This window comes from Pomacea canaliculata, linkage group LG9 (assembly GCF_003073045.1).
Source record: "Pomacea canaliculata isolate SZHN2017 linkage group LG9, ASM307304v1, whole genome shotgun sequence".
In the NCBI taxonomy this organism is placed as follows: Eukaryota; Metazoa; Mollusca; class Gastropoda; order Architaenioglossa; family Ampullariidae; genus Pomacea; species Pomacea canaliculata.
Window position 1 is genome coordinate 14550497 of NC_037598.1, and position 143315 is coordinate 14693811.

Consider the following 143315-nt stretch of genomic DNA (forward strand, 5'->3'; position numbering starts at 1 on the left):
AAAATACCTAACTAAATGCACTTCATTTTATTGGCTGGAGAATCTTTTAAGCCAATTAGAAGGAAAGGAACATAATGTAGAGCAAGACTGAAAATCTACAATAAAGAAACATCATTAATTTCACCTAATTGGGGATGAGGACAAACATGTTGTGCATTCTTTTAGTGTAGATAGTCTGCAAACACATGTTTATTACAAGCCGAAATAATTATTTCAACTGTTTTATTGAATGTTGCATATCACTCAAAATTAGTTGAGTTAGTACCTAAAATCCAAGGTTCTCTAAAAAATCCATGCAATCATATACTTACTTCATAACTTCTGTTTAGATACTTTCAGAATTCAGTTCTTGCTAACATTTATTATCTTTTCCATTATTTCATTATTGTTCTTTGGCACAAGTGCATGATTGTCTATGAGCTCTGCAAGCTGGAACCAAATATTAAATAGATTTTGGTGCATGTTCCTGAGCCAGTTCAAGAATTGCTAATGTTAGAATATTATCTGTCAAATCTAGCGTACTCGTCAGTTCATCTTTATCCATGTACTTCATTCATCTTTACCTTGCCATTCTATGCCAACACTTGTGTTTCTTTTATGTTGTTGGTTTGTTTGTAATTTTTCGTGTTCAACTCATTGAGCTCACCTTTACATGGAAAAATGCTCTGCAAATTCAGTTATTATTATTTATAGAATAATATAGTTTGAAAGCGACCATGCTTCACAAGGAGGGCCAGATACTTCAACTGAAAACCATGCATTTGGCAAGGTGCCGATGCGTTATCAACATCTCACACACCAGTCACTATGGAATCTGTTGCTTTTAGAAATCTTTTTTAAAAATACAATAACTGAGAACAGACAAAACGGTGATTTCCACTTTTATGGTGTCGACCACTAGCAAAAAAAAAGAAGACATGAGATTGGAATTCTTTGGAATGCATTGTCAAGGAATTAGTTTCTCTGTGCCAAACTTGTGGAAAAAAATTAGAACAGGCCCATACATCTGTCAATATATTACAAATATTATGAAAAGGCCCTAGAGATTTTTTTTCCTTTTTCTTCGTTGTTAGTGTTAGTCTTGCATTTTTATGTGAAATATGGATTTGGGATGCAGAATGCTGAAAGTGGCTTGCTGAAATATGAATTCCATCTGGAAAGAATGCAAGAAACATATGTTTTCATCTTGTTAGACAGATTGCCTGAATCATTTTTATTGCTCTCCAGTTCTCATGAGATATGTACTTCAGGTGAAACGAAAAGAAACAGCTTGTACAGATTGCTATAGAATGTTAAAGAATGTGCTCACTTATTGTCTTGCCTATCACACACAAAAATCACAAAACTGTTTTAGAGATGCAGCTATGCAGCTCATGGTCTAAACTCAGTAGCAGATATTTTCTGCATTTTGAATCGTATGAAATTTCATCTAGTCTTTCACAAGCAATTATTCAATTTTTCTCTAAAGAGTGTTTTAAAGGGTGTGAGCTAATGTTTTGACATCAGTCAATATTTTATTATAAAAGCTAGAGTTCTGAAAACAGCCTTTCCAGTCATGTTCATCTCTTCTTTTACAGCAACAAATACCACATTCACAAACTGTAACTTCATTACTTGTCTATATTCTGCAATTCTCAATGCCTGAAAAGAGCACTTGCATTTGCAGGAGAAAACACATCTTTCACCACAAATAAAAATCCTTTTAATTCGAAATAACATTTTGTACAATGGTTTGGAAGGTGCAGCCTGCAGGTGACATAAAAACCATGTGCATTTGTGCATTTAGCTCTATTTGTTGATCCCAAAATGGTCTCCAAAAATACATGAGTAGAAAAATATTTAACCAGTAATTTTTCATCAATGGGGGGTAGATTTTTTTAATCCACGTGTGACCTGATGCATTAATAAAAAAAAAAAAACTTGAGGCTATGCTCCACTAAACCTTGCAGCCTACAATGACATTGTCCTCTCAATCCAATCACAGCAAACATCCAGCAGCTACGGAAAACCTTGGATTAAAAGTGACATGAAATATTACTGCAAAGAAAATGCCTTGGAGTACTTTTATTAGAGCTGTTAGTACTATCATACCAATCCCTGGTTGTCACCTTTGTTCTACTTTGATTTTTTTACAGAATGAAACTTCATTTATGAGCTCAAAAAAAAAATAAAGCAGGCGTGAGCTCTCATGACTTTGCATGTCACTCCAGTGTTCATAAAGATCTCGATTGTGGGTGAATGACTTCAGCTGAGTCAAGACAAACTGGTGAGTCAAAAAAGACAAAAACCTCTCAAGAATGGTTATCTCCAGCTCTTTTTCTTGAGGGAAAATTTTGAAGATAAAAGAAGCCAGGTATTCTAAGAAGTGCTTGGTGCTCTGCACAAAATGGAAAAAGTTTAATTACACCTGAGATGTATTCTTCAACTATTCCTACAAATGGCTGGGAATAAACAGTAAATTAAAAGACAAAGTCATAGAGGTGTTTAAGCCATTGGTTGGTAACACTGGGAATTGTCAGAGACAACATACATCTCCTACTGACGCCTGCTAAAATATATCCTAGTAATATGGTACCTTTACCATTTTACCTCAAATCAAAACCCGAATGGCTTCAAAGTGGAACAGAAATTAGTGATATTGTTCATATGTCAACGTTACGAGTCAGCAAACATTTCTGTAAGCAGACTTGTACTCACCCTTTCCAAATGATGTAACACATTAACAGGAGTCCCCTGTTTCTCAAACAAGATGTTCAAATCCTGCCTTGACAACAGTGGCTCCTAAGAAAAATAAACCAATCAATCCTAAACAATCTTGCATAGGTATTTGTAATATAATAATAAATGTGATTTATACAGCACATAATCATGCTCACAAAGGAACATGCCCTCAGCGCCTAAGACAAGTAGGAGACATGGACAGGGTACAAAGGGTTGAAGGAGAAAGAACTATGCAGACAATAAAAGACAAACACAGAAGACACAAAAAGGAATGTTGAAGATAAATGCAGTGCATACATCACACCAGCACAATAATTTGCAACAGTTATCTGGATGACTACTAAGTGACTGCTAGGTGACTACTTGGTGACTAAATCTTCCTTGATTGCAGACCTTCAACTGGTCTAGCCAGTCCCACAGCACAGCGCTCAGTACATCAGGGTTGTCTTCAAGAGCTAGCATGCTCCAAGCCTCATCTGTTAAATTTAGCTGGGTCTGGAATAGGAAACAACGTTGTGATAGTAAATGAAAGGATTCCACAGAAGCTACTTCTTTCAGCTTGGTCATGCCAGTAGATCTCACCAGAAAGACGGCTGAAGGATTTTGTCATATCTGTCTTTATCATCTATGAATGAGAAAATGGTAGAAGTCACATGTGACTTTACACAGCAGACCAAGCTAATTATGCTTGCTTTTTCTTTGTTTCTTTTTTTTTTTTTTTAACACCTGTGATGGAAATAGCTCCAACCCCTTTAAGACAATCCTTTCGATGACAATGATTTTTGCCATAAATTTTTTTAAACATAAAATACAATACAGTTAAATACACATTCTACTCTTACAATCCAGTCAATCAAAATTCCTCTAAGTATTAGCTGAACAAATTTATTTTCCAACAATCTTTGTTTCTTACTTTCTTTTTAATTATTATTTTTTCTACTTGTGACTGTCTTGAATTTTGGTTTAAAATTGTCTAATGACTGTGTTATTCTTGTAAACCGTAAAACATTTATCACCAGATTTGGAAATTCTCATTGAAATTCTTCATGTGTCATAAATTTATCTTCATCATCAAGTTGTGATATAGTTTCTATGTAAATATCTTTCTGCAAACAGTCACTAAAAGAAATGGTATAATTCTCACGCTAATTAATATAATACTGATACTGTAAAAAAGAAATTCTGCCTAAAAATCATCAGTGGTTTTTAGGTACAGTAAACTTGTCACTCGCCTGCACATGAACACATTCACATGCAAGCATGCACATACACCTATACACACTTACCTCTATATACTCTGCTCTGTCTCTGACATAAGATGTATACTCCGTTTTTGCCAATGATTCACAGACAAGAGTAGTGTTGAGGACTGAAAAACCTTTCACATCTAAAGAAACCTCCTGTGCCCGACTTTCTGAAACCCTCCCAGTTGAAGTTGTGCCTTCAGGATCATTTTTTGTTACCTTTGCCTGTCTATTATCATCTTTGCTTTGAAATATGTTTAGTAGACCTTTAAGGGTCGGCATTTTGCCTTTTCCTTCATTTACAGTTGTCACCTGAACTCGACCAGTTCCTGGTGGACAGCCTGATTGTTGGGCGTTGTCATGTGTTTTATCTTGCATCTGTTCAGAAGAAACGCTGTCACTGAGGTAATACTCTGCTGTGTCTTGCATTTTCATGGAAGGAAAGTTTTCATTGGAAATTTCATAACTAGAATTAGAAAAGCTGCTATGGAGTGCAACTTTCTTTTTGCCTTGTGCTGGAACGGCAAGATGGCTGTCATAAACTTTGTTTTCCCGTTTGTCTTGCATCTGTTCTGAAGACAAGTTTTCAGCAGATTGACTATTTATTGAGCTGCAAGCTTCAGAACAGCAGATTTCGTTCTTGGAAGTTACATCAACCTCAGAATCCTGTGAGCTGTTGTCGCTGTTGTAACCATCTGTAGCAAGAACTTTCTTAAATTTCTTGTTGGTCAGGTCCTCAAAGCTTAGGCTGAGTCTGCGTGTAGGGTCAATATGTACAACACCATGAATATTGTCTGGAGATTTCAAAGCAATCCTATGATAGGATGCTGCTTCATGGATGGTACTTGTTTTTGACGTGAATGGTTGCTTGATATTTTTGGGGCTATTCTGGACCTTTTGCAATGTGCTGCCGCACCCAGCCAGCTCTAATTGCCGCTCACAGCATATGTACAGTACCTGCCAGTAAACATACTTTTTTGAATGATCCAGTCATGGAATGAAATATGGACACAATTAAAACATACAAGGTTTTTAAGTACATGAATGCGTGTAATGACACTTATCACCAGAGATGTATGCAAACGTGCACAAACCCACCAATCCAGCAGCAAGTCAACAAAAAGGGCTGAAAGCTGACAGAACTAACAGCAAATGCTTACTTTTGGTATGTGTTTCAATTTTCGGGCTTCATATCCATGTAGCGTATGACTCTGTCGATTAAGAAAGCACCTAAATGTCACTTCTTGGCCACCTTCAATCCTGCACAAGGTTTCATATGCACATTTGTGGTGAGTTTTCATTTTTTCAACAGAATATAATTTTACTCACTTCAACTTTTTTTTTATAAAGAGCGAAAGAATAAAAAAAGACAGAAGAGAAGCCCATGTTGCACACTTTCTATTTCTATAGTTTTCTTCTTAGACCAAGCACTCAGGACTGAAAAAAGGACATGGGTATTCCAGTACCTTTGTTAATACATCAGGCTTTATTTGCCTTTCCACATGCGTTTATTAATGTTTTAAATGCCACAAAAATATGTATTATAAAAGCATGTGGCAATCTTGTCATAGTATATTATCTGTATTGTTTAGTGTGTCCCAGAATGTTCAGTGGTCTAGAGTTTCTCCTTTGGTTGAACAGCTTACCAAAAGCCAGTGAAGGGTGGGGGGCGGGGTCAAATCCTTCACATTTCATGAAAGTAAAGCTAGGTATAAGTATGTTGAAGTCGTGAGAAAATGCTCTCCATGATAAAAGCACCTGCCAGAGTGACCCACCAGTTGAAGGATCTCAGCTCTTGTCTCACTTGGGGAAGAGATCAGTGCCACCTGATGTATAAGCCCAAACAAAGGACATGGATAGATGGCGAAAAACAAGCTATCATGGTAGATCAGTTGAGATCCTAAATAATTTGTGCACCCCATCACCAAGCTCCAGGAAGAGGACAGTGAAATGTGTCCTGCTGGAGCCAAACTACCAATAAAGCTGGGACATTGTACACTACACCAGTGCATAAAAGTCAAAGAACTCATAGGCTAGAACATTACCAGTGGGACATTGAGGGACTGGGAGAGGTCAGATGGCCAGGCTTTGGAGAGACAACAACTGACAAAGGTCAAAGGCTCTGTTACAGAGGGTAGGCAACTAGACATGAGCAAGGACTGGCTCATATGTAAAGAAGTGGGCAAAACTGTCATCATCTGTGCACTCATTTCTGGGAGGCTGATTTCCATGAGCACATCTCCCATGCCTCACAATGTCACCATTGTTCAAGTCTATGCTAAAACTTCCAAGCATGAAGACGATGAAACAGAGAAGTTCTACAGCATAAAGGCAGCATTAAGGAAGGACCTTTTTGAAATGCCAAGATCAGCCCAGATGTATACCAACAATGGGCTGGAATGGTAGGTAAATTTGGCCTAGGTGACTCCAACAACAGAGGCTTAAGACTCCTGGAGTTTACAAGGACCCACTAAGTCATGTTTACAATACCCTTCATCCTCACAAGGAATCCAGTACAACTTGGCACTCTTCAGATGATTTGGGTCATACACAAGTCAAATTCATGCTGCTGCCAAACTGTTTCAAATAAAGCAACAAGGCTATGACATGGTCATATCCAGGAACTGACAAAGGTAGTGACCTTAACCTTGTCTTGATAAGCCTAAAGTTCAACTCAACCAGCCCCTGAACCTTAACTTGCGAAAGCTAAAAGACCCAAACATCACAGAGATCTTCACCGCTCATTTTATAGAAAATTTGCCACCCAAAACACAAGACTGATGTAGACATCCTCGCTGGCAGCATCTAAAAGATTAACTTTCAACAGCCAAAGAGGTTCTAGGGCATCAGAGGAAGAAAACAAACACCTAGATCATCAATGAGATCCTGTGATCAAAGGAAGGCCTTGATGAGAGAAAAAGAAGCCCTCGAGCAGCTTTGAAAAACATAGATGTAAATTGCAACATCAGGAAAGAGAGGAAGGAGAACCAAATCAAGGACTAGCACCAGACCATAGCAAGGGGAAGCACATAGCAAAAATAATAGCAAAAAGGCCTCCCACATAGTGAGGACCCTAACCAAGACAGATCAATACAAAACTTCAGTCATCAAAGTTAACAATGGCCCCCTTCTCACAGAAAGCACTGATATACTAAAACGATGGACTGCATATTGCAACCAACTGTACAACTTCCAGCTGAGGACAGACGCCAGCATCCTCCAAAGCAACATACTACAACCAGAGAGCCTGCAGACCTGCCGGTACTACGGGAAGTGATGGAGAAAACAGTGAATGGAGGGAAGTCACTGCAGGTTGGAGAAGAAACTACAAAAGCCCTGACTCCTCTGTGCCAAAGAATCTGGTAATGCAGAGAATGACTCAAATATTGATATAACCACTAGTCATACTTGTTTTTAAAAAAGGAAACAGCAAACAGTGTCAAAACTACAAAACCATATGCAGAGTGTGTCCCCAAGGTGTCCCCTGTCCCCTAGATGCTGTACAGAGGATGAACAGACAGCCCCTACCGCCCCACTCCACAAGCCTATGAATTGCATAGGTCACATAGTCTCCAACAAAATGTGTTCAGTGTTTACAATCCTCCTATAAAATATAATCCTGATATAAATTTTTTAATTTGCTTGTTTGCTTTTTTTAGGGGGTTGGATGGGTAGCTTTAACTTCGAGATCTCACAGCTTACAGAAGTAAAAGAACCACATAGCAAGAGGCTTACTTTGAAGGGAAAATGATCCTGAAAGGCAGAAGATGTTTTTCAAAATCAAGCACAGCTTCCACCTGTTGGGAAGTCTGTATGGAACAAGGTCTGTAATTTGAATGCATACAGATATTTTGTAGTAAGCACAGGTAAATATCACAAAAGGATCAATAAAATATATTATTATTATCCTTCAGGCATGTTTTCATTAGGTCCAAGACCAAGAACCACCTTATAACTCATGACCTATTTTCTGGTGATTCCATCTACATTGAGTTGTTGGAAACAGGTGAAGGGGAGGTAAAAAATTCATAAATCAATAATCTAGATACTGGGTGTTGTCTCCCCTACGACTCCTGCGGTAATATGATGGTCATCAGATATGAAAGAATGTATAATTAACAAAACTATTTAGTACACTTCAACACCACGGAGTTGTTTGCTTGGGGGTGGGGGGTCTTATTATTTTGATTTTGATCTTGGTTCATCTCCTTTTTTGCAGTTTGAGAGAGTGGGGCAATTCCCCCGTATTTATATATATGCTTACACCTCCTTCAAATGTGTATTAGTGTTTCTATATAATCCAATATATCTTAGCATGGTCTGTTCATTCCACAACACCAATTGTTGATACCCTGATTAATCCAGTGAGACATTGCCTGTAAGAGTAACAGGTATTCCCTAAAATAAGACATCAGAACAGTTAAAAATTAAATTACCTGAAAGGGTTAATGAGGGAAAAGTTCTTGTTCCTGACACCTGAGTGACAAATGTACACCAGTCTGTACACAGTTCTTGCCATTCATCAGAATGGAACAGACAGAGCATTCAGCACCAAACTACCTTAAACATAATTCTAACCTCAGATTTGGGCTGCAATGCACCATGGTATGTAAAGTAGCTAAAAGTACAATAAATTTAGTGTATTTTTGCTAGAAATCTAAAAAGTCTCATGTCTGAAGGATAAAGGAAAACTGCAAAATTAAATTTTTTTTCAATCAAGATAAGCCTACCTTCTTGATCGCACATAATGTACAGCATCCCCACCCTTGATCCTGTTATTGAATACTAAGTAGCAAGCAATCAGAAGTCCTGTACGACCTGAAAATATGGCAAGCTTATGAAGTATCATTAAAATGTAACATTCATTTTTAAATTAACCCCCTAAACAAATTTTTAACAATACAATTATTTTCCTTTTATCTTTTACACAAATTTTCTTTTTCCAGCTTTTCCTTCTCACTCTACATCCATTTTTTAACAGGATTTTATAATCTGCTTTTATAGGCACTATAATATCTTTTTAACTCTACAAACCCAGGTCACTTCAACCATTCATCAAACCAAAACATCTACTTCAGTTCCTAGTTCTCCCACTACAGTTCTCCTAGTCAATTCTGTGTATCCACACTTAGGTGAGAAACAGAAGTTTACTCCATTCCCAATTATCTACATGTTGACCAACCATCTAATATATTTTTTATTTGTTTTTCGCAAGTAAACCAGATTCACTGTGTTCTCACTAATCAAGGTGGTTCTGCTGCCAGCCTGAATGTATCTGCTTCTGAACAACTATCCACTGACAGAGTGACACAAGCAGACATCAAAAAAAAGCCATTCTTAACTACTTAGTTGCTGGTTTCTGTTTCCATCCCTCAGTTGAGTATATTGGCCCACTATTGCCTACCATCACCAAATCATTAATAACAATCATCTGGCTTCTATCCACCACCATTCCTTATGTATACCAGATCACCCAGTTCCCTTATTAACAGTATTGCCATTTCCAACCAGGCATTTGCTGATGTCATCCAGCTGCATGCCTCATGCTACAACTCTTTTCACAAAACAAAACTCACAAGCATTGGATAGGACAACTTTTTTACTCAAACACTAAAATACTTAATAAAATACTGAATAAGCTCCACAAAGACTAAGTTTTCAATGACATACCTAGCCCAGCATGACAATGGACAGCTACTTTGCCAACAGAGAGAGCAAACTGCATGACCTTGACAATGTCAAGCATAGTAGACATGGGTGCCACTCCATAATCATGCCTGCAAAAATGACTGCTTAAGAGCTTCTCTACCAGCAACATACATGCAAGGTATGATAAACTGCTTCTCATTACTATGCTTGTTTTGTAGAAGCAAAAAAAGTTTCAAACATCTTACAATGATTACAGTTCACACAAAATATGGTATTTTTTCAAAATTTAAAGCATTAAATTACAAACTTAGTTTTGTACAATACATAGATAAGACCAGATGACAATATTACATTTTGTTTATTCAGAGTGCATCCTAGCAACAAGAAAAGAATATTTTATTTTCTGAAGTTTTACTTGGGAAGGTCAATGTTTTCAAAAGTGAACAATTTCAAGCTCTAGCTTAAAGAATAATGAGAAGAAAAATGATAAACTTACCAAGCAAAATTGTAGAAATAAACTGAAAATATAAATAAACATGAAACAAATACAAAATAAAGTAAAAATATTAAACAAAGAATTTCAGCACAAAATATTACACTCTAGGACTGATGGTTAAAGGATAATTTTCATTCCAAAGGTAAATAACGTGAGAATGAACATAGACTTTACTCAGGAAAAAAAGCAATAAAACTACATGCATTTCTATTTTATTTCTTCTTTTTCTCCACTTTATCCTCTTCTCTCTCTAACCCCCCTTCACTCATGCTCCTTCTCTCAACCCTCCCCTCTTTCTATTAGCTGTTTACATCAACATAAATTGTTCACCCATATATTCAAACATAAGTTAGTTATCTTATTGCTTCACAAAAAAAGGTTAACTCACTATCTCTTTCCATAAGGCGCTGAGGGTTATAGGAAAAGCCACTTGCATCATTGCCATAGCCACAGCTTGCATGCTCTCCTGGTTCTTGCAAGTTGATGACCGTTTTTATGCCATTTCTGTGATGATCACACATTTATTGCATTCAGTTTTAAGTGCATTTAGCCTTGATACTGACACAAGAAAATGAAACATAAAACTGCTGCTAGTGAGTAGAATATAAAACAACAATGCTTTGATTTAGAACAAGATAAGAAATGTTCATTCACACAGACAAAACTACAGCATAGCTGAACGCAGAGATTCAGTTTGTCTCATAATGTTACAAATTTGATTTGTGTTTCTTTCCACTCCATAATACTGCTCACTTTTTTAAAATAATAATTCGTTTAAATACAAGCAAAACCATGGAAACACAATTATTGTCATTCAGGCTAGTTTGCTCTAGACATCTGTTTCTGAACTGACTTCAACTCTTTTATTTCTTACGGTTTGACTCACTTTTCAAACTGCTCCAGGAACCCATAGTTATCAAAACCATAGTTTGAAGGCCTTGCCATTGCTAATATGTTTTCTGTTACCCTGGGAAAGAAGAATTTGCAAAGGTCTGCTTGTTGTAAGACAAAATGAGAATATATTTACATGAATTTTATATGTATAAAGATAACGAAAACAAATCAAGACAATTCTTTATTTTAAAAAAATACTATATTCAATCATTCTTTTGGAATCCAAACAATTAGCTTTTTGATAAACAGTGTCAAGTGAGTTCATTAAAACAATGTGCACTAATTTATAAATCATTGCTTTGATCAGTACTTCTATAACGAGATTGCCTGAGAGTCAAGAAGTAAGTGTATTGTTCCCTTACTGTGTATCCAGTCTGCAGTTATCTAACATCCCAATTCCTCTTCTTACTTGCAGTTATCAATTACTATATCTCTTTTGCTTATTTCATGGACTTGTGTGCATTTTAGAAAAAAAATGTCAAAGCAATGAAGCATGCTAAAGTAATTTTTGTTACTGTATAAAAGGACACAAGTAATTTTATACAAACCATGAAGAATAAAGGCCCTCAATTGCCATTTGAGAAGCCTGCCAATGGTTCCTAGTGCAGTATTTGCAATTTTGCCCCCCACAGAACATGGCACATTGAGTTTCAGGATTAATCCAGCGTCTTGCTGTTTCTGCTATTTTAGTATATGCTGGTGAAGGAGTGCTCCCTGCACAAATAAGCATTAGCTAAAAACTTGTATTTTATTATTATTATTCATTTAATGGTACCTCATGGCTTAAAGGTCAATAGAAAGAAGACTGCAGTGATGAGAATCAACAAGCAGAAACTCCAGATCCAACTTCAAGGAGAGAACATCCTGGAAACAGACTGCTTTATGTATCTGGGGAGCATTGTCAACAAGGATGGTAGTGTGGATGATGACATCAAATGCCACATCAACAAGGTCAGGCATGCTTTCAACAGCCAGCGGCCCATCTGGAACCCTCTAGCATTATCTTTCTACAGTAAGACCTGCATCTTCAACACAAATGTTAAAGCTATCCTACTGTAAGGTTCTGAAACCTGGAGAGTGACAAACACCATCAACAAATGGCTCCAGATCTTTACCAACCGACATTTATGCCATATTCTGGGAATAAGCAAGATTGAATAGATCTCCAACAGCAGCCTCTGAAAAAAACAACCAAAATGCATCGAAAAGCGCAAATGGGGCTGGATAGGACACACCCAGCGCAAACCAGCTGATATCATTGCCAATCAGGCACTTGACTGTAACCCTCAGGGAAAGAGGGAGACCAAAGCAGACTTGGAAAAGAACAATAGAAAGCGAGGCAAAGGACATCAGAACCACATGGGTCCAACTGAGGGGGTTGCCCAAAACAGGGTCATCTAAAAAGATTTTGTTGCGGCTCTATGCTCCCCGAGGAGTAACAAGGAATAAACTAACATGATACCTCATGATACCAAGACATTAATTATAAATATACATTTTAAAAATTTAGATAAATTAAAATAAATTTAACATTCAACACCTTTACTTTGACTGATAGATATTGTGCCAAAAATACATGAGCACCATATGCTTTCTATGAGACCCATATGGTTTCAGAATTCTTTGCTGCTATGGTATATATAATCACTTTGATGATATAACAGGTTTATTACAGAAATAAAGAAAGAGCCATAAACAAGGTTTTAGGCTACCATTAAGTGCGCAATCATGTTGTATGGTTCTCATTGGTTCAAAAATATTGAAGTCAATGCAAGGAGATTATGGAAAAAAAAACTGGCTATGCTGACCACAAAAATTTTACTTTTACTCAAACAAACATAATCGTTGGCATCATTGTCACCCATATACACATATTCTGCCTTCTTAAGTGCATGCAAAGGCTCTAAATAACAAACCTTCAACTTTCTCTCTTTGAACTCCTGGACCCCACTGAAGATCCTCTTTCCCAGGATGTGAGTGTTCATCTGGATCAGGCTGCATTCTGGGAAATCTCACCTAATGCTACTGATTACTGAGCAATATTATCATAATATGAAATCTGCGTTGTTTAAAAAACTGCTCTTTTGTATATAAATGATAGAAGTCGAGTTGAATGCAAACTGTTAAGGTTTAAACGTACATCTGTATTCCAGAATATAACCCGACAATTCTACTTCTCAAGTTTGATGACAAGTATCACGTCAACAGAACAAGGAGTATAATATTTGTTAATTATTTTTAAGCTGCTGGGAGTGTTGGGGACAACAGATTGAAATTACAATGAAGACAACACTCAACTGCATGGCTAACATTTATAGTCGTGGTACTGTTATGTAACAAATCTACGACACTTTAGAAAGAGAGAAGAGAGGGGATAGCATATTTACCTTTTCAATCAGTTTTAATCAAGCTTACAGCAAAATACTGCTGTATAAACAGCTGCAGCAATTGATGTAAATCGTTTTTAAGCGTCATTCCTGAATTCTGTACGCATGGCAAAGCCATCTTGGTTGTCAGATAGATTCAAGAAAGTACGATGTTCCTGTGAAGCTAAACTGTTCAAATAGCATGGAATTTTACTTCCCGCTTTAACAAATAGTCACAGAATAAACCGAGCTTATTGCTTCTGCTGCTGCTGTCGCTTTCGAAATTTTCTTTCTTTTTACAATAAGCTGTTGCTAGTAAACACGGGAAGAGGGGAGAGCACTCTAACGCAATGGCGTGTTGGTGCAGACGCACTGACGCAGGTTGAGGACAGCGGTTCTAACGACGGTAACAAAGTCCGTGGTGAAGTCCAATACCCTCATTTTGCAAACTGCAGATAGGTTTACTGCTACGTTGTCGTCTGCTGGAGGAAGAATCAAGCGTATCAGACGAAATGGCTGAACGACTTCGAACGGTGCTTGGCCACATCCGGAGTGACAATGTTGATTTTGTATCCTTAACTTGATCCTGATTTTTAAAATAATAATAATATTTAAACAACAGTAAATGCGTCTTAATATGGCCGTCTAATGGCTTGGCAAAGTCCAGAATTGTTTTGTTCAGAAGTGTAAAATGTTCTGTAATGTTAAATAATTATAATCAATTCATGGCACTACATTTCAATTATTAGCGTTTTTAACTCATATTTAGTGCAATGCTAAATAGAGTCAGATTTATATAAGGATGGCTGTCTAATTATCAAAAATATTGATACTGTCCAGTTCCACAAACGTGTTCTTTGGTTAAAACCAAGAGAATGTTTTGATATTATTCAAGGATTTTTTTTTAAAGGTATGTGCTGGGTTAGACAACATGGTTTCATACTTGTGTTTAAATCTTTAATATGAATGTATGAATTCTTGATATCAATAATTATGATTTTTTTAATAGTTATACAAATAATGTTATGAAGTTTGATTAAGTAATCATTTGAATTCTTATATGAATTAAGTATGGATTTCTTTTTTTAATAAATATGCATACCCACACTACATCAGCAGTATTGCTATAATAGTCCTTAACACCTTAATCAGAAAATGGTTTCAGAGATGTCGGCAGATGTTTCTGCAACACAGTTTACCTATACACTTGAGTCCCCTAGCTGTCTGACATATGAACAGCGCAAATTTTATGAGGAAAATGGCTTCCTGTTGGTTCGAGGTCTTGTCTCACCTGAGAAACTGGATCGCTTCAAGTATGTGCCACTATTTGCTCTGCTTTGAAAATAAAAATGTTTGCATTAGTTTGCTATGATAGTTATAGCATTCTTCCTGAGAAAGAAAAAGTGATATGTATGAAATCTCACACTGTTTCAGATTTAAATACATTATCCATTGTTTGTTTTCCAAATAAGACAGGCCACACATCATTTCGTTATTAGATGTTTACCTACTCTTTACAGTCAGTCTTCTGCATGTCTAATACCATTGAAGATTGTACTAAAAGAGATTTCTTTAGTCTCGCGCGGTCATTGATATTATTAAAGTAGCATCAATCAGGACTTTTACTCTTGCCAAATATCTAACCGAAGAAGGTGTAAGCATCATCTCTTTAATTAGTGCACACGCACACACACAAAGTGAATATGATAAGTTAGTCTGATTGCTAGATATCATTGACAAAACTTTATCAGCATGAACTAATAAATTATTAGCACATGTACAATGCTGTTACTGAAAAAAGTGTAGTGAGAAGTCACATAGTCAAAACAAACACAGTGTTTGTAGATAAATGTGAAATGTCAGTAATGTCATCTTTTAACTAAATACCATTGTGCCACTTATGCAGTTAGCAGTTGTTGCAGTTGAAAGATCTAGACATAAATGTATTCTGAAGAAAAAAGTTAACTGTTCTTTAGTGCTTTTTGCACTCAATCAAAGTAAAACTAGGATGTCATTACGTCAACTATATTATTGTTACCCTTAGAGTATGTTTACATTGTCAAAACAGATATATTTCTATTAATATTAGTTCAATTTACACAAAATTAGATGCACACAACACTTCATACTTAGGTTATAGTAACAAGGTGATGAGTATGGATGCTTTAGGTAAGTGCAGAAAGCTGATAATCAGGATGGAGTTTAGTCAGCTTTGTCACCAAATTATATTCTTGTTTCTGTATTTACATTGTTGAGTATTCCTGGCATGTGTACCAAAGCAAACCTATCCAAGATAACATTTTCGTGTAGCTGATTCCATTTTATCAAGATCAGTCAAAACAAAAGCATTTTGCTACTTTGAGCAACTTTTACTGGAATAGAAAAATGTTGAGCAGTTTAAGAAATGTAAATAGTCCACATATACTTGGAAAATCAAAAAGGCTTGGTGTATTAAGACAAAATTTTCTTTCCTGAAGGGAGCGATTTGCACAAATATGCCGAAAAGAGGTGCAAACTCCAGGGATGACCATCATGCGAGATGTAGCGATTGCTAAAACAGAATTCGTTCCTGGTGAAAAGGCTGTCACAAAAATTCAAGACTTTCAAAATGATGAAGTGATGTTTGAGTACTGTTGCCTTCCAGAGGTAAGTTGCTTTCTGTGCTAATTTAGTTTAGTCCTTGCTTCTCCTTGAGGAGCATAAGGCCTCCTGTACTAATTTAGCCCTATTTAATTTTTTTAGCTTTTCTGTGACTTTTAATCCTAGCCATGTTGCCAAACACTTTTCCAAATATGAATGGTTTAAATGCAAGTGTTTTTATCTACCGGCTGTCAGAGGTTTTTATGTCTCAACCATCAAGCATGAGGGATTATCAATGATTATCACAAAAATATTTTTGATATTTGAAATAAAAGGAACTGTTCATGCCTGGTAGACCTTTTCTCATTTTTGATTACTGCAGATTGTGAAATATGTGGAGAGTTTTATTGGACCCAATGTGATGGCTATGCATACCATGCTTATTAACAAGCCACCCGATGCAGGTAAGTAAGTGTATGTGTATGTGTGTTTATGCAGGATGTAATCACACGTGCACATGTGCATGTGGTAAAACAAAAAAACAGGCTCAGAAAAAAATGTATGTGCATTTGTTATAAACTGTTTTGTACAAACAAAAGAAAAGAAATTGGTAATTAGCTTTTCAGCATTTTCAACATCACAGAAAACAACATCTGTTGACAAAGTGCTGTAGAATTTACACTTACAATTTTCAAATTTCTCTATTTTGATGAAGGGAAGAAAACATCTCGCCACCCAATGCACCAGGATCTCCATTACTTCCCCTTTCGCCCAGCAGATCGTATCGTCTGTGCCTGGACAGCTATGGAGCCAGTGAATCGTCAAAATGGATGCCTGGTAGTGGTTCCTGGCACCCATAAAGGAGAGCTTTTACCTCATGAATATCCAAAGTGGGAGGTAAAGGACACTTGAATGCCTTGCTGAAAAGTCTCTAAAGAGAAGTCAAGAGTTAACTTAGTGAAACTGAAACTAGACTAAGTAAGAATCCTCCAGGGGCTGCAGCTATGAAGTTAGGTAAGTTATTGCCCTGGGGTATTATGGGGAGATCAAAGGGAAAATGACTCCATACTTATAGAGCAGTTTCTAGGCACTGTAGATGTTGCTTTAACTCTGGGGCCATAGTTATAAAGCAGTGGCAAAGATGGCCTGGGTTAAAGTAATATGAAATAATATCTGAGGAGACTGGTTTGTAACTACTGCAACAAGATGTTTGCCATTCACTTTCCCATTTTGCCCTAGGCCTAAGGTAAGAATTTACCCTCACTTTATAGCTATGATCCCAGAGTGACCACAAAGTGGAAGGTAAGCATCACAGCAGTCATATGGTCTTGTCAGTTTTCAGTTATGGGTGATCAATTAAACATTTCTTTTTTATTTTTAGTATTAATTTATATGAAAAAAAATTGTAGTTCATTTTTATAACAAATGTGCAAGAAACAGAAGTGTGCTTTTACTTTTGGGAAATTGTCTTTGTTCTTGAGTAGGGTGGTGTTAACAAGATGTACCATGGCATCCAAAACTATGATCCCAGCCAGCCACGGGTTCATCTGTCAATGGAAAAGGGTGATACCGTTTTCTTCCATCCAATCCTCATCCATGGTTCAGGCATGAACCGCACAGATGGATTCAGGAAGGTGGTTCCTACTGCATGTTCTTTAACAGTGTCTCAAATTTTTCATCTGTATCCACTGCCTTGTCATATTTTATATGCCAGAGATTAGACTTACTGAGAAATTGAAAAGGCACAATGTCTTTGCAGCATAACTACCTGTTAAGGAAACTCATACGTTATGGCATATTAGCACTCTGTCTTCTAGCGAGTTCATTTGATCATGCTTGTTAATGATAGCATAAACTGCTAAAGCAGAGGGAAAATAAAACTTCCTGTCTGCTTGAATGGCATAGAGTAATGGAGAATGGAAACGCAGTTGTCTCTACCAAAGAGAATATTAGAATTTAGATATTCTCAGGTTTTACAGTGCATGGCTAAGATATACAGGAAGAATAAATGCAGCAATTTTCTGACAAATATTTGGAAGGCAATTTCCTGCCACTACGCTAGTGGAGACTGCCACTTCATTGACGTCGAAGACACCTCACAGAACGTGATTGCAGATGAAGTCTTGGAGCTGGTTGAGAAGAGAATTGGTTCAAAGAGTGGCATCAAATTCAGTGTAAGTGTCTTCAGAATTAGGACACACAAGTATAAAACTGACTTAAGACAAGTCAGAGCTCCTTGACTTTAAATAACCCATTTATATTATGCACCCATGTTTGTACACTTCTTGCTTTTTACCATGACAGGATACTACTTTGTATTTGCTATTGAGTACATAATGAATAAACCAACCTTTCATGATTCTTCAGTGTAAGAAAATTATACCTTACATTGCAACCATAATAGTACTTGAGTACTAATACTTGATGGATCAGCTAAGAAAAATTTAAAGTTAAACACCAGACTAGAATGAAATGTAGCAATTGATGAAATAAGCCCCCTTAAAAAAATAATAACTTCATGTCATCCATTGGATGTACATGAACATGGATCAGATGTTTTCAGAGGTGTAGCACTTTTTATTTTTATTGTTATATTGCAGGATGTGTGGAAAATGAAGAGCCGTTTAGTGAAGGGTGAAGCTCACATCAATGAATTGTAAAGCTGCAGTTTCCTGGCAGCAGGTAGACCACTAGAATATGAAGAATCAACTTCTACAACTGAAGCATTCTTCCAGCAAGACATGACAATCAAATAACAGAGAAGTTATATGCACAGATGGTTGTTTCCATAAATACAAATCTTATGATGATCCCTAAGTCAAAAACTGTGAAATATGAAAATTAGACTGTCCAAATTTTTTTTTTTTTTTTTTTTAAAGGTGTTTAAAAGGTGATTCAGGATATGAATTAACAGCTACTTTTGCTGTTTTATATTTTCCAAAAAGATGTCTACTTAATAGCTTTAATTCAAAGAGTATTATCATTTTATGTTTTATTAGACTTGATTGCATTTGTTTCATCAAGCATGTTTGTCGATACCATGGACCTTGCTCTGCAAGAGGCAACACCTCAGATCCCCATAATATGCAAAGCATGACTAGTTAAACAAATATAATGATAAAAAACAATAAATGCATGATTTATGTAGCGGTTGATCATGCTCACAAAGAAGACAAGGAGACCTGGACAGCATACAAAGGATGGACTAGCATTTTGTTGGTGTAAGGAGTAATGCTCATGGAACAGATATGTTTTAATGCACATTTAGAGGATTCAATCAGTAGTGAGAAGGTGGAAGATATGGAAGGGAAGAGAGTTCCACTGTTTTGCAGTAACTAAAAATTCTGGTGACAGGGTTAGTGAGTGTAGAGTCATCAGATAAAGAGCATACACATATACAAATGTCTATGCATTACCTTTTCTTTGTGGACTTGCATATCTGATTTCAAAAATTGTGGATGCAGATAATTCACTTCAAAGAATTATTTGTAGATGTATCAGACAGGTATGATCAGCGATGAAGATATTTGAATACTTGCAAAAAATCATTCGAAAGGAGACAGTTGGAGGGAAAAGTATGTTGACTGTTGATAAATAAGAACTTGGTGAATGTGATACTATGACCCTGCAGTAAATTACCACACAATAATAAGTGGTGTTTCCGGTGAAGTTGTATTAATATATAATTGTTTGGCATATAATATGGTAAGTATTTGTTATTATTTTCATGTTCAAAGAAATCTTAATAAAAGAAATTTTACGGTTTGCCATTTATCTGTATAGTTCAGACTACTGGCGGTAGTGAGCAGACAAAACTGGCTAAAAAATGGAATTTCATTGTATACATCTTTCTGAATTCTCGAAAAAGCTTGTTGCATTTAGCTTTTTCAATCATTTTTGTATTTTTGTTGTTTTCTTTTAAATTGATGCAACACATATTCTCCTTCCCTCGCGCACACATAAAGGAAGAAAGAACTTTATTTGATCAGAGAGCTGCGTATTCTAGCCCTTTTTTTAATTGTCATATCTAATGGTGATCGTTTCCAAGGTAAGAGTTTTATGTGATTACAAATGTTTTGGATTCTTGTACAGTTGATAGCCATGCCATTATTTTTAAATAAAGTCAAACTACAAATTTATAAATTCTCTGGTTCATTCAAGCACAGATTTATAAAAGAACTAATACACATGGGTATTGTTGTTACAAACACCATTCTTTTATTAATGTGATTTTGTTGTCAGATGTGAATTCATAAACATCAATTAGTAATTTAGTTTGATCTCTTGCATTCTTGATAAATTTAAAATAAAAGTAATGTCAGCAACAGTCTCAAACTTACTGTAATTTTGTAACCTAATTACTCTGCAAAACCATCATATCTTCATAATATATATATATGCTATTGTAAAGCCAATCAGTCCAATTACAGAAATTGCATTATTTTTATTTACATGCCTTTATCACAAATATAAAGCAACAGCACTATTTATTTTAGAAGCTGTATTTGAAGCTCATGGCTCTAAATAAAGCAAACAAGTTCACTGTGGAATTCTGACCAAGACCCTAACCATGATAAGCACAGCCACGAGCAATAAACAAATAAGAAAAATCAGTTATAACAAGTAATTAATCAAATACCACAAAGCTGTAACATGATAAAGCAGCTGCAGGCAAGTCATCGGTAGACTTACAGGATCTTTACTTAAAAGAATTTTAACAATTACTGTGTTGTGTGATGATAGTTTAATGTCATGCAGATCTATGTGTTGAGGTGATAAGAGTATACATCTGTATGTGGGACCACCATGTATGCATGCTCATATAGGGCAACAAAGAAGCCACTGTTACAAACATTAAGTCCTCTCTCTTGACTGTCCAGGAGTCACTTTGATTCTGACTCCTTATTTCCTAGCATCATCTTGATGGTACGACTAACACGCTTGCCATCATTAGAACTGTGGAACAAAAAACATTGTTTAAATATTCACAACCCAATGTGAGCAGATGTAATCATGTTCACAAAGATGTTTGGCAAGAAAATAATGTTTTTTTAGAAAACTTTTCAAAAAAAAAAAACCTGTAGATTATTCAAAAGACAGAAAGGACTAATCTTTTTAAGATTACTTTTGCTCACCATGTTCTTAGATATTTCACTTCCACTCACCATGTTCTTACACATTTCACTTCTACTCACCATGTTCTTAGATATATCATTTCACTTCCACTGACATCCAAAGGTTTGAAATATGTCTTCCAATCTTGATCTCCTTCTAAATTGAAACAGTACATTATTGGCAGTCCTGGGATCTGACAGTTCAACTCTAGCAGTCCTTTTTGTGAAAGTCTGCAAAAGACACACCTGATGTATAACCAGCATCACTCAAGTGATATTACTTCAGAAAGCTGGAGTCCAAATTATACAAACCACAAAAACATGCCTCATTCACACATCATTACTTCAAAATGCAGAGTTGTGTCTTTCATAGCATAGCATTTCTCCAAAATGGTCTATATCATACAAAAATGCTTTTGCAAACTTTCTGACCAGCCATGATATATTTGTAGTCTTTTAAGTCTAGTTTTTGTAGTCTAGTTTTGGTAGGTCTATGAAGATAAAGAATGTGTCACAAACATTGCCTTTCAACAAACAAACTTGGAAATTGAGGGTTGAAAAGTTTGAAGCTCCTTAAGCTAAAACACTTGAAGCTCTTTAATTTCCTTTTGAATAACAATTATTAATTTATATATGTGTCAGCACCACTTTGCTAAACATTGGAAACAGTTCTCTAATCATTCACAGAATTATGTACCTGTGTGAAAACACACACACACATTTCTCTACTGCTGTTCTAGGCAAAGTATGTCATTAATTATGCTATGGGGACAGAAATCCAAATAGTTAACCTAGTTGATATTATTAAATGCATGTAAAGGGATGGAAAAAAGGATGCCATCACTGCAAACGCCTTACCTTCCTCCTGGGGGAGGCAAATAGTACTTGACGCTACATGCATCCAGCCGCCCTAGCTCCTTGTAGCCAAGCGTGTTGCTAAAATCCCTCCAGTCCTCCTCCTGCTCCTTCTTGCGCTGTCCGTTGTCTCGAGACAGGTGCTCCCACTCGGCTTCATGCCAGGCTCTCTCTGCCAAAGCCAGCAGGCGTGGGTATACCATGTTGTCAAACTGCTCAGCAGTGCGTATCACCTCTGTCCATAATTGGCCTTGAAGACCTGACCAAATTGCAAACAAATAATGTGTAAGATGCTGTCTAATACAAGGTTTCTTCAACGTAAGTAGTTAAAACACCATTCGCATGGTTATTGCTCATTTTCTATTCATAGACCTCAGCATTTGAATCCTCTTCCTTTTGTCATTTGGCATTCTCTATCTCAGTTTTCAAATCATTGCTCAAGGTTCGCTCTTCTGTTGTTATTTTCATTAACAAACCAGGTTCTGTCACTATTATTCACACCCAGCTTGTTATGAATCTGTTTTTAAAAGCAACTGAAAAAATCAACAAGACTCTGTACACAGACATTCAGAGGAGGTCATAACTATATCTCCAGCCAATAACAAGCATAGCAGTTTTGATGCTCACCTACTATGTTTCCTGGTTTTTCCAGTGGCTCAAAGTCTGGATCAAATAACATTTCTTTTAAATCTTCTGAGGTGATAGGTTCCCCTGTCAGTCTGACGTCTGCATTGGAAAACAGATTCTGGGGTGCAAACTCAAACACTTTGCGTGTGTCCGTGTAGCGACATGCCCAGTAGAGACCTCGCTCTTCAGGATCCGGTTCTTGAGGGTGATCAAAGTACATGTGAGTACCTGGTGTCATGATGACCTGAAAATTTTCCATGCAAGCTTGGTTTTAAAGGAAGAGGAATAAGTATAGCCCATGCTTATTAACAATGAAACAATTAGTGAATTCAAACATACTTAACATATCAAAAGCAGATAATTGCAATTTATGAGTGAAAAAAAGTCTGCAAATGGATTGCACTCGAGGATTTAAGCTGCTCAGCAAAATCAACTTTCTGCAATAATCTAGAATTCTTTAAATTTGTTTTGATTACTGTAAAGGTATAACATTTGACAGGATAGAATAAAAGAGATCACGGAATTGAGTCTTTTGTAAGTGTACAATGATTTTGAAATATATATGTTACAAATGATGGAGAAGGAGAAGCTTCTCGCTAGATATCCTTCTTATCATCTAGCTTTCTCTAGACAACAATTGTGCATGTTATGTTCATGTATCCATGTCTGTCTGGAGTTGTTTAGTTTTGTTTTTTCTTAAAGCATCACAAGCCTGTACATAGGACCAGGATATGACACTTCATAAATTTAATGTAGTAGTAGTAGTATTAAATTCTCAGATTAACACCTCTAAAAGAATGATGACTACAAATGAAATTTTGAAAGACCTTGTAAGCTGCATTAGCCAGCTTGAAAATATCTCCGGCCCTTCCAGTCTCCCACACATTCTTCCATGCACAGACAAACACCTCCTTATTTGGAAAGTCACTGCGTGGGAAAGGATGGCACTGGTAAACTATTCCATCCTGCCAGGCACTGACAGACAAGCACAGATCTTTGGCAATCTCTGCTACCTGCAACAAATGTGGTGCAATTCTGGGGCAATCTTGTGCAAGGAAGCATTTATAGTGAAATATCAACATTAAATACTCGCAAACTCCTGAGTACCTGACACATACCAACACAAATCTGAGCTACAGAGACCACATTTATACTAGCAAGACCTCCAAAGGCTATCAACCACACTTTAATTCTTCCTTTGAAATAACAATAACACACGTGCCACTTAGTGCTAAACTTGATGATTTCAAAAATAGAATTGTAACAAATGTTTCTCAACGAAAAAAAAAAATCATTGTTAAACCACCAATGAATGTCTTTTTTTTTGCAGGAGAATACTTAAACATGCCTCCAGATAAACTAGGTGTTTTGTACATTGCATGACATCAAATCACTTTAGAGAATTAATCAAGAAAAATATGAACAAGTGACTATGTCCTCATCTCTCTTACCTTCAAAACAAAATACGTCATAAGGTCTTTGAAGGATGCCACCTCACCAGTTTCAATAAGCCACCTGCAGGCTGGTGATTCCTCCCATGCTTGATAAGGAACTTCATCCCCACCTAAATGGAAAACACGCAGGGGTTGGATATCCTTGTGCAAAGCTTGGATTTCTTGCATGACCTTGCGAATGAATTGAAAGGTGGACGGTAGGCCAGGGTTGAGAGAATTTTCACTAAACATCTGGACAGACTGCACTGTATGAACAGAAGCCAGCCTGTCTGAAAGAAGATACTCTTCTGCAGCTACATCATCTCCAGCTGCTTTGAGCCGAGCATAGCGTGCCTAAACAACATATTTTAAACAAACTTTTAAACAAATAAATTTGACATAATAAAAATTAATTTGCTTTTGCATTTTGGATATTTTTTTAACAATTATTTTAAGAACAAGTAGATAAATCGTGCATGCCTACATTTTTAGACATCATTATATGCTAGCTTCAAATATCTTAGAAGACTAGTGGGATGCATAATTTTTTTCTAATGATTAGGTAAAGCTCAGTGCAAAATACTTCCCCAATGCTGGATGAATAAGCCCCTTCAGTTCTCAAGGAAAATGCCTACAAACATCCATTTGCATATAAAAGTCAAAATCGTAACATTACATTTGTGTACAGATATACCTAATTAACATACAGTCTCAGCTCTCCCACTAGCGGAGGCCTTAATAACATAAACAATTCCATGTTGTCTGATGTCTCTCTGCGCATGATTATGTTTGCAGGTATCTCAAGAATAAAAGGGAGTTATTCATCCAGATTTATGATAACAGTATCTTGTACTGAACATTACCTTGTTATTGTAAACAAATTTTCCACCTCACTAGCCTTTAAAACTTTTCCTGTTTTCACTCAAGATATAACCAAAGCTATAAAATTTAACATGATTTTTTTCAGAAGCAGTATGTTTAAGGCCTAGAGACTGTACACAGAGTTCAAGAAGCATTCTTGTGGGAAAAGAAATCATGAACTGTTTGTGTGGTGGAGAGGAGGGAGCATCTGATGTGCCGTTTCTTTGGCCATGTTCAGTTTTTAGTCGTCAGTAACATCATTTTGCTTTGTGGACCCCCCCCCCAACACACACACCCTCGCAGCTAAAAATATTACTTGACAGAAAAACACTGACAACTTACCTGCATTGCTCGAATCGCAGCATGGCAGTGACCTGGCATATCAATCTCTGGAATGACTTCAATGTGACGCTCTGCAGCAAACATCAGAATCTCTTGGTAGTCCTGTACAGTGAAATAACCAGAACCTGGGGGGCAAGCTGTTGGACCTGACCCTAGAAGGGGAAGCAAGGAGCTCTCCTCCATGAGATCATGGCTCCGCTTGCTGCTGTGCTATTGTTAACAGAAAATGAATTCTTCTATCAGGGTCATATGCTACTCAGAGGAGCCATTTTTTTACCAAGAAAGATTGGAGACAAAAACTATACTTGTTGCCATGGCTTTTATCATCAAGAGGTTTAGTGAGTTTATATATTCTAGTGTAAGTTTTGTATTTAAAATCCATGCAAATTTCTGGAACAAATCTCTTTCATCCTCTCTCCTTCTTGTCTCTGTTGTATGGTTTAGACTTCCCATTAACCTCTTCCACAAATAATATTGATATTTCTTTGCAATTTTTACAACTGATGCCTTTTTTTTTTTCCAGACTTACAAGTTGTTTTCTTCCCTGTGCCGTTACTATGGAGGAATGAATCCAATCTGTCTTCAAGCAATGCAATGAGCAGGAACACCTCATACTTATACTTGAATCTTATCACCAAATGACAATGTCTTGTACAAAACTGGCCCCCAAGGTCTGTTGTTGACTTATAAACTATAAGCACATCTTCATTCTTATTCCTGTTGAATGCTCTACCCCCTCCCTACTATGGCGCATTCTGGTCTCATCTCAGGCACGCTGTTCTTTCTCTGCATATAGCATCTATTTACAGGGCTGGCTGCTTTGGGATATAGCCTTAGTAGCTGACAGTGTAAAATACCAATCCTCCCCCAACTACAGAAGGTGAGTCATGAATGCAGTTGTCTGACTGCAAAATAGCAACAAGCAACACCCATGGTTAGTGTTTGACCTAACCATGCCATGTCCAATTCCGTCAGTGTATAAACTTACATGCTTAATTTTTGCACTTGTTGTTTTGTAAAGTACATCGAAGCTGTCATGTAGTGAGGAGATGAATCTAAAATCAAAACAAAAACCTTAATGACTCAATGTCAGCAAGTTTCTACCTACTTCTGTAAGTTCCTCCAGTCCAGGAATCTGTATTCTCCAACCTTCATCATCTGTCAGGTGAAGATGCAAAACATTCAGCTTATAAGATGCCATCACCTCAAGAAGGCGCATGATGGTTTCTTTGCAGTGGAAATTGCGAGCAACATCAACATGATTTCCCCGATGGCTCAACCTTGGTGCATCCTGGATGGAAACCACTGGCAAAGTTCCATTGGTTGTCATGCTCAAGAGGGTCTGAATGCCCCAGAAAATGCCGGAACTTGTACGAGCCGAAATATGAACCTGCTGTTTCTGACCATCCACTTGGAGGTGATATGCTTCAGTGTTGTGCAGGTGTTTGTCATGAACATTTACTGATATATCTCCTTGAGTAAGGATAACAGAACACGTTGATGGCTCTGATGTGTTCGTTGTGACAGCTGATGCTCCTATCTTACCTGAAGAAACAAAACAAAAAAAAAAAACTAAGAAACTGGTCTAGCAGCAAATGTTTTAAAGTGTAACCTGCCATATGAAAAATTTCATAATTATCTATTTGGAATCTTCTTTATGTGAAGAGTGAGCAGCTTAAAAGATTAGTTTATGACATAAAAATGCACTAATCCCATAAGGTTCAAGGTTCTGGGGAAATTCTGAAAGATACTTCAAAGAGATGAGTTTTAATTAGCTTTTCGAAAACGTGTAAGGAGGCAACTTGACAGAGTGCAAGGGGCAAGTGTTCCAAGCAGAGGAACCAACATATGCAAGCAGAGTAGGGCATAGTGTGGAGTTGGAGTGTATCAGCTGTTCAACAAAGTGGGTCGGATGAAGTCTGAATGGTGAGACAGAAAGAAAGGTAATCAGTGATGACGGCATTTACAGCAAAGACAGTAGCTATTTGGTGAACTGAAGAAGCATGTGTAGTGGTGTGGAGGCACAGGCATTCATCAATTTGATGCTGGTATGTGCAAATATTTCCCCAAGTTTGGGGAGCTGTCAAACGAGTACCTAACTCTATAGAAGATCTGGGAATGAGGGAAAGGTGTCAACTGCTGACTCAGCACTAAAAAGTGCAAACTCTAATACTTCACTCACAAGACTATGGGTCTACCTATACCCTTTCATTTGAACTTACAACAGAGCAGTTCAAGAGTTTATTTTCTCGAAATTGTAGATTGTATTAATAAAGGTATATAGTCTTTAAACACACAAGCAATAGTACTAGACAGGCTCTCATCTCTTATCCTAGTGAGAAATGACATAAAATACCTGCAAGGTATGAAGCTTCTTTCTGAAAAAGCATGTCGCTGTAAATAAGCCATTTTCTTGCATCAAACTGAAGTTCTTTAGGAGAATCAGAATCAGTCATGCATATCCTTGCTGGTGTTGGTAAAACCAGCTTGCCTGCTTTTCCCAAATCTTCTGTATCATTCTTCTTGAACCTTATGTCTGGTGAATATGGATCATAGAAATCATAACGTGCTTTGCCATTTGCTGCAATATAGTCAAATCGCTTCCATTTCCAAGGTTTGTCAAATGCAGCTACAAAATCCAAGGTTTCATTAGCTGTGCAAGCAATCACTTTTGGAGTTAAACCATCAGCAGCAATGTACCAGTTTGGAAAAATGTCAGTGCGAGAAACTGAGTAATACTGTCCTTTAATGGGAATGATTATGGATTCCCCCTTTCTCACAGGTAAAAATAACGGTGTGGGCTTGAGTTGAAACAAGCAGCCATTGATATGGCAAAGGTTAAGTCCACCTGGTAGATTGACACCACCTTTGCATGGAAGATGCTCAGGTTCTATCATGCGAATGTGTGAGAAATAAATTGCCCAGTTTCCAAACTGCAACTGTGTTTCCCCTGGTAAGACCAAAAGCAAAAACAAAACATAATAATAATAAATGCAAAAAATTTTTAAAATGCATGCTCACACTCCTAAGGAGCATGCTCTTAACACTTAAGAACAAGAATGAAACATGGACAGCATATGAGGGAAAGGAAAACAAATAGCATATGAACTATAAAAGAATAAACAACTGTACTAAACGAAAAACAAAATCAAATACAGAAAACACAGAGAGGAACCAAATAACAAGAAAAAGAGCTGAGAATAACAAAATATCTTTTGAAGGTAACCCATTAAAATAACAGAAGGTGTGCATGCATGCATTTTATGTGAAGCTATGCATACCTATAAAACATTATTACACCATGCAATTACATACACATGCATATTTTCTGCTTTAATAGACACAAAAATGTGTAGGAAATAGAATTTCTTTGAACTGTGTTTATAAAAAGCTGTTTTAAGATCAGGTTATTTTCTTTGCTTTTCCCAGAACATTTCAACTAAATGCATAGAAACAAAGCTGTTTTGGGCTGAGATAATCTAATATTTTCACATAAATACTTCATAAATGCAAGGATATTATATATAGTTCGTGATAAATCATTAATATTTGTACAACAGATCTATATTCCACTACCATTATATTGTTGCGACTATCGGACGAAAAGAAATAGCAATCGCATGTACTAAATTTACCAGTTTGCTTAGGTTGGAAACCTTAAATAACCTACCTTTGTTGGCTATTGTGATAGCAGCGGTGTAGGTATCGTGCCCACCTGTCAGATTGTCTAATATTGCATATTGTATATCAAGTGTGGCTGCCAGTTCATCCAGCTCTTCCTGATTCAGTTGTGGAATACCTCCTTCGTCTTCCATATTTCTCGTCTTAGTATATACAGATTTCAATACTTCATTAATGCCATAAGTTCTGCCTGGTCTGGCTTTATTTTACCGTTGCTGGAGATTGTATTTACGACACAGTAATCTTGTATATTGTACGAAAAAATATACATATATTCCTTGTTAATGGTTTAAGCTCGAGATCTGTAATCTTTGGTGCAACTCGCGTTTCATTTTTCCCTATCACTACTTATTAGATTAGTTTTCTAATCTTTGGCGCGGATGATTAATAAACCCATTTGACCATGGATGTAGGATATTATATGGTCCTTGCTCGCATAAAGCAACATCACACACACACTCGCATACTTGAGTCAATTTGTTGCCTGCATGTAAATGCTTCACCAGATGTTTTTCTTTTGTGTTTAAAACAACAAGCTATTGTGCTCTGCAGCACTGTCAGCATTAGAAATTGAGAATTACGATCGACTTCGGATCACGGACCTATATATAGCTGCGATAACCTGTGTTTTGGAAAGGTTTCGGCCACCTGGATCACATATGGAATTAATTACCTCTTTTTACCTTATCTCCTTGATTATACCTGGTTTATTTGTCACCAATTTAAACAAAAACAAAAACATCAAATTTCAAAAGCACTTCGGTTCCCCACCCACAACACGCAATTACAATGATTTATTCATGAGAGTGATCTCCCTTATTTATGTTTGTTCTTGGTTGTGAATGAGTGAAGGCAGCTTAGACTGTATATCTACTACGGTTTAACTTATTTAAAAAGTATATTTTATATTTAATGCTAGTCTAGCAGTCTTTTTAATTTATTTATGGCAATGAATGTGGTTTTTATTGCTTTTCATTGGATATATATGTTATTCAGTTGTCTGCCTGTTTGTATGTTGATTTGCAAAGCGCATACTCACACTCTTTAGGAGCATGCTCGTGTTCCTAAGGAGCGATCGAGCTCTTAGTGCTTGAGTCAAGAATGAGACATGGACAATATACAAAAGAATGAAAGGATGAACAACAATACTGATGAAAGAATAAAAAAAAAGATAAAGAAAATGCAAAAAGGAAGCAGGTAACAAGAACTAAGAGTGTCTTGATTCAACAGAGGATGACAGTCAGGGAACTAGCAATAAACATGAAAGTGGGGTGGAAGATGTTGAAAAAGGAGTAGCATTCAGTGGACTGTTGTTAAGAGTAATGCTCAAGGAAGAGCTCTTCCTTGAGCATTACTCTTAACAACAATCTAGGTGTGTTTTCAGAGCACATTTAAAAGATTCAATAGTGGATAGGTTGCGGATATGAAAGGGGAGAGAGTTCCATTGTTTTGCTGCAGCTAAAAATATTGTGCCTGTGAAAATATTGTGCCTGTACTTGTAAAAGAGTGACATGGCCTGGTTTCTTAGCTACCCCAGATGTGCAGTGGAGTTCTATACTTTCTGGAGTTTATACCATGAGGTATGAGCTAGGGGCAGCCTGTGAGCAAGGAGTTGCAGTAATTCAGACTAGAAAGAACAAATGCACAGACCTGAGTGTTGTTAGTGAGTGTAGAAAGAATGTGATGTCACGTACTGATCTTACGAAGCTCATAATAGGCAGACTGAAAGCTGTAACATATGTCTATCTAGAGTCATGTCAGCAGTGACAATGAATCCCAGATTCCTGACAGGCAAAGTAAAGGCAATGGCAGTGTTGATATCGCCCGACTTGACAAAACACACAAAATGGGAACAAATACACAGATACACTCCAAATATTGGCAAATATTTATTTTTTGATCATTGATTTATTTTTTCACATCACAATTGAGATTGTGCACTTAGTTACATTTTGTTTACAGTTCTGAAACAATTCTTGGTATGTCAAATTGGTTACATCTGTTGTTGAGAACAATTGCATCAGCGCTTTGACATCTTTTTGTTACTTTATACAACAGAAAATGGACCAATAAAGCAGTGGGTCACCTCTAAAAATTTCTAGGCAAGGGTTCCTAATCTGGCTACAAGAACAATTTGAAAGCAACATCTTTATAAGCAGCTCATGTGATGTTTAGTAATTTAAGAATATAAGTATTATCCCCATGTTGGTTCTATTTTTGTTCTTTGTAACTAATTTCTTGGAGGAATGTACAGCATAGATCTTATCATGATTGTTGTCATTATTACTATTCTTCAGAAGTTAAAGACTCCTCCATCTAGTTTTCGAGAATACCCTGGGTTCGTCACATCTGAGTGGGGACCAACTGCGAAATTAAAAAAAACAACAACAAAAAACTCAATTTGTTAGATGTTACTGTGAAAGTTCAGATAGTTTTAAAAAGTGCTCAAATGCTTGTAAAAAAAAAATGCATGCACAAGCAAGGAAGAAAAAGCAAAGTGCAGAAAAATTGCCAATCCTCAGTAAAGCGTGAAAAATATTCTGCACCCTCTGCAGTCCAGGTGCTCAACCCACAGATAAATTGTCAGTTGTGTGTGTAGATGGGTGTTTAATGTAGGTGCATCTTAAGAATGGTCTAGATCAGCGGTTCTCAACCTGGGGGGCGTGAAGTGCTTACAAGGGGGGCACGAAGGTGGTCATTTTTTTAAAGTTTCTTATACTGGTATTAGTGAAATTAGCTTAGATTGCTGGCTAAGGGGGGCGCGCGGACGTACCTTTGTTCGTCAGGGGGACGTCACAAGTAAAAGGTTGAGAACCGCTGGTCTAGATGTAAGATTTATGGGTTTTTTTAAAAAGTTTTCTATGATGCACCTCTTGCCTTTTCGTTGTAACTATAGCACTTGTTCTGTCTTTATTTTTGTAACTGATTACACTTCCTGAGTTACAATTGCACATGCACATACGTAGTTGCTTGTGTATTAAGTCACATGCATAAATAATGAAAACACATTTCTATGTACATTCTGAAACCTCTCTTTAAAGGACAGGACAAAACATGAATGACATAATACTTAAGGCCTAAATATTTTTATGGTAATTTTTACAAAACTTAAAAAAAAAATCTTTCATGTCAGAGATAGAGGCACAAGAGTGAAAAATGCTACTTGTTTCACAGGGTTTTTTTTTTTTTCCTCTCTATCTATCTAAAGGCCATTCATGATGTGAAGAATCCACCATCTGGTTTCCGAGTGTAGCCTTTATTTGTGGTTTGGGAATGATGACTTTCTGTTAAAACACATGCACAGCAGTTTTAACAGAAAAATGCATGCATGAACAAAAAGAATTTAACATTGGAAATAGTGCAAACAAGAACATTAAGTCAATACCAACATGCAGTTTCTCCTAAATCTGTGTAAACAACCTCCCAAGTTCATGACATAAAAGCCTTTGAACGTATTGGCATGCAAAGGCACAGGAAGTGAATTCATGACATTAACTAAGTACAAAGATATATTTGTGGCAAGGATTCAGACAGCTTACAACATACACTAATAAATCATATTAATTACCCATTCTGATGTTGCAGATTTTACCTGTTGAACTTTTTAATAGTTCTTCTTCAAATATTTTCTGACTTTCAAAATTCTGACTAAGATATGTATGCACATTTTATTGTGCTCTCAATTTTTGGTAACAACTGACAGACTTACCGATAGCAGTTTTAATACTGTGTCCACTGATGTGTCTTTCCTGCTCTGTCATGACCAGAGGATGATTCAATGATGGTGGAACTTGAGGCACAATGACGACCCGGTTCTTCAGTTTGCGTCTAAAAATATCCATCATGATATTTTCAGTCACTGGATCTTTGAAAATCCACTTAAAACTTTTTTCTATTAACGGGATAGCAGTTTTTTCAGCAGATAACAAGGGATGTGGGGTGTGGAGGGTTAGATCTTTTGGTTTGTGTACAAACATATGCAGAAAGGCCTGAAAGAGTTACATTGTTTTCCTGGTACTATCCTGGTATACCTATATTTATTTAGTCACACATCTGTATCTAGATATGTGTTTTTGTATAAGTATGTCTATATGCATAACAAATGTGTAATTGCATACAGTTTTGTGAGTCCTTGTAAATGCTTGTAGTATGAACATTGCATGAAAATGGCACTCCAACATAAAATTTCTCCTCACTTGATTGAGAATAGACAACAGCACAGTTTTGTGACCCATACCTACATTAGCAATAATTTAGCATGCGGTAATTGGCTTTTTAGCCTATACAACTTTTCACTGATCTGTCAAAGAGGAAGTATCTCATAAAAGATATGGTCTTGATGGTGCTCTTCTTTCATATTAATTCAGTCATTACCATAAGTAGTGTTTTGCAATTGTTCTTTCTCATGTTTAAAAAAATATTTTTAGGGTTGCACAACTACTTGGTAAATGCACTATGCAAAGTAAGATTTATAAGGTGTTATAAGGTTAATGTATTTCTTATCAAATGCGAGACATTGGCCCCAGGAAACTGGGCATGTGGGTGACAGTTAAGTGATCCCTGGTGTCTGGTTGCAACTATGGTTCCCGTGATACCAGTTCCCCTGGTCTGGCCAGCAAAGGTGAGAAATATCCTTGGAGCCACTCGATCTGCTCTAGCCAGGATTTACTTGTGCTTTTATTTTTTTTAAAAATTTGTAGCTGGTTGCAGTTTTCAGACAAAAAAAAAAAATTAACTGACATGGCATCCATGATGGTCCTGAAACTAACAATAGCTTTATAATTATGAAATAAGAAGTTATAAGGTGCAATATGCTGACTCACCCAGCATGATCTGCATCAAAAGTCTCCTTCTGAAATAAAACTTCATTTCTGTTTTTCAGGAACTCTTCATGATGATTATATTTGGACTTGATGACAAAATCCAAGAAATCTTCGGGAGCTTGAGGATCGAAATGGTATGTTTCATGACGGGAGCTACTCAGGGTATGCTTCGAATTCAGGCGGCTCCAAGGATCTTCTTGCTGTGCTAGGTGTGTGGGAAGTAATTCCTGATGCTGGAACTAAACAACCAGTTGGAAGATCTTCAAATAACACAGCATACAATTAAAAAAGTACTTTAGATTTTTTTTTAATAATTCCATATTGGAAGATTTTACTTTAATTTAAGTTGTATTCAGTGTATGTATTTATATATAATATGTACAGATGCACAGACCTACACATGCTCTTTTTGTGTATGCACGCACATACATGCACATAAAATTGACTGGGTTGTGGTCAAATGGACTCGATCCTTGCTGTTGTTGAATGGGGGGTGATTATGGGTATATACCGTCAAATCTCTCTCTCGCGTACACTGCATAAATCACAAGTATGTGATTTGAACACGAGTTTTTAAGCAATTAATGTAGATTACAGCTATATTCAGATCGAAAAGTGTGCATGCGTGCAATTATAACGTACGTTTAAAAAAAAATTAAGACTTTCAGTTGTTCGATTTAAATTTAAAGTAAGATCATTTTATGGCAATTCTCAATTTTTAGCTGTTATGATAAATCTAGTATTTTTACTTTCAGAAAATGAGAAAAACTTTTTAACAACTGCATGTCGAACTATATAAGTATTGCCTGTTTTAATTATTGTATCAAAGTTACCTGTCGCGGCTTCACACCACAAAAGTCTCTGTCATTCTGCAATTTTGGAAACGGATAAGGATCTCTGACAGACAGTTTTTGCATGTTTACTTTACAACAGCCAAGATTTAATTTGGTGTTTCGTAACTCGGCTTGTTGCAGACTGCTGCTGGATGGCGTCAAGATGTTGAAGTAATCACCTAGGAAATATATGCACCATGGGAAAAATCAAACGCACAATAAAATAATTCTGGATAAAAGCAGTTTCTTGAAGACTTTTTGTTTTTTATTTTATTTTATAAAATAAGGCTGCGATAACTTTTATTAAAAAAAAGGTATTTACTCAAATACTTTTAAGCGCATGCGCATCGATGACCTGGGGGGGAATGAGGACAGGGGTTAGTCTAATTTTAGCCGAGCAGTGGGGTTTGACCACCAAACGAAATCCACCGCCAAATGTTGTCTGCTAGCTAGCAGGCCACCGCCATACGATAAAGCAGGTGCTTCGCAACACTGCTGGCGTTGCTGCAGCCTGTACCGGTTATCCTTTGTCTTTATTTAACTGCTTTTTTTGGAATAGACCGTTCCACGGTAATGGCAGTGAAAATGTACGCATATGGCGTTCTTCTGTTATTGTGTTTTCTGTCGCAAATGAAACAGGTGGCATCAGACAAGATGCCAACATGCCAGTCGGTGAGTTCTTTTGATGCTTTTTGTCTCTATCTGGTAGCTTTGACTAAGGCACATGCTTATCTGCTATGCGATATAGCTTTACTTACGATTTTATAATGCGTTATTTTAACGTCTTCGCTGTGAAATGTCGCGCAAGTCAAGCTTAAAGGTCCGTTGCTGATGCGAATACTTCTTCTAATACTACTGAGGATGATTGATTTTGCAGGGACCATTGGACATTTTATTTTCAGCATCATTTTTTTTTTGTAAATTAGCTTTGCCGTTAAAATGAAGACCCATAATGATAAGAGCTAGCATTAATATTACCGATTAAGACAAATGTGCATACAAGGGAACTGAACACGATTATGTGACAACTTTCTAAACAAAGACCAGAAAATTAAATAGTGTCACGGCAATAATAAGAGAGCTGCTTGTCTTTGGTAAATGAAGTCAACACCTGTGGTGGAGAAAATAGATGCACCCGGTTCGCATTTCTATTACCGGTTCTCCAGCGAGTCGGAACGATGGCAGGTATACCCACTGTACGTGTAGCTCGCTGTGGAGCAATGTTGGTCACTAGTCATGGGTATTCTTGGGTTAGGTTATAACAAGCACTAACACGCACACAAAGAAAAATAACACAAATGATATATTCGATACCAGTTTCAACAAATAAACTTTAAATTAATCTATATATATAGTAAGTAAGTATAGTGTAGTTGTTACTATCTGCCAATAAAAAGTACCTGTGCAATAGCTTTTTTTTATAATGAATTCCTGGTGGTGGTAACAATAGCTGTGAAAGCAATTAGTGGTATGCATTTAGCCTGATTTTCTTCGCATGGTTTGAAAAACACGATTACCAAGTTAACTAATAAATTTTTTGTGGACATTATAGCCATCTATAGTATACTATGTGTTGAGGACAAACTTGATACATTTTCTAGCTAATGATGCTTCAAAAACAAAATTAAACTCAGCTTAAGCAAACATGGCTGAAGAAGCCACTAATTACCTTGCACAATGAACACAAAATCAATTGACATGTTTATAAAAAGATGAAATCTTCAGTAAGTGATGAAGAACCTCCTGTATTAAGAGTGAGAAGATTATATCAACATAAACAATTCTTCATTTAAATTTCACTTTTTAAACATAGTTATGAGCATCTAGTAAATGGTCTTAATGCATTTGTTTCAGTATAGTTTTCTTGGTACCATAAATCTTTGTTACCAAATTTTGTACTTTTTTCCCCTAGAGTGACTTCCATTATGAATACACAGAATGTGACAGTGAGGGTGGGCGATGGCGAGTATCTGTGCCTAAACCAGGTACATGCGAAGGCGGAGCGCCAAATCCACCTGTCAGAGGCAAAGACTGCAGTAAGTATTTAATGTGAGATTTTTTTTTTTCTTGGCAGAGTGTGAATTTGCATAAATCTTATATGAACGTAAGATGTTTATAAAGAAGAAAGATAAATAACTGCCCAAAAAAGGAAGTCACAAAATTATTGAAACAATTGTTCCTGCCATTATATGAAATTTATTAATTTACTGAATTTTTCTTCAGTGATGCTTTGGATTTTTCAGGCTTCACTTGCAGTTCAGGACAATTTTTGGACTTGAATGATAATCAAGAGTGTCGCCCATGCCCTGCAGGAACTTACTCACTGGGTGGGGGGGTTAGGTTTGATGACTGGGACAAATTGCCAGATGGATTTTCAGTCAGTACTGAAGGACTGGATAATACTATGTTGTGGCACAAGAGTGCTAAGGATTCTGAAGTGAACTGTACAAAGTGAGTTACCTTTTTTTCACTTCATTTTTGCATGTGTGCATGCCAGCAATGGGGCAAAGGGTTGGCAACGCTTCATCAGTGTTTTTTATATAAATTCTGGGAAAGAGGGGTGAAACAGGGAAAGGCTTCTTCATTTTCCCTTTCCTAAGTTTCTGTTGTCTGATCATAAAGGAAGTTGTATTTTTTTAATTTTTAATATGACTTTCACATGCTCTTGCTGTCTCACTCTAGGTAAGAGTTAAAGAGTTTGATGATGTTTTGGTGAAAGTAAACTCGCCGATCGATTTTGATATGTGAGGAAAATGGGAAATCTTTACAATTCTGTATAATAATAATGTTGATTTATAACACCTTATCCTACCATAAAGGCTGGCTCAAAGCACTTAAAAAATAAAAACACACATACATAATAGTAATAATGGAAGTTGGTCTCAAAGCAAATAGCTTATTGCGTTTCCCCTTTAGCATGGTTGAGAAGATGAAAGCCATCGGCATAGAAGCGGTCTGTATACAGTCGCATGAAACCTTCGGGAATTCAGTACACTTCTGCTTGGAGAAGTAGCTAAAAGTTATTATGACAGAGACTGAGACATCTAGTAAATCAAATGTCCGTCAGAGCTCAATGAAAGTAAAAACATTTTACAAATATCTTGGTTAGTCAAAGAAGAGTGGAATAAGATTGAACCAAACATTAATAGGATGGTGAATGTACCTCTAGATGCCAAGTTAAGACTGTAAGTAAAGATTGCTAGTAAGGAAGGACATGTCACGAGTAGTAAGAAAAAATCAGTTTATCTTATCAATTTAATCTTTATCTTCAGTTTCATTGAGATTATAATAGTATTTGATATAATCTCATCTGATATCATGGTTCCACTTGTATTGGTAAATGCTTGTAACTCTGTGTATATTTAGACATTTATACTAGTTTATTGATCTTTGTTGTCTGCAAAATGTTTGTGATTCAGTGTTTTGATTGTGACCCAGTGATTTCAGTTTACAGATTTCCACCATTATTGTCGTTGTAGTCTGATTTATTACAAACCCTGCCAGTACTCCTGACAGAATGCCAGACAAACTACTAGGTAGTTGAGTCATTGAATGTCTCATGATTACATTTAATTAAGACAACACCAAACAGTGTGCTATGAGCTAAACTGCTGTGTACCACTGTGAGGAACGCAATACTGCAGTGTCTGCTCCAGCTGTTGCATTGACCGTTATGTGACATCAGGGTTGATGTGTGTAGGTGCACAGATGTCTCCATCTCATTTCCAGGTATAGTCTAGGTTGATTGCGCTTCTGTTTTTCTCATTCTTCTTTCAGATTTTATCATTGATAAAGATAGTCATCATTAATAAACTTTGTCAAAAGCCATGAGAAAGTGAATAAGAGTGTGTATGGGCATGTACAAAGCATGTGTTTACACACATAGTTGTAGTGTAGCATCACATAGATTCATTCAAATTTTTTAAGGCTAAAACATACAAAAAAGAATTCTTTCAATAAGTTCTAATAAAAGCCACATCTTTCTATTGCCTTATGGCCATAGCTAGTTTAAAATGTGCCTGGGAGTCAACAGCATGTAAATTCAATACTGAAACATAAGTGATAGTGTTACCTGACACATAGCACCCGTACATGTTAATTGTTATATAATATGTCACTGTAAATACCACCTCCTAGGGCCAGTTTTGATTGTCATGTCCTCCGAGTTGTCAGCAGTTATCGTATGGAATTTTATGTACTACAATATATCCGTGTACAGAAGTGCCAAAAGAGACTGATGCATACTGGCATCAATTTCTGAACATAATTTCTGTGATTCCTCAGATTATGCATGATTTAATTCCCTGTGATTTTGTTTTATTTTTTTCTATAGCCACACTTTTTCCTTCCATTTATTAATCACCCCTTTTAGCTACTGTATCTTTCTTTTCCCTTCTCTGTTAGTTAAGCTTGAGAAGATAGTCACAAGTGCACAGTTCACTACATGTGGTATACAGTGTCTCTCTGTTTTCAATCTATTTGTAGACAAACATACATTTTATCAAACCTTTTAAGCTAAGCAGTCTGATGTGCGAATGCAATGACTCCTTTTATTTACACCAGGATAAGGTTTCTCTGTTTGGTCCCATAGGGTTATTCCTATTCAACTTTTCATTTCTGTGAAGTTATGAAAATGAAAAGTGTTGCCACTATAGCACATTATTCTTCATTTTCTGCCTTTGGCATCACCATTGTGCATAATTTTAGATTGCTATTGAAATTCCTGACCTAAATGAACAATGAGGACATAAGCAAGTATTGGGGGTTGGGGGTGTGGAACAGCTTGAATATCCTTTAGAATGAGGAGGCGTAATTTCGGCAATCGATCTTGAAACTGTCAAAGTTCCTGGAAGACTAAAGGGGTCTGCATCCTGTTGATAATTACCAAGGACCAAGTGTAACTGCTAGCATTGAAAACAAAAGCCGGACAAAGAAGATTGATATCGCATTGAGACAAGCTCATCGCCAGTCTGCGCCAGATGGAACATAAGCGGAGATTTTTATCATCTTCTACCTCAGTGGGCACCGCACAGTTTTAATGGTTATAGATAGATGATTTTATGACACTAGCAGGTGGACTGGGCATATATTGGAAATAGGAACATTCTAATAGACATGCAGTCGTGTGCCATGTAATGACTAATCGGTCAGCAACAAACCTCATCTGTGATGCATGAGTGTAGTCTTGTTTCTGATGGAGGTGTAGGAAAATCTGTTTGCCTTCTGCATGCAATGTATGTAAAACCAGAAGATACAATGTTTTATTTCCCAGTAAATCATTGCAGCCAGCCTTCTCTAGAACTTGCTGTCTCCAGCAACAAAAGTCTTTAAAAGAACTCGAAATGCATCCCTCATCCCCTATTCCTGCAAGGAAAAGTGCTTTGAGCTTTGTAATTCTTCCCGCTGTACTTTTGATGTTTCTGCTGAGCACACCAGTGAATGCTTCAAAATCCCTGAGCAGATTATACAGTCACAGAAGTCTGTGGGCTTCTAAATACTAGGCCAGGTGATTGCAAGGGGAATGGCAATCCCTTCCTCTTATAAATGTCAGCCTGCCCATTGAGAAACAAGAAGTGCGTCATCCACAAACCGCTCTTATTTAGGGCGATGTGTAATTTGAGGTCTTGTGTTCTTTTCCATAGGCAAGGAGATCATATATATTTTTGTTAGAACGCACAGGCATTTTTTTCTGCTCAGTTTCAGCAGCCTTGAACCTCTTGGCAGTTTAACTGGGGTCATATCTAGGACAGTATGACTTTCTTGCTTGCTACAGATGACTGGGTACAAACTATGCATCTAGAAATACCACTGTGTTGATAATTGTCAGAACATATGATAGACTGATAAAGATTCAACATAGCTTGCATGCTCTGGACAAGAAACTGATTTTGGTCATTTTATAGCAAAAAACTGGTTCATTTTTGTGCTTCCAGAAACAAAGGGAAATTAAAGGAATGCAAGCGACATCCACTGGCTATCTCTATCCATTGCAAATTGTGTTAATTGAAGGCTGGTACTTTTGTTTTCCTACATGCATTATTGCTACATAGAAATCTAGGGTTTTTTTTTTTAACTCTATCCAAAAGGATGAAATTAGAACTTTGAGCCTCATTGTACAGTGAAAATAATTTTAGTTTTCCATTTGGCATAGGAAGTAGGTATCGTTTTGATATCAAGAACTGGTAATTTTTATTTTTTTTTTGTCTTTCATATTCAAGTCAACTATTACTACATTAACTAATTTTTTACTTTCATTTCTTAAGATTTGATCGAAATAAGTGTATAAGCACTGCTAGAGTTGCAGTTTCCACCCTCATTCTCCCCTCCCAACAAAAAAATGCTTGCAGCCCATGCTCTTCTTCACTGATGAAATATACCAATAGCTTGTTTCCTTTTATAGGAGTACATATTTTGTTATTAAAGTTAAAACAATACTGCCTAAGCTGAACTTGTGATTTTGGTATGCCTTATGTCTTGGTGGTATTTGAAATTTACAATTATTTATTCTCCTGAATGAGACCATCAGACCTCATTGTTCCAGCCACTTACCTTCTGGCATTTGTTTCAAGGCATGAGTCATATTTGATTACTTTCCTCCCTCAGCCCTTCTGTAATAAATATGTTGCGTGAGATGTCCTGCTGCTGCTTATTGTTCTAAATACAGGTAGTCCTCGACTTAGGCGTTGATCCGTTCTTACACGGCGTTGATCCGTTCTTACGTCATAAATCGAATTTCGACATAAGTTGGATCATACGTTCATACAGTACTGTACCATAATAACAGTACAGTACTGCAAGCACTTAGCCTATCCAAACACCTATCCTAACACAGTACCCTACATAATTATCAATAAACATAAGTACAGTAAAATATTGTGCAGTACAGTACATTTAATAATGAAATACTGTACTGTAAGTGCTGTAATGCTAAACCTCGTAAGTCCCGTGTATAAAGCGTTGTAACCATGAAACAACGTAACTTGAAACCATCGTAACCCGAGGACTACCTGTACACATTTGACCCCTCTGCTGTTGGGCAGAGTCCAATTATTCATTTATCGGCTTCAGTCTCACTTTTGGCATATTATCTCACAGGCTAAGTTGCAGCAGTCTTTTCCTGCAGCGTGTACTGTTTGATGTCTGTAGGAAGTGGACAGTTAGGAAGTGGTAGTAATGAGAAATGCTTTATCATCAGAAATCAGGTTTAGTTTCTTCATGCAGGTTAAGACTTGCTACCTCTTAGTATCACAAGATTAAAAAGAAATGTTCAAAACACTATATTGTACAAAGAGGTGGACAGTTTCAAAATCTTTTCTCTTGACGTTTGTTTTGTGTGCATTTCCATCCCTTCTTTCCTACTTCTAACAAGTTTCAATGATCAAACATTGCATGTTCACCATAGTCATATCATATAAAGATATTCTGCATAGTGAGAACAAGCATCTTTTTTGTGTTTTTGCAGATACAGTTGGCGATCTCACGGAGCATACATTTACTCCTTGCCAGGTTCCTGTACAGCAACTCTGACTTTCTCCACCAAGCTGGTTAAAGCTGGTCATGTAACTTTTGAGTACCAGTATGTGGATCCAGAGACCATCTTTCATTTTATAGTAAGTCCCTTCAAAATAAATTCTTATGACAAGTAGTACATAGTGTTTTAACATGACACTTTCTCTATAAACCTAAACTGATCAAAGGAGAGCGAGGTATTGTTTTACTAATAACAGAGAAATTTCTTATTTGCTAGTAGCTCTTATATTACCTAGCTGTCAAAAGATTCTGCAAAGTGGTCACATCCAATAGAATAATTGGCTTTTAAAGTATTTTAACTGAGACCTGAAACATCTTTTAGCGCTAAAAGATTCATGCAGTGTTTGCTACTTTTTAAGTAGATACCAGATGCTCCACCTTGCAGGCATAAGAAGTGGAATCTGGTGTCATTAAGGCATTATGTAATCAGTGTGTGTTGTGGGAGTCTTGAATTGTTGAAGTGAACAGAACCAGTTTGAGGTAAGGATGAAAAAAGTGGCGTCACCATCTGATATCTCATTAAGCACAGAATCATGTAGCATATGAAAAATTTTTGTGCTTACAACTACATAAGATCATGTGTTCTTAACCCCTCTTTTTTTGTAATAATATTCTTTTATTGTTCATCAACTTTGCTTGTAGGTGCAAAATGACCAGTGTCAGGCATCAGAGGATGAGAACAGCAGCAGATGGCCAGAGGCTACAGAAGAAGGAAAGTGGAGCTCTGTGACGGTGAGATCTTCATTAGTTTGAAGACTAGATCATGTTCATTCTGGGTGTAGATTTATAGCTACATCATGGTAAATATTGTGAGTTATTGTATTTACATGCAGTTTTTAACATATTTCTCAGCTTTCATTTTTTTATGCCAAACACATAGACACATCATCATGATGATCTGTTGATCAGCTTGTAATATGGTGTCTAGGGGGCACACCTTTCCCCTGTTTCATAATAATAATAATAATAAGTGTTCGCCTTATGTGCACAGCTCAGGGTGCCTCACAAATGACAGAAGGTGTAGAAGGTGATGTGACGTCAAAATAAGGTGACAACAAAATGCTGGTATTCAGTAGACCGTGCCCTCAGTAGAGCACGAACAACAACCTGCAGTCCAAATATCAAAGCATCATACAAGCCACAATACATTCCATAGCAAATGCAACAAATCCAACAGACGGCACAAGTCTCACTGGAACAACAAATGAGTCCAGCACACACGAAAGTTCACCAGTCAACAGAAGGTCAAGACAACATGAAGCCCACACAGCTGTACTGAAGTGAAGTCTGCATGTCGGAAAAGAACCAAAGCCACCGACAGAAGAGGCAGCTCATTCCCAGCACACAATGGCAAAACCATCAGAAACACTCACAATCACAATTCAAACACGAGGAAGACATCAGATAAAACAAAATATAATTTGTCCCTTTCAGCTGGTTAGGCAAGGGGACATCACTCTGCGTTATTCATTTTGAAGTTAAGGTTGAATTCTTACAACTCTCTGTGTTGAGAAAACAGCTAACTCATCTTATTCACAGTAATAATATATATCACACTTCGTGGTTGGGGAAACAGTTGAGTATGCTTGCACTTGTAATTGAAAATTGTTGTGCGCCAGCATGACCAGTGGATAACAAAATCACAAAAGTTGTTCTTTTTGTAGGTTGACCTGAAGACTGGTATGAATGTGCTTCAGTGGCGTGTTATTGGCGCACTGTCTGACATGGTGGGTGCGCAGAAACCAGTCTTTATCCGCAAGATTGAAGTCACAGGTACATGCCTATACACATTCATCTATTAACCAGCTTCGAGTTTCTTTCACATAGTCTGAAGACTAGCATGCTTTTAGTTTTTAGCTGCTTTCCAAATCTTCCAATTAGAGCATTATTGTTTAAAGGACTAGTAGGATGCAATTTTTTTCCTTATGATTGCCTGAAGCTAAATGCTAGATACTGTTTCCCCAGATCTGGGTGAATGCACCTTTCTGTACATACCTGCAGGCATCGCCATGCATGGAAAAAAGTCAAAAACATGAAATCACTTTTGCACCTTGGTGCCTTTAGTGGTCCCAGCTCTTCCTGTGAGCCAAGGTCTTCACAGCATAAATATATCCATGTACAGTTTGGGGTGTTGACTTCTTTCATTGAAGAGTCATGTCAATAGGTCTGTATCCAAGGAACATATGTTGGTGGGGAATGGGGTGAGTATTCACCCAGATTTAGGGAAATAGTATCCTCCACTGACTTTTATCAAGCAATATCATAAAAATTTTGTACCCCACTAGTCCTTTTCAAGTTGAGGCCTATTTTGTAGAAATGCCTTGTGAATGGTGGTTGAGAGAATGTATTTAATGATGCATGCAAGATTTAGGTGCAGACTTGAGTGTAGCATGAAATATGTATAACACTACACAATTTACTTCAGGGGTAGCATTTACTTCTCAATGCACAAAGTGTCGGAATGGGACATACAGCAGTGGCGGCACTGCATTCTGTGCACCTTGTGATGCCAACAAATATTCAGCACATGGAGCAACCCAGTGTGAACCTTGCAAAGCCAACGAATACTCAGGTATCTAACTTTTTGCCTGTAGAACAATTGGCACTGCAGTTTCTACCAGTTACACTAGCATTTTTTGAGACAGTTTTTTTTTTTACCTCTGATTTAGAAGATACTTTTTCTTCCTACATTAGTGTTGATGCGGACCCATGACAAATGATTTCCTTCTGCATGTATACTAGAGTTGTTGGCAAGAATGTGGCACATTGACATTTCACCTTGACTAGTCTTTGTTTGTTAACCCACTGTAGAGATTGGTTCAGCTTTCTGCAAACCTCGACCACCTTGTACCCAGTATGACTACTATGAGTTCCAGACACCTTGTGATGCTAAGAAGCAGGTATGAAAAGTAGCATCTTAGCATGTTCATTAACATGTCTAAGCACTGCTTTCAATTTTATCAGCTTTATCAGTCTTTTTCTAACTACCATGATGGTCACATTTCTTTGACTTTCACTGTTCAGCCCCCCACACTCCACCGATTTTTGAAAATATAATCTTGAACCTCAGCTACCATAAAATGTCATTCCTTTTTTTTTTGAAACTTTGCATTATAAGTTAGTTTATTTTAAAGTATTTGAGTAAAACAAAGAAAAAGATGAGAGAAAGGATTGCATGGCTTCCCTTCCTTTCACCATCAGTGTACATAGATGTGGATTGAAGTGGCTCTTTGTTTTCGCTATTTCATGGAGAAATATCTGATTTTGAGTCTGAAGCTTAAAGTTTCTATTCAGAGGATAAATCTGTTGTTGTTTCTGATCAAAATAATGATGAGGAAAATAGAGATAATAGAGTTATTCGTTAAACTATCTGACCACTAGTCATGACTAAGAAACATAAGCCAAACTTTTATTTACTTCTTATGATTGCTAGTGACTATATCTCAGACAGATTATTTTTCACAGTTTGTTTACAAAGAGTACATTATCATTTTTATCGTGGCTGCATTTTTAAGAGTTTGTATTGACTTTGGAATTATTTTTAGCGTGTTTTGTCAGGATTTTCAGATGCACCCTTTGTGTAGCATCATTATGTACAGAAGGTAAATAAGAAAGATAATAAATGATCACGATATTAGAAATTCTGAGGTAGGAGACATGACTCTTCATTGCCCATTGCTGTTCTGTAAGAGTGTGTGAGTCATTGTGTGGTCAAAATAGATGGAAGAGGACTGCATTGTCATGGCCTATGTAAGCTTACTGATTATTATTACTGAAGGATCCCAGATGGTAACTGGCCTTTACACATAAATTTAACAGAGAGAAGCATATGTTAGAAAGATACATTTTCTATAGTCATAAAGATATTGAGAGATAAATGCATTATTTATATATTTAGAGACTGGTTCCAAATTAAAAGGTTAGATATTTACAGATTCGTTCCCTCCAAATAATACAATGAGGACTGGCTGCCCTGAGTTCAGATCTCGTCTTGGACATGCTGTGATATTTGTTTACAGGGCTGGCTGCTTTGCCGTGATATAGCCTTAGTTGTTGGATCTGCGTAAAACCAATTTTACCCCTTCTCCAGATTTTTTTTATCTTTTGTTGTTAATAGAGAAATTAAAGAAGCTGTCATGTGTGTCAGTGTGATACATTCATTGCAGCGTTATTTGTTTCCACTAGACTCAGAAGATGTACAAATGGATTGAGCCCAAGATTTGCAATGAAAATGCCCCTGGATCAGTCAGTCTTCCTGCCAACACCAGCCAGCAGCCTGCCCACCATGCAACCCTGGCATGCACCCTGTGAATAACTCTTGTGAGTTCTGTCCAGAGGGCCAGTACTCTGATGGAGCACTAGAGTGCAGGCCATGTCCAGCCTCCACCTCCCCTGAGTATGGCATTGACTACAAGTGGTGGACGACCCTGCCACCCAATGTCACTAGTCACTGCATTGCACTTGGAAGTGAGTCTTCATAAACATGGACTTCCTTTTGACAGGGTGTTTTAAGTATAGTCATGGGTTGTGCACTTGATAAAGGCTCCTTTTTTTTTTTTAAGTGATGAAATTGACCTTTGACTTTTACTTGTGTAGAAACATGAAGTTACAGTTTTCTCATAAAAAGACCAGCTTAGAAATTATTTATATAATTTACATATATTTATAATTAGGAATCAGTTGTTTAGTGCATTTGTTAATGACGGATTGGGGACTGGTTTCTGTTGGCAGTGAATAAGTGCTCTGAGAGTGCAGGCTGGCAGCCAGCTGGTGATCATATCAAAACAAATTTTGGACCCAACGATCGCAATGTGTTTCTCGTGATGTCCGCATATGTTGCTGGGTTCAGAGGAGAGCCATCCACTGCTGAAGGAAAACCAACAGTGCTAGCTGATGTCCGATTCACCTTTGAGGTCAACTGCAGCGCAGACTGTGAACTGCTGTTTGTAACAGTTAAGTGAGGGGATGCTTGGTGGTTTGATGTCTGAGATAAAGTCTAGCATTTATTCCATGGGAAACAGATTGAACGGATTGTTTCTTGGTGCTTATTATGTTGACTTATATGCTTTCACTTTTTAGTGGAGGTAACTTGCAAAAATGGCACAGTACATGCTAAGCGCTACACAGCAACAGAAGCTCGTGACTTTTTCGACATGATGTGATTCGTCTAGTGAGATTGAAAGCAAAGAAGACAACATTAATAAGTCGTGGTCTTTTTCATAAAATTTTCATGAAATTGTTTTTAAATGCAGCAGAAATGGTATGTAAGCAGGACATAGCTAATGGCAAGGGAAAATTATTTTTCAAAATTCCATGGGACATAGCTCATTTGTTTGGGTTTATACTTTCTTTTGGTGGAAAATTTTTATATTTTTTCTATAGAAAATATAACGTATCAGTAGTGGTGTACTAATATTATTGCTTCTGATTTGAATTTGAATAACACTAATCAGTTTAATTATCCTTTCCTTACATCTCACTTTTCAGGATAGCTCTGGTAAGAATACAATTGTCCAGAGCTGGGTTGGCACTGTCCACCGCCAGGAATATGTGTGAGCTATTTTTACTTTGTATTGCTGTCCTGGTTTAGTGTTGTATTATTCTTGATGTGGCAACAAGAGTGATTTATGTTAGCCAGCAATGTGGTATTTAAACCAATCCACGACCAGTAACTGTTTGAGCTATTTGTTTCTAGCCTTTTTATAGATTACTGAGGTAATGGAATGGTAGTAAAGATATAGGACTGGCAAAATATTAATTGTTGGGAATATGATCTTTCTCTCCCCTTTCCCAGCCCCTCACATTTGGGTGATCAAAATGAATGAGTACTGATTTTGAGTAAGCATGATGTTGTGCAGCACCAGGTTTATATGCAATACAAGATGACAGTTTTCTTTGTGGCTGACGGACTCGTAATGTTGTATTTTAGGTACAAAATCCACTCCAATGATCCAGTGACCTTAAGCTGGGCTTTTCAGCCCATTTCGTATGAGGATGTCATGGAGTCTTCCCCAGCAGCTGAAGGTGAAGCCCCTCATTCCAAAAAACCAAGTCCATAAACAGTCTGGACAGTGTGGCCAAGATCCATGCCCTCAAGATCACCAATACGCTGGGAGGTGGAGCCACTCACTGCCAACCATGCCCAAAGGGCAGGTCCATTCACGGGTAAGAGATTGGTTTATCATTAAATATGCTTGGTGATTCTGGCTCCGGTGGGCTTGGGTCATAAAAGCCAGCTTGTAAAGAGACATAATAATATTAATTGTTAGGTCTTCATTCAAAAGTTGACAGAAATGACTATACCCTTTAAAATCAAAAGTGTTATGTATGAATCTTTTTTATTAAGGTCTTTTTCTCATCTGTCTTGCCTGTTTCGCTGTTTACTACTTGTTATCATCGTTCCTTCCTTGACTGGTAGCAATTAATGAACAATTATGGTGGTTCACCAGTACTGTTTATCAGGGGAAACAACTGGATAGATGCATCAGCTGACAAGCCTTGCTTTTTAAAACTGTCTCGAGCAGTGGTAAGCATGTTCTGCATGGGGTGAACAATTTGCTCTTTTGCATTTGCCAACCAGTTTTTCTTCTGTTCACCTTGGCATTGACCTCCTTTTCTCCAAAATACCTTGAAGGACCACTAGTATCATTCCAAGTCACATGGTAGTACCAGACGGCATGGGCTGACTTCACTGTTGTGATATGGGTTTCCTGGTATTCCGTGTGTGCGACAACCATGCTTTGTAAAATAATCATTGGTTTTATGCTGCATGTACAAGATCTGGAGCATCCTCCTCAAGCACTAGATCTCAGAAACTTTTATTCTCCCCTCTGTATTGGCAGGCAATTCATATTCTACAGGTTCTCTCAAGTATTTTTTTCACATGTATCTTTGTCTTTCATGTATGCTACATTTAAATCCTCATGGTTGTCTGTGTGTGTGTGTCTGCCTGCACATGTGCAGTTGTGTGCCATGCCCAGATGGCCAATATGTTGATCCTGACACCAACCTCTGCAAAGAATGCCCTGCAGATACTGTACTACCCAGCAGCAACTCTTGGGGCAAGGAATCCTGCAAGGCATGTGGAGATGGCCTGAAGGCTGTCAACAAGAGAGTGTGCAAGTCTGACTGCCACTTCACTGACAAAGCTGGTCGTCATTATGACTTCACTCCTCTGGATGGGTGAGTTTGGACTACCTTTCCATGTTCTATTACATTAGGTCATTTGAGAGATGAGGGCTCAGGGCATTGTCCATGTGCCACAAATGCTTTGTATCTTCTGTTGTTTTCACAAACATTTGGCCATGTCTTTCCCAGAGGGGAGCATATGGCAGGGCAAACTGTGGAGACTAATGCCTTCTGATCGCTGAAAATGGAGAAGAATGCTTCCACTCAATAATACTTGTTCCTGATCTGTTCCAGTGTTCAGTATGTTCAGGGTGGCCGTCTTTTCACCGCCAGTGGGACCTTGTACTATCATGGTTTCAACATTACTCTGTGCAATGTGAAAAATGACAAACTCCCTACATGTCTCAACAATGTTACATCAGACCCACAGGTATTTACATGTTGTAAACCTTGCATTTTAAACCATAGTCAAGCATTCATGATTAAAGAGTCCAGGCACATAACTCCAAAATAACTATGCCTGATACTTGACAAGTGCTTGAGATAAATAATTGACATTTCTGCCTTCATTCTAGATTTTTAGTGACTGAATTATTTAAGCTAGTTACAATTCTCTCTCTTACAGAATGTTTCTAGCAGTATATGCCTTGGCTATAAGAATACATGTGTTGTTATACTGTGCAAGACTGTTTTTAAGAGAGAGAGAAAATGTTCGTGCAAGTGTTTGTATGTAATGTGTGTGTGAGTGAGAGAGAGGACAGAGAACATGTATGTATATGTCCTTAATATAAGAACTCTGCCAACGTATTCCTAATTCCAGAGCTCACTTGCAGTTTTAACAGGTAAATAAGGATGTGGAATGGCAGGGGGGAGCAACAGATGCTAATGAACATTGATGCCATTTGTGGCAATTTTTTTTTCTCTGAACAAATTTTAATGCATCCACTTGCAGAAAAATAGTTCAACAGAGGAGTCTGAATTGATAAATCGACATAGTGTATGTTCTAAGTTTATTTATTTTCGCCTTTTATACCCCAAATTATCTTGCTTGCCTTTTCCCTGTGAGACTGAAAGAAAAGAATGCGAAAAGCTATTTTTATGTTTTCTGTGCATGTTCCTCACACTCTTCCCCTTCCCTTTCAAAATCATCTGCGACATCATCATCATTATTGTTGTATCAAGACTTTCAAGGTGAAAGAAGTGTAACATTTCAGAACTTTTTTTTTGTTGTTGTTGGCATTGTGGTGTTTTGTTCCTTCAGTTAATGTAATTGAAAAAGGGTCTTTTTCTGTTTTTATTCCTTTGCTGATTTTTTTTTTCGTTCACATTTGCAGAATTCCTTTTGGTTATTAAAGAACTTTCTATTATATTTTTCTGCTTGCATTTGGGTTGTCATTCTTCAGATGACTTCTTAAGTTTGTTTTCTTGATTATGCATAGAGTTAGTGACATTCAGGATCTTTCACCCTTAAGTTTGTATCTAAGCTTTGCCTTTTAAATTAATTCTCATATGCAGATAACATCAAATTCTTTACTACAAGAAAACAAATGCTTGTGGTCTTGTAATCTTGTAGACCATTTATGATGTGTTTCTTTTTTGAAAGAAAATTATGTTGCATATGCTCAGATTGTTAATTTACATTGTCATCAATGTATAGAGCCTAGAAGTATCTATTTAAGGTGGAAAGGGGGGGGGGGAGGCAGGCAAAGGAAATAACCAGAGTTATTCATACACTGGTGCTGCTACCTTACAGATGCTGAACTTGCCTGGAAAAGTGTCTGCAATGATCTGTCGAGCTACCATGATTCCTCAGACTGATCCCAAGAAACCACTTGTCTCAACCCAGCCTGTAAGGTAAAGTAAATAAAATGAGGTATTTGGTGTGGGTGAGTAAAAGAGAAGAAGGAACTGATTAACAAGAGAACAATTTTGTTTTATTTGCCTGCTGTAAGAGTAAAATAAGGGTCATTCCTTAATGTTTTGGTAGTTGTATGAATACACTTTTCTCCAGTCCAGCATTATTCTGAGGGCAGTTCACATCTGTTCATTGCTGGCTCTCCCTTAACCCTCTAAAGCAGGGGTGGGCAATTAATTTTCCCAAGGGGCCGCATGAGAAATTGGGACGGTTTTAGAGGGCCTGACTTATATAGTTAACTCAGTTTTACTCAATACTGTATATATAGTATATATACTGGCGGGCAGGCCAGCAGGCGGGCCGGTCAGAGACAGGATGCGGGCCGGATGCAGCCTGTGGGCCGGCCCTTGCCCACGTCTGCTCTAAAGGATCAGCTAGCTAGTCAACAGCAGCACCAAGAGGAATTGAGAGAAAATGGTGCACCACAGGGCTGAGACCATTTGGTTGTCATGTCTCTGTGATGATGATAGGCTTACAAAATCAGATCAACACATCTATATGATTGTATAATAAAATCACTCAAGGAAAAAAAAACACACACTTATGCATGTGCACGTATCAACCCTACATGGAGGATGTCTTGCTAAGACAGCAGCACTGGAGAGCATTCCATAGAAATCGCTTGACAAAATTTTGGGGGTACTTTCTGGACATTTGGAAACAGCTTACATAAAGGTGGTGGTGTTTCCCTCCCTTTGTATACATCTTCACATGATGAATTTAGATTCAGGCAAGAATTTTTTTCCTTATCAACATGATAAATATTGCTTCACAGTATTGGGCTGAATCAGCTGCTGCACCCAGAGGTGATGTCAGTTGTTGAATTGGTTTTTACTGCATGTTAATCACAGTGCTGTAGTATCTTTTTTGTGATCATTAGCTGGAACCATGAGGCTATCTAAATGTTTCCTTCCTTTTTTTTTCAGCCTTGCCACACACCTTACTAAAATTGTCTCCAATGTGTCCCTGGCAGAAATGTATAAACTTGAGGGGTTCAATGCAGAAGGTTAGTTCTTTACATATTGCTGTTTGATTTTTTATATATTTATTTCCATTCACCATTCATCCCTTTTGCCATTCCTTCTTTGACTCTGGATTTGTTAGAGAACTTGTAGGGAAAGGACTTTCTTGCCATTCTAGAAAGAAATGTGCAAAATTCCTAAAAACGTTTAAGTATGTCAGCAGTTTCAATGTCTTGATCTTAGTAAGCCATATTCAGACAGACGCTGCTTGCACCATATTTTTCTCCTGAAGGTTATTCTTCACCTCTGTTATTATTTTTTTCAAGTAGGTGTCTTTTGATGGGATAATTTATGTAAAAATGTTTATTTTAGTGATCATTTTATTTTGAGATGAGCAGGTAAGTAAATATATTTTGTTTTCTCCACAGTAACGGATCTGGATGTGCATTTTTACTACAAATCTGAAATGTAAGTAAACAAATAGTGCTACTTTTTTTTTTTTTTTTTTTAGGCCCTTCCGCCCCTCCTGGGGCATAGGCCATCGACTACAGTCTTAACTGTTGTCGATGTTTCGGTAGCAAGGATTTGTTTTACGGGTGGGGTGCTGGCCCACGCCCAACCCTCCTCCTTTTTCAGCCGGGCTTGGACCGTCCTTGGCGGAGGGCGGCCAGCCCTGTAAACAGATGTCACGTGCAGAGAAAGAACAGCGTGCCCGAGACGAGAAATGAACTCAGGGCAGCCAACCTTCACTGTATTGGTGACAGGCGCTAACAGCGCTAACCGTTGCACCACCGGGCCGCCAAATAGTGCTACTCTTTATTAAGTTTTGTCTTGTGAGTTGTTAACGCAGTCCAGTCATCACACTCAGGTGAGTGGCATGTTTGCTGCACAGCACCCATGTTCAAGCGTTGATATGTACTATAAAGTACTGTTGCTTGTTCACTTGATAATTTTATGTAGAAGATGACAAAGCTCATCAGTTAGATTGTAATGATTGTAATATCACTGGCTATCTAATGTAGAAAACTTTTCTTTTCTAATCAGCTGAAAGGCAGCCTCAAAATAGAATGTTTTCCTCTTCTAGGCTAGTTGGTCTTTACGTTTGATCAAGTCATATTTCTGTGTCTATTAGCCCCACCATGGCTTGCCCTGAAGGACGAACAACTATTATAAGTCTGAGCTGCGACCCTGATGAGAAGGCCAACAACTCCATCCAGTTGCCTCCAAAATGTGCTGATGGCACATGTGATGGTTGTACTTTCCACTTCCTCTGGAAGACCGTGCATGCCTGTCCACGGTGTACACGCAATGACTATGAAGTTGTTCGTGGAGAATGTGTTGGTGGAGAACAGTACATCCATTATTATCCACCATCGTAAGTTCAGAAAATCTTTTGCACAGCAGCAGAGGTTCAGAAACAGTAAAATCTTTTGAAACTAAACAATCTATTGATCCTACTGTTTGATTCCAGGCCCTTAAACCTTGGCTTCTTTGTACTTTAAAAAGAATTGAATTGGATATTCTACTGACATAAATGTAATCAGAGACTGAACAGACCGATATCAAAGGAGACAATGGAATAATCCATACAATTAATGCATGATTTTTAACAAGTGAATGCAATATGTTTTTGCTGTGCCATGATGCCAACCCTACTTTGTTGTGATGACTTTCAGGTTCTGCATGCCTGCCAGTGATGACGACTTGAAACCCATGAAACAAAAATGCCAGATGATCCCTTTTGCAGTAAGAGTTCATCTTTTGCATGTACAGATATGTTTTTTGTTTGGATGTTTAATCTTCTTTCAACAAAGCAGTTAGCAGCAGATGGGAAACAATCTTTTTTCTGTCAAGTACAGTGATACCTCGGTTCTCGAACGCCTTGACTTTCGACCAAATCGGTATTCGACCAGGAAATTCAAGAAAATTTTGTCTTGGAATTCGAACAAATATTTGGAACTCGAACATCCGAACGTCCGAGATGAGCCGAGTTGAGCCGAATGGCGTTCATTCTGCCCAGCGCGCCTTGCTTGCGTCATCAGTGACAATAACCATCCCCCTTCCCTCCTCCCTCCACATTCATTCCCTCCTGCCATAAAGTTTGGTACAGGTACAGTAAATGAAACACAATTTACTGTACTGTACAGTACATTTTATTTTATTTATTTATTTTTTGTTTTGTTTTAATAAATACACTTTTATTTCTTATTTCTTGTTGAGACTCATGTTTTTCTACATATTATATACAAATTAGGCCAGTAAATAGGCATTTTCTGGGGCTTGGAACAAATTAATCCAGTTTCCATTATTTCCTTTGGGTTTCATTGCTTCGGTTCTCGAACAATTTGGTTCTCGACCGTCCTCCCGGAACGAATTATGTTCGAGAACCGAGGTATCACTGTATTTAGTGGAAACATTTCAGTCATGTGCTGGTAGATTGTTGATGTGTAAACAACATTAATGTATCTGTTATGCAGTATTTATGTATGATGTGTGGTTTCAGAGGTATTGAAACAGTGTGATGCAGTTGATTAACTGGCAAAGTCTGAGAAAATCATAGGTATTGTGTTGTGCATTGCATCTGACAAAGGCAAATCATAACTGTTTGATGCATTGTAGATCATGGTGGCCATTCCTGTTACTCTGGGTGTTGGGTTGATCCTTATTTTGCTTCTTATCTACTGCTGGTCTCGAAACAAGAAGTGAGTTGAAGTTTGTGTCATAGTCCCTTGACATTTTTCTAAAACATTATCCCTTTGAAAAAAACAATAGGTCTGTACTTACCCCCAACAGTAACAAATGACACAATTGTAACATAGATTATAAAACATGCTGACTACAGCTGTGACCTTTGTTGCATTACTGCTCAGGAAAATCCCAAAGTTGTTTATGTATGAAGCAGTTATTTACACTTTATATTTATACATTTGCTTTAATTATTCAAGACATCTTTCTCCACCTTAATTTGTATTTTAAAAAATTGACTTAATATGAGATGTTGATACTCAAAGCTGCTTTTTATCCGACTCCTATGTGACTTGTGCAGACTTGAGTACAAATACTCAAAACTGGTTGAGTCTTCGGGAGGGCGCGATGGAGAGTTGCCTGGAGTTGAATCATGTGGCATGGAGGAGGGTGAAGAGGAAGAGTCTGTGCATTTTGCAGACAGCAAGGGCCCTCGTCTTCTGCAGAAAATACGACTCAAGATCAGTGGCATCAAAAACAAGGTAAAGATGCACGTGGCTTTCCAAAACATGGCGAGTTATTTGTCATTTGAGTCAGAATTGTCCAAAATGAGGGTTCTCCATGAATAAGGCTTGCTGTGGCATTGCTAATGGAACTACTTGCCACATGTAGACATGAGTGTAAGCAGATAGGGTTATTTTTTAAATTATTATTATTTAGAACATGATTGAGTTAAAGTGCATTAGGAGCACATGTTAACGGTCTTTAAAAATTCTTAGTAACAATGTTACTAGCATGCTGAATTCTATGTGTTTCTCTTGATTGGTTTAGTTTACAATGGAGCCGCTGTCTGTAAGTGGGTTTTTTTCATCATGGTGGAGGTGGTAAATAAGAAGGGTGGAGTTTTAAATTAAATTTCTTCCAGCTTTTGTAAATCTTATGCTACCAATCACTTTAACCATAGGTCTCATCAACACTAACCCCCACTTGCCACCCCAAGTTTTTTAACCCTTATGCTCAAGTTTGGAGTAGAGAAAAAGGTGAACAGTCTGTCTCACATTCTTGGATGAACATAATCTCAGACTAGAACATCCACATTCACAAAAGCACAAGTTTCATGCAATTCGCAAAATTGCAATTTTCACTCGTTTGTAAATTTATCAGTTTCTTTTTTTCTTTGAATTATTCAAGCTCTCTAAATGTAAAACTTACAACTTTACAGTGGCAGCATGAAATACAGCACTAGATAAGGTCAGTCTCCAAAATTCTGGTGAATAATTTTGTTTGTATTTACAGTTGTTAAAAAAGGGTTTCAAACACAGGTCAAGTAATCATTTTAAACCAAAAAAAAAGTGTGTACATATACACATGCTGATAAATGTGAACTTTTATGTATATGATATTAACAGACATAATGAGCACTTCCCATGTTTTGCTCGAAAATGGGGCAGTTTTTGTTTTGTTTTGTTTTGTTTTTTGTTTTGTTTTTTTTTTTTTTGCCGTCATTTGTTAATTTATGAACCTCCAGATTATGTTTAGACTCTTTATGGTGTATTGGAAAGGTGATGGTTGGAGGCAGCAAATTTCTTATTCTTTGTCCTGTGGGATACCTACTTGGATTTGACCTCTTCACAGTTTTTTTCAGTTTTCAGTGACAGGAACTAGTGAGGTATATGTCTTTCATGATTAAAACCAGAAGTTCGTGAACAGTTTTCATTTGCAGTTTGAATCCTCTTTTTCCAGTTTGCAACAGTGATGATATGTCGATTGTAGTCTTTCATACACTTCTCACTGACCTTGCCTCTACATGGGGAAAATGTGTAATACAAATTCAATTATTGTTATTATTTGGTGTTTGAGGCAGTCCTGTGTGTTTTTTTTCCCAACATTATAAGTTTTTAAAAGTAACCCTTTCATTCTCCTTTTTTTTCTGTTTATCCCATTCTATTTGATCCTAGTTTTTTGGGGGGATGTAATTCAATTAACATTTAAAAGTTTTAATGCATTCACTTTAATCTATTGCATTTTTTTTTATGTTACCATGTGTTAGAACGTACTAGCTGTATGATTATAAGATGTAGAAGTTTTTGTTAATGTAGAACTATTTAAGTCAAAGTGTCGGCTGACCCAAAGAAGTAAGTTTCGTGACTTGTGATACTACCATCCACATGTGGCCACCCCTCTACCACACACACACACACAAAATAACACAAAACTCTCTCATCTGGAAAATTATTGTATCTGAGCCTTTTAATATGTTCTTTGTTAAGAATGCCTGCTTAATATTTTCATTATCTTTCGTAATTTTTCATTTCAGGACGAGGACAACCCATTCATTGCTGTTCAGATGCATGAAAAACTACCCTTGACATAAAATTACACAGTCTATTTTGCACTTCATTTGTTAAGGAAGTGGAAGTTTAATTCATTTTTTACCTGTAACTTGCCATCTGCAGTTATCAGAACCATCTTTATTTCTGAGTTGGTTTTTTTTTTTTTTGAGATAACAAGTACCGTGGTTTTTAAGCTTTACCTTTTGTTATGAATACTTCTGTTTCGTTAAGAAAATATGTGACTTGGACGCCAGTCTTGTGGTTGGCACAATCCTTGAAAGCAAAACCTTTTTAACACATTTTGACTTCATATTTTCAATATTTTGTGCTTTTCAACATATTTGATTTTGTTTTCTTGAATCACTCTTACTGCCTTCCTCACTGCCTGAGTGTGATTTTTTTATGTTGTGTTTTTTAGATTATTGATCTGAAAGTTTTTAAGACATTCCTCTTTCTGTAATCATTTTGGTTGTGTATAATATCAGTGATGGCAGTCACATTTCTGGCTGCTGATACAGAAAAGATTTTGAGATAGGAATTAAGACTGTGGTGAACATCCTTGCAGTTTATCTTTACTCAGCCAGTGTAGCTTTTGAAGCAAAACCAAAGGAAGCACAAACCTAATGATGAAATATTAATACATTTACAAAGAATAGCATTTTTTCGCTATTAAAGGGATTTTTTTAAGTACATATGAAACACTGAAAATATTATCCTTGGCAAAGTACCACCAACATTGATGAGCAATAATTGGTAGTCTTTGTCTTGATTTGTTTGATTTTGTTTTATTGTTGCATTGCACAAAGGCTTACTCAATCTATTCTTGCAGTATTTAAAAGATTTTTGAAAGAATTTTTTTATTGGAACCTATTACTCCATAAGTATTTCTGATGTAGATTTCCTGAAAAGAATTGTATGTAGCCATGTTGTCATGGTTAACTTGATTTTTGTAGACATAATGATTGATCTATGGCTAATAGACTGCAGTGCAGGCCATCAAGCAGGTTTCTTCTTCAGAAAGCTAGCTTTCCTTTGTACATGTGGAGATCTTATTATGAGCTGCCTTTGTGTAGATGAAAACTGTCTTGTCTGCCCTAATCCTGCATGACTTCAAGGGAAGAACGACAGTTGTGTGAAGGTGAGATGTGGTTTGTGAAGTGCTAGGGTAGAAATCCTGTTGTGTGGCTGTCTCTTTTATCATCCCAGCTGCATGCTGGGTGTCCTGAAGGATTGTGTGAAAGACCAAACATTGCCCTTTCAAGTTGATCTGATGAATATTTATGTCTCTTTCTTTTATCTGATTCCTTACAAAGATTATTTTAAAGTATGTTCATATTGAAAGGCAACTGGTATCTTGTGCTGATGTTGAAACAGTACTTGTCCATTATAGAATTATTGTTGGAGGTATTGTTCAAGTAAAGGACCCATTATCCTGTGTGCTGTGAGTGTCCAGTAAGCTTCACTGATCTTGTGAAAAGTGAGGTGAACTTCTCCTAAGACAAGGTCATGTGTGCAATATTTTTCTAAATACAATTGTGTTCTGGTAATGCATGTACATCTTTTTTAATTTTTTGTTTACACTCCATAATTCCTTGCAGAAATTCCTTCTTGTTACATTTTTTTTCAAAGAAAATCAGCTGCTGCCTACTCAACGTTGTGTTGCTTTGTTATTTTTTAAACTTTTTTGTTTCTTAAAGACATACTGCAGTTTGCTCAGAAACATTAGTAAATGTGACCTCTTGTTTAATTTTTTTTTAACTGATGTAGGGGGGATTGCCTTATATTGTGTTGGGTTGTTGTTTGTTTTTTTTTTGTCAGAGGAGGGGGTTGGCCTTTTTTGTGGGGGGTGGAGAAAGAGTGATTTATTATATGGAAGTGAATCCACAAATTAAGAATTGTAATGTATTCTTGCTGTCTGCCAAGCAGATAAATTACATGACGTATTTAACTGTGAAGTCTTTAAATTGCTTTTCTTCTACACAGGAGTAATGTATGTTTACAATGTTAAGTATATACAGTTTTGTTTACTGGATCATATGGTCTGATTTTGGTCCGATATTTTGTTCCAGCTGATGCTCATTCCACTTATACACGCTCAGAATTTTGTGTTTATTTTATGTTGAACCTCATGCTACACTGTGAGCAATTGTAGATATTTTTGAAGCATAATTATATACATTCCTTTGCAGATGGGAAGTAAGACTTTTATTCTAAATGAGCTTTTCGGTTCCAGAGAGTTTATTTATTTGTTTTCCTTTAGCTTAAATTTGATATAATTTTAATGGTCCGAGATGTCACATTATGCTTTATTTAGAAGTTATGTTTCTGTTTTAGACTGCTGACAATGAAGGTCAGATAATATCAGAAACATCACCTCATTTGATCTTTATCCACCCATTCTTTGTTTTATTCTTCTGTGGGAAGGGAATTGTGTAGGAAACTACATTCCTATTATTGTTTTGAAATTTATGTGAGCGTTAAAGTGAATTCTTTTACTGGTTTTTTAACAAAAAAAACTTTTGACTGTTGTTTTCTAATAAATCATATATATATATACATCTTTCAGTTTTGTGTTTAGGAATTATGTTTTTTGCCAAAAGTTGTTAGCTAGTTAAATTTATTATGGCTGATCGTTTGAAAAGGTCTTTTCGCTGGTACAGCGCATTACTGTTTCGCAGACTGTTGTTTTTATGGCGTATAGCTATATACCTCAACCACAGGTCTTTTAAAGTTGCTTCCCTTAGCATGCTGGCCCATTCTTTTGTGGCCAGTGCAATTTATTGATGTGGATTGTTTTCGACATATAAGCGCTTATAAACAGTTCCGATGTAGTCATACAGCAGCAGCCGAAATAACTCAATTCTTGCCGCTTTCAGACAGGTAAACCATGGTGCCTAAATAGCGGAATTTTCAGAAACCACGAATCCATTAACAAGATGTAGCTATCGTTGAGAATATGGGCGAAAAGATGACGAGGCTAATTTTACTAGTCTGATCTGATGAAAACAGTACTGAAAGGTAGCTATCTCGATCGATTGGACAGTCGTTGGAAGGTGCGGGGGGGGGCGCGGCTGATCGAACTCCAAGAAAGGTTTGATATGTTTAGTTTAAGTGGGTACACAGTATTGCCTGGATCTTCAAATGTGAAGATTTTATAGGCCTTCAAATTCAACTCCATTAACATCATCCCAAAAAGTCTGACGGGCCAAAGTGTAAATATATGCACTTTTAAATCGTGACTTAGTAAAGTAAATGAAAGCTGTTTTAAATGCTTCCTTCGGTGAAACTATAATTATTCCAAGCGCAATGAGCGAGTGTCCCCGCCAGGCAGCAAGTGGTCTTGTATTCGATTTGTGATGTGGTCACTAGTAAGACTACTTTCAGATCCATACATAGTGACTGTAGCTGGAGCAAGCTGGTAAAGGACTCCAGCAATTATTTACCTGGTGATGATGTTGGGGAATGAGAGGTGCCAGCATGGTTCTTCTTGATGACTCTGCACGTTTTTATTGCTATTCGTGCTTGGATAAATAGAGAAGTGTAAGAAAAACAAGTAGAAAGAGTGGCATCAAGATATAGTGATTAAAGAACTTGGACTGTAAAGATGAGAGAAATGCGCGGTAGGATCGGGAGCTGTGGGTTCAGGTCTAGTCCTCCGACGCATTTCATTTGTCTTAGACTATCTCCATCGATTCCTAACTCGGTGCACAACTGGTCCTCCAGTCCACTACTGAACGTAAATACATGCTGTTGGGACGCTTCACCACCCCCACTTTTTTTTTTTAGGAGAGAGAATACACCTTATTGTCATTGTACTGGTGCAAGTTCGGCTACCTTTCATGCCTGTGTTGCCATAGCTACAGAGTAAAGCTGCCACACGATAATCTTCAGGTCGTGGGGAGCAAGAATATCGCAGTGACAATCTAACGAAGGCGAGGAAAGCCTTCACGAACATTGCAAAAGGAACTGACGATCTTGATCGCATGATCTGCGTCCGCTCCTTTTGGGATCGGTGTGGACAGAGATGAATAGACGAACACGCAAAGTAGACATTTTTATTGCTCTTTATACCTGTGCTTACAGGTATTTCGATGAACTGAGAAAGTTGGTATTATTTCTCCGGGCGTGAGAGACAAAAGAAAAAGAGCAAGGAAAAAAAAAACCAGAAAAGTGCAGCAAGGCAGTGATTTTAGAAATTGGAATGTAAAGATAGGACACATACACATACGCGTTTATAACATTGATTAAATTAGGACTCGAGGCGACAAAGAAAGAGGGAGGGCAGTAAGGGTGAGTGTGTTTCATGATGTATTGTAGTTGGCCTCCAGCTGTTCAAGATGAAGGCTTTCCAGTACGTGCTGCGGGCCACACAGGTCCACTTGGGGTCGTGCTAGCAACCCGATGGATCGAGTGGTTGTCGCCTAGGTGATTAATTCCTTGCTTTCCGCCCTCCCACTGATAGCTTTTCTTTCGTGCATTTCCTTTTTGTCTTTTATTTTCGTTCTTTATGGCTTAATTTTTTTTCGCCCGTGGTTTGTGTTTTTCTTTATGCATAAACTAGCCTCACTAGGTGCTGTCGACATGTTGGGCTTTTTATGGGGGAGTGTTCTGAGGGTGTCTGTCAGCATGCGCTGAAAAATAATAAAAAATTGTTTTTAAAATGAGAAGACAAAAAAAAAAAAAATCAGAACAGCTTCCCTGTTTTCACCTTTCTGTTCTTGTGGCTGCCGGGAAAAAGCAGTTTGTTCTGTCTTAAGCTTACGACAGGCTTGTCTCATTTATCTCTGTCTCCTTCCTCCAACCTTGTGCCTGTTCTTTCTTATCCTTTTTCAAACCATTTTCCCCAGCGCGATTTTGCGCCCAGTTCGTGCCATTTCTTTCTTCCTCCAGTACAGCTTTGCTTTTATAACCACTTCCCATCCCATCTTTCACTGGGGTCTTTTTTTTTTTCTTGTCCTTTTTGTGTTTTCCGTTGTGTGCGGATCTTATCATCTCTGCAAATGTTATGTTACTTTTCACTTCGTTCTAATGCATTTCCGATCCGTTCTTTCCTGTGTATCGCCAGTCGCTTTCAGAACTTTCATTTTTTGAAAGCCTTCTGTTACTAAGTAAGGGTTGTTTGTCAAGTACCCTGTTACCCAGTGATCTCATCGAGCATGTGGTATCTATAGGGCGAGGCGGAAGACAGATTGCAGTAGGACAGTAATAACTTGTGACGCCAGAAGGCTGTCTGACGGGACCTAAACTGCTTACATAATGAATGAGACGGGTGACACATTGCATGCGACTTTAAACTGCGTTTGAGAAGTTACCTGGAACATCATAAAACAGCTGCACTAGATGAAAGTCATTCCTCCGAATAAAGATTTGTTTTTAAACTTGCGTACATTGACATAAGACATAAGAGGATTGAAACATTGCATGTAGATGTAAACATTCAAGCACGAACTTGTATTACTGGACTGCTGGCAAACGCCAGTTAACTACTAAAACGAGGCAGGAGTGTACACAGCTTCCGGTTTAGTTCACATTCTTTGTTTAGGCTCGCCGAGACTAACAGCGGATCACTTCGCAAGAGGCTAAGCGTTGGTCTCGGCAGACAGCAATCCACCTATACTCATCCATGATTTAAGGGTGTGGCATTTGATGTAGCGATTGTGTGGACTGGAACACCTGTTGGCAGATTCCATATCTAAGACTCTTTACAGTTTACACGACCTTGACTCCGCTCCGAGTTCTAATCTGATATATTGCAGCTGCAGCAGAAAGCTGTTTACACGTTTACAGAGCATTCCTTACCACAACATAGCAATGCTCCCTTCTAGTGATTTTTTTCCCTGATTGAAAATGTTTTGTCCAAGGAAAAGGTTTCTGACATGTTAGCATCGCTCAGACAACACCCCGTGACCTACATTTTAAAGATGGCGAAATGTGTGTCTGCACCTCTTCAGTTTTTTTCCCATCTACACCCACATACCTTTCCTGGGTCCTCGAAAAAATCGTCTCGTTTAATTCTCAGAACATGTTTGCTATACGAGCTTTCAATAAGTAATTCCACCAGAAAGTATTTCCATACTAACTCCACTGCAAGTGGTCACGGTACTTCCATTTGTTACGAGGTTTGTTTGTGTCTTTGGCTGACAAATGTTTTTATTTTTATTTTTCTGCTGACGTCGCGGCCTTCGTCAGAGCCAACGCACCAATCAGATTGCAGCTGAGGCCCAACAGGTGTTGGAGTCGCTCCAACGAGGTGCATTTCGACCTTCCCACATACGTGCCCCAAAAAGATTTTTTTTTTCTGTTGTGGGGACTCTTTTACATCGCCCAGAGGCGGCAGGAAACTGTCGACCTCAACGCCACACGCTATGTTGTCCGGCAACAAACAAATCCCTGCCCACTAGCATAGCTTTCAGCTTTTTCTCGTTGGTCTTGGCATCATTTACCCGGAAAAGAGCATGTAAGGTTTGGGATTTTTTTCCCCTCGTCTTCCTAAGGTGTTCCTGCAAGATGTGCGAGGTTTCGCATCCCTACACGCCCTGAAAGAGTTTCAAGGTTGCTGTGTTGACAATACATGCACTGCATTGCAAGCTGAGCCCGGCCCTTCCTTCTATAGTTCTTCGCCGAGCAAGTGTGCATATCACCGTAGTTATTGCACATCATAAACTTGCCAAGGATTTTGTTATTTATTGACGCCAACCCGTCGTGGTAATAATAACTCTATATCCTTGTCTTTCACCTCATCTGCACATTGCAGCTGCCGCCAAAAATAATCATTATTTGGAAAATGCTGATGAATTTCACCCACGAGCTCATGACACTGAGTATTAAAAGCAGTTCTTTGAAAATTATACTAATTTTTTAATCTGAAAGGGGGTGTGATCGTATGTGTGTGCTCGCGGTGAATATATATTGAATCAGATTAATTATGGCCGTATTATTTTCAACAGCTGCTGCAGCATCCTGTGGTTCAAGGGCATGCTGCATCGGGGATCGCGCATGCCTGATGACAGGCGACTGTTGTATCCCAACCATTTACACCTACGAGTATGTTAGACCAGAGATTCTCAACCTTTCTCGCGATTGTACCCCAAAAGGGTGAAAGTATGTACACGGGTACCCCTCACTTAAGCATAAAAGCACTTATTTTCATAATGATGTGCGCTTATTTATGTTGCTGCATACCCCTGCAGAACCCTTGTCGTACCCCTAAGGGTACGCGTACCACCGGTTGAGAACCACGGTGTTAGACGACTCAGCAATGTGGTTATCTCATATTGCAATGACTTTATTAGGTCTGCACTGCAAGGGGCCGACTGCATGAGTGAACATTCTGATTAGAGAGAGTGGTGAGGGAGCGTCTGGACGTTCGGTGTGTGAGAGACATCAGTATGTTTATGTTATTCATATACATCTATATATTATGTTCGTGAATACAGAGGGAGATAAGGATCCCAGTTTGTTTTCGTGTGTGTGCGTGCGTGTTCTGACTTATCTATGGTCGAGATTACACTGAGGACCCCCGCGTTGAAACCGGAGGTGAACAAGCGTGCCAAGTGTCGTTGACTGAAGTACCTCCCTTGTCTCGTGCCCAGGTTAGTCCAGTCAGATCCTCCCCTAGTTCGTGACGAGGTGCCCTCGCGGTGGCAGGCACAGGGAGCAGCCACCACCACAAGACCTGCTGGGCATGTCGCCATGGCCGGAAGTCAAAGGTCAGCAAGAAAAGTCGTTTTTTTTTTGTCCACGCACCTAATCGCCTGATGCCAGTTGTGTCAATCTAATTGACCAGACAACGAGTGTGAGGTGGCTGCAGCACAAAAACCGGTTTTTCTACCAAAAAACATCAAAGAATGTTTAACGAGTTGTCTTTCCCTCGCTTCTCTTTGACCTTTCTTTCTTCATTCTGCTCCCTCCTCTCCTTTCACCAAGTTTTTATTCTTAGCTTCTAGTGTTTTTCGAGGGATTATTCCCCTGGTGAAGTGAAAACTTTTTTTTTTTTGAGAAAAAAATCTGACAAAGCAGGAAACTGCAACAGGACCAATATGAGAAGGACGCAGAAAGACCATTTATATCATATCAGTTCATGTCCCACTCACCGATAATTACATTTGGTTGTATTTACGTGATTCACACCTGCTGTAGGTAAGTGATAAGCATTTACAGATGTTTTGTGTTGCAACTGCGCTCACAGCTGTTGGCCCTGGAACGCAGTACCATCTACAGAAGGCTAAACAACTGCCATGGTTACTAAGGAGAAACATGACCAAATATGGAGTCGACCTGATAAAACTCAGGCGTCTTGAAACAGTAACATTTGGCAGATTTCCACGACATGCTGCACCACAGCTCTTCCCCTCTGACAATCTTACTGTCCTCAGCCAGCAATAATAAAAAAAAAACAACAACTCTGCATGTGCATGCTAAGTGTCTTGTCGTTGAGTTAGCAAGTACCCGACCAAGGCTTATCAACAATACACAGTAATCAGCTTATTTACTGTCTACCATCTGGTTCAGTGTTTTCCTGTTCGCCATCGCCTGATCCGGGCTTATTTTTAGGGCAGAACGCTCGTCGGGGAAAAACTCGAACTGAGTCGACAGTGTCTGTCGAGTGATCATTCGAGGAAAGGAAACCATCTCTTGGCAAAAATATTTATGGCCCTTAAAGCGGATCTGTTTCGACGAATCATGCGACTGTTTTGTACATGGCAGGACCAGCGAGGTCACTAAAGCTGGAGAAGATTATCGGGATTCGTGCTTGTGAGAATAAACATTTCTTCTGCAGATCCCATTGTTGTTGTTGTTTTTTTTTGTTGTTGTTGTTTTTTTTTTTTTTTCTTCATTTTCTTCGACATTGTAGATATATTTTCTGGCAATTGTCTTTGGACACAGATATGGCGAAGTAAAAATAAGTCGAGCAGCATCCTCGGGGCTATAGACACAGACGTGACAGGACGGAGGTGAGTGAGAAAGAAGACGGTAAGGAGGGACATAGGATGAGAAAGGGAGAAGAGCCCACGGCAAGTAAACACGTAGTGCAGAAAATAAATTATTCCTTTCCATTTTTAGCCCATTTTATCGTCGTCTTGTCGGTTTCATGCTTGTGATATTTGTGGCATGCACCCTAAAAGGAGAGAAAGCTGCACCTCACCCTCCACCCCACCTAGCCATGGTGATGGAGGGTAGAGAGGGGTAGTAATCTAGATTGTACATGCTGATCCGCACGAGCGGAGTACAGCTAGGGATTGTGAACAACTTCATGTACTTGGGGGTCAATCCTTTCCAAGATGGCAGCTGCATCAGGATCGTAAAGACGAGAGAAGCGATGGTCAGACTGAAAAGATCTGGCGCAGTACAAGTGCAGAAGTCCCTCGCACTTCCCGTCCAGCTGTGCGGTACCGATAAACAAATCCAGTAATTAGAGACCAGGTGACTGAAGAGGCCACTCTGAATCTCTCACATGCGTGGCGCCCAATGAAGCGGTCGCCAACCTCGTGAACTACCAAGAGCCTCATCCTGGCAACCGTGAAGGGGCGCAAGTTGGTCTGGTTTGGCCACGTCACCCGGCTTCACACTGTCTAGGACCATTCTTCAAAACATCCTGGAGCACAGACAGATAACAGAACCAGCTCATCACCGATTTCAAGACCAACCAAAGTGGCGCAACCCTTGTCAGCTTCTGTGTTGAGCCAAGTCGCCCTCTCCCCCGACGACCAGACCCCCATGTAGGTTAACTGATTATCAGCTAGCAGTAGTCACGGGACGAATAAAGATGGCGATAACAAATACATGTTGAGCCCAGGTGGCAAATTCGTGGCTTTATTTAAATTGAAAACTGCTAGGCGACGAGATTTCAAGGTGTGTGGAAGGTGGAAACTACTTCGACCATGTGGCTATATTTAGCGCTGACCTCACCAGTGGCGCACTTCCTGTCTTTGTTGCTGAAGATTACCCCGAGGGAGACAACTCGTTAGTCGCTGATTATTATCAAGCGCGATTGTATCTCTGCTAGTTAATCACAGTATTCTGTTCAATATACGTATACATGTATCATAGATGTAGATAATTGTTTACATTTATGTTGAATTCCACAGAATATTTTCTTGTTTAGTACAACACTGTAACTACAGTCAGTTTGTGAATTTGATGACGATGCCACAACCTGAAGTCGCGTACGTGACTCCCTAGACTGCCTAGAGGGATGAGATGAAGGAGAGGAGATGAATATCGCCACCCTCAAACAAATTTCTGCCCCGAGAAAATTTATGCGTGGCCCGGTGGCGCAACGGTTAGTGCCTGTCACCAATACAACGAGGGTTGGCTGTCCTGGGTTCAGACCTCGTCTCGGGCACTCTGTTCTTTCTTTGCGTGTAGAAACTGTTTACAGGCTTGGCTGCACTTTTCCGTAAATTAGCCTCTGTTGCTTGTTAGGCATAAGAGCAAATTCCCACCCACCCACCCGAGAAAAGTGAATCTTTCCAACACCCGATAAGCTTCCGTTGAACATGTCAATAATTTCTTACATCCTGGGAAATCTTCGTTTTTCATTTAAGAATGTTATCCGTGTGATCGCATTCGTCTTTGACTTTTGCGACAGCATTTAAGGATGGCGCTACCTGAAGTTTTTGCAAACAAAACAAACACCAAAGGAAAACAGCAAGAACATTGATTCTGCTGGCACATCTTCGGGCTGAGATAATGAGGTTTGCATTGAATGCGCATATCCCTGGTCGTGTGGGCACAGTGTCTACTACGCTTTGGATATTTCTTGCACAGAGTAACGGAAGTACTTGTTTAAACAAGTTTATTACAGTTCTAGTGATGCAGTCTTTATGTACAACATGATGGCGGGTATGAAATAATGAGTTAGATGCGAAACTGACCTTTTATTTCAGAGCCTGGTGGGTGATTGAGATTTCCAAGAGCTATTTATTGATGAAACCCAAAGAGTGGTTTTTTATTTTATTTTGATGGGTAAAAACATTTTGTTGCCTTAGCAGCCTGATCTCGGTGGAAATTGTATGGTTTCCAAATAGTATACCTTATTTGTGGTTAGTTTTTGTTTTAGTTACACACGGACAACTCTTGATATTTTCTTAAATGATTTTTTTTTTAGGTTCTGTTCTGAGCAACTAAAAGATCTCAAAGTATTTTGCAACAAATCTTCAGTCTGAGATTTAAAAGAAGACAGTTGAATTGCCAGCTCCCTCGTTATTTTCAGTTGTATAGACGTTCGTTAAAAAAATAATAAATGCGCAGAAGAGATACACGCTGGCAGTCACGTAGACGGGTCATGACCTCTTCTGTACGCTCAGGGCACGTGATATGACCATATATGGTAGCCTCTACGTCTACGGGCGGCCCACCACTAGGGAGCACAGTGTACAAGGGTCGCAGCTGACGCAATTAATCATTTTTCTTTCGTCTACGATAATTGCAATACTTGCGACCCCTTGCAGTCCGAGGCCTCCTTTGGCACTACAGTCTGCGGACTTACAGACTGGTAAAAGATTTACGGTTGTAAAATTTGTGGTCAGCAGTATATACTTAATAGGCTGGAGAAATAAATAGAAGTTGGCGGATGATGTAAATAGAGCGAAGTGTGGGTTCATGAGTGCAAAACGGGGGTCACATTATGCGTGTGTGTGAATAAGAGGCTGATTTGTTATTTTTGGATTGAGAGACAGTGATTTATTCATTGAGAGAGGGAGGAGGGAAGGTGAATAAAGTTACTTGTCCAGGTGCGAGAATAAAAATACCTGCACGTGTTTACGTTTCGGCCCATCGATAGTGCGTTGTACCCTGTGGCCAGAGCTACCGACATGCCCCAACCGAGCCTCCACCTTTCCTCCGCAAGTCTGTTGTATACAGGTACGCCTGAAACTGTACGAGAGCCTAGTCACACCGGCAGGAAGCCACAACGACACTCTGACGCCATCTGCAAGTGCGGGTCCCCCTTTCTCCTGGTCACGTGGTGTGTAACGGTCCTCCCACCCACTTGTGTGGTCAGCTGCTTATTGATCTAAGTGACTGGCACTTGTTTACTGCACTTCATGTGGAGAGTCCTTCTGATGATAGCTGTGGGGATTTTTTTTTTTTTTTGCTGCAGTTCAGTTGTTTGTTTTTTGTTTTGTTTGTCTTTTTTTGGCGAGGGTAGGGGGTTGTTTTTTTGGGGTTTTTTTTTGCTTCAGACTTGGCTGGTCAATGATTGATATAAATACCTATCCGTTAGTAAACAGATGTAAGAGATTGAAATACTGACAGCATAAATGTAAATCTATTAATCAGGGTTCTGTAACAACTATAATGATAATAAGAACTTGCCTCGTTCATCCATCCAGCCGCTCCCTTCGTCTGCTGAACTTTTAAACCACAAAAAAAAACTTGTTTTCCAAGTTGATTGATATTGATGTACGCGAAATCACTAAGTAATCATGCGCACGTGCATTTACAATATTACTTGTTTGTTTTGATTGTTTGGTCACGCGCCTTTGGTTCGTTGGTTGATTGATGAGTTAATTCATGTAATGTCTCGTAAAGTTGACATCAGTCCCTACCCGTTTCCTTTGCTCTCTCCATGAAAGAACTTTGTGCCATTCGTGACCTCTCCCAAGGTACACTGCACGTACGCTTGTCAAAGGTCAGCGGCGATTCTGACGCACGCGGGGAAATCTTGGTAAACAAGTTACGTGGGTCTTGCCATACTTTCTCATCAGCATTATCAGCAGACATCCCACATCCAACCTTACCACTCACAACGGCATCAGAGAGGGAGAGAGCACAACAATGAGTTCACCTTGCGGTTGTCCTTAAAACAATGGTCTCCGTGGTGCTTTGTGTAGGAGAGAAGGGATCAAGTGGAAGCACTTACATAAAACAATCAAAGGAAGCCGACTAGAGTGACCACGGGGGAGCGGGGTAGAGTTTAAAAGTAGCTTCCATCAGGACCACTAAACTTTGAACAAAAACGCCTCTGTCACTCCTCACACACCCACACCCTCCTTTAAAAAAAAAAACTATCTTAAAACCTTCTATACGTGTGTTATGCATGTGGGCGCGCTCTCTCTCACATAGTTTAACAGACCGTTTGGCTGGTGTCAACAAGAACATGTCGAAGCTTGTGTACATAAACCAGTTGGCAAGGAGCCCAGTCGAGACACTTTAATCGTGCCTTGCCAGACAAACCGCCTTGTGTGCGAGCCTACCCCCTCTGACCTGGTCAACCCTGATTTTAGACGGAGGGTGGGCAGTATGTCTTCGCTGATCCGGCAGTTATTTCTCCCCCCACCTCTCACCAGCAGTGTCGTCACCAAGATCCCCCTCACCCTAAATAATCCTCATCTCTCTCTCCTCGTTCAACGTTTATCTTACCCTCACCCCCCAGCTTTGTTCAAACAGATGGCATGGCAAAGTGTATATTTGCACACCAGACTGCATCTGTAATGACTGGTCACAGCTTGAGAGTCGAGGGGCCGAGTACATTTTGTGCTTTGTTCGCAGCTAAATAGCTCGAGACAGTCTTCATCAAGTGGGTCGCAAGAGTGTACAGAGTCGAAAGATCACACCAGCCACCGACAATGTGGGATGGTGTGGGTCCCAGGGCTTGACATCTCCGCTTCCCGTCAGAAGACATCTTTGAACTCAAGTGGACCCTATATCGCAAGCCACCTACAATGCTTATGAAAATGTTAGCAATTCAATGACTGGTAGACATTAAAATGTAGTTGCACGACTGTGCACTCAGTCCTTGGCTACACGCAGACCAGCAAAAGCTTTTTTTAAATAATAAGAGGCGAGTCATTTTTCTCAAGTATTTATTTGATCATTAAAGCGACTAACTCTTGAAAGACATCATTATCGTCATCGTCATACCAATTCTCATTGCCATCTTCCTCCTTCCCCCATTATCACGTGCCACGTCATCTACAAACAGTTTGTTCTACGACGACAACCTCAGTCGCTCAAACATCACTCACTGTCGACTTACAGAAATGGAAATGCTGCAAACCAGACCGTTGATGTCAACTCCCTGCGGAAAAAATTATCTTGTTTTCAAATGATAAAAAGTTGTCGGCAAGTTATTATTAAAGAAATCTTTTTGAAGCTACGTCATATGAAATAAAATACCTGTCATGTGACTTGACACTAAATAAGGAAAACAAATATGACTGATTGTCGCAACACAAAACTAGGGCAACATGAAAAATGATAAGGAAACCCAGAGGAAGGGAAGTGTCATATGGCAACAGCAACACAGGATGTAAGCTTTCGAGAAAGGAGCGACTCTTGATGCTTATCTCCTCCCTCCTTGTCCCTATTGCCTTGTTTTGGAAACACGCTTCTAATTATTTTCAACTTTTTTTTTTTTGCTGCACGTAATGAGATAACTCAAGAAATATTGAATGTTTTTGCCAACACGAAGACCCCTTTCAAAAAAAATTGTTTTCACCACCAACATCACAAAAAATAAACCAGTCATTGCTGTTCTCGATCATGAGTTTTTGCACCAACAAGGGTGGTAAAGAGCTTGAATGAATCCATACAGAAAACCAGCATTTTTTTTTATTTTTATTTCAACTCGTGCTCCGGGATGGAGGTCAAGCTGTGCAGACTTTACAATCCACTGTTGATCACGTGTTTGTGGCCACATCAAGCTCTCTGCTAGCTGCATGCAATGTGCGTAAATAAAATAGTCTGACGAAGGAGTAACAACTGGTGTCAGTGGAAAAAAAAATATTTCAGACTATTACAAGAGGGTGTGGTTCCTTCTCTTGCTTTTTCTTTCTCTCCTCAGTCTTTCTTTTTCTTTCTCTCACTCTATCCTGCTTTCTCTTTACCCACCCCACCACCCTAGAGCGGGAAAGGGAAGGGGAGGCTGGGGACAGCAGAGAACGAGGGAAAATGTTCTCGTGAATGACGACATCATCAGCTCCATGTCGTGATGTCTATATATAGCAACCTTCCCGTGAGCATCGCCATTTGTTCACACAACAAAGCCACCGACAGAGCAGGTCAGTCTCGCAGGTGACTGAAAACCGGTTTTAAACCTCTTCTCACGCAGCTGGACCCTCATCTTGGCAACAAATCTGACGGTCAGGCACCAGTCCAGTGCATCTCCGTCAAAATTTGATCCGAATTTCAACTTGGAACCATAAAATGCAATCATAAGAAGACACCCACGCAACATTTATATTTATGCTTTTGCATGAATGTGAGCGAAAAAGAGCATGTTGTTGTTGTTGTTGAAAAAAGTAGAAGCCCGTTGAGTTTTTGAATTTTTATAAAGTATTCCTAGATTCTCAAACAGCTTTCAAATTTAGTGACCAAGTGAAACTTTCAGTTTCCCCTGTTTTGTATTTCCATGAAGTTTTGTGTCCTTTGCAAGCTGATTTTAGTGAAAGAAGATTATGTTACAAAACTAAGATCATACAGAAACCTCGTTCAATTTCGACGATCTCGATGTAATGAATTATCTACTTAACAAATTTGTTCTCTGGTCCAGCGGAGTTCATTATATGGAAAGTCTATTTACCTATAAGTATGCTTGAAGTACTTTGTACTTGAAGTGTCGCAAAGTTATACATGTTCTAAAGTATGGCCTCCTTGGTACAACAGTGGTTAGAACTAGGCGTGATGTTAAATATATGCTAATATAAACCTTTCAGAGAGAGAGAGAAGACGAAGGTACACATAAAGCACAGAAGGGGGTGGATGATTGTATGTAAAGGGAGACTCCAATCACCAAGGGCGCCAATCACGTGCTCGCTAACCTTTCTAAATGTCAAATTTTTTCTCTTCTCCTCTCCCCCTCCTCTATTCCTCCCAGTCTTTCCATTTCCAGTCGATGGCTGTCGGGTCCGGAAGTTCGACCCACACCATGGCAGTGTTTGTGGAACCAACACACACTGTTGTGTGGGCGCACCTGTCAAGCGCGCACGTTCGATGGCCTCGTATCGATAGCACGCACTCGAACACGTCAACATGGAGAGGACACACTTCCTCTGACACCTGGGCAACAGTAGCCGCCTGGAGTCTCCAAGCTTCTGAGCCTGACAGAAACACTCGTCGCGCTGACCTCGTCTGTCAAACAACGGTTTTTAGTTGGTCAGATCATGTCACGTGACGTTCTTATAGATAACCAAGAAGTGGGCTTTGCCATAGCTAAGATCACGAACTTGTATTACTGGACTCCTGTCAGACGATTTTTTTCCCCCTCAGTTAACTACTAAAACGAGGCAGGTGTATACAAAGCTTCCGGTTTAGTCACATTCATTGTTTAGGCTCGCAGAAACTAACAGAGGAGAGCTTCGCCAGAGACTAAGCGTTGGTCTCGGCAGACAGCAATCCATCTACAAACGTCCATGCTAAGATGGATTATGAGGCAGAAAAACTTATCATCGGAGTGTAGGTAGTGGGAGGGGCGAGGACTGGGGAACTTCTCAGTAACAGCCTGTGGAATCGATCCTATGGCACTGAGTTTTACAGCAACAGTCGCGTTGCTATTTATCTCCAACTTCTCCATCGCTAACAGAAGAAATGTTGCGTGTAACCCGCGGAAAAGAGCGGAGTCGGAGAGAGAGAGGGAGAGAAAAAAAAAGTTTGATATTTAGAAAGGTTAGCCAGCGCGTGATTGGAGTCCATTCTGACTGGAGCCCACATCCTCTACCCTTATAGTCTCTCCTTCGTCTATTCTTGTTCTCTGTGCCAGTTCTCTCTAATTGTCAGTCTCTCTGGTGCCATGTTCATATTGACATGCATCATCATCATCATCTACCGTCAGCATGGCAACTGGCTGCGCGCTGTTACTAAACTTTACTAACCTGTTACTAAAATCATCTACTAACTTCTCCGTCTGGCGCCTGACACCGTGTAACAGGACTTGCCAGAGGCACAACGTGACTACGTGATGCAATGTACAGAAGGCCGCGGCGTCGTGTCACGTTGTGCAACAAAACAACGTGAAACACGTGCAGCATGCGAACGTGCAACGTGATGTAAAATCGTCCAGCGCGATCGATGGCCGTTGTTACCAAGAGATAGGAAACACAAAATTTCGAAGAACATTTGCCTGTTGCATCAGTCTACTTCACAGTCGCTTGCATTTCGATCCCTTGTGCTGGTTGCAGAGTAATTTGTTTAAATTCTAGCATGTTCCAAGTCACGTGATTCAACTCCCAGCCGAACGCGATACTTAGATGTCGGGAGGAGGCTAAACGTGACAAGGCAGCTGACAGCAGCAGACAGATGTATCAGCTCCGCGGATGGGGACGTTAGCAGCAGCTCGCTGTTGTCGTGGTGGTGGTGTATATCAAGACTGTGACGTCAGCACTCACCGTCGAAGCCGGAAGAGACCAAAGTTTGACATTTGTCTTCAAGACAGTGCGTTCATTTTAAATGTCTGGTAGGGTGCAAATAAAAAAATAATGGTTGAGTAAAGCACACAGACACTATTTTCTCAAATCTCAACTAAATCTTCAGTTCCTGAGATACACGGGTACAAACACCATCGTCAACAACACGGTCAGGAGTGCAATGATGCTGGAGAGATGGAAGAGATGGAAACAATATTCCATTAACTATGCGTATATATGATATCATGACACGATTTCGACTTCTGCGTGATGTTTGTCAGCGTGTTTGGAATATTCATCTACATTTATAGAAATAATATCCTGGACTGCTTTACCCAGGCGTTAGGAAACAATCTGCACCCCACTGGAGCTTTAAGGATCGTGCCAGCCGGCAGATGTGAGACCGCAGTCCAACCTTTATTTTAAAAATTCAGAGATTCTTCTTCTCCTTTTAATACAAAGCATTATATAACAGACAAAAGAATACACGCCTGCTTTTCATTATCTAGTGATAATAACGAAACTCGTGTTTAGACGTTTGGTTGAGTCACGTGACAAACTACAGCCCAACATAAAACATGGCGGCAGCTGCGAGCGCGCGCACATGCTGATGAACACGTGACTACAGAGTCACAGCGACTTTGGAATGGTGATGGAGGAGGCTGAGTGGCAGAGCTGTCGCGGGGTATCTGCGATCTTTCTCGCCAAACTGGCATCAGTCAGCTGACAGCGCGTGCACCAATCAGCTGCGTGACCCGCACGTGGCAAATCCCATATAGCTTCCCTTCAATCTGCTTACTGTTGGCAAAGTGAAAGATGGAAGTATTTATCCACCCATGATTGATTAGTATTTATTGGCTGACATAATGAGTTCAACTGTCTTCCTTTCCGTTTTTCAATCACCGACACGGTCAGCCATTTTTGGACCAGACGACATGACATGAACGAGCTTTCTATCTTTAAAACCTACATCGCTTTAGCGGGTGGATTAGGGTTGGGGTGGGGCATGAATGCTAGTCGATGGAAAGTTTAATTATCGAGAAAGGACTAAGCATGATCACTGTCTCTCTGCTAATGTAAAACTGATTCACTCGCACGTGCGCGGACACACACACACATCTGTCAAAAAACATGACAACTTACTTGTTGGGTCTGTACTGAGATAAAAGGTTATCTGGGGTTAGCCCACAGCTGCAAGATATCAAGTGCATGCCGGTAGTTTGACAAAATTGTGAAGAACAAGAACTAGCAATCTCCATACCAAGCACGAAATGTCAACACAGAGAGGAAACCCTGGGGTTTATTGCGGGAATGGGGAATGTCGGTTGGACGTGTTTTGAAAGTTTAGAACATTCTGGTGTTCCCTCCCTCGAAAATGTGGTCTGGGTTAGGGTTTAGAATGTAGTCTACATTAATCAGGTATGCCAGATCCCAGCTACCTCAGGTCATAAGAGGTCAAGGTAAAGCCGAATACATCCTCCCATCAGGCAGGCGCCCGACGAAGATAAATGTTTTACCGTCTCGTCTGCAACAGTTGGTCTCGGAAGAGCAGGGAGGGCAAATGGGAGGAGACAAAGGCTTGATTCACTGGCCTCAACAAAAACGTTAATTTTAAGATATTAAAAAAAATGACTCTACTATTTTTGTCCTAGTTTCCTCCCCAGAAACTGATGTCTGAAGACCTTCATGTGGCACGGCTAACCACTCACCACTTGCCACGTCATGAGGTCGAAGGCCAACGTTGACAAAGTGGGCGGACCGTGCGGCTGACGGGGCCTTGTAGTTGCTTATTTTGGCTCTGCCCCCAAGGGTACGCAAAAGGCTTTTCTAGCCAAGGGGGTGCGGTGGGTGGAGGATGCTTTACTTAAAGGAGACAGGGCGGCTTTTGTTTAACCGCAGATTGCATGCCGCGGTGTGTGCGCATGCGCGTGCTGCTGGGTGGTTCCTGGTGGGGAAGGGACAAGTGGAGATGTTGACCTATCCATACGTGAGATGGGGTGAGGTGATAAAATAGAAATCATTTGCAAGCAGGCGCGCACACTAAAAGCACACGCCATATTTGCATAGATGCATGCTTATACGCACACATACAAACACATGTATATATAAGCACACCTACACATGAACATCTACACTTAAATGCACACACACAGGTTAGTGGGAAGAGACAGCAGCAAACTATAAATTTTACAAGTTCAATCAATGCATGTTCAACCCAAGCTCTCTGCGGTTCAAACCTCTGCTATCGGTGACGGTTTGCACGTTCGTGGGACACATTGGGGTCGTCCTCGCATATCTACCGTGTCGTTAAATATACATCTGATAGAATAACAATGCAAATCTTGCCAAACTCGGTGCCTGGCCTAGACCTTGACCGCGATGAATAGAAAATGTTGTAGACTCATACAAGTGGCTCAGTTACTAGCCATGTTACCCACAAGGCCTCACACATCGGGAGTTCAAGAACTGTGTTCTACTGTCTTTTTGACCCCCAACCCCCTCCTCACCTCTCCTCCAAAGGCCTTGCCAACTATATAATATATCAAGAAAATAGTTCGCATGAGAGGAAGCCCAGAACCCGATGGCAGATACAACCTGAGGGACCTGAAGGGGAACTGTGCTCCACAACTTTCTACGACGCATCTTTGGTCCTTACCATCTCAGCATCTGAAGATTCTGGAAAGATTTATGTAGCACACAAAATCAGGGGCTGTCGGCAGCTGACTTGTTGGTTGTCACATGATCAACCTGTCACTTCGACAGTTAACCGGTTGAATGGAAGATAGAATTACAGAAGTATGCGAGCACTCGGAATAATGTTGAAACGCATTTCCTCGCTTGACAGCAAGTTCTGCTAACTTAAAAAAAAAAAAAAGAAATAAAAACAAAAATAAGAGAGGGTGGGATAGCTACTGAATGTATTCAGGAAAGATAAAATCTCAGGGCTAGCATTACAAGCTTTTTAGTTGATGTTTATGGAGTAACAACAGCTCAGTGTCACCAATATTGTGTAAGGGGGAGGGTTGAGGGTGGAGAGCCAGGCAGCATGACCTGACCGAAGAGTTGTGCCCAAGGTCGGTTGTTCCTGTTTAACCCTGTGTCAGCACGAGGGACCGTTTCACGGCAAGTCACTCAAGATGGAAACATTTAATTTACAAAAAAAACTTGAGCGTTTGTTGTAATTAACATCCGCCGTTTAAAGTTTCAGGAAGAATGATGACACGTGGAGACAAAGCCTTTTAAAAACAAACAAATGGTGTCACCCTCACCTCTCCTTGTTCGGTGAGTCGTGCCAGGTCTTCGTGACAAAATGTGACAAACATGGCTGCTAATGCTTTGACAGATTATAGTTAGTCGTGACGTGCTGATGGAGGAGGCTGGGTGGCTGAGCTGCTGCTGGGTGGCTGCGGTTTGTCTGGCCGACCTCACGAAGCGGACATCAGTCAGCTGACAGCGTCACTATATGTCATCTACTGTCTTCATTATGCCACCGATACGTCACTAACAACACGTCACTGACTTTTTAAAAACTCACTTTGGACAGCACTGGGTCCGCTTTTCCGCGCTGGTGTCCACCTGTCCCACCTCGAAAAGCAGGTGCTCCGTTTTGCGTTGACAGGTGTCATTTTTTGTAGACAGGTGGTGTTATTTCCCCCAACCCCCGTGATGGCAAGAGAGTATAACAGATGTTTCTAAAAATTGTAACTGTTCTTAAGAAGCCAGTTTTTTTTAAAAAAGAAAAACCTCGCTACTAATTCATTTAGATGGATTACAATGTTTAAAACGGGTGTTCTCATCTAAATGTAAAACACCTCGGGGCTGTTCTAAACTGAGTTGTGCCCCCCCCCCCCTGGGTTGTAAAGGAAGGCAGTGAGGAAGGACAGGGATGGGTGGGATCGTAAACTTGTCACCTGCATGTTGCGTACGCTCTTGTTTTCTAAAAATATCTTGCCCTGACGTCTGCAACCCATGCTGCGTAAACAGAGGAAAAAAAAAAAAAAGCCCACTGCGGTCTGCTGAGTACATTTCAGACATTAAAGTCAATCATGCGTATCGTTGTTATTGCGGAAGTTCCACCTGCAGCCACCGTAACTGCCAGACACCAAAAGGCAATAAAGGGGAGCATTAGACGATTATTCCTCGTTGTACCCTGGCGTTCACACTCGTTGAAACCAACATTTCAAACTCAACGACCGCAGTGAACATTTCCATAAATAAATTGTACGAGGCATTACATTTGTACAAATACCTGCTAAGCTTGAACTATGACCTCAGTATGGCGGCGTCCTAGGTCTGCCTTATTCTGAGGGTTGTCTTAAGTCGCAGCAGTAAAATGCTCATCTTCGTGGTCTGCGTAAATAAGACTTCACTTTTTTCTGTCGCCATGCCGACGACCTGGAAAAGATGGTCTTCCCATCAGCACTTGGTGTGGTTGGGTGTTTGACAAGTTGTGAACTCTCTCTCTCTCAATTACGATAGCAAAGGAGTGTACGTGTTAACCCCCAAGCTTACACCCTCATCAATCAATACCTGGCAAAACACTCGGAAAAAGAGTTGCTCACTGAACCCATCACTCACCCAGTCTCTCTGTCATTCATAAGTTAATTTGTTTGTTTGTTCAGTAGTAGTATCTCCACCCACTCCCGTCCCTTCCTTCCTCACTCCAAAGCACCCCCTTCCCTGACGAGCACCTTCTAGGGTCAGCAGAAACAATACGATTCTGAGGTCGTGCCAGGTGTAACAGGTGTAAAAAGGTCGAAAAGAAGCAGGGGTGAGGGGTTGGGGGCCAACAGATCGATAAGGAGAGAAACCCGGTTAGAGCCGCACGTGACGCTTGTTTACCATGACTGTTTTTTATTTTTTTTTTAAGCAACACAAACATCCGTGACAATTTACGTCAACGACGCCTCCGGTTCGTGGGCCGACATTTTGCAAATCTCCGGCTTTGAGGTGAGCACTCTGCTCAGCCAAGGCCGACCTGTCAGGTGCTTTATGGGGTTAGTGGCAATACCTGGCCACACTGCAAGATGTGGGGATTCTAACGGTGGTGGTGGTGGTGGTGGTGGTGGTGGTGGATAGGCCGCAAGATGTGGGAATTCGAACGGTGGTGGTGGTGTGGTGTGGAGGTGGTGGTGGATGGGGAGTTGCACAACTGAGGCCAGAACCAACTTCTACATCCTTCACATATGTCAGAAGCTCGACAGGAGCCACCGCACAGCTTCGTACAATTAGTCACCATGGGAACCCTTGCAAGGCAACTTCCGGTGCATTTTCGCAGTCTGTGGAAACAATTTCGCAAGCACAGATGCTTGCCTTGAGCAACACGACGTCACCCCGTGCAGCTGCTTGCATCCACAGTCCCAGCTCGTGCTCTCCTCATCATCTACCCAGCACAAATATTGGGCGAGGGCCAATGATATCTAGATGATGTCAAGACCACATTTACATCAGGCAACCAAGAAGTAGAAGCATGACAGCGATCTAGATTCCAGACCACTGCAAGCAATGATGAACAGATTTTCATTTGACGATAGTGTAAAAGGGGTCAGCTACATTAATACAGTTAAAGAAAGTAATGTTTATCGTTTTTAATTCCTACTGCAAGAAAGAGAATGAGAAATCTCTTCCAACATTTTTTGGGGGAGGCTGAAGGCACGTGCTAAATTAATTATGCAGTAGACGAGTAAGCAAAACACGTGGACACTTCACGCGCTGACCAGGAGCATTTTGCTTTGAAACTGTTTTCGGATCGAACAATCCGGTTGGTCAGCCATAAACTTGCTTTAATCTGGTTTCTCAAAACGTTTCAATGCTCCAAAGGTGATATTTTCAAATCCTTTGTTATTAATTAACATAGACCGTTTAGTAACTGTACTTAGTGGAGCTTAAACATTTTTCAGCATACTGTTTAATGCTAGAATGTCCATAAAAGATTGCTGTAATTAAAAAAAAAACTTTTTTTAGGTGTTGTGGGGAATGTGAAAAAGAGTAATTTGTGTTGTTAGGGGGAAATATCAAGTGCAAATCACTATAATCGATTGCCAAAACCAACATTATTAACTGAACTCATCATGCGAACTGCTTAACGGTTGATTTCGTTTATATTATTATTTAAATTATTTTTCCTTTTGAGATCTCTCTTTGAACAGCTGGGATATTGCGGAGAGGATTTTGTCACGTGATGTATCATCTGACCAACCAGCCAGTTGTGACGCATGTTAACTGCTCACTATAGATTCAGCTATGACGTCAGCGCCACCCCATCAATTAAAAACACACAAACGCACGCACGCACGCAACTAAATGCGCAACAGCTGCCGAGAGAAGGGTCACCTTGATGGGACGTCACGTGACAAATGTGCTGGCGTCAACATTGTGCTGTTGGCAGTCGTGGTAGTAGTCTCGTGTAAACACTGTACGCGATCTCTGGCACGCAAAGGGACGCCCGGTAGCGTAGCGCTTCACACCTGAGGTCAGAGTTCAACCTCAGTTCAGATTCAGTCTCTGAGTTCGCAGGGTCCCCCCATCCCACTTCCTTTCATAGTGCGAAATCACCTTTAGGTGGAAGCACTTTCCCACTAAAACAATCAACCGCTGGAATGCAGCAAGGTGGAAGCTACGGTCAACTTTTTTACAAACTTTAAATTTTTGTGCACCAAGAGTTGTTGTTCGGTTGTTAATTCCCGGAGATTTTCCTCGACGCCCATGAAAATGCAGTAGTAAACAAGGCCAGTAACAGGGACGTGTTTACTGCAGCGTGTTTACTGGAGCATGTTTACTAAACATAAGGAGGAGTGATTGTACGTATGGAAGGGAGGTGGGACAACGCTGCCTCTACACCGCCTTGACTGTGCCTGGGAGAGGGGGGCACCAGTGTCCATGTTGACTGTTCAGATCTTTACCCTCCTATCCTCCATTCTCCCCTCTGTCGTCTAGTGTGCCACTTACTCTGTGTTTACCGTGCAGGGTGGAGGGAGAGGTATAGATAATTGTTAGGGAAACCTTGTTTAGCCCTTTGGGACAATGTTGGTTATTGGTTCCTTCTGGGGCCCAGGCAGAGTGCGGTATTTGTTTGTGACTTATTTCTGGGGTTCCTCCGATGGTAAACACTTCTGTTAGCAATGCCATGCTTGTCCTCTTTGTGCTAGTTTTGTCTTTTCGTTGTTGCGCTTCAGTTGCTTGGACCAAATCCAAAAATAATTCTATGATCTGTGTAAATACTGTTATCTTTTGCAGTTCAAGTACTTTTTTCACTTTGCTGTATTTTATCTTTATTTTATGATGAAATCACAATCTTTTATCTTCTTTAGCCAGTCTTAACTTTCCTTTTTTATTTGACTTATTTCGTCTAGAGTGATGTAATTGTGGTTTGGTGTGGCAAGAAAGAGTATCCTTATATAGCTGTACTACTTTCAGCCCACATACTACAGCTCTAGTATATGCTTTGTACATTACACAGCTGTAGTCTCAATCTGGGCTACATAGATAAATACTGAAAACACTAGACACACAGCAGACTTTAATACTGTCAGCAGAAAAAGATACAAGAACTTATACTTTTTGAAGAAAGTAATTACAAATAAACCGCTTTTGGCTTAACTTTCCTCCACCTATCCCCCATTCACAGCAGTTCAATATAAGAATTTTATTTATTTATTTCTTTTTGTGTGTGTACGCAGGCGGGTCGGGTATGCTATACACAGGCAGTTGAATGTTATTCGTATCTACTTTGTTGTATTTATGTATAGTGTTGTGCATTTGAAGGCACTAGAAGTTGTACAGGACCATTGTTGGCAGGCAGTAGAAGTTGTTTTCAAACAGTACATTTTCGTAGATGGTTGATGTTCCCACTTGACAAACGTTTGAGTGCTTTTCTATTTCCGTTTGTCATTTCTCTCTCTCTCTCTCGTTTCATTATGTTATCTATAATGTTTACGAGACTGCGTCCAACACAAATATTTCTTTTGAATCGGTCTTTGTCGATAGAGGTGTTTATGCGGTTCAGACTCCAGAATCTCCTTTGTAAGGCCGAAAACAATTACACACAGAGCTAGAGTTGGAAAGCAGATATCTTTCAACTAATGTCATAAATGTGTAATCGTGTGCTTTCAGATAACTTCAGATAGCTTATGATTTTCTGATCGCACCATAAGGTGTTCAGATTAGCATTCAGTGTTGCTGATGGTCACATGGTACACTGAGGTCAGTGAGCCGATAATGAGAGGTGAAAGATGGCAACAAATTGCGTATGTGTGTGTGAGAGAGAAATGACCGTAGACAATGTATTCATATGTTCAAATACAAGACCACTTTAAATAAAACACGAGAGAGAGATTAGACATAGTCGATAGTTGACCATAGACCATGTCTTGGTATGCTCGAATAGGCATGTGCACAAAGGACCATTTTAAATAAAATACGAGAGAGAGAAGAAATTAATGAATAATTGTTTCTATCCAATCCATCCACCTCACGTGGACAATATCCCTAACAAGAAAGGAAAATCAAAATTTAATCACGTAAAACAATGTAAAACATAATGAACAAACTAAAGTATACAATAAAATCCGACAGTTTGCATAAAACAATTGTCACACACAGAGAGAGAGAGATCGGGGAAGGGGTGGATGGACAAGCATGGGGATGTGGGTGAGCCTGACATGACGAGGTCTTCATGACAGCAGAGGATGGCTGCACCTTGGCTGCAGCAGACACGCGCGGTCGTGCACACACGTGCACTAGCTGTGTGCGAGGCACAGAACTTCATGCCTTCTCACACCATTGCACCCCTCATTTCTGTGGTGAAGGGAGGAACAGGCCAGTCTTGTTGGAGGAGGAGCAGTGGGGCATGATAACAACTCAGCCTCGCCAGGGATTCGCAGTAGCGCAGACACGCGTCTTCACATGGAATCTTCTGAAATGATGCCCCTCTTCCTCTCCAACACTGAAGTGTTTCCCACGTGCACATCTTGGTAAAACTGAGGATTTCAATCAGGATTTGGTTTTTAAGTTTATTCAGGCATTTGCTAGTTTCTTATAAAAAAATATGGCCTCTTCGCCCTTGCTCGATGTCCTTATCCTTCACGCTGCTGTTTGCCGTACAATCAATCTTACAGACGAAGATAATTTTTGGAAGATGAGTGAAAATGCGGTTTTGGAAAAAGCGACAGTGGGGATAGCGGAGAAGAAGGTGATGATAATGATGATGATAATTACTACTCATCTTTCGGATTTATGGCGACACAGTCTAGTTGTAGAATTAATCTTTTCTCTAACGCAAAGGGATTACAACCAGGCAAAAACAGTTTCATGCAAAGAAATCGCTTCTGAATGAGTACGAAGGGTTCTCCCTCGTTTTTTGTTTTTTTTTATTTACTCGATGTGTTTGTTGTTGTTTGTAGTACCGAGATTGCGCCTCTTTACTCAAGGTGCCTTCCACAAATATCGGTTACTTCTCAGTGTGTGTACTTGTGCACGCGAATAGGTGTATGTACAAGTTTGTTGTAAACAGCAAGTGATTTGGGGCCAAAATCCAAGCAGTTCAGTATCTGTTGTTTGTTAACAGGGTCACAGTGATACCAAGTGACGCAGCTGAGCTCAAGTGACAGTCAAGTGCTGCCTTTCACTTGGGCAGGAAAGAGATGTAATGGCGGCTGCTGATTACCAATCGTTACCACGCTGTGAAGCAATGGCGACAAACACACTTCTTGTCATTCCCTCTTAACTGCAGCTAGCTGCTTTATGGAGAGGAGTAATTCATGCGACAATAAAATTATTTATTTGCTTCTTTTAAACTGGATGGATGTAGGCAAGAGCCTTATTCTGAGATAATACAATGCACGAGGTGATAATCTAGTTCTGCTGGAAGGTTTGATAGTGTAATGCACACTACTCCGTTGTTTGTGTTCGTTCATCTAATAATCAAGATCTCGGTCATCGGTCTTCTCTTCATATCACGTGACCCCAGCCTGTCTCCACCGCTTTTTGTGCACCAGAAATATCCGTGACTGCAGGCTTTGTTTGGTCAGATACGGTACTTAGCACGAGGTGAACTCGAGCGGCATCTTTGATGTGCAGGTGACCTCCGCTCCGCCATCAAGACGCCTGTGGATGCTAAGTGGCTCCTAGCACTCCTTGCATGTCGTGCAGTGCCCCTGGCTGATGTTTGCACTGTGCAAGTCGCACGGTTGGACAAAAGCTTTGCATCACAGCAGCTGTCCGAAAACTAGTGTAACCATTTCACCTGTTTGATCATCAGATTTCCATTCACAACTTCTCACACACTCTAACGACAACCTGCAAATGGACTTCAGTAACAAACATACGGACTACATTCAGAACTGCTCGAGTTTTGCCTAAGCATTGTTTACATATGTTTTGCTATATAATAATTTCTACCACGTCTTGGTTTTCTGCATTCCGCCAGTTTCATAACTGGTTAGATGGTGGAGGTTCCTCTACCGCCCTCCACATACACACACATGCTTATCTTCTATCCTTTTATTAACCTCATTTTACATTTCTTCTTTGCCATTGCAATAAGCCTTGAGGCTTCAACTGATAATGATATACGTGTTTTGGATCCAATGGTTATTTTTTTCCCGATGAATAATTTGACAGTGTGTGTGTGTTTTTTTTTATCCGGGTAAGGTTTATGGGTTTCGGTCTTTCACCGACGAAAACGACAGATAAGAGCTTTTTTTCCTGCAGCTACAGCTATTTTAATCTGCAACGCACTTGGCTGGAACCCCGTGGAAAAAAAGGTGCACAGGCAGTGGTTTGTGTTTACTGCTCGTCCTGTGGAGGAGAAACTAGGGCAGCGCTCTGGTGGGGGTCATAAACCGTTTGACGAGGATTTCCTGCTATGCCGAAAACCTGCTGCCAGGTCAGGACCAAAAAAACGAGACAGAAGGCATTGGGTTTGTTGGAGAAAATTAATTAGTCTTTTACACACGCAGAGTTTCGTTTTTATTCTTTACCGATAATTTTCTTTATAATCACGTCGATCTGCACTCCTACCCGTTGGACTGTGTTGTATTTCACATCGAGGCTGGTGTCTGCGGGTCAAGGGCAGCGAGCGAGTGAGGCACGTGATCCAATCAAAACACTTTCTGATGTTGCTGTTGGGAGGTCATCGTCCGGATGGAAGGGATGCAGCAGTGACTAAATTAAGATGGGTTTTTAAAAAAATAAAAAAATATCGTTCGTTTTTGTCAATGAGGCTGTATGCACCTGGCTGTCTCCTCAAATGAGGTGCGTGTGTGTTAAAGGAGATGAGGAAACAATTTCGTGTCTTAATTCTCCCAGTCGTGCGTCGCAGCTAATTTGCATACAGAACCAATTTCCGCTCCGACAAAGATGCCAAACGCTTCGTTATTTGTCTCTCAGCCGTCGGGATGTGAGACTAGGTCGCCCGTCCTGCAGCTGTTTTTATCCGGGCCTTGTGACCCGTAACCTCGGGTCGCGCGCATGCCTCGTTCGCGGTCACGAGAGCCCGCAGCCCAAAACATTAGCGCGAGCTGCACGCGGCTCCTCGAGGACAAAGGAGGGCCCGGGGACGGCACAGCGCTTTGTTATCAGCCGTCAGAGCCAACGGGACTGGCACTTGTGCAGTGACAGCGCGGTTCGCTTGGGAAAAAAAAAAAAAAATCCCAGCGTCACTTGAGCTGTCTGCTGCCGCCGCAGTGTGTGCTTCCTGCGCAGCCGCACAAAGAGCAAGCGCTCCACGTAAGGTCGCAACGGGGCCGAGAGGTCAGGCGCTGAGGTAGGCGCTATTTTGGGATATGTTAATGCGGTGTTTCCCTGCAAGCCGTGCGGTGGTCGGGCACAAACCCAAACATTGAGCGCGGACTGTGCCAGGCGCTCCAGTGTTCATACCCTCGCCATTCGGTCCCAGCTGTTACAAGCAGCCATTTTGCAGGCTTTGTATTTCGACTGCAGCTTCAACCCCGGTGTGTAGCTAAAGAGGATGGAAACGGGATTTCATTTGAAGGAAAATCGCTGGTTGGGTTGCTTTTGTTCATCCCTTAACAGCTGCTACACTCCCAGAAGACAAGGCATTGCCCTTTACTGGCTCAAGTGTACAAATGTAGCTTCCAACTTTAAGAATCTCCATGAGCAGAGTACTATAAAACAAGACCCTAAAACGTTTCCTCTCATTTCATCTACCTTGAAGGTTTAATAAACATTTGGGCATTGATTAAAGTGACTTAATTTCTGAAGGTACATGAGCCACACAACGGTTTTTGTCCTCGGAACTAGAAATATGACTGTTATCCAGGTAGAGCTCGGGGAAAACATGCCAGCCTAGGCGCAAACAACACGCCAGTTCAAACCTAGACAAGGCTCAAACCCGCCCCAACATACCATTTCACCTAGCCAAACCAGTTCAAAACCCAAGGCAGCGCCAACGACATTGTTTAGACCATCGCTTACAACGATCTGACCCTGGCGATAGGATGACATCGAATGTTGTGAAATGTCCTTCTCAGTTGCAGACTCTCTGAGACTACGGTAATCATCTGATGGAAACTTTATCCAGACCGCACGACACTCGAATCTCTACCACCATATTTACCATAACTTATTATGGGATGATATTTACATTCGTGTCTATTAAAGCATGTGCACTACTTTGTGCTCAACGTCTCGTACAACGGTCAGTGCGGCCGACGGCACGCATCAAATAAATGCCAACCGTCTCCCTGCAGTTGCTGTAGCAACAGACACCATCCCTCTACCTCGTCTCGAGAATGCCATGTACGTAGTGTTGGAGGTCGGGCGGGTAGGAGAGTGTGGGGAGAGGGCCACTAACAAAGCACAGCCTCGAGCATCTGCCATGCCTCATACCTCCCAGAGCATCTTGATCTTGTTTGTTATGGACAGGGGCGAGAGCTGAGGTGTGGGTGTTAGACGGGGAGGAGTGGGGTCAGACGGCAAGGCAGGTTTAGACTAGCTTCTGCTCACCTTTCACAGGCAGCTTCTGTCAGCCCCACGCTACTGTACAGAGACAGCACACAAAGACCTCTATTCATTGTACCCGAAATTCTAGGCCCTACACAGAAAATATTAACCACCTTCCTTCTTAACTACAGAAAAATAGTTGTCTGAAATTGTAGAAATGGAATTTGTGAAAACTCCAGCCGTTGTCCAAATAAGTGGTAATTAGACTACAACCTAGAAATACACAGGTTTGAAAAATGACAAGATGGCGGCTACAAGGGGAAATTTTCTTTACATACCAAACGCTAGGATCATTGTTCGGCTAAAAATGTTTCCTATTGGTCGCATGATTACCCTTCATGATCAAAAAGCGCAGAAAAGGAAGTTAAACTTGTAGGAAAATCCCTTCCTAACACTTTGTCGACATTAACTGATCACGTTCTCGTTACTTGTCGACCAGGGGAATAGGGAGAATAGTATCAAGTTTTTTTTTTTTAAAGAGTACTTAAGCCATGCAAACGGGAAAACCTAAGTAGAGAGGCGGGACGGACATATTATGGGAACTATGCGGCTTTGTTTGCCAGCTTTATCCTCGTTCGACGAGTCACGGTTTTGTGGAACAAGACCCGACTACGAGTTGATTGATCTCAAAATTCAAGTGAAACCCAAGTGGAAAAAAACATGTACACCATATACAACACACACACTGAGGACGACCCGAAACTACGCAGTATTTGCCAACGACCTGGTTTCGCTTTTGCGGAGCTAAGATACTGGGTCAGGAGCTAAGCTACCACAGATACGGTATCTGCGCAGTTTGAGATAAAACTTCGGCAGGTGCTGCTTCTACCTCGACTAATGAGATAGGTAAGGTTACTAGGTAACGTGAGATCTGCTACGTCTACAGGCAGCCAGCTTGGTGGTGGTGGTGGGAACAAGGACACATGCAGGCTTCCCCCAGCCCCACTAGTATACAAACTGCACAATAAAGCTTTCTTAGAGTCGTGAATGCCAGTGGCATTTCATCTCAGTGGTCGTCATTTTGCAGACGAAAGGGATGAATGATTAAAAAAAAAAAATCATTCTCATGTCTTTGGAAGAAAACGCCTCACTTCCCTCAGATTCGTTTGCCGATTGTTGAAATTATTCTTTTAAAACGAAAGAACAAAAAAGTAAACGAACAAAGGTATCTCAATACCGCTTTTATCTCGCGCCTCTGCCTCGTTTTGAAACTGCAGGTCACGACCTGTGACGCCAAGTCAGACAGCCACTTCAGTCTAGCGACTGTGATAAAAGAGCAAAAGTCAAAGCTTTCGAGAAAACTGAAAATAGCAGCAGGGGAATGGAGCGAGGCAGGAGATCGAGGGACCATGGAGGTGGGGGGAGAGTACGATCTGCTCGTGGCTTCCCCCAGAAAACATCAGCCTAATGACACTCATGTCTTGCGACAAAAGCCAAGAGGTAACTATTGACGCAGGATGCTGACATTTTGAAGAGCTGGCGCCAGGAAGGGTTGCTGTTAAAGAAAGCTTCTACTTCAGTATTTCACTCAGAGACTGACGTAAAGACCGTGTACAGTTTCCTGTAAAGATGCAGATTTTTGTGACCAGAATTGATGGGTATACGAGATGGAATTAAAAATAAAACATTAGGCCGCCATTGTCTCTAGGACTATAAAGCCAGGATATGCATCTCCTATGAAGAAAGACTAGTCATCACAGATTCCTAGAATTTCTGACAAAAAGTGAAATCCCTGCCCAAACAAGCACCACTATTGTCAAAAGCGTATATATATATATCTCAAGATCTTAAGTGTGTTCATTATGTATATGTGTGCTCGTGCGTGTTGCATCGTCGTTTAATTTAATGCCCCTACTACTGCTGTCATCTGACACCAAAGTGTGAAACATTTCACACTCACAACATCACTGCAGCAAGTAACGGCCACTACTGCTTACTTCCACTAATTGCTGTTGTTAACAGAAATCCGAGTTCTTAGAAACGACAGTTAGCGAGGTCGTTTTCCCGCCGGTGTCAGTCGCGTGATACCAGCCTTTCTTTCTGGGGACATAACGAGCTCTTAGTATTGTATCATGAGGTAAGCCTGGGGCTTGAATACCCCGCGGACTTTTCCATCTGAAGCTAAAGCGAGGGACAGAGGTGGTCTTCGTACGTCTAACGGTTCTAACCGCCAACACGGCGAACAAAAGCAACACCCACCACTCATTTTCAGCCAGAAATAACGGACTTTATTGCAAAAGCGCCTCGGCAAACGCAAAATAGATCAAACAGTAATGATAAAAATCCACCACTACTCCCTTTTCCCAGCACAACGCCCTCTGGCTCATCAAGCCAGTGGTTGACATGGCGGTAATGAACAGACTTTCTCTGAGGGTTTGTAAGGTTTGTTCTGTTCTGTCGACACTGATCAATATTCCGTGACGTCAGCGATAATTTCCAGCACATCCGGGGGGAGAGGGGAGGGGATGGGGAGGCCCCCCAGCCATAGGGTCTGGAGTGAATCTAGTAAAGTAAACGAAGAAGCTGATTGACAGCACCAAAGGCCATTATTCCGATAACATCCTCCCCTTGCGGGGGACCTAGCTCGTCTTACTACATCCGGGGGAGAGAGAGAATGGTGCCAATCGATTGAGCTCAGTTCTTTGTGTGCGTCGTGTGTGTGTGTGTCAGCGCGCGAGCGCATGTTGATAACGGCACGAGTAGTAGCCTTTAACCATTTATCGGCTTTTATCACTCATGCGATCACTTCCAAACAACACACTCTGCCGGCTCTTTTCCAAGCTTGACCATTCCATCCTCGGCACTCCCAAATGTAACAAGTTTGTTGTCGAGTAAAGATTAAGTTCCAAATGGCCCTTGTAAACAAACCTAATTAACCCTGTCAGTATATATATAATACGCCTATAGATAAATGCGCGCTCACGCACACATACACAAAGTACACACGCCAATTAATATAAATCCAAGGAAAGCTGAAATCCGATAACCGTTTCCTAATTACAATGTTAATTGACGCCGACATGTCCAGTCATCACACGTCCTTCTTTTCATGCCTTTGCTGATACATGCTGGCGAGGGTTGTGGTTATGTGACATGTATCTTCCCCACCAGAGCCAGTTTCTAATGCTTATCTTTCAGATGCGTCACCAGACAAACGAACGAATAAATGGACCACGCTGGAGCTGAGGTTCGAGAAAACTGGTGGTATGAATAGCCATTAATGGAATCATTGTCGGTTGACACATCGCTCTCCTCTCTCTCTCCCACACACAAACAAAAACAATTAGGATAGCGATCTGATTTCTACTCAAGACAATCGCAGTGAATGTTCGCAGCAGAGGTATGAAATGGTCCTCTCCAGCTAGCAGTTGTGAGCACTTGACAATTAAGGATTGAAGCAAAGAATATTCATCAAAGTCCACCAGCAATAATTACTACCAAGTTCTTTTTATAATAAACTAATTACAGTTTTCTACTTCACCATAGGAACCATCACCAGGCAGCAGGAGAGCTTCACTACTGACAGGTCTGTCAAACGAGGAGTGCGAGTCCGAGAACCACAATTACAGTTAATCTGTGGACAAGCAAGAAAGAACTGCAAAGGGTTAAAAACGTCGATCCCTACAAACCAAAAACAGTGTCTGGAATGAGAGAAAGAAGACACGCAACACAGTGATGGCGGTCCCACGTACACTAGACCAAATTCTGCCTGCAACTACATTCCAGACCACAAACTAGTGCCACCCGCAACATCAAACACCAAGCGAAACTCTGATGTCTATGTATAGAGGTTGACAAACCGCATACAGAGTGTACGTGCGACTGACATAAACATGTTGCTATTTTCTGTGTCGTCGTTGTTGTTGTTGACTCCACTTCGTGACCCAAATCCAGTCCTCGCATGTCGCGATCGGCAATGGGCGCTTGGGCAGCTAGGAGGGGGAGACGGAGAGAAGGGCTACTGCTGCATTGCCATTTTAATAAGAATTTTACCTGACTGCTTTTTATTAACCACGTAGCTAGCACCTTGCCAATGGTCCGTTTGTGTACGTGTGTCGACACACTCAGTCATCTGACATTCCCGAATACACAATGGGTGGGTGACTGTCAGCTTTACAACCCTGTCACAAGGTGTGCCACGAACGTCATAAATGGTTAACGTCGAAGGCTGTCAAACGGTCACAAAGTATCAGCTCACGGAGGGGATGGGATGGGGGGTGGGGGGGTTTCAGGTCGAAATTTCTACCTCGCCACGCTCGACTGATCGAGAACAAGTCATGATGACGAGCAGTCCACGGGCGCGCGCGCGCGCTGGAGATTAAAAAAACACTTCTTCCTGCCAGCTCAGACCTCACAAACGTCACCCCACCCCCACACTACCTGTGCACCCCTAATGACGCACACTTGAAAAGTCGGTCACCCAAATATAATAATGTTCAACCCCCAGGGAGTTTTTCTTACCTTGCGAACCTATGATGTCGGGATGGGTGGACGAGAAGAGAGCAACGGATGATCTCAGAACCTGTCAAGCGTAAAGATGAGGCGTCTTATTCTTTTGCCGACACGCAATCAACTGACAAGACGAAAGGTGACAATAGCTGGATCTTACCTGGAGATGAGGTGCTAAGGTCAGGTTGGGTAGGCAGTGCTGCGAAATACAAATCCATTACAGTCCAACTGTTGGGAGTTTCCCGCATCGTGAAGAAGTAGTCGTTATCCGTCCAGTCCTTACAGTTAAATTAAAGTAAAATTAGGCCAAAGTCCTCCCCTCTGCTCAGTAATTAAGGATTGTTGAATTCTTAACTTATGCAAAGATTCCTTGAGTTTCTTTTTAATAAACCATTGTGGTGACAGTTATGAGAAACAGCATGTTCACAGACAGAGGAAAGCTTCTCTTCATGTTATCGTTGTAAGCTGATAAAATGTCTGCTAGTTTCACATGAAAGATTTTCAGATTTTATTAAAATCCAGAGGCTAAAACCATTAATGCTGCTCTGCAGATGCAGAGACAAGATTTGAATCATTTCCCAATACAGACCAGTGGTATTCTCGTGTTGCCAATGAAACTTTCAAACTTATCGCCAGTATTTGGTGAAACCTATGGCTGATGCCCTCAGTAGGCACTCGTTTGCTGACCTTCGCTACAAGATTTCGGGACAGCAGTTGAATTTTGAGGACTCCCAGATCCTTTGCTCTCACATGTGCTTTAAGTGCAGAATTGTTTCAGAGTTGTGGATGTCAAACTACAACTACTAAAATCCAGACTCATATGGGCAATGTAGTACTTGAGTTTAGTATTTTTTTTTCCCCCTTATATTACTTTCCGGGTACCTTGCAAGTGTGCATCCCTTTCCAGTGTCTAGTTTGAAAAATGTGTGTCTGTCAGCACAGTAAACAGGGAAGGCAGTCGTAAGTTTTGGAATAAGATTATGTAACCTAAAATCTGCATGCATTATCACTTTTTGTTATTTATGCATGGAATAACATTGATGGGAAACTTATTTAGTCATGAACGTTTTGAGCTGCCAGCAAACATCAAGTGTTTGACTCCCACATCGCAGCCAGGAATTTTAAAACGTCACGTGTGAAACAAAAAGCTGACACCAACATACATCACCATGACCCCTTTCGTATGTACACATTCACACAACAGCCACCCAACAAATGAATTTACCAAGAAAATAAAAATAAAGAAGCAAAAATATCAGTTAATATTATTGTAATTTACTTTTTGTTTGGGGTATTTTTCATTTTTCTACAAACATAAACTTGGACTGGACGTCTCCGTTCAGTAGTCACTGAGTGTTTCATCAACAAGTTTACAATATAAAGCATTCACAATATTGCTGCGAAGAACTTGCACCATATCAAGGTAGGGCGCCATTTTGTAGCATGGTCGCAAATAGTACAATGAGATCATCAAATATAGAACAGACTTGCCGACACATGGGACCTGCATTCACTCACATTCTAAAAAAATAAAACAGCTTTTAAGCTGGACCTGATCTGAGTGAATATTAAGATACACACTTCCTTTTTGACTTGCAAAAGGCGAAACAACAAGTGTGAGACAAATGCCGAGTGGTTTACTGGGTTATGGCTTTTCCTGCAAGTCTAAACACACTTGCATGTAAACAAGTTTTTCTTTTTTTTGGTAATAACCCAAAACAACGCAGACCTGCTTTTTTTTCACTCTTGCTGGGTGCATGCACAAAAATGGCACTACTCAAGGCTACGAGCCCTATTTTCCCTTTCTTATCTCACAGATGCCTTTAACCTACTCACATTTATCTCACTTTCTGCATGCCCAAGCACACACACACAAACTCAGATAGAATTCACTGCACACGCCTCACTGTGAACATGATTATACTGCACAAATACTTAAATAATCTTTGCATTTCCCCCTGCAGGTACTTTTAATGGTTCTGACTAAATGTAAACAGATCTCTTATGGGGCACTCCATAAGTTACACAGACATGCAATCACTAAGCTGCCACGGTGAAGTCACCATCTCTTGTATGGACATTATGTACAATGAATCAATGAATTTAGAAATTTCGAGATTGCAGACTTCCATGCTGCGCTTTGAAAAAGATACATAATTGCACTCACAATAGGTCAGACCAAAAAGGTACATCTGACCACACTCCAACCATGCTGGATCTGTTTACATTATGTCAGGCCTGCCTGGAAGGCATACTAGATTACAAATCTTAAAACATAAACTATCTGATGAGAAGGCAACAGGTTACAGAACACCCAACAGAAACTATTTAAGAGTCAACAATTAAAAAAAAGTACACAGAAAATTGCGATTTCTCCCTCTCTCCCAAATAAAAATATCTGACAAAAACATTTTGAATTGATGAAGTTACTGCTCCCTAATTTTAACTAAAAACTTGTAAAATAAGGTTTTTCAAAACTCAAAAACAAGCTACTCCTGATACAAACAACGGGTTACTATTAATCAGCATGCACATTTTGGCTGCGTCTTCACTTCTGAACAGTATAAACATGGACATGTTAGGCAAATACAATGAATACAAGGCTTGACAACCACCACACACTTTGTGCATTCACAAATACTTTCATGCAGACCAGATACAAAAAGGTTGTAAGAACTGAAGGAGATACTGACCATATCAATCATAAGGACTCAGCTTACTCAAGAATTACTTCATTTCCCTTTCATGGAAACAATATGGATTGAATGTGTAGTAAATATCACTTAAAGGCTTCTGCACCATTAGAATCTTTTGATGCTATCTTTTCCGCTCATACACCAGAACATAAAGTTTCACTCCTAGACTGCAACCATTTATATCTGAAAATCAACTCGTTCACGCTGGACACAAAAATATGATCATGGTACAATTTTCGCACTGGCTTGGTATATCTTTAGAGTACCATAGCCGATCACATGAGGCGAGTCCCTTGAACACAGCTTTGGCAGATTCTCCACATAAATCCAAGTGAAATGTGCTTTGGAGGCAGTGGAAATACTGACGGATTGGTCTGGTCCTTAGCACAAGATTCGTGTGAGAACGATATCGTGTAGTGAAACACAATAATGATAAACTAAAGATGTGCTTATTCACAAATGAAAGATATTAAGTGCCAACAGCACCGCATTCTTTTACAATGAATGATCAATAGAAGGAAAAATACAATAAGATTAAAGGGCAAGAAGAAAAGTTGGAAAGGAAGGCAAATCCTGCCCCCCACCTCCGTCCTTTTCTTGGTCCATGTACCATGAATTTTCACAGAAAAATACCCGGGAGAAGGACGGCCCTGATGAGGCTACGAATAAACCATGGCCATTTCAGTATGGTACTGAAACTGCTGATGAAGGTTTCCATAGGCCTGCTGTCCGCACGTTGAAAGTGTCGTTTCCGACTGGTGCTGGTGCTGCTGCTGATGAGTGGATCCCAGCTCCGAACTGCTGCCGTTGTCGACGACAGCGCCCGTACCAAACAGCACTCCAATGCTGCCGTTGTCACCGATGCGGTAGGACACATCTCTCGGGTCTATCCACATCGTCAGTTCTTGAGGGAACAGCGATCTCGTGACATCTAGAGACAGTCCACAAGATCGGCTCGCTTTTTCAACAATGGGATCGACTCGGTGGTGGAAACGAATGCAGCGGTAGCCGCTACCTTTGAAGGGCTTGTCCGGAAACCAGTGATCCTGGTAGTGATTCATCAACAGGTTTGTGAGTTTCTTCCTGAAATTCTCAACCACGTTAGATGCTACATTTCTCGCCAGCAGCAATCTAGCGAGAAAATCTGCTGCACTATTCACTTCGTCCTTCATACCAGAGGCTGAACTTGCACATACAGTAAGACTGCAATGTTGACGGTAGTTAGCTTCGCAAGCTGGCGTTTTCTAACAGCTGTGGAAACTTCACACACTTTTTATGGAAACGTATATCGGGAGGGAAAAAAACTCACCGCCTGTGTGCCACAGTCACCTCCTTAAACTCAAGAAATCGATGTTCAGTTTATGTAGGGTGGGTGGTATCCCTAAAAATCTGAACCCGCAGCGTTGAAGCGCTCCTACTTTGGTTTGTGTCGGCAATCGTCTGGCAAGCTGCTGTGTCGAGCGGCTGAGTTTTCTAGCGTCACTCACGTCATCAGGCTACGTCACAATCACATGAGCCAATCACAGCTCGAAACTGAGTCAGCGCCTGCGGGGGAAGCAGAGGTCTATTTTAAGGTCTTATCGTCAACAAAAGCTCTACACATGGCCGCACTGGCCTTTTCAGGTCAAGAAAAGGATGGTAACGCGCTGCTGTCGAAAATCGCACTTTAATTTTCGATGCTCGATATACTTTACCTAATTTAAACTATTTTCTTTAAACAAAACGAATAGAAGATTTTTTTTTTTGATCTGGGAGATTGAGAATGTTCTAGCAAATGCGTGAAAATTACCACCACGAACTGAACAGAAATAAACGAAGACTATCAGTAAAGATTTAGAATGCTGCTTTACAAAAGATCTACGGAACCAACACTTAAGAGTAAAAAGAAGCCTCTTAAATAAAATTGCCTTGATAACTGACATTTCTCTGAAAACATTAATACCAGACAATATCATTGCTATCTGAAAAAGGGAAGTACTGTTCGGGAAATTTCTGACAGTGCACTGAACAGATCGTATGAGCTAATTTTTTCGTCAGGAATTGTCTCTACTTTCTGGTTCCCACACTGAGCCTCTTGACATGCAATGCCAATCACAGTAAAAACAAGCATTTGTTTTACGTTTACATATAATTCCATGTCTGTTTTGGAAAAAAAAAACCCCTATCAAAATGTTTATCAAAGTTAGCATGGATCTGAGCATGAATTTTAAGAAAAACAGAGGCTGCTCTCCCTTAAGCTGCTAGCATACATTCCAGCTAATCCATCTTGATCGCTCCCGGCAGTAAACTTTATACATGGAAAACCTTTCTTCTTGTCTCTTGTTCCCCACTGAATACATACACTAATTACTAAACTAACCTGACTACACTTACAGACTCTGTCATTCGTTACCAATATTTTGTATTTTATTACCGACATAAGGTGAATTGCATATTTTGGTTTTTCAAAACAAACACAAAAAATGCCTCCCACGAATAGGAAATGCTCAAATCTGACTGCTATGGGTCACCATACCTAATGTTTTCGAGCGCTCACGCGTGATACCGGGCAGCTGGCACAACCTAGATGTCACCGAGGGTCAAAGGCGTAAAGTGTGTGCCACAAAGCAGCCAATCGCAAGGCAGTGTAGTGCCGCTTGCCGGTGCGCACGAAGACAGGGCGCGGAGTGACAAGGGCCTAAGCTCGTTTATTTTTAACTCGTAGCTAACCTGTTTTTCGACACCCGGCAGGGTCCGAGGTTAACCAACTGCTGTGAAACCAAAACTTAGCAACACGTCATAATTTCATGTCTTTCCGCAACCTACGGATTAGTATGACTGATTAGTTGCTTCATATCCGCTCTCGTTTTGTCCGGTTTACTTGTGTCCTATGTGTGAAGCAATACTTGTTCCAATAAAATAGTAACATATCGAGTGTTTGTACCTCCGCTCGGCAAAATATTTCTCAATTTTAACGTATTGTAATATCTTTAGCTACCCGAAATGACATTACTCAAATCGACCTTTGTTTACCGACGTTTGGGTGATCACACCATAATCGGGGGTGTCAATGTTAGCAGCATGTCGAGTCGCCTTCAGACGGTAACTATGACAAGATATCAGGGGTTGCTTTGATGATTCGTAGTTAAAAGTCTAACCAAATGGGTTCTCTTATGACACGCGGTATGTGTGTCAGTGGGAAAGAAAGAAGTAATGATTCTGCTGCATACATTTTCTTCCTCACTGCTCTCAGTTCTGAATACAGCTGCCACTCAAAATTTTAGTGTAGTAAATTGGGAACTGTGTCTTAACTGTTTTCCTTGCAGTTAGTGATTAGTGAATAATAATGTAAATTATTGATAATTGGCTATTACAATGTCTTTGCACAACTTTTTGGTAACAGCATTACTGTTGTCCTTACAGATGTGAGTTTATGGATGTCAACACATCTGTTATAAGACCATGCCCTACTTGTATTTTGTACACATTCTTGGTGCACATGTGAATTACCACATGCAGATCTTATTTTTTCAGATGTATGGCTTTGGGTGTGATAGGAGAAGTTACATATGTGGAAATGAGCCTTATGACCTTAAAACTGTCCTCCTCCCCTGACCAAGAAAGGAAAGCCAGTTTGTGCACGCAGACAAAATCCATTTAATTCTCTCTTCAAAATGTTTTAAGGAATAATAACCTCCCTAGTTTCATCTATCTGCATAGGAATTTCTCACTCCTACCTGGTTACTAATTACCAGTAATCCCTCGCCACTTTGCCCCTCACCTTTCGCAGCTTCACTATTTCGTGGGCTTTTATAAGAAATTAATGGGAAAAATGATTGGTGGATTCACGCTTCTTTGCACGGATTTTCTGCAAAATTCGAACAGTGGAAAATATATATTTATATTGTATATATAGGTGCAGAAAAAAATTTCCAACTCTTTCACAACCCATTTGCCATCAAGGTGAAAACTACACCTGTGCATTTGCAGATAGAGCGCATAGAACTGCAGTGTAATGAGTCACTGAAGGCAAAATATGACTGTGGGGCCTGCACAATTCACTCATTCCCTCCCATAACGATGCCCCAGCTTCGTCTACGTGTGGCTTGAATCTTGAGCATGTTTAGCAATACATATCTGTGTGAGCAACTTTTTTCTGTGATGAAGATCAACAAAACAGGAGTCGTCTTACTGATGTACACTTTCAGTACATTCTGAGAATCGCCACAACACAGAAACTTACTCCAAACATCAACGAACTTGCTGCCAAGAAAAGATGTCAAACGTTCACTTCTGACGAAGTAAATTAAGAGCAAAAACTGCTAAGCCTTGGTTTGTTATTACTTTAACTTTGTTGTAATGTATGATTTTGTTTAAATTAAATCAATAACAAAAAATGTAGTTTTCTACTGTTCAATAAAAAGTTATCAGACTTAAATAATAACGTTGGGCCCACAACCTTGTGTATGATGTGAGATTTGGCCCCCTGTGTGATTGAGTTTGACAGTCCTGTTCTAAAGGGTTTTGTAGTCGTTACAGAAAAATGTAAATTTATGAACAGTACAAACAAGAAAACAGAGCTAAAAATCACTTTGACTAAAACATTACCTAGATATTGACATTTTACCCATAAGAACATCTGTTTACAGGCTGGCTGCTTTGCTGTGATATAGATTTAGTTGCTGGCTCGGCATAAAACACAAGTTCACCCCCACCCCATACACTCCTAAAAGAAAAACTTCTTGATGTTGATCACTCACAATTAAATAAATTAATAATTCCACATATAAACTCATCAGGTTAACTGCAGGTGGAGTTGCATGTTTAAAATTGGCTAATACCAAAATATAATCAGAGGAGACATACTGATGCTAGAAACTAAAGCATGAAAGCAGTTCAATTCAGTATAGTCTCATGACCTATGCTGTTGTTGAGGGAAGGTGGACTGCCAAGCAAAATACAGGTTGACACTTTTTGTTAGAAAGACACAATATTAAAGGACATTATTTTCTTTGCATTGTTGTGATAGTAAACTCAGAAAATTCTTTCAAATATCTAAGGACTGATTTAAATAAATGGGAAAAGTGGATGATGTATCCCATCAATGAATGTGCTGCTTATCTCTTTTACCCTCAAAGAAGCTAATACAAAAAGCCAAAACTTTTTTCTGTCAATAAAGTGTAATCAGTGAAATTCTCTACTACTTTGGACAAAATTTTAGAGACTGTACTAAATATGTTTGTAGCAATAACTTCAAGGTCATATTTGTACACAAACAGGCCTAATTAACATATGAAGCAAGCTTTTTAATTGGCTGAACCTTTGATAATGTAAGCATATCTGTGTCTGTGTTGTCTTTCTGTGCATGACGTTTTTTGGAGTGCATCTCTAGAATGTAAGGGGTCTGGATCCCAGATTTGGGGAAATATTCTTTACTCCCAGTCAGTTAAAATATTATTCTTCTTTTTTTGCCTGCATTAAAGAAAATAGTTTAAACTAGGTAAAGTATATCGAATATCGAAAATTAAAGTAAGTGCGATTGTGGACAGCAGCGTGTCACTATCCTCTTCTTGATCTAAAAAGGTCAATGCGGCCATTTGTAGAGCTTTTGTTGACGATAAAAAAAAAAAAAAAGTAGCACTCAGCTACAATTTCCAACCATTTCCGAATCACAACGACTGTCATTCTCTCAACCCATCGTGGAATGACTTTCAGAAAATCTACATCTGTCTACTGTCTGTGACCAGAATTCGATCATTCCTATATTCTTAATGTCTAATAATTTCGCCACAATGATCAAGTTTGAAGAAGAAAACGTGGTAACTGGCTTGAAACTAATGGGAAAACTGTCTGCTAGTGACAGAAGAAGGAATGTATTTTGACCCCAAATATCTCTATACGTGTTCAGCTTGACAGTGGTTGTACTGTTACAAACAGAATCGTGCAAACGAAGTGTCCTGAAATCAGAGGGGTCGCAACTCTGAATGTTTTACTGTATTTTGTTTGGCTAACAACGCGACATGTTGCCACATTCAGCATATATATAAATTAAACTTAGACTGTAACTTACATTTTATCGAAGTCTTTGTCAGGTGAAAGATTTAAATTTTTTATTCGTAAAAATAACTGCCCACTATTCGGAACAAAATCGAGTGTTATTGTAGTACTGAAAGTCACGGTACAGTGTGGATGGCCGTCAGCTAACAACGCTGGCTTTGGATTCGAAATAGGCGTTACTTGATGCATATAACTAAGCTGCTGACTAAAACATAATAATATGCACTAATGATAGTGAGTCAGTAAATTAGTTGATGAGTTTGCCTTTCGCCGAAACTCCGAAACTTTGGGTCAATCAGAGGGTGTACACGCCCATGTGGGCTGATGAACTTCATATATATATATAAATGATGTGATTAATGCAAAAATGCCTACCTTGAGTGTTGCAGCGAAAGGAACACATTAATAAAAAATTACGTACTCCAAAAGAATGTACTTTGGCCGTTAGAAAAGATATTGCAACGGTAGAAGAAACACGTGTAGTTTTGTACGACGAAAGATTCAAACGCGGCACTTCCTGTTGGCGACATGCGCATGTCTGACCTAGATAAACAAGGTCAATGGCCGACGATCAGCTAAGATCGCCGTGTCGATCAGGAAAAATAATATAGATATTGTGAATCTCGTGATAATAAAGTCATAATTACTACTAATTAAATGATCCGACAGCATCACGAGAGTAAGATTTAAGTCTATAGTTATCAGACATCATGAATAACTTTGTTTTTGAGACCAAACTCTCACATTGCCGTGGACAGACATGACAGTATGCTCAGTATGTATACCGTTCTTTAGGCTATTTTCAATTCTTTTAATTGCTTTTATTCTAAACATTATCCTTCAACTTCCTTTCCTGGTCAGGATAATTAAGCTGGTAGTATAGCATCTGCACACACACACATGCACACCCACATGATTGATCGAGGGATTTCAGCAGCTGGCCATCCCAGTGAGTTTCATAAAGATCGATACAGAGCAGCCGCCAGGCAGGGCATCACATGACCTGTCCTCCCCCGCAGTTCGATTAATTCATCTCGATCTTCTGCAGACGTCCCTGCGTTCCCTTTATGTCAGGTTCCCACCGCCTCCATAACTGACTACGCATCTGTCGGTTGATGGTTTAAGCCCTTTTCTAATTTTACACTCTCGTTAGCTCTTTTGTTTAGCAGTAACAAAGACCATTTGGCCTGGAGGCAGCTGGTCATGGAGCAGTTCTGCAGGCGCTCACGATATCCCGGCAACTATAATGGTTGGACCACTGACATCTTTGTCTTTGTCCGCAGACGAAGATCGAATAATGAGCGCATGCGCGTCCAGCGCACTTCCGTTATTTAATGATTGTTTTTCTGCTTTGTTGTGTGAAATTGCTGGATGTGGTGTAGTAGAACTGGCAAGAACAGAGTCGATTAAACACGGAACTAGAAGGTATACATAGTATAAATGTTCGTGGTTTTGGCATAGACAATAACATCTGGTTTTAAGCTGTGAATGTATGTGTACGAGCGACGCACATATGTTATAGTTTTTTTAAATCCTCTATGTTTGATATTAGAAACTTACGCTGCTTTATGAAACTCTTTTCTTGCTATGCACATACTTTGTTCACCGACTTTGCTGTCATATAAGGCTTTTAAAAAATCGTGACTTGCACAACTGTTGCCAACGAACATATGCTTTTCACACACACTCGGGTCAGATATGGAGCGATCCCTGATTGAGCGACATACTGTGCTGAAAAGCTGTATTTGCAGTCGGTTAGAGTTAGACACAGAGATGCATCTGAGAGAGAGTGTAGTTTTTTTGTGGGGTTTCTGTGCCTGAAGGCAGTTTCAGATAAGAACATATGCTGCTTGTCACCGGAGTCTGAGTTTGCAGCATCAATAAACATATAAAGCATTTCAATCTCGCTCAGTCTCTTTGTCATCTTTAAGCCCACCCAGGGATATTTTTTTTTTCAAAAGGATAAAGGTGTGAATGTGTTTGCTATAGCTCATTGCGAGATTAATATTCCCAAACGTTCCCTTTGAAACAGCTATATAGGCTTCAAACCAACGATGTTATCTTGGAACATGAAGACGTTCGATCGTCCAACGATGGCAGGGATAGGAGTGTATGGTAATTAGAAATTTTATATACCCATTTTCTGATATAACACCACACATTAGACCTCTTGTGTTTAATGCGGAAAGCTTTATTCATTATTCACACAGATTTGGGGAGTAAATGAACTGTCATGAACTAAATCCTTTTATCACTGAGCCAAAATATTCCGGTGATTTTGTGTATTGTGTTCGAAACGCACTCAGCAACAACAGGAACAATTAATCTCTACAAACTGCCCAAACTCTGGGACGGCGAGGACGCAATAGACAGTAGAGGTATTCAATCTAGGCCCACCATTTGTAACTGCTGTCCTCAGTTCTTCGTGTCACATGCGTATACATAATAGACTCCACTTGGTGATGCGGAGAGGAGAATTTAGGCATTCGACAAGTGTCTGAGGCTGTTCCGGATCTCGTATAGAAAACCTAAGACCAGCGACTTAATTTTGTACGAAGCACTGTCACCACACTCACAGGACACCAGGAACAGTCGAGGGGTGTAAGCACGAAGTTGTACTACGCCCGTAGTGAAAGCTGGTCACACGTGGCACGTTTTTATTTCTGCACTGTCCATTGAGCGTAAATTGGGGGAAATGCACTATAAAAATTCAATTCTTATTATCATTGAAACGAAAGAAATAGAATTTGGTTACACTCTTTCATTGTCTGTGTTGTCTAAGCTGCTTTTAAAGAAGACCAGGGAAGTTCTTTGCAAGCCCACTCAAACACAAACAGGATATGCTTATTTGTTCTTCCTCCAAATAAACAAGATCCTCAACAGAACAACCTCGTGACAATTTCTTTTTATTCAGCACAACTTTTGGAAAATGGGTTGCCCAAATACTGCACACATTGTGGGGAAAAGCAAATACTTATATATATATAATAATACACAAATCCCCCCAGAACTGTGTAAGGCAAAGTATATTAACCTATTTAAATCAATACCTGCAACATCTATGCTGTTCCCAGAATTTACAAAAGAAAAGTTATATTTTCTGCAGACAGTGATAACACATGGAAAGTCACAAGAAAGAACTTCACAAAATGGGTTGGGAGAACACTTTATGGTACCAGACAGAGATAAGGTTAGAACTTTATATAAGTACCTAAATCTAATTTTAATACTTGGCAAATTTCTTACATTAACACCTCTACGTGCTTCTAGCTTTTACAAATATTAAAAGCTGAGATCAAACGTGAGTCTTCCCAAAGAATGATCATCTCTCCAAACATGCAAAGTTCGAAAAAAAATGATAATAAATAATTGCAATTCAGTCTATACAATCAAAACCAGTTTACGATGCATTTCACAACACAAAGATCTAAGTCTGCTGGTTGGTACCATAAAATGGACAATTTCATCCACAATGACGATTGTATACAGTGGTAACCAGGAAAAAGGTACTGGTTTCAGACAGAGGTAGTAATTACCCAAAATGCAATTTAGTATACTAATGATATGGAAGTCTTTACAACACATCAGGGAAGGTGACAAAAGACAGCTAATGTAAGCAGAATTAAATAAGCAGGCAGATGGGGAAATAAGCAGATAGAGAAGTAAGCTTGTGTTAGCAGACTGAAATAGCAGTTTTCTTCTTCACATCTTGTTAAAGCAGCACTTACTGTTATGTTATTCTAGTTTCATCGAGACTTGACTATTCCCATTCACCCACGATTTTGGGTCTTGTGATTTGCCTGTAAAAATTACCTCTGTGCACCAACGGTGAGATTCGGGTTACAGTCCTGTCAGTTCCAGCTGATGATGGTCTGCTGAGTTAGACCAGTGTCTAGTTGATTCCAATATCTAAGCTGATGTCTACAATACTTGCTCTTAATGTCATTCATCACATATTTTCTGAAAGATAGTTATCACTAGTTACTGGAGCTGCTTTTACATCCAAGCAAAAACATATTTTATAATTTTACTTCTGAAGCAAATATTAACTTGAAATGAGCCCAACACAAGCATTTTAAGTTAAAAAAAAATTACCTGCTCTCTCCTCCACAAGAATGACTACTAAGCAATCATCTCCACTCCACATTTCCCAAATGACTGCAGTAGTGGGAAAAATGTGCAAATATGTAATCAAAAGATACAGGCTGAAGTATTCCTACATGTATATCTATGCATGAATATATATATATGCCCATACAGCAAGGCACACAAATTCACACAGACATGCTGGCCATGTCTATGCAAGTATATATATATACAGCAAGACATGAACATTCACACAGATATGCACACACAGAAGTCCTTTCTTCTTAAAAGCTGTTCTCACTGCAGCTATGGAGACTTGCATCAATAGTAATGCCTTCCCATTAAACATTTCAGTTTCACAGAAACTTTACAGTTCCAATGACATAGCCATAAAGATTTACACCCAATGGTAGCATAAATAAAATCACATGCCAAGGGGGCAAATGAAAGTTTAAAAATTATACTGCATGACAAATAATTATGTAACATCTCACTGGTAGACTTACAAGTATGATACACAAAAAAACCTCCACAAGCCAAAGATTAAGAAAAAAGACACCTGCAAAATACAAATGGAAATAAGCCAGATGAAACACACAAGATGAAAAAGAACAGACAAACAGGGTTTGTGCACACATGGTGAAGAAATAAGTTATAAAAAAAGCAGGCAGGAGAGAAAAGTTAGAATATGTTAGGTGAAATCCAAGAATCAGCATATCTATTAAGCAAAATATGAAGAGATTTTTTACTATTTTTCATTTTTAACACTGTTCACTGTAAATTAGTACAGACGTTACATTAAAAAAAAGTGTTCTTGGCTGAACATTTCATTCTCAAGAAAAGGATGGAAAAATGTACAGTTTTATGCTACAAACATTACAGGTGTCCCTTCAATCTCATCCCCCCCATTCCCTCCTCTAAAAAAAAAAAAAAACTAGGGGGGGGGGGATCTATTGTTAAGTAATTTTTCTCACCAGTCAAGTATTAAATCTGGGAGCACTTCAGAAACATGAAAAAAAAGTTTCTTTTTAAGGTGAACGGCATGACGATCAGACAAACACATTATTAAGATAGGATCAAAATCAATGAGTCTATTCTATTTTAGGCAAAAATCCAGGGTGTGGAAAAAGGTGAGGGAATGGTGAAGAAATAGATTATACCAAGGAAAAAATGGGGGGGGGGAGATAGAGATTTCTTTTAATAAAAAACAATAATTTAGACGATGAAGACTCTAGGTAAGAAAGACAATGCCATACAAGGTAGAGACATGTTTCAGACGGCAGATCTCTTTATAACATCCAGATAAATTTCCTCCATCATCTTTAACAAAGTGTGTCAACAGGAAAAATATCGCTGCCATGAAAGACACAAACAATAGGACCTGAGTTAAAATCAGCACTTTGCCTCTCAAAATGTTTCTCCAAAGAGAATCTCTAACAAATTATAAAGTGATACATAGCAGGAAAGATTTACTGTGAAATTTCAATAGTTAAACTAATGTTTGAATGTTTACAAAGCCATCATATTAAAATGCAGGCTTCTCTAGGACAAATCTATTTTTGCCTCCTTTTATGGTCCTACTGTTGATCATGGCATGTGGGCACTTTAAAACTTGCAACCTGTATCCAGCTGATTCTGATATTTCTGATCATCGTTAAAAACAAGATGACCATCAAAAATATCAACTTTGAGATAAATACATCAAATTCTTTTAGTATTTGTACGTATTTAAAAACCACTTTCTCACCAAACCCTCCCCCACCTCTCTCTCTCATGCACATTCAAAAGTGCACATTTGTGTGTCTTATATTCTGAAGTTTTCAAATGCTTACATTACACATCAATATGCACAATAATAAAGTATACAAAAAGAGTCACTTTGCTCACCCATTCTCTGCCCCCTCCACATCAGTGATGCATAAGCAGAACATGTGAAGACACTAAGAAAACACTCTGAGATTATTTGGGCATGACAGGTGCCAACAACTACCGGTGCAAAAAGACTGCTATCAATTCAAAGCACAGTGTTACTATGCTACTTTGTTATCTAAACTACCATCTAAAATTCAGTAGGATGGATCAGTCACTATATGCAGACGCTTGCTTTGTTCAGAAGTGTAGTAGCTGTCAACAGTTCTTGCCTGTCAGTCAACAGCATCCATGTCAGTGTAATCAAGTTTTGGCCGGATGACCTGGTGATCAGCACTTTTGTCCTCAAGACTGTAATCATTGTCTTCATCCTTTTCTGGGTCACATTTCTCCTGGACCTCTTCTCCATCTTCACTGCTGGCATCCCTGTATATGGCATATAAAAATGTGTTAATATGTAATTTTATAGTCTTTCTACATAATGCCACAAATTTGACACTTCAGTTTGTACTTTAAAACATAGAAGTCTTGAAAAATGCTTTTTTCATTTGATAATAACACAATCTCAATACAAGATTTAAATTTAACATTAATCTCAAGAGTGGCAAAGACAGCTTCTAGCCAAGTAAACTTGAAACAGAACACATTGTTAACGCAGGCAGCTATACTTGAAACAAAGAAAGATGATATAAAATATGGGGTGAATGGGTCAAAATGAAAGAAAAAAAGGAACAGACACAATGGAAGAAGCTCCCAATGGGTGTTTCTGGTGAAAGACAAGGAGTGATTGGTAATGCAAGTGATAAATGGAATCATCCAGTCAAGGCAATTGTGCAAGATATGCAGATCATAAGAGCAGGAGTTCTTTTGAGAGTTTATGATGATCTCCCTGACCTGGACTCGGTGACATGTACAAACTCCATTTAAGGCATTCTGGATAAAACACCAAAATTAGGGTTGTGAGGCTCTTGGTCCAGCCCTGCCCTGTTGATGTTTGCTTTTCTTCCCCAGAAAGTATTTGCAAAACACACCAGGCAGCTATTCCAGGGGACTGGTAGTAGGCACCTTTAAGCTTGCCTAACAGTTGCCTTGACATTTGACTCACAATCAAAAACAAATTGTGACTGACAATAGATCTTTGATGCTGGACACTGACATCACTCTTTCTCTCTCTTATTCAAGCATGCGTGCACACACACATATGCAAGGATCCACACAAGTAGTTTTTATAAAAGTTCTGTTCCACTGGTGAAGTATTAAGAAGATAAAAGATGTTTGTAGTCACCTGTACAGTTTATTTGACACTGGTTCCTCAGTCATCTCTTCATCTTCCTTATTCTGATCTTCAGTCAGCGATTCCTTCAAACTCAAATCCTTCTGCGGACTTGCTTCTTCCAGACTTCGCTCTATGGAGGGCACAAAAGGCTCACGGCGTCGGTAGAAGAGGAGATAAGCCATTGAAGTAACAACATTTTTCTCAATGCTGATTGTTGACACATGACTGTCATCAAAAAGTCGCCAACCTGACAAAAAAAACAATGGAAGTTGCTGGCTTAAGCAGCTACTGCTATCAGATTACAGCTATTTTTATTTTATAAGTTTTTCCTCTTTGCCTCCATTTAAGCGAGTGATGTCTTGCTTGATGCAATCAGACTGCATGGGAAACAGTTGTAATTTGGTGTTCACCTTACAAACTGTTTTATCAGTGCATACAGATTTCATTCAAAATCTATGAAATGGTTACCCCCTGGATGATTTTTGGAATAGAATCAAATATTTTGCATAACCTTTGCAATTATAAGAATGCCATAGACATGTCATGCATTCAGACAGCTCACCAACTTCGTTCTTCAGTGGCTGAACCAGATCTGCACAGCGGGCCATGGATGTGTAGTGGCCACCAAGAATCCCACCCTTGTGATTGACCACTCCATACAGGTCATAGATTGCTCGTGGTCCACTGCCTTGACCCCCCATGGTATATGGGGTTAAGTCCAGGTCTCTACCAAAATGCATATGATTTATAAAACATTTTGGAATAGGTTGAGTAAAATGGACAAAGAAGGAAAAATAAAGAATGCAGAAGAAAAGGAAGAAAAATGAGACGGCAGAAGAGATAAAGGGGCATAGAAATAGTATTTTGTGCTACACCAGTGCAAGACAAAATTTTCAACATTGAAACATAGGAATGGGTCACATAAAAGGTTAGTTATCTTCGCTCTGACTAGAGCAAACCTTTTCCAACCACCTGAGTCCTGAGCAAGATAGCCAACTTCCAGGTCTTGCTCGCCGCTTTCAGCTCCTGTGTGAATGCCTGGTCTGGATTATCCACAGAATGTGGCTGAGGTTAATCCTCCAGTGAGAGTCTTGGTAATCTTATATGCTCTTCTGGCATCACAATTTTCAGCTGCCAACTATGCTTCTGTTTCTAAATTCTATGTGCATGACTTTATCCTTTTGAACACAATTTCATTGTCTGTAAGTCTACTTGCCGTCTTGTCTTACCTGCTTCTGTCAGCAAGTATTACTTTGTTGCCCTCTTTTTCTCAGAGAGCTGCTAAGTGGTTTTAAAGACCCACCCTTCCTTCTTTTATTTGTAGCCCAGCACATCTTTGCTGGTATCAAGGAATGTACATGATCACCGAGGGCACTGACATCACCTTCATCAGAGCAGGGACTTACTTCCAGAGTTAGTTGCTTCTCTTCACACAAAGCTTTGCTGCCTGAGTCCTCATCACCTGATTCTGTCAGTCTTTCCATAGTAACATTTTTTTTTTTACTACTGGGGTTGCTAATCCTAGACATAACTCTGTCCTCCATTTTCATGCTGGAACTGGGACCTGGCAACGGTGGAGTCCACTCAAAAGTTTAAAAAAAAAAAAGGTTGCAATACCTAAAACACCTAACTTATTAATAGCAACAAATGGTGCATTTACAAATATTGACATATCACAGGTCACAATTCTTTAACATGAAGAATTTTTATTTTAAGAATAATTGTCTGATTGGTATATCAAAAAAAAAAAAAAAAAAAAAAAAAGAAAAAAAAGGATGCTTTGGTTAGCTTCCCTTGACAGTAATTTGTATTATCTGAAAACCTGCCATGAAATGGAAGCAGTTACAATGATAAACATTTTAATTAAGCCAAAGTAGAATTGACATTTGACACCTTGTTGGGAAGTCCACCATTGTGTCCAGTTTCTCTCGCCACACAACATTCCTGAAGGAGAAGCGTTTGAGCTGTATGATAAGTGTGTGTGGCAGCCGCCACAGTGACATTTGTTTGGAGGCTTCCCGATGCTCCTTGCACTGTGGACAGTACCTAATGCAAGCACAACAAAAGGTAAAAGATGAAGCATTTATTGGTAATTGGGTACTACCCAAAAACTTTCTGTCACGAGTGGTCTTCTTGTCACCACTGTATTTTTGTATCTTGATAACTTATAGCATGCACACTTTGCCTTAGATTATATAGATTATTAATAGCATGCACTCTTTACATTCTTCAATGTCTGCACTTCACTCTTTACAGTTTAATATATCTGATGAAAATACATCTACTAGAGGGAAGAGCAAGTAGCCATGAGCTGTGAAGAGCAATGGGGTCATATTGCTTATATTCAGAAGTCTGAAATGGATGTAGCACTTTGCAAATCTGCCAAGACTCCAATCAGATCCCTAAATCTTATATCACTGGCTCAATCTGCTCAGAAAACAAAGGTTGTCTGCTGCATTTTTCTGCATGTTTTACAGCATCTACTCTTCCCATGCCCCTCCTGCAACTTGTATCAGGTAAGCATTGTAAATCTCACAGCTACTCCACACTGATTACAAACAGTAAATAATGTCTCTTTACCTCATAAAGCTTTCTTGCGGCATAATTTTTATCTTGCTGTTTAAAGTCAGAGAAAGAAAATTAGTGCCAGCACTTCTGTGCAAGGAAAAAATGTAAATATTTCTATTTAGCAAGAAATGTAAGAAAAGCACAACGAAACAAAAATATAACAAAATCCCCACCATGCCTGATCTGGAGCCAAGGTCTCTGGTTCAGTAAACAGCTCTAGGCATTGGTGAAGAGTTAACTGCTTGCTGTCTGGACACATGCAAGGAAACAAATTTTCAAGACCACATTTAATGCTTACCACAGAAAGGTTGACCATAGCCAAAACAAGTAGGTAATTACAAAGATTGCTATAAAAGAATGAGTTTGGTGCACAGCACACTCAGATGTCGTCTCCCCAACTCTCAGGAGTCACCCTCCCTCAAAAGAAAAGAAAATTTATTTTTGTAGTAGGCGCAAGGCTGTTCACATCCAGGAAGGTTTTTTTTAACTTACCACTGCTTCCTGCCTGCAGGGCACTTTCATCAATATCCACTTCCTTGAAGAAAGAGAAGAAAGAATATAAGCTTATCAAAGTATGTCCAAACATGAACATGCACCAAAAACAACCCCAAAAATGTTAACAGCAAAGCCACACTAAAGAATCTAGTTAATGATAAGCTACAAATTTCAACTGCAGTTAACCTATGATAGATGTGTGATAAAACATGCCCACCAGTGGTTTTGACTGCACAAGAACATAGGAGGGAAGCTTGTCACTGTTGCGCCAGTCCATCGACAGATAAGAATGACCACTCAAGTCCAGAGGAACATCACCTGCAACATGGCAACATGTACTGTTCAGCTTACAGAGGACAACCATTGAGACAAAAGGAGATTAGAGACAACTTCTAAAGCTGCTGCTTGTAAGAAATTTGGATGATGTTCAGCAACACTGCTGACATTTTTCATTATCATACCAGAGGTACACCATGTCATGGCAAAGACAGAGCCTAATCCTTTCCTTCTGCCACCTTTATCTTCCCTGATTCACCAGGTACCCATATGTTGGGTTGGTAGGGGCGATTTCCCAGTTCCAGGCCCAGCTATGCCTTGAACCAGCAGCCTTGTGCAATAATGGCAATAATCACTAGGCTATGGAGCCTCCCCGACCCCACTAACACTTCTGGAGTAACATTCAGCAAATAACCTTATAACCTCTGCAACTGTTCACAAATATAAAGCTTGGTGTTGGCCATTCTGTTTATAGTCACAACAGAAAACAAATTACAGGAAGAAAAATGATAAGGAAAGATGCTGAAGCCATCACCATAGGAATTCTCTTGAAATACCTTTATCTTCTAGACGTTCTCCGCTGGCCCCTCGCACACCATGGCCATCGATGGTGACGGGCTTGATGAAGAAAAGTGGCACAGAGCGCTCTGTGGACATGGATGCCTGTACCCCCAGAACTGCATTGGTCAGGGCCAGCTTCTCTGCACCTAAGCATCAGTCATGTATTTCACACACTGTCCTAATTCTTTTATTTTGTCATTAGAAAAGCAAATAGTCCAATAGGCTTATGGTTTACTTTAAAATTTATGCAACAAAAAATTAGAGAAAGAAAAATTCCCAGATGAAGCTTTGATTTGAGATGGTTTATGGTCTTGTCACCTGCACACCTGCAGACACAAGCCAAAGGTAGCACATCAATCTGCTCACCTGCTGCTGCTTGCTGTGACCCATAACTGACTTGCCCCAACTCCCTGTCCTCAGCTTCTTTCTCTATCCCTTTGAAGGCTTCTGCTCCAGTTTCCAGTGATGATGATCTTACCTGCCACATAAAGGTGACTGTATTCATTCACTATTCTTCCCTGCTTCAACCTCTTGCACTTAAACCCAGCGCATGACAAGAGTTAGCTCAGTGTTCTCAAAATCCCATGATCATATTCTGCTGAAATTTTATTACCTTTTTTGATGAACCTAAAATTTAAAGAGTTGCATTAACGGATGAAGTCTTGGCTTTATCAACTATTTTCTAGTACTTTTTTTTTTAAATGCCATGAAATAATCATTAGTCTGAATGCTTATGTGCTACTGAAGAAGAAAGTTACTAAATATAAAAATGTGAGATCTCTTCTAACACTGACACTGTCCACAGATAACTTTGCTAATCTACATTTATGAAGGATAAACACAATTTTGTATGCTCCTATTGAGACAACACAAACTGTATAGTTTAAAATAATTTTGTAAATGAAAAGAGAGATTTATCTTTCTGCTGATATAACATTTGATGCCTGAAAATGTTGAGACTAATTTTTCTAACATGTGAAGTTATATATAGTCAGTCCTCCTTGACATCAATGCGCTTGGTCCAACGATGCACAAGCATTGCAATCCTATCATGGAAGGTGGAATTCTGGACCATCCAAATCTCCACAGCACATATGACCACATCATTGTTTCCAAAATGTCGCTCATGGAGGTAGGATTTGAGTTTAAGAAACAGGTAAGTCCGATGGAGCTAAATCTGGTGAGTAGGATGGGTTTAGCAATTCCAAGCCACAGTTGGCTGTTTCAGCTACTGCAACCTGAAAAAGTGAAGGGGAGCAAGCACATCTGCCCTCAGCTTTCCTCTGCATTTTCACTTGACTGCTTTCTTCAGCTGCGTTAATTCTGATGCATAGTACTGCCCATTAATAGTTTTCCTTTTCCAGATAGTTTATCATGATTACACCTTCAGAATCTCAAAAAACAGAAGCCATCACCTTGCCAACAGACACTGCCTGCTTGAATTTCTTTGGGGATGAAGGACTGTTTGCTTTTTTTTTTTTTTATTTAAGTTTTTTGAAATGATGAACCCAGGTTTCATTTTGAGTTACTTATCCGCTGTAGAGATTCTCAGGGTCAGCCTGGAAGCGAGTGTCCTGGAAATGTCAATCTTTTGCAACTTCTGCTCTGGTGTCAGCGTTCATGGGACCTATCTGCAGATAACTTGCTCATCCACAAGATCTCACTTAAAACATGGTGGACTGAACCAGAACTAATGCCTATGGACAGCAATCTGCTGGACAGTAAGACTTCTGTCATCCAAAACCAAACTGTGATTGGCATTAACTTGATCATCAGTGGTTGAGGTTTTCGGACACCTGACAGAGGGCCATCTTCTGTGCTGACCCTGCCCAGCTTGAATTCAGCAGCCATATCTTCACAATTGCATAGAAATGGGAACCCTCGGCAAGTGTCTGTACCATGTCCTCACTGATTTCCTTTGGTGTTATACCTTTCTTTTGTAGATACTTAATGATTGCTTGAGCCGCTGTTTTGTCCATTTTCAGATTTGTCTCACTACCCTTCTATTTTGTATGGGACTCACCAGCACACAAATTAAAACAGAAATCTGTATTAGTTTTTCTAGTTTGATAAGAAGGGTAGTGTGTTACCACAACAAAAATGTTCAGCTATGGCTCTTTTTTCTGGGTGAGGCTTAGAATGACCCTCGTACTTTGGTAATTGTATCAAATATACCAAAAACATAATAAAAATTAAATCCTATATTTTTCATTTTATTTTACTTTCTTTTGCAACTTCCATACCTTGAAATTTTAGTCACTTTTTTCAGTTTTATATCAGCAAAACTGTATTTATTATCACTTGGTATTTGCAAAGAAATTGTGTTACAACCCAATTCTAAGTAGTGAAGACAACCAAAAGTCAGCATCTTTAGATAGCAATATCTATAATAAATGTGAATACAATTCAGGAAAAGTTTGGTATTCTATACACAACTGATTGCACTTTAGCCTTTTTGATAGCAAAAATGTTCTAAAGGCATAACAAGTTTTTTTTCATGATATTTATGTTTATCATTTAGCAGACCACAATGAAAATTATTATTCATAATTAAATCAAAGATATTTCAATTTGAGCACTTCCTTTGAAATAAATGTTTACTTGATATATCTCAACGCTGCACCTTTCAGAGAACTTGTTCTACTTTATTTTTAACTTTACTGTAACTAGTGCACCTTCCCATGTCTAAATTGCCCACTGGGACAAATAAAGTTGATCATTGTCATTGTCATTAATTTTCCTTTAGTTTGGAATACTTTTGTAATACATTTGCATTTGATCAGTGAGTTTGCACAGCCCAAAGCAAAGTAACAGAGCACCTAAACGCCCCGCAAAGTAAGAGTTAATATATACACCCCTCCCTTCCATAACATGAAACAAACATGTGACCAGCTCTCTCTCCAGTTGTCCTACCCGAGCAGACTGCAGCGAGATAACACCACTATCCCTGTCCTGACAGCCTTTCTCCTCCAATGCTGCATTACACTCTAGATGAGCTCCAGAACCATCATCATCTACACGTCTGGCCTCATCTCTATCATGCTCTTCCTCATCAAAGTCCTCCATGTCGAAGGTGGCGGTAGGGGCACCGGCAGTGAGGGTTGCAGTGGAGGAGCAAGAGGAGATGCTGTCCAGGCTGCTGAGGCTTCCACTGGACTGGCTGCCACTGCTGCTACTTAAGTTCGATCCCGAGGGATGAGAAGGAAGCTGGAGACCAGTGCTCTCTGATGCTGGTGCCGGAGTGGACACTCCACTTGTACTTGCTGTTTCTGCCTTTACAGGCGGTTGAAATGTGTCCACAGAGTACCTGCATACACATGTTGGGAGAATAAAATAAGGCAAAATATAATCTATTAGCATGAAAAACAATGACAGTGATCTGTGACAGTTATTATGCATTGACAAAATGGAAATTTCAGAAAAAAAGGAAAAAATAAAAGCAACAACAGCAACTGTCTGAACAATTTCAACAATTTATCAGTGACTGATACCTTGCATGCCCCTCCATGAGGCGAGCGATGCGTGCATAGGTGCACTGAGACTTTGGCACACTGAGGATAAAGGGACTACCCACAGGCTCTGGAGAAGGGTTACAGCCAGGTTTATGTGTGGACCAGTGTGTCCGCTGGCATGCCCTGCACCCACCAAATTGCACACATATATAAACAGTCTCCCTCTCTATCCAATTTAAGAATTGAGTTCTGTCCCTTGCCTAACAGGCTGAGGGGACTGGCTCTCCTTAATTTTGTTTACATTTTTGTGATCTTGCTTCTATTTGGATAAAAGAGTTGGACCTTCATGTTAACGTGTTAACGATTCTGCTGAATTTTCTTTCTCTTCTGGTTTACAACAGGACAGTATATAATGTTATTTGAAGTGCGAGCTGTTTGGATCTGGCTGGATTCCACTCTGCCGTAAATCACTCGCTTTGGCAGCGACTTTGAGCTACAGCGAATAAACTGATGATCACCTCTTGAAATTTTATGTAATAATATTTTTTCATATTCTCAAGATTACTCAATAACGTCCCAGTATTCTCCTGATGTCACTAACCTTATTCTCTGGAGTCGTTACCGTTAAATCTTCAGTGATCACCTTTACTGCCAGAATGCAGCAAGTCCTCACATTGTTCTTTGTTCTACATCTTTATTACTCTTTTGTCATTTTGTTCTACATCTTTTACTTTTTTGTTAACTTGTTCTGCATCTTCGTTACTTATACTTTGTGATCTTGTTCCACATCTTTGATACTATTTTGTGATCTTGTTCAGAGCAATGCGTCTGCCTTTGGCTGAGCTATTGCACTTTGAAAATTCCCGCTTATTATTACTATTAATTCTGCATTTAAAGTTCTACATGCAAAAGATTTTCACTCATTACTGCAAATTCCATAAACACTTCAATCTCATCCCTACTGATAGAAAGAATGCAACACTCCATTAATGAAGAAAGTAATGTGAAGCCAATAAATGACTAGTTAGGATCTGAACAATTTGTGACTGCATTGTGCTGTGGATTATTAAGGAAACTTACTGGTCACAATATCCCACTTTCAGGCACTTCATACAGCGCTTGAGTTTAGTGCCAGCCTCACATTCTTTACGGCATGCAGAGCATTTGGTGGGAAACTGGTGTGGAACCAGTGTCCTCTGCAGAAACACATAATACAGGAATACAGTGTCTGTCTAGGATTTATGTACCCTTAGTCTCGAGGATTACCTAAAGAATTAATCTAAATTCACAAATTCCTAATTGATCCTGAAGAATGAAGCAATTCAGGTGCATTTCTTACATCTTTTGAAAAATATATAAATACTCTCTGAAGAAAAAGAGAATTGAAAAAAAAGCAAGAGAGATATAGTCCAAACAGTGTAAATAGCTTGTCAGTGAGTGATATTTGGCATGTCATTTCACTAACCTAAAAAAAAAAGCAACTTTGATATATGAGAAAGGCAAAAAATAATCAATAAAAGGAAGATAAACCATCCTCTTCCAAATTTCCATCAGGTGACATTTTGTAACATTTTGTATTTTTTATTACCAGCTCCAGAGTAGGCCTGATGACAAGAACGAAGTTGATTTTGGTTATTTTGTCTTTAGGTGCATTTGTCAAAGACTGAAGCAATGCTTTTAAAAATGCAGTAACATTTCACAAAAATATGAACCTGAATAACTGGTATCTCCACCACTTCCTCTCCTGCCACTTCTGCAGACAATACTTCATTCCTGAAACATAAATACAAGCAATCACATATTAAAAGTGAACTGTTCACTGTAAATTCTCTTTCTTCAATACTTAACCAGACAATCCAACTGTTAGGAGCAGATGAAAACAGATGAAAAGCATAACTTATAATCCTCATTCCACAACCAAATTTTCCACACAAAAGAGGAGACCAAGTTCCCACCTACTGCTGCAGTTAAGTGACAACAGTGAAGTTGTTGATTGTAAGTTAAACTCAATGGCTCGTTGAGAGGAAGTCCAGAACATACAATCTGGCCAAAAAAGTTTTCATCTCCAAGAAGCTGATGTGTCCCTGCCGGTTTTCATTAAACCACTGCCTGCTCCCCTGGCAGCAAAAGGGAGCTGAAGGTTTTTGAAGAAAGAACATCTTGTAGAAGCCAAGTAAGATTAGGCCAAGGACATACTGAAAAAATGAAAGACAGCTCCTGGACTGGAGAGAGTCTGAAGTTGGACACCACCAGTATAAACAGCGGACACAGATACATGAGGTTTAATGCTATGTTGAGAAGCCCCTGAAACATGTGGGTTGTGTAGGGTTTGGAAATGCATTCCAAAATGACTTATGGACTTTGACCAACCATCCTAGATCATTCAGCCATCATAGACAGACATCCTGTCCTTCAAGATGATGTCCTGATGTTGTCCATGAAGAAGTTTTTGAGGTAGGTTAATGCTGGGTAGTTAAGAAATGGTCACGAGGTGGCCTTCATTACTCTGGTAAAGGCCAAAAAGCAGCAGACAGACCGAATAGAGGGACAACAAAATGGAAGGCACAACCATCATACACAAATCAGAAGAAATGCTGACTGGGATATGGCACTACGTTTCTGCCACATCGATACTCATGTGTAGTATTCGAAATACTAATGCCAGAATGCCAGAATGGAGCAGCACACTGGGTGAAGCACAAACAGCAAAGGGCAAGCACACTTGCTCCCAACTAGAGTTTGGATGGGTGAGGCTGTATTGACGATTTTGGGAGATTTTTAAAGAGCAGAAGAAGCTCATTCTCCTAGATAGCTGATTAAATGAAGGATGAACACTAGCAGCTGGTCAACATATATATACAATTTAAAATTAAAGATATAAACATAATAGGACAGAAATATAAAGTTACTCACACGATGATAAGGCTCGTTGGCTGTATGTTGCTCAGGTCACTGTTGGACTGAAAGTGTTTCACAATGAGGCTCCGACACACCTCAAAAACACGCATCTGCAGAATAACACATGCTGTTCTGAGTGAAAGCCATTCTGAATAGGGTAAGCTGACAAAAAATGATATTTTAAAAGTGATAGCAGAGTACACTTGCATACATGAGGAAGTTAAAATACAGCATGATCCCGCAAAATAAAACATACAATAGGTTGAGAGATACTACAAGGCACTGCTTGCTCTGTGCAAAATCCCTAGTCAAGGTATTGTGAATCAGTTCACTGCTGCCACCCTTATCTTTAAAAAAAAAAAAAATCTTGTCCACAAACTCTCTTCATCAGGAAATCTTACATCTGTTGGGTGCACACCAGTTTTGCGAGACAGTATCTCCTTCAGGTGGCCTGCTGAAGAATCCTTTACCAGCTGCACCAAAAACTGTTGGAAAAAGTAAACAATTGTTCAGCTGACACCCTCATGATACGAACCTTTGCTGCTAGAAACATGACAAATGTTTAGTGCTCCAAAAGGAAGTATTCATTCACCATTCACTGTATAACACTGACTCTCCTTCTCCCGTACACAAAGGGTGGGAAAGAGGGAAATAGTAATATTGTACTTTGAATAAGGCATCTAAACTGCTTTGATAAAACAATAAACTGAAGTGTGTCCCACCTTGACTGGCTTGCGATGGGGATCACGCCACATGAAGATGACAGAAATGGTCTTTTTGTTCTTGGGAAGGGGAACGGACAAGTATAAGAATGGGTCAAATGTGATGGACACCTGCACAGTTAAGAATTCACATATGAAACTGCTTCATTTCAAACACACACACAAATAATATACAAACTAAAAAAACCAAGAATCAGATAGTTCTAGTAAGCAGAGTAACTCTAGGATGCAGCTTACTGACATGCTGAGTTAAGCAACATCAATCGTTATCTCTATTATCCACTAAGTTTTTTTATTTTATGCAGATAAATGGACAGCAGATAACATTTTTGTGTCCGAATGTTTATTTGCTGGACTGTCATGTCATCTGATACAGTATGAAGAAGAAAAGCAGATCTGTAGCAGGATGAATTCCTCTTCTATCAAATTTCTTTGTGTATTTCAAGACTGAGCAAGAGCCAAAAACCTCAGTGCTAAGCTATGAATGTGATCTATAACAAGAATCTGACAATGTACTGTGCTTACTTTATTGCACACAGGACACACAAGTTTAGACTTGTACTGGCCCTGGAAGAGGTCTACAACAAATGAATCATTGCGTTTTTTGTACACATCCCATGCTTCATCTGCTACAACCTGTAACACATCAACATACCATACAGGCAAATGATTACTCTTCAACAATTGCATAAACAATAAGCACATGTCTATGTTTACACAAAACTACACTGATTTTTTGGTTGTTGTTGCAATACCCAGGTTACTGTCATTCATCCAATTATTTTCATAGGACTGTGCATAAATGATAAAAGCAGACTTTTGCCAAAGACAGATTTAACAAGTAAGAGTGACCACTAAAGCTGTTGAGTCATTATAGCAAGATGAACATTTTCATACGCTTACAAACAGCAACACTTTTTCTGCTCATGACATCGGGGACCACTGACTGGCCCCAAGGCAGGGAAGAGAAAAGAGCTGAAGAAAATTTAATTGAGAGCAGCATCTACCCTAACCCTATCAAACAATCCTGGAAACTACAAAGGCTGTAATCATACAGCATAAGTTCCTTATATTTCTTCTTCACTCTCATTTCTTGCTTGCTTTGATTGCCAGTTTTTATTACCTCATCAGGGCGTCCATTGGACTCTACTGTTTCTGTGTAGGGCTTGTTCTTCACTCTGTTCAAATCCTGACATAAAACAGTTTTAAATGGGTCAGATTTTATATAACAAGATTTCATCAGACTTGCCACTAACCTTTTCAGGATTAGCTAAATCAAGAATCCAAATGCTTTTATCACAGGTGGTCTCTACTACACGCTCCTGTGAGTATAGATCAAGCACCACGACAAGCTACACTTTCAAAAGTTATCATTAGTCATAATCTTAGATATCTAGACAATTTTTAACAATACTGATAAGATTTATTATCAGCTACTACAGTCCTGAAATACTAGATAATTTCTTTCTGATACTAGTTATAGAAAGCCTTACATACCTCATGCAAACCATCCAGCAGAAAGGCCATGAACTCCTGAGCATCATGTTGGGCAAAACCTGTAAACTGGCTGGCCTTTTTGGCAACCAAATCCTGTGTACAGACACATCCTATATCTACTTGCAAAACAGTATTGTGACACAAAACCACCTCACTTTATGATGTGTTTTATGAAATCACTATATGAGCAAGAATCAAGTACTTTTATCTTCCATGCCTATCCTTACATTTTGGGTTATATTTAGTTGCACTGAAACTGAAAAGCTCTCATCAGATGCAAACTGACTGGACCAATATGCAGACAGCTACATTCAACTTGTGATTTTGAGGCCTTTAACAACCAATAGCTCACACGATCATGCAACAGAGTTTTAAAACTTGTTATCTTCAATACAATGTTGCATCCATTGTGCAAATGGTAATCAAACTGGCAAAAAAAGGTGAAGACCCTGCTGACCTTAAGTTTTCCAGGTGCACACGAGTACTTGGTACCAGCCCACAGTGTTTTTAGCAGCACACCAAATGCTACAGCCAGATGCCCACCTGTTCCCAGCACATTGTCTCTATTGATCTCACGCTGAAACTGTCCATCTGAGAGCAGAAAAGGCTACCTGTCATAAAGTTGTAACACTCTCTTTTGGCCCTAGAGTTAAAATGTTTTATAAAATGAGCAATAAACTTTAAATAGGAAAATTACCTTGTTCAATGTTTAGTGGAGAACCTATAAATCCGTTTGATTTGATGCAGTAAATAATTTAATAGATTCTTCCCAATTTTTTCTCCCTCTTGCTCTTTGTGTGGGCAAAGAGGTGTAGTGAGGAGGGTGTAGGAGACTGAATTACTGATTTCATTAATGTTAACTTTGGTATGCTTATGTTAACCATATTTTGTCTTCTGAGTGTGCTTTTTAAATTTTCTCCATTTGTTTTTCTATTTGTCTACTGTCAAAAACTGAGCTTAGTGGGGGGGGTGGGGGGGGAAAATTCACTTTCCCAATATTAATAAAATTAGTAAGAAATATGACTACCAAAACAAAACCATATCACATTAAAAGATGTAAACTAGCAAGCTGGGATTAAATGACAGATACTGATCATCTGTAGTATCTTCCTATATAATTTTGAGTTGCAACAAATTATTTAACAACACACTTCCAGGAGGTTCATGAAGCCCGTCATCTTTGTTAGCATTTTTTGGGGGTTTTCTGGGCCATGACTGCCCTATTAAACATGTAGTTGCTGTAATGGCACTCCGTGTTGCTGTTTATAACCTTATTTGTCATGCAAATAATCTCTAATCTGAGCAGCTCTTCCTCACTGCACTCTGGCTCCACACTGTACAACAAGATTCCCAGATCCATGTCACATGCCACTGAATGCACTTAGAAAAGAACTCTGAATTGTGTATGACATAACTAAATAACAACAAAACCACTATGGCGGGGAACTAGACTGATGCTGCAGGTTTTTAGACTGAACGTATGTAATAAAATTTTCTGAAACCTGAAATTTTGAGTGAAAAAAGTATTCGGAATCAACCATCATTTAAACCCAACTATGACAGAAGTATAGATGGGTAATTATCCAAACTTCTGAAGAGCTTCTCACCCCACTCCTATAAAAAAACAGAACCCAACATGCACCAAGCAGGTGACCAGTAGTAGTTTCTTTTCACACATTGTAGGCTAATTATTTCATTTGCTAGTTGCCAATGTAAGTAAAGTTAGGCCCAAGATACTGCATAAGAAAGCACATTTCACTAGGTATTGACTGCAACATGGTGATCTCTGCATGTTATATTAATACATAAATACAGCAGTTTTGTGAAAACTGCCTGATGGATGAGTTTTCTTTTAAGCTCATATAATACAAAGAAAAGGTGTTAAAAAAACTTGTAGACTCCTGTCCACAAATTTTACAGTTATCAAGCAATATCAATAATGAATATATAATGAATAACCCACTGAGAAAAAAGTCGCGAAATTCACGAGTATTTGATAGGATTTGTATCACACTGTTCATGAAACAAGTGTTGCCAAGGTTGTCAAGTCCAGTGTAGCCAGCAGTAACAACAGGTGTATCCACTTGCACTTTGTTCAGAGGCTGCACTTTGCAGGTGGGTTTCTGAGGACAAGTGTAGTGCATATGTTGGCAATCAAAATGTGAACCTGATTTCAAAATAAGAAAATGAAAGGAAAAAAAATCTATTCCAAAGCAACCAGAAAAATGAGTCTAATGCCTCTTACCCGTTAAGCCTATTCACCAACAACTGTTGGCAAATTCTCTGAATTCAATTTCAATAAGCATTTACTTTGTACCTCTCCATAACTTCAAAGGATAAAATCAGTGAAACACAACCCACTATACAAAGTTGCTGCAGATACAGCAATTTTACTTTTTCTGTATACTCCCCTCCCCACTCAACCACCTTCAATTGTTATTCTGAAAAAGGGGCTGACCTTAGAGAATGTCTGGGCACTGGAGTACATGGATGGCACTTGCTCAGGAGAGTGAGAGCCCTGCCTGACATAAATCTCCCTGAGCCATCTCATCAAAGGCTACTGTCTTTGATGATGAAGGCGATGATGTTGCATCGGATTTGCTGATGAATTTTTGGCAGGAATCCATGAACTTGGCTTTGAGGAAGTGGGTGTTTCTGGAAATGTAATAAAGATTCTCTGAAGTAAGAGAAAAATCAAATCAAATATGAATCTTTTAAAAATATCTATTATGATACAAAGTATTCAAAATTTAGGAGAAACATATTGCACTAGAATGGAATACACACAGCTGAGTGTGAAACAGTTGATTTAACAGGCTTAAACCCTCTTAGAACAGCACAAAAGCATATGTGGCTTATAATTGAAGATGGTAATGTTTGTTTTTATTGTTGCTGCTCTCAAGTTAACATTAGTCTAAGAAACGTATACATTTTTAGAAAGGAGAAAACTTGAACTTTGCAATAAAAGTAAGAACAATTGCCTACTTTCACTCTGGTAACAGCAATAATCTAAGAAAATTCACAGTTGACTATTGAAACAAAAATCACCACATCCACGTGGGCTACATGCCTTCATTGACAACATCGGTAAATATAACTTTCTCCCTCAATTAGCAGCAAAGAAACTGGCACAATATCTTGAAAAATCGTTAGCAAAGTCACTGTCAACAATAGACTCTAACAAAGTCATCCTCAGCACGATAGCTTGATGAGTCACTAATTTTTTCAAAAAAAAAAATAGATATATCACTAAGAACAGAATAAAAACAGCTCAAAAACTGCAGCAAGAAGACTGAAAATCGAAACAAACTTTCTAATTGTTTGGTTTTAACTAGGTCAACTAGGAGAGATTTTCTTATGTCCGTGAACAGGGCCATGTTTGTGGCTCATTTGCTTCACCGGCAAAGCCATGATCATGGCTCATCATGCTAAAAGGGTTAAGCACCCAAAATGGTTTCCATAAAACCAGCTAGAGGACACTAAAGACAATTTGACTGGTCATATTTTCCATAATCAAAATGATTTGCAATTTTGCTAAATTGTTTTCATCTTTTTAAATTTCAGATATAACTGAATAAAGCAAAACCCACGTCCCGAGTCTTGAAGTTATTGTCCTGGATGCTCTTTGTTTTCACAAAGAAAATGCCAAAGTAGCCCATCATCTCTGGCTTTGACTTTTAGCTTTAACTATCTGTCAAGATTCTGAAGTCATCAGCACATAAAAGTGTATTTAACAAAAAACAACAAAAGTTAGGCATCTGATCATTCACTAAAGACCTTCACTTTACAAGTCTCATAAGTTATTACATAGCAATGTGTGAGTGCCACTTCCACAACAAATTAAAAGAAAGATTGCTGATGAAATCAAGCTTACCTCTCCTCTGTGGGGCTTCTAAAATGCTCCAGCGCTCTGGAGATGCCTTCTTTAAGGTAAGCTCAATGAAGTTTGCAGTTACTTTGTGTTTACACATACTGGGTATTATACTGTTCCTGCAAAGTATAGTTTTCTTGATTTTGAACAGGCTAATAGTTTCACTGCATGCACATACTTATGAATGCACACCTTTCTCATAAGTGCAAGTATGTAGTATGTATGAGCACAGACAGAGGGATGGAAAGTGTGAGGGAAAGAGTGAAAGAAAAACAGACAAAACTGTTAAAGGTTAAATAGGGATGACTGAAGGGTAAAAGTGCAAGAGAGAAAAAGCATAACAGAGACATAATTAGTAAAGAGAACAGGAAAAAGAGATAAAGGTAAGGTTAATACTAGTAAAACTACTTCTACTTACTTTGTATTAACTTGCCAGCTGAAGACAGTATCTTCTGATGCTCCCTCATTTAGCTGCAAAAATTTTGCATCCCTGCAATTTTATTAAAAATGCTTTTTATATAGACTGCCAGATAACAAGGTTAGGAAAAAAAAAGCAAATGTGCTGATGCAAATAAAGTATGTATACTAAAATGAAATTTGAATGAAAAGTTGACCTAAACATATATAAAACCCAGCAACTAACATACAAGAACTGCTGCAGAAAGTGAAGCAATAAGTAGATTTATTATTTGTGATTCTGTGCTATAGCACATGAAATGGTGTTTACAATGGTGACACAGGAGGGGTGGGGGAAAAATTGTTTTTTTTATACCGAGCCAGCACCTAAGGCTATATCATGGCAAGGCAGCCAGCACTGTAAACAGATGCCACATGCAGAGAAAGAACAGCGTGCCTGAGATAAGAAGCTGAACCCAGGACAGCTAACTGTTGTACTACTGGACCGCCAACACACAGGAAGCACTGAGTGTTGGCTTGTGCATGATAGCATTAAGATGAAAAATTTGAATTTCGCTGCCTGGCCTTGATAAGAAATGTCATGCTGAAGAGGACAGAAAAGCTAAAAATTCATGCTTTTTCTTCACTGACAAATGCACTACACTGGAACAACAGTGCTTTTGGTAAAAAATCACAAGAACCATGTAATGCTGACACAAAAAATTGCATAATTATGAGCTTAATGTTTTGGCAGACTTTTCTGTGAGGAAAAAGAACTGAGAGGGAGAGCAAGTCTGCAAAAGAAAACAAACAAAAAGTAACAAAGATGATATACAGCAACATACTAACCCTGTTTGAAATTTGACAAGGAAAGACTTGTCTTCAAATCGTACTTTTACAGCATCTTTATTTACACCCTTCACGTAAATATGCACAGTAAGGTTTCCATCCTGCACCAAAAGGGAGACAAGTCAGTTTCTTTTATGTATATATAAAAGCAATAACCAGGTCATTAGATTTTTTTCTCTAATGACTCTTGTGCCTTTGTCAACAGTAATCATATTTTCATCTTACTGTATCTCTCAAAAAAACTGAGATAAGAATAGATAATGCACTTTGTTCATGTTATTTCCAAACTTAAAACTCATGATAATGAAGATACTTGAGACAGCAGTCCATGTATATGACCACTGGCATCAACACAGCAAGACAATTATATTTTGGCATGTCAAAGAACGTGTATTAGTGCATAGTACTTGTCAGCAAGAGAGAGAATGAGCATGTATGCAAGTAGTAGTCATGAGAGCCCCAACCACTACATGCTTAACTACACAGCCAAGACATGGGAGCCTGCTTGGAATCATATGCGAAAAGTGAGAAGTGTTTTTTGTTTTTTTTTTTTGTTTTTATAAGGATTATTCTACGTAGAAAGAGTTCAGGTGGAGGAGTGTTCCACCTAATATTCCACAACGGTGCAGGGTAAACACCAGAACATTAAATAAAATGAGCTAACCTTTCCTGGAGGGGTGGGGTAAAGGACTTCTGCCCTCAATTATCAACACACTATCGACAAACTGTAAGTTCGTTAACATATATTACGGACCAAGGCCATTGGCTTAGTTTTGCAGGCCCAACAGACGAAAGACATCTAATTGTTGAACACTGTCAGAGTTTAAGGGGTGACTGCGTGGGAGAGAGTGGACCATTTATTGCGAGGGTGGTGGGGGAAGATGTGCTATTATTTGGCTATTGATTAGCGTTTTATGTCATGCACAACCTGGCTTAGAAAAAATAAAATATAACCAAGGCTATATTTAAAAAAAACAACACTCAATTCAGAATAACACTAAGCCAGGGTATTTTTTTTGGGTGAAAATACAGAAAGGGAAGCCCACATGGAGATTTTGAGCTGTTTGTAGAAAAAAAGAACACATCAGTGACTCAGTGTTTGTATGTGTGGTGTAGATGTATGTGAGCATTCCTGACAAATTATTAGCATAAAGTCTCTTTACATACAATATATAAATGCATGGATTCAGAAGTACTCTAAGTTTCGATTAAACATTTAAGTGTGCCTGGCACACTAAATACTAAAGGCTGTACAGACAATGGATATTGCCATCTGTCCTAAAACAAAGTCTATTAGAGGATAGTACTCACACAGTACTTTACTTATCATAGAGTGACTACAAACCTTTTCAAAGAAGTCATGCTTCACATGCTGTAGGTTAAAAACTGGCTCTGCAATAAAAAGAAAATATAAAATCCTTCTCTCTCAGATTAAATCAGTTCCAACCACCACAAAACCACTTCATCATCAAAGAAATATGGAAAACTTTTTATAATAATAATATTTACATAGCACACTTCCCCATACGGAGGTGAGCTCAATGTGCTTTACCATATGTAAAAGGCAGTAGGTAGGGATGCTGTATGACAGAAGGGCACCACAATCAATCATATAAACACATATGCACAGTGAACAGTGTCAGGAACATGAAAGAACACAGAGGAGAAGGTGGAGAAAGGAGGTAATGGTAAACCAATTACACCAGGTGTAGCCCAGAGACAGATTTTAACTCCAGACCGCAAAACATGTAGCATCTCCAGTGTATGGAGAGACAGCGGCAGTGCACTCCAAATACTGGAGCCAGCAAAAGAGAAAAATCTTCCAAAATGTTTTTCTTGTTGCTCGAAGTATTCAAATTACTAAAAAGCAAACTAGCAAATAGCAATACAAAATGGTAAGCTTAGTGTTATATACTGACCCTCTTCCTTTGTAATGCTCTCAAGTGAATCTTCAGCTTTGTCCGAAGATGGTTGTGGAGCTGCTTCCATATCTTGATCAAAAGCGCATGCACTGGTTTTCTATGGATTACAGAAATTATAGTCAAATGACAGAATTCTCACATGCTATTTTATATTGCTCACTTGTGTACATGTGCAATCAAAGTATGTGCTGAGGATTCTGTCAAGTCTTACTTTGTAGAAAATGAAATTATTAAGTCAGTCAGTTGTGGGTCTCATAACAGAATATGCAATTACAATTACAAGTCAATAAAAGTCAGTTTTCAGGTCTACAAGGTATGAGAACTGCTAAAAAAAAAGGGGGCAATATGAAAAGATATCAAAAGGCACTCAACTGAGGAATCTATTTCCAAGGAATGTATCTTTGACAAATACAGAAATTGTCCAGTTTGTGATGGTACTGTGGGATCAATCTCTACAGGTCATATCATCCATTATTCAGACAAAAAATTATGGCTCAAAGACAAAAAGAGCACAATTCTTAGAGTAACAAGTTTAGATTTCATACCAGCAAAGCTGGCCATATGCCTGGTTCCTTTTTGATGACTTGAATAGAAAATTTTCTCTTCTTTCTTTGAACTCTGCTCTTATGTCTGTCAATGGTGCCATGAAAATTCCACTGCTGCTTGCTGCCATCTGATCAAAAAGCAAAGAATGGTAAGCTATTCAATAATAATAAATGATTATGTAAAATTATGGCTGTTCTTGTTTGTAAGACTATATCAGCACATATTTGTCACCATTATCTGAACAATAATCACAATGTTATTTATGTAGTGCAATATTCCAGCCCTGTGGATAAGTTGGTGCACTTTAGACATACACAATTTTGCAGTATTGTCTATCATATAAACTATTATGTAACTATTCATCTCTACACTGTTTACAGTACCTATATCCCTTCATACCTTTATCATAAGTTCTACTACTGTACTTTATCTTTATGGTGTTCAGTGTGCCTATGCATATCTCACAGTCCATTGTCTGTTACCTATTTATCATTACTGAGCACAGAGAGTGCGATATATCTTTGTCATGATGCTGTGCAATACAAGTATACATATATTATTAACATTATACACAATATCCATGAGAAGTGTTAACACAAAAAAATCACAGTTGATGTAAATGAAAATAGTAAAGACTTTGTTATGTGCCTTTGAGTAAGGGAAATCACTGCAGATAAAAAGATTTACATGGAAATGCATCTTCTTTTACATGATATGTATGTGAAATCCAGGTTTAAAAAAAGTCTGTATACATAACTGACCTCCAAGAGTAATAGTCATATCCTGATCTGTGAAAAGGACCTGCACATCTTCTGCTTCACCATCTCCTACCCCAAGAGTGGTTGTCATGGAAATATCTTCCTCTGATTGGGCCCAGACCACTTCCAGTCTTGGCTGTGCTTCTGTCACAGACAACTCACTGTCAGTTCAGTCTACATAAGCTGGACGTCCATGTATCGTGCAAAATCACTAACTTAAGTTACCAAGTTTTTAAAACTTTCTTTTCGTCTAAATTCAGCTTGTAGTAGTACATCTTGTGTCGTAATAAAAAAATAAAAAAAAAAAAATAGTCGCATACCAAAACATGTAATGGCACTAAAAACGATAATTACAAATATTATCAGTACAGCTGGCACATCATGCTTAGTGCAGTCATGCACCTGGCTTGCAACCACCTCATTCTATTGTTAAAGCGAACCACCACAAGACCAATAACCTGAACAGTCTCCCTATCGAGTCATCAACACAGGCAACAAAAGGATTTAAAAATAGCGTTGAGTATACTTTGTTATTACGTATGAAATAAATCAAAAATGAAAATAAAACATGACAGTAAAATTACAAGATACATACCAACAGCGCTAACGTTCTCATGCTTTTGCGTTTTCTAAGTACAGTAGTGCACATGGTTACCATGATGGTATGTCCAAATGCCATTATTTCACATTGTAAGCGCAATGACCACAAACATACTTTAATAAAACGTACTTATTCTTAAAGATAAAGAAAATAAGCACCAAATGCTTTCTTACTTCCACCACTTTCACTCATATCGCCGACTTTTTTCCTCTTTCGATGATCGCTGGCAAGAGAGTAGTCGTCTGCTTTTGTTCCTTCCGCTTGAGACTCGTTGTCCATTGAACCACTGATGTCTCTCTCTGTGCACACATCCAAAGATGTGTGCTTTCTTTTACCTATATGGTAGTTTATTTCTGTCTTAAGTACTGATGTTGTTTGTTATAGTCTGGTGCACCTCAGAATATTACTAATTATATACAATCTCAAGTCGTTAACTACACTTCCCGTCACTCAAGACCCGAAGCCAATGAAAATACTCGATACACAGGGGTGAATAGTTTCCCTTGAGCATACTCTCAAACGTTGAAGAATGTTTATAGTGAGAGGGGAAAGTGTTTCTACCTAAAGGCGATTTCGCACTGCGGGGAATGGGGATCTGAGGAAATTTGGGGAAGGAAAGGGGTTAGGGGAGGAGGGTCGCTTCTCCGTGATGCCGCAGGTTGTTGGTAACCTCTTTGTCCAGGTCTGTCAAGTCCGCAGTGGTGGTGCTGGGCTGGTTGCCAAGTCCCTTATGTTGCCCCATTCCAGATTTCTATTTAGTCTTTAGGTACCATATTAGTTTCTACTGTTAGATAACATTCAGTTTTTTAATAGTTTTTTTAATATATATTGTTTTTGTTTTTATGAACCTAGTATTTGTATGGTTTTACACCTTTTGGTGAAAAACCAGACATGACTCCCTTCAGTGTTAATGGAGTATCCTAAGTAAAATGATTATATATAAATTATATTTATCACTTATTGTTCTTTTAGTCAATTGTACAGTAATTCACTATAGATGTTTGGTATGTATACATGGTCTTGTGGGTTGACACAGTGTATGAGCCATTAGGATAAACTGCTGGGTGATCCTTCAAGAAAGTGTTTTGTAACAAGTTTTTGAAATGAAGTATCACTTTAAGCATTTTCACTGAAGCTAATGAAGTATATTAAACAACTGCAACAGATCATAGAGATATTTAATCAGTAGTTAGAACCTATTAATCATTGTGATTATGCATCTGGTGACATCAATGACAACCATGAAAATGTAGACAGAAACTTTGCTTAAAGGACTAGTGAGGTACACAATTATTTTTCTAATGATTGGGTAAAGTTAACCCTTTGGTACTTTGATTTATTTGATTACACTTACAGTGACATGACATGCTGTAAAAGGGGGAAAGAGCAAAGTGAGCGAGTCAGACACTAAGTTTTAATGTTAAAACTGCAACAAATAGATCAGGGAATTGTGTGTGTGAGAGAGAGCAAGATTGTATTTAAAAATATAAAGGTATATGTGTGTATAGATAACATATATCTATAGGCTTTAAATTTTAATGATGAATACTAAATGCTGAATACCTCAATACTCTTGAGAGGGTGAAAAGAATAAAAAAGTAATTGAATCTTATCTCTCCAGATCTGTGAATATCCCTCTTCCATTTTTGAGATACATGACTGCAAGTATGCAAAAACAGACATCAGGATACATTTGTTTTTGAAGGCTTTTTATAGCCAATAGCAGTTAGAAGTATATGCTAATCATGTATAACCTGACACAATTTTGATCTCTTTTTGTGCATGCTGTTATTTGTGTGCATATTCTACCTACAATGTATAAGGTTTTCACTCAGATTTAGGGAACACCGAGTTTTACCTTATCATAAGAGAGAAAAAAGCACCTAATAGCACTCATCCTTTAATGGAAACACCAAAACACAAACAGGAATTTGATTCAGGAAGACTTTTGAATTAGAAATGAAAACAGAATAAAGCCACTAAAACAGTTAAAAAGTTGGAGAGACAGATTGTTGTCTGGTGTGTTAAAAAAAAAAAAATTCTTGCCTACAGCAGATAGCAACTAAAATTGCAGAATGCATGCGCACTGTCATCCACAGTATTTTACTTAAAATAAAGGAAGGAGGGAAACAAATGAGAGCATCTTCAGTAGTTTCATAGGCCTATCATTCCACTGCAGTCTACAGAAACTGGTAAACAGTGCAAACTGGAAGAAAAATAACTCTAGCCTCATTTTTCTGAGTACAAAGAGGTACAGCAGAATTCTGTCACTGTTTCCAGAAGCCATGATCGAAATGCGTCTCTCTTTTAGCAAGTGGCATATATGTTGTAAACAATGAATACCTAGGAAGGTGTCATTTTCCATGCTTCAGAATGATTTGAAAACAGCAAAATATAACGAAAGATTGCAAAAGAAAACGCAAAAATACTGCTCCAGACACCTACGCCCTTTTAATCTTTTCGAGAATACGTAATATACACAAACTTATTGCCTTTCATTGTCAAATGCACGTTTTTAGAGTGGATTATTATAATGATTCACTTATTGGGTATGAAAAAGTTTTTCCGTCCAGTTGATTTATTAATAATACTGTAGTTAATTTGATAATTTATTCAATGCCAAAGCTTTCGATGTACCATAGAACTGTTTAGTGTTCACCAAGACCTATGCAAAACACTAAAGCAAATCGAGCTTACAATCCTACTAAGTTTATTACTATAACTAACCATGTTCAAATCGACCGAACTAACTCTAAAGACGAGTAACTATATACATGTATGAGCGTGCGGAACACGTCGTGAATGTCAAACAAGCAGCGTTTAATCACGAACTTATATACATCCATGGGTGATGGGTTGGGGTAAGTGGGGGAAAGTGCGTGAAAAATTCTATATTTTTTTTTTTACCCTCTTTCATCTTATACAAATTTCTAATGGTTTTCAGCCGCAAATAAGGATAAAAATTAAAACAGATATACTAAAAATATTATTCTTTTCTTTAAACTCGGTGTATTCGAAAATAAACGAAGCTTGGCTTGTTTTACATATCTCGTCATATTCAATATGGCGGATCGCTGGACGTTCAATTAGTAACGAAAGGTCGGTAAGATATGTCTGTGATTTTAAAGAGTTATAATGTGAGCATCAGTTTAAGGCTAATCTAATACGGTTTCTGGATTGTATCACTATTACAACTGAAGCTCCTGTATGTGGATTGGATTTCACAATGTCTTATGCCTGGTGTCATGATGGAAAGTCTGTAGTATTACTAAGGACAGTAAGGTTATGAACGAAGACAGTGAAGAGTTAAAGTAAGAAATGAAACCGAAAATACAAATTTTGTCGTGTGAATTGATATGCTAGCTTTATTGCAGAATATTTCAAACCGTGACATTACATTATTATAGTGCATTTTACTTGATCATTTAAGACTTCGTGGATTTTCTTATTATTCCGTACATTCATCAAATCTGAGACCTGGGTTTCAGCATGTCATTTTTATCTTGTTTGATTTGCTATCAAAGATTGTATCAAAAAGCAAAGTCACACATGAAACTGTCCTATTGTTAATAATGGGAAAGGTGGAAAAGGGTTACCCGTACTTGCAAGTTATACAGAAGTTTTATCAGAAGGATATGCGACTGCTTATATTACGCCCATCTGTATTACCTATGCCCTAAACTTTCTATCCTTATTGGTGTTATTGCACTGACGATGGACATGCTAGCCATGTGTATCAGGAGGTGGCTGAGACTGAACCCTTTAATCAAAATATTCCCTGAAACAGACAGTGACAAACTTTGCTAAAGTCATAATTCTAAGATAAAACTATTGATTTTTCACAGCATTCCGATAACTAATAAAATATGTGGCAATGTTTTTCTTTCATACAGCTCAGCTTGGAGAACATTGTGCATCATAAATTACAAGTTTGAAGGCAGTACATAGAGCATGGATATGGATTACTCAAGTGAACTGCTATGTAAGTATCGCTGCACTTAGCTTTTATTTGAGAGAGGTAGGTAGAGACTGAATAAAAGTTATGTGCCTCTCTCTCTATAAATTTATCAAGAGTAACATGTTGATATATATTTTTAATATCATGAACTGTTGATATTGTTTCATTATTTCACTTCAACCACACTTTTTGTTTACCACATTTATTTACCTCTCCTCCCTCCTCTTTCTTGCAAGTAGCAAACGAACTGCACACCTGCTCATCTGTATATCCACCCCATCCCATCCCTCGCTTTCAAGACATACACAAACTTATGTACAGCCACCCAACGTTGATATGCATGTAACCATCGATATTTAATGTTGATGTGGGCCAGATGGACTTCCAAAACTTGAATAAAGAAATTATTATTATTACACACATCTCTGTGCTTGTGTTGTGTTTATTGAATAGCATTTTTTTTTACATTTATAATTTAATACCAGTAATTTGATTACTTAAATTTAAAATTGGGCTATTTATTGTACATTTCTCTAGATGAAGATTTGGTGGAGAACCCAACCTTCAAAGCAGCATACAATTTAGAACCACTTCATCAAAATCAGCGTCTGCGATGGGACCACAAGGCAAGCATTAATTTTTCCTTTCTTACCCTTTCTAATCTGACCCTTTAGCTGGTAAGACTTTTGCTTCTAACAGGTACATAAGAGTATAATTTTATTGTGTAACTCTATGGAAAGTTGACTGATAAACTCTGATAAATAACAAATTTATTGATGAGATAGTTAATTGAAAAAAATCAGTGGCTTGAGTAAACTATTTGACAATAAGGAAATATCTAAGTGGAAACCTTTCCTACCATCACATTCCTTGATTTTTTTTTAAAAAGTGTACTTTGAGAGAAAATAGTTTCCAATGTATTTGCAGGTTACAGCTTAGGCTGCATTTTGTGTGTGTGTGTGTACTGTATTTTTTCCTTGAACGGACACATCTGTGTTGTCCTTAATAGTGAAACCAGACGTAATGCTATTATTAGCTAAAATTTAAAAAAAACAACCCATGGTTTGAAATTTTCCAGCATCAGTCTGGTAGCTTGAGTTCAAATATTGTATTTACATTGCATTTTCATTTATAAGGCAGAATTCTTTTCCTTTTTTTCATGTTGTTGCTTTGTGTCCAGGTACGCTTGATTGGAGACAAGGTGTTTGATCCCCAAATTCACCTTTGTGAAAAGTGCCAGTATCCCATACTTGTTTATGGAAGAATGGTATGCACAAGAACAAGATAATTATATTTCTTGATAGGTGTAGTTTTTGCCAAATTATAAGCCATAATACTACACAAAAATCTAGGGGACTGTCTTGATTGCCATGGGAGTTTGATATAAAAACCTGTGGGTAGGTTGTACAAAATGCTTAGCAATTGTTTATTTTGTGTTTAAGCATTTTTGTACCCTTGGAGTTTTTTCCAAGCAAGTATGTAAACAAAAAGCTTTATACTCTCTCTGTTGCCATTATATAAAGAGAATCTTAACTCCTTCATGTCAGGTTGTGCACATTGATTGTTAATATTTGTCTTTGCAATGGTTACCTGTGGTGTGAAGTCATGATTAATTAGTTTCCATGAGGAACTTTCTTACACAGATTAATAACAGCAGCCCTGTTACTTAAAACTGATAGCTTATGTTGATATAATTAGAGCAATTAGAAGTAAAAGGGGTCCTAAATTAAATACGATTGCATAGTTTTTCTTGATTTTAGAATGCCTTCTATGACAGTGAAATAATTATTTTAACCTGTAGTGTGTAGTTAATAAATAGAAAGTAACAGCAACAAAAATTCTGTCTTTTTTTCACAGCTGCCTTGTAAGCACGTCTTCTGTCTTGACTGTGCCAAAAAGTATGAGAAGATATGCCCTAGGTACGTCTCTACCATTCATTAAAACAATGGTACAATGCTATCTTGCATATTAATATTAGAGTGGATTTGGCTTCATTATGTTGTTCCTCTGTTGAACATAAAAGTGTGTAATGATTTTTGTTTAAAATGCTGAATTCAGAACTGAACTCTAAACAAGTTTACATTTAAATGCGTAAATGAGCAGTCAAACTTGACTTGTGCCCAGATTTAGTATTTTCTTGTGTCTTTTGGTTTGAACTTTTTTCAAAAAAGGTATTTTTCATGCCTGGGTTATGAATTGTGTCCCCTTGCACAAAACTCCTTGTTCCAAGTCGTGCTTCCTGAAGAACTTTGCTTAATTGAAATATTTTGATATGACAACAAATAAGATTCTGAGGCAGTATTTTCCCATCTGATTCTTAGTAACATTTGTGTTTTATGCATGTTAATTTTTTGATTCATGATGCTGGGATGCAGATGTGACAGCCGTGTGACAAGAATCGAACAGTCGGCTTTGGGAACAGTTTTTGTCTGCACACATGGTGCGCCCAAGCACAGTGTCAACGGATGCCGACGCACGTACTTATCGAAACGGGACTTGCAGGCTCACATCGCTCACCGACACTCTGCCAAACCTCCCACTTCGTCGTCCGCTTCCTCTGCTGCCGTGACCAGCGCAACAGAGGAGAGCAAGTCCGCCTCTCTGCACGTTCATCCTTCCCACCATCAACAGCAGGCCCAGCAGCAGCAACAACAACCGCAGCAGCAACAGCAACAACAACAGCAGCAACAGCAGCAACAACAGCATCACATCACTTCGACCAACACATTTGAACGGCACGAGGGCATGCGTGAACGGGACTCCAGGAGTGAGGTCTTGAGGTCAGGGGGTGCAGAGAGAGAGCGAGGAGGAGACCAAGTGGTTTATCGCCCAATTGAAGTTCCTCCTGCCATGGCCCCCAGCCACCACCTTCCACCAATGGGAGGAAGCCACCTGCAGCACCCTCCACCCCCAACGGCCAACATTCGGCACCCTCCCCCCAACATGCACGTGCACCCACCTGCAGGCTCTATGCGGCACATGCCGCCGATGCAGCAACAGCCTCAGGCCTCCACCAAGGTGACGATGGAGAGCTACCAGACTGCCCCTATGCAGAGCATGGGTGTAGGGATGTCCAGCACTCAGGAGGAGGGACTAGTCGCACAAACCAGAACCTCATCACCGTACCCATCCAGGACGAGACCACTGACTCGTACCATACTTCGCGCTCACGGCAGCCTGAGATGGCATCGTACCAGACCCTCGCCCCTCACTCCGTGGCGCCTGGGCACCCTCCGGTGACCGCACCGCCTTCCTTCTCATCAGCCCCGCCCCCTCACATGGGCATGCCTCCACCTAATCTCCCTCACCAGGCATTCAACCCGGCCACCCTTGGGGGACTGCCACCCTTCAGTACTGCTGCGCTGCTGGCCGTGCAACAAGCCCTGACACAGCATCATGCAATCGCTGCTCATGCGTCGCATCTGACGGGGGCAGCACCGCCACCTCAGCGGATGAGTATCCCCCCACCTGTTCGCATCAGCCCCAGTCTCCTCCACGCCCCCCTCTCGTTTTCCCCACTCCAACCAGCAACCTTTCAATGCTAGCGGCAGCCCCATGCACTGGAGCAGTGCGCCCCCACGACAGGGGCAGCCACCTCCCCGCCATCAGCCTCCCCCCGGACAAAGACCACCAAATGACTCTGGTGGCTACAAACATTTTTACTGATGCTGTAGTATTTTGTTGATTGAATTGACCTGTAATGAGTTTTTCTTTTGGCTTTCATTGTTTCCTCCCAAAACGTGACAACGGTCTCTGAGTTTCAGCTGAAGATCTTGTTTTTTCAGACTAAGAAAAATGCTTTAGGCTTGGTGTATAATGTTATCGCCTTCTTAAATTTCTTGTGTAAGCAAAGGAAAAAGATATTGATGTTTTTCTTTCACGATATACTGTTATGACACAAGCAGCCATTTGTCACTTCCAGGCAACTTCATGTTAACTTCACAAAGGAGGAATTTATTGTTGATATCAACAGACGTATATTTTAAATTAGCAACAAGAGGCCCAAAACTTTATGAGTGACTTAATGACATTTGTCCGCATAACCAGATTACTGACAGTAATACAGTTTCGCAGCCCAATGAAAACTGTTTTAGTTGTGACAAAGTTTCAAACTAAGGCTCACTTTCTATTTTCACTTCGTTTTCATTTTCTTTTATAAAGTAAGCCATGGAAATAGCATTCTGAGATTAGAGAAAGATCCAGAGTACGTAAGCTATTATGAGTGTTCATTATTTTAAGTCGTTCAATATTCCATACTTCAGGTCTTGAATGAGATAAATTTTGTCCTGATCTCAGTGTTTGTTTTACACAAGAAGAATGCACTGTGGTGTGTAGAGATTGATACCCATAACTCCCTTCCACCCACAGGAGTGGGAAGAGTGTGTTTAAAAGGAAAAGGTTACATTTTGTAGGAGATCGGAGAATTATTGAAAAGCAAAGGAGCTTGGATGTTCCTGGGGACTAGATATGCCAGAACTAAAAGCTTGGGCTTGCTATACTGAAGAAAAAAAAAATAGACTGAAAGGTACACGCCTGTATAAGAGAATGAGAGTGTGTGTGAGCGCGTTTGGGTATGTGTGTGAAAAGCGGAAAGTGTGAGATGAGAGAACGAGATAGATCGAATGCCATAGGCGAAGAAATCTCTTCGGTCGTCGACATTATGTACTGCAGGCGGCAGCACAGCAGTTGGGATTCGACTGTGTACAATGTACACAGTGCTTGCTGAATATCTGTACGCTCTGTCGCCACACAACGTTTGTACTTTCAATACCTGAGCTTCCGTCAGATCCCCCCGATTCTTCTTTGTAATGGTGCTGTTTGCACGCTCGCCATTTGTTCGAGCTGGTCGAGCAAACAACAAACACTTCCTAGTTGGTGCTGGCTTCACTACGATGTGATTGGCGAGCGGTTCTTTGTAAGACGGCAGAAATAAGTAAGATTAAGTGCAGAAGGTTTACAGTGAGTGTACAAAAGCTGTGCAGACATCCGGAGCAATGGCTGAACAGAAAACTAGCGTAAGTAACGAGGTATGATCAGCTACAAATCAATCAACTGACCAGCCGAATCCTCTCAAAATATTGCTGATATCTTCGCTGTCGCATCAAAGCTTTATATGAGTAAACAAAACAAAGCATTGCCGGTGTTTTAGGGGATAGAATTTCTGTTACCATCTGACTGATTTTTGCATGCAGGTGGCGTGGGGTTGTTTTTTTTTTCTTTTTCGGACGAGCACAAAGACGGAGGAGAAAGACACGGACAGCGGGATCACTCGAGATACATTGTTGGTCGTCGTCAAGTCGCCAGGGCAGGTGTGTGTGTGTCTTCACAGCTTGCCTTACTTATTCATGAAGTTTTCCATCTGCATGCTTACGTGGTGTGTGTGTCATCATCATCATCATCATCGTCATCGTCATCATTTTTTCACTTTCTTCATCTTCATTTAAACCTGATTCAAGAGCTTTCTGGAGACCTTTGCGACTGCACAGTTCATGCAGATTGTGTGTCTCACGTTCACGGATGGCAGACAAGGAAGTTAAAACAAACGAAGAAGCGTTCCACAAAGGTTTCGTACACTTACGAGAACACCGTAGTCACTAACCAGGACAGTTAAACCGACTTTCAGCGTCCGTATGATATACGCATATCACATTCAGGATACACCTAAAATATACCATATCGCTTCATTAGGGTAAGATAACAATGAATAGCACTTACAAGTGCACTTGAGACTTTTTTTAAAAAAAAAGACCCCGATGGAAACTTGCATAAACACGAAATGAAAATGTTGGTCTACGTGCACGTTGGCAGGGTCTGTCGTTCATGTAAAAATCTAAGAGGTGTCGACTTGCTCGTCTTACATTCGCGACTGTACGGTGGTTAGGAGAGTTTAATATTGACAGTATATAGGACAACACTATATGGTCTAGGTGTAATCTCGCTTTGCTGAAGTATTCATGTCTTAAATTTGTTTCAATGGCATCATAAATCCAGCTGCAAGTCTAATGATTAAAAAAAAAACCAAACCATTTCAAAATTAAATGAATTTTCTTCGGCGTAACTTTAAGACGGATTATCCTGGCTTTAATTTGTACAGATCCTGGCAAACCAACCAAGCCAGCGTTCTGCACACTCCTGGCATTTTCAGAGGCAGGACACAAACAAGACAAACATCATTACATTTCTTCGCAAGCGATGCCTTTCCACAGATTGCAAAGTTTGCCCTGGTTCTCGCAGACATAATTCATGATTTCATTGGCCAATCTCCAAAACTGATAATAGTGTCGCTGCATCCGCTTGGCAGGTTTCTCGTAAAAGAGTCTGCAGAACCACTGCTGGCACCATGCCTGCATCGTTTGACACCTTTTTATCCAATGGGTTCGTTTACCTTACGGATTACAATCAATCTCGGTAATTTTTCTTTTCGCGAAAATAGACGCCAACATGGCGGCTTTCAAGAATCAGGTTGAAGCCGTATTTTTGACGCCTTTCTGACTACTTTGAAATTATGGCCGGATACGATTCAGAACTTGAGAATCTATCATTAAAGCCCAACCTAGCATTTGACTTGTTCGTTCCCTTAAAGAAACAGGACATGAAGGTAAAGGAGGTAACTTTATCTACAGCCACTTCAAAAGATGAACCCAAACGTGTATAAACATCATAGACATTTTTTTATTCTGTTCTTTAGTACAGTATACAACGAAAAATATTCAATGCTTCAAGAGGAAAGAAAATGTATATTGAATGTTCATTTTGATGTATTCATTTCTCTATATTCGATTGTCTATTTTGCATTAGACTGGTAGTCTGCTAACACTTGCACCATCTAGATTCTAGCAGAAACCTTGGCTGGCAGTACAAAGACTGGTTCAAATTCTGCATTATTATTTTTATTATTTTATTTATTATTACTTTTTTTGTGTGTGTGCACGAACTAACATTTCTAACGAGCTACGAACTCACATGATCTGTCCAGTTCTACCTTTGATACCAACCACTGCCGGATTCGTCTGTACACACCCAACTTTGACTTGGATCTCATTCTATCTGTAATTTTTAAAAAAACTTCAACAAAAACCCCAAACACTTTCCACTTCAATTTACATTGTTTTCCATGAATTTCTGTCAAAAACTAAATGCGCATTTTATTCAGAACTTCAAAACTTCGCTACTGCGCAGGCGAACAATAAAAATGTCCTGCGACTTCGTTCCAAGTATTTGACTTATATTCATGAGACCCAGGTAGACCACTCATGAACATTCGAGATTTTACGGTTAAGTGCTTTTCGTTTATATATATTAAAAAAAGCTTAAGCACGAACTGTGACAATTTGGCTTGTAACAGGATGCTACTGTGAGTACAAGAAGCAGAAGGCAATGAAATCTGATGCAAGGGTGGGTCATCAACAGTCGCGGGTCTTATTTCAAGTCGTGATTTTCAAACAGTAGTCGGCGTTGTCAAAGAAGCTCGGATTACAGAGTTTCAAAGCGTCATTTTAAGGTGTGTCTTATCGTAACCACGGCAAGTATTTCAAGTTAAAACCGGCTAAAAATTTGCGTAGGTAAACAATTTCAGTCTCTTTCTTTTTTTTCCCCCGCGATTGTACCCCCTAAGGGTGAGAGTATGTCCACGCGCACCCCTCGTGCGTAAGTTCGCTCATAAAAGTGTTTATTTTCATAATGGCGTGCAGTATTTATGTCGCTGCGTACCCCTGCTTAACCCTTGCCGTACTCCTGGGGTACGCGTACCACCGGTTGAGAACCGCGGAATTAAAGAGCTTTTTTAAACAGTTAATAATTTTTTAAAGCAGTTGATCCGAATAAAACATTCCATTAATTTCGAAGTTTTTGGCAAGTTAACGGACTACTCGCTTCCCTGAAAAATTGTAATTAAGAGTGTAAAGAAATACATATGTGGATTTATCTAAATTCAAACTACTGACATTAGTGAAAGCAGCAATGACGATTTACCCAGACAGCAAGTCTTCTTTTTTTTAAAAATTCAGGCAAGGTATGCTTTTCAAATACTTTTATCGCTTGTATGTAAGGATTTCCTTTTGTATTTTGAGATTTAGTATCTTATTCGTCTGAAAATAATTTTTGCACTTGGGATTAACAAGAATGAGAGTAGGACGACAGCTACTACCAACAGACCACTCAGCAGATGCAAATAAATTAATTATATTATTTGTCCCGTCTAACCTGTTTGTTGATATCTATCCCTCCTTCCTGCTTCTGTTCATAAAAGTGAAAACACCTTTGTGCAGCAGAAGACAGAGGAGACGCTGATAGGTTAGCTGAAGTATTTGTGTAGGGGTTTGCAAACGGGTGTGTCAGCCAATGCTAGTGCAGTACCTGTTGTAATGAACCTTGTCGGGGTGGGTGTACCAGGGTAAAAGACAACAAGGAAATCCGGATAGGTGGTGACAAAGCGAAAATATATTCCACCTCTTCATAACTGATCACAAGATTGACCAAGCTTCCGACTTTGTTGTGACAAGCGATTCCGACCTGCTCCGGTTTACTGAGACAGACTAGTGATAAAGCAATTTCTAGATACGATTTGGAACCGAGGGACTGTGATAAACAGTATTTGTTACAGAAAAAGGGGCTTAGCTGTGGGTAGCAAAGAAGATTTTTAAAGAATATGACCACAGTAATCCGTCTCTTGGCCTAGTCTGTCTGTCTCCTAACAATAACTTAAAACGTTCTTTTGACCCACAGCATACCCGGAATAACACACGTACGAGCCAGTTAAACAAACGCAAAAATGAGACTAAACAGAAGATTTGTTTACTAGACAGCTGCAAAGGAAGACATTAAAAACCTGATAAGGAATAAGGAACTGTCAGTCTTGCGATGCGCTATTCCCTTTCAGTTTTCTGTACAACCTGCACCAACAAAAATTAAAAATAATATGTATAAACCAAACACGAGAAAAGTAGATGACAGGAAACATTCCAGATCATATTTATCGAAAGCATCGGTATTTCTTGTCATTTCTAATTCACCTACCGGGACCCATGCTTCCGCCCCTCAAGGTCTTTAATCTTCTTTGAAACCCAAGACATGATCGGTGACTTTTTTGCTACAGTTTGGAAGAAACAAGAAGAAAGAAAAAATGAAACTCTTTAGATGTAGACTGAGGGTCTTAGTGAGGAACATTACAACTACTATAAAATCTATCTAACCACAGCTAAGATGCGGAAGACTAGTGATTTTGTTGGGCTTATCTCGTGTTAGAAGGGGACTGAACTCTGTTCGGGAAGACATTCCAGGTTATTCCCCTCTATTTATATGTTTTATATCACGAATTTTGGCCGCTGTAGCCGGACTCAACCTCAACCGGACTGATCCACTCACAGCCACTAATTTTGCTCGTTTGCCTTTACAGTATCTCCAGCTTAAAAATCATTTATAGAAAGAATTTAGTAAATGAATTTTTGATAAAGCTGAGTTCACTTCTCCGTCTTTTTGATGATGCTGGAGGTTAAAAAAAGAACAATGATTAGGGGTATATATTTTCCGATTCGTTGAACTATGTTTGTAAGAAATCGGAGATAAAAGAAGAGAATGTGACTGTTAAAAATAACATCTCTCCTGAGGTATAAATTTGAAAATGTTAACAATGATTATCAATACTCTGATTATTTAAAGTGTTGCATGCGTATAAAGCAATACTGGTTATGCTAAGTGTAAAGTAATCTGATAACTGTCAAATAACCAGAAACTCAGATATTTTCTAAAACTAATCACAGATATGCAAATTTTCATTTTTATTTCCTTCCTTTAGCAGTAAATGAAGACATCGCCAAAGCCCACGGTAGGGAATTTTCTGTGCAATATGACAAATAATAATTGTTTAAATATAAAAACCGGCTTGTCACCCGGCGGAGGGGTATGTAAATCAACCGCAATAAACAAGGACAAATGTAAGCCACACAAAGTCGCTATGGTGACCAGGTAGCTAAGAAAGGGGGAAAAAAAGAAAGTAAAAGACTTCCTACAATTAATAGACTTCCTACAGCTACATCACGCATGCGCGGTGCACACCCACAAATTATCACACACTCGCACGCTGTAAAGGTCGTTGAACTGGAAGTCGACAGCCAGTTCGAGCAACAACAACCAAAAAAAAAAAGAAAAAAAAATG

At 39.3% G+C, this 143315-nt stretch overlaps 8 protein-coding genes and 2 long non-coding RNA genes across 21 annotated transcripts; 4 read left to right on the top strand and 6 right to left on the bottom strand.

Annotated features, from left to right (window-relative positions):
• Positions 1-207: 207 nt before the first annotated feature.
• On the bottom strand, positions 208-13696 carry LOC112571425 (protein tyrosine phosphatase domain-containing protein 1-like). 3 transcript variants are annotated; one of them, XM_025250391.1, is made up of 14 exons: positions 13392-13696; positions 12921-13029; positions 11553-11718; positions 10997-11077; positions 10499-10614; positions 10111-10132; positions 9636-9742; positions 8696-8783; positions 7701-7790; positions 5126-5225; positions 4008-4922; positions 3115-3216; positions 2698-2781; positions 208-2377 (listed from the first exon to the last, which is right to left on the bottom strand). In XM_025250391.1, exons 2-14 carry the CDS (start codon positions 13003-13005, stop codon positions 2105-2107), a joined length of 2229 nt encoding a protein of 742 aa, XP_025106176.1. In that variant the 5' UTR covers positions 13006-13029; positions 13392-13696; the 3' UTR covers positions 208-2104. The 3 variants fall into 3 exon arrangements, with proteins under 3 accessions (XP_025106176.1, XP_025106173.1, XP_025106177.1); XM_025250388.1 differs by having other exon boundaries at positions 12921-13036; positions 13392-13695; XM_025250392.1 differs by lacking the exon at positions 12921-13029 and having other exon boundaries at positions 13392-13695.
• Positions 13697-13747: 51 nt separating this feature from the next.
• On the top strand, positions 13748-20120 carry LOC112571426 (phytanoyl-CoA dioxygenase, peroxisomal-like). Its single transcript, XM_025250393.1, has 8 exons — positions 13748-13939; positions 14523-14683; positions 15848-16016; positions 16333-16414; positions 16666-16847; positions 17435-17584; positions 17990-18124; positions 18551-20120. Exons 1-8 carry the CDS (start codon positions 13883-13885, stop codon positions 18608-18610), a joined length of 996 nt encoding a protein of 331 aa, XP_025106178.1. The 5' UTR covers positions 13748-13882; the 3' UTR covers positions 18611-20120.
• LOC112571424 (N,N'-diacetylchitobiase-like) lies at positions 19845-32072 on the bottom strand. 9 transcript variants are annotated; one of them, XM_025250382.1, is made up of 11 exons: positions 31637-32072; positions 28853-29006; positions 27539-28132; positions 26291-26727; positions 25183-25392; positions 23998-24333; positions 23374-23559; positions 22547-22790; positions 21923-22178; positions 21146-21310; positions 19845-20906 (listed from the first exon to the last, which is right to left on the bottom strand). In XM_025250382.1, the coding sequence occupies exons 2-11, from the start codon at positions 28995-28997 to the stop codon at positions 20834-20836; spliced, it is 2646 nt and encodes an 881-aa protein (XP_025106167.1). In that variant the 5' UTR covers positions 28998-29006; positions 31637-32072; the 3' UTR covers positions 19845-20833. The 9 variants fall into 9 exon arrangements, with proteins under 9 accessions (XP_025106167.1, XP_025106172.1, XP_025106170.1 ...); XM_025250387.1 differs by lacking the exon at positions 31637-32072 and adding an exon at positions 29537-29653 and having other exon boundaries at positions 27539-27718; XM_025250385.1 differs by lacking the exon at positions 31637-32072 and adding an exon at positions 29537-29653 and having other exon boundaries at positions 23455-23559.
• Positions 32073-32076: 4 nt separating this feature from the next.
• On the bottom strand, positions 32077-34603 carry LOC112572183 (uncharacterized protein C1orf194 homolog). The gene is made up of 4 exons (XM_025251754.1): positions 34520-34603; positions 33687-33925; positions 32573-32691; positions 32077-32147 (listed from the first exon to the last, which is right to left on the bottom strand). The coding sequence occupies exons 1-4, from the start codon at positions 34601-34603 to the stop codon at positions 32077-32079; spliced, it is 513 nt and encodes a 170-aa protein (XP_025107539.1).
• A 255-nt stretch (positions 34604-34858) lies between these two features.
• LOC112571427 (UPF0577 protein KIAA1324-like homolog) lies at positions 34859-59637 on the top strand. The gene is given in 26 exon segments (XM_025250394.1): positions 34859-35191; positions 36432-36555; positions 36763-36970; positions 41982-42129; positions 42692-42781; positions 43714-43822; positions 44475-44621; positions 44861-44949; positions 46235-46322; positions 46325-46516; positions 46781-47001; positions 47537-47601; positions 47979-48071; positions 48074-48214; positions 49013-49231; positions 49472-49607; positions 50130-50174; positions 50931-51031; positions 52019-52098; positions 52483-52522; positions 53187-53429; positions 53731-53800; positions 54674-54756; positions 55101-55281; positions 55571-55591; positions 57057-59637. Coding segments are annotated over 26 exon segments (3090 nt in total). The 5' UTR covers positions 34859-35092; the 3' UTR covers positions 57114-59637.
• Positions 59638-60972: 1335 nt separating this feature from the next.
• LOC112572832 lies at positions 60973-65852 on the top strand. Its single transcript, XR_003101081.1, has 2 exons — positions 60973-64116; positions 64665-65852. It is a non-coding gene; the product is annotated as an uncharacterized LOC112572832 (long non-coding RNA).
• Positions 65853-68133: 2281 nt separating this feature from the next.
• On the bottom strand, positions 68134-78654 carry LOC112572891. The gene is made up of 2 exons (XR_003101099.1): positions 75561-78654; positions 68134-71095 (listed from the first exon to the last, which is right to left on the bottom strand). It is a non-coding gene; the product is annotated as an uncharacterized LOC112572891 (long non-coding RNA).
• A 16530-nt stretch (positions 78655-95184) lies between these two features.
• LOC112572184 (protein BTG2-like) lies at positions 95185-95697 on the bottom strand. The gene has a single exon (XM_025251755.1). The coding sequence runs from the start codon at positions 95695-95697 to the stop codon at positions 95185-95187; it is 513 nt and encodes a 170-aa protein (XP_025107540.1).
• A 7750-nt stretch (positions 95698-103447) lies between these two features.
• Positions 103448-129672, bottom strand: LOC112572186 (ubiquitin carboxyl-terminal hydrolase 19-like). The gene is made up of 31 exons (XM_025251756.1): positions 129378-129672; positions 128607-128747; positions 127845-127972; positions 127297-127396; positions 126723-126769; positions 125378-125478; positions 124551-124622; positions 124136-124251; positions 122823-122916; positions 122579-122588; positions 122225-122384; positions 120719-120852; positions 120262-120354; positions 119888-119953; positions 119290-119400; positions 118765-118875; positions 118444-118527; positions 118058-118152; positions 116857-116917; positions 116225-116340; positions 115184-115327; positions 114606-114999; positions 112059-112170; positions 111689-111838; positions 111073-111173; positions 110853-110895; positions 110534-110609; positions 109686-109838; positions 108355-108518; positions 107802-108039; positions 103448-106942 (listed from the first exon to the last, which is right to left on the bottom strand). The coding sequence occupies exons 1-31, from the start codon at positions 129481-129483 to the stop codon at positions 106792-106794; spliced, it is 3672 nt and encodes a 1223-aa protein (XP_025107541.1). The 5' UTR covers positions 129484-129672; the 3' UTR covers positions 103448-106791.
• Positions 129673-129748: 76 nt separating this feature from the next.
• LOC112572890 (E3 ubiquitin-protein ligase Hakai-like) lies at positions 129749-137453 on the top strand. Of its 2 annotated transcripts, none has more exons than XM_025252871.1 (6): positions 129749-129886; positions 133098-133186; positions 133700-133788; positions 134343-134429; positions 135020-135081; positions 135538-137453. In XM_025252871.1, exons 2-6 carry the CDS (start codon positions 133156-133158, stop codon positions 136400-136402), a joined length of 1134 nt encoding a protein of 377 aa, XP_025108656.1. In that variant the 5' UTR covers positions 129749-129886; positions 133098-133155; the 3' UTR covers positions 136403-137453. The 2 variants fall into 2 exon arrangements, with proteins under 2 accessions (XP_025108656.1, XP_025108655.1); XM_025252870.1 differs by lacking the exon at positions 129749-129886 and adding an exon at positions 132165-132303.
• The last annotated feature ends 5862 nt before the right edge of the window (positions 137454-143315 follow it).

Excerpts from the sequence above, each read along its gene's own strand:
- LOC112571425 (XM_025250391.1), bottom strand. The coding sequence starts at position 13,005 with ATGCAGCCTGATCCAGATGAACACTCACATCCTGGGAAAGAGGATCTT. Across the intron at positions 7,791-8,695 it reads CATTATGTGCGATCAAGAAG|ACCTTGTTCCATACAGACTT; the intron begins GTAGGCTTATCT and ends TTCAAATTACAG. Across the intron at positions 3,217-4,007 it reads ACAGAGCAGAGTATATAGAG|ACCCAGCTAAATTTAACAGA; the intron begins GTAAGTGTGTAT and ends TTCCTATTCCAG.
- LOC112571426 (XM_025250393.1), top strand. The coding sequence starts at position 13,883 with ATGGCTGAACGACTTCGAACGGTGCTTGGCCACATCCGGAGTGACAAT. Across the intron at positions 16,017-16,332 it reads AGTACTGTTGCCTTCCAGAG|ATTGTGAAATATGTGGAGAG; the intron begins GTAAGTTGCTTT and ends TGATTACTGCAG. Across the intron at positions 17,585-17,989 it reads GCACAGATGGATTCAGGAAG|GCAATTTCCTGCCACTACGC; the intron begins GTGGTTCCTACT and ends AATATTTGGAAG.
- LOC112571424 (XM_025250382.1), bottom strand. The coding sequence starts at position 28,997 with ATGGAAGACGAAGGAGGTATTCCACAACTGAATCAGGAAGAGCTGGAT. Across the intron at positions 26,728-27,538 it reads AGAAGCTTCATACCTTGCAG|GTAAGATAGGAGCATCAGCT; the intron begins GTATTTTATGTC and ends TTGTTTCTTCAG. Across the intron at positions 22,179-22,546 it reads AAAACCAGGAAACATAGTAG|GTCTTCAAGGCCAATTATGG; the intron begins GTGAGCATCAAA and ends CAATTTGGTCAG.
- LOC112572183 (XM_025251754.1), bottom strand. The coding sequence starts at position 34,603 with ATGCAAAAACTGTCTGTCAGAGATCCTTATCCGTTTCCAAAATTGCAG. Across the intron at positions 32,692-33,686 it reads TTTGATGCAGATCATGCTGG|ACGCAAACTGAAGAACCGGG; the intron begins GTGAGTCAGCAT and ends GGATATTTTTAG. Across the intron at positions 32,148-32,572 it reads CAGTATTAAAACTGCTATCG|AAAGTCATCATTCCCAAACC; the intron begins GTAAGTCTGTCA and ends GTGTTTTAACAG.
- LOC112572184 (XM_025251755.1), bottom strand. The coding sequence starts at position 95,697 with ATGAAGGACGAAGTGAATAGTGCAGCAGATTTTCTCGCTAGATTGCTG.
- LOC112572186 (XM_025251756.1), bottom strand. The coding sequence starts at position 129,483 with ATGGACAACGAGTCTCAAGCGGAAGGAACAAAAGCAGACGACTACTCT. Across the intron at positions 124,623-125,377 it reads CTTGTCAAATTTCAAACAGG|GGATGCAAAATTTTTGCAGC; the intron begins GTTAGTATGTTG and ends ATAAAATTGCAG. Across the intron at positions 110,896-111,072 it reads TTGTGCAGTCAAAACCACTG|GAAGTGGATATTGATGAAAG; the intron begins GTGGGCATGTTT and ends TCTTTCTTCAAG.
- LOC112572890 (XM_025252871.1), top strand. The coding sequence starts at position 133,156 with ATGGATATGGATTACTCAAGTGAACTGCTAT. Across the intron at positions 133,789-134,342 it reads GTCTGCGATGGGACCACAAG|GTACGCTTGATTGGAGACAA; the intron begins GCAAGCATTAAT and ends CTTTGTGTCCAG. Across the intron at positions 134,430-135,019 it reads TACTTGTTTATGGAAGAATG|CTGCCTTGTAAGCACGTCTT; the intron begins GTATGCACAAGA and ends TTTTTTTCACAG.